The sequence below is a fragment of the Numenius arquata genome, chromosome 26 (assembly GCF_964106895.1).
Source record: "Numenius arquata chromosome 26, bNumArq3.hap1.1, whole genome shotgun sequence".
NCBI classification, from domain to species: Eukaryota; Metazoa; Chordata; class Aves; order Charadriiformes; family Scolopacidae; genus Numenius; species Numenius arquata.
Window position 1 is genome coordinate 534973 of NC_133601.1, and position 137472 is coordinate 672444.

The 137472-nt window shown below is 57.5% G+C and overlaps 7 protein-coding genes across 7 annotated transcripts; 1 reads left to right on the forward strand and 6 right to left on the reverse strand.

The window, feature by feature from the left end:
• Positions 1-8542: 8542 nt before the first annotated feature.
• IDO2 (indoleamine 2,3-dioxygenase 2) lies at positions 8543-15050 on the reverse strand. The gene is made up of 10 exons (XM_074164064.1): positions 14922-15050; positions 13792-13887; positions 13184-13303; positions 12889-13007; positions 12586-12600; positions 12047-12146; positions 11630-11747; positions 11351-11402; positions 9599-9747; positions 8543-8913 (listed from the first exon to the last, which is right to left on the reverse strand). Exons 1-10 carry the CDS (start codon positions 15048-15050, stop codon positions 8543-8545), a joined length of 1269 nt encoding a protein of 422 aa, XP_074020165.1.
• Positions 15051-15912: 862 nt separating this feature from the next.
• LOC141475621 (disintegrin and metalloproteinase domain-containing protein 2-like) lies at positions 15913-25831 on the reverse strand. Its single transcript, XM_074164065.1, has 21 exons — positions 25798-25831; positions 25148-25234; positions 24783-24847; positions 24507-24568; positions 24318-24396; positions 23764-23840; positions 23457-23646; positions 22935-22991; positions 22674-22745; positions 21734-21900; positions 21429-21510; positions 21155-21291; positions 19948-20128; positions 19687-19776; positions 18992-19190; positions 18383-18491; positions 17787-17970; positions 17458-17538; positions 16781-16889; positions 16506-16649; positions 15913-16025 (listed from the first exon to the last, which is right to left on the reverse strand). The coding sequence occupies exons 1-21, from the start codon at positions 25829-25831 to the stop codon at positions 15913-15915; spliced, it is 2319 nt and encodes a 772-aa protein (XP_074020166.1).
• Positions 25832-25929: 98 nt separating this feature from the next.
• Positions 25930-34460, reverse strand: LOC141475622 (disintegrin and metalloproteinase domain-containing protein 18-like). Its single transcript, XM_074164066.1, is given in 21 exon segments — positions 25930-26065; positions 26351-26524; positions 26526-26569; positions 26571-26696; positions 27365-27445; positions 27996-28179; positions 28491-28599; positions 29383-29581; positions 29940-30029; positions 30332-30518; positions 30923-31059; positions 31250-31331; positions 31745-31911; positions 32295-32366; positions 32633-32698; positions 33027-33219; positions 33337-33413; positions 33548-33626; positions 33922-33983; positions 34232-34299; positions 34409-34460. Coding segments are annotated over 21 exon segments (2385 nt in total).
• Positions 34461-34530: 70 nt separating this feature from the next.
• LOC141475703 (disintegrin and metalloproteinase domain-containing protein 9-like) lies at positions 34531-62591 on the reverse strand. Its single transcript, XM_074164180.1, has 22 exons — positions 62495-62591; positions 53970-54067; positions 52808-52872; positions 51662-51740; positions 49815-49891; positions 48900-49089; positions 48068-48133; positions 47569-47640; positions 46697-46866; positions 45477-45558; positions 44597-44730; positions 44208-44379; positions 44011-44103; positions 43607-43802; positions 42991-43096; positions 42601-42784; positions 41924-42004; positions 40923-41028; positions 39774-39912; positions 39227-39320; positions 37409-37530; positions 34531-36697 (listed from the first exon to the last, which is right to left on the reverse strand). The coding sequence occupies exons 1-22, from the start codon at positions 62589-62591 to the stop codon at positions 36586-36588; spliced, it is 2535 nt and encodes an 844-aa protein (XP_074020281.1). The 3' UTR covers positions 34531-36585.
• Positions 62592-67942: 5351 nt separating this feature from the next.
• On the forward strand, positions 67943-69229 carry TM2D2 (TM2 domain containing 2). The gene is made up of 4 exons (XM_074164254.1): positions 67943-68184; positions 68266-68353; positions 68447-68562; positions 68712-69229. The coding sequence occupies exons 1-4, from the start codon at positions 67979-67981 to the stop codon at positions 68923-68925; spliced, it is 624 nt and encodes a 207-aa protein (XP_074020355.1). The 5' UTR covers positions 67943-67978; the 3' UTR covers positions 68926-69229.
• Positions 69230-74220: 4991 nt separating this feature from the next.
• PLEKHA2 (pleckstrin homology domain containing A2) lies at positions 74221-87124 on the reverse strand. Its single transcript, XM_074164191.1, has 11 exons — positions 86984-87124; positions 85933-85989; positions 84720-84768; positions 83458-83555; positions 79696-79842; positions 76760-76906; positions 76535-76603; positions 76345-76415; positions 75580-75643; positions 74975-75052; positions 74221-74562 (listed from the first exon to the last, which is right to left on the reverse strand). Exons 1-11 carry the CDS (start codon positions 87122-87124, stop codon positions 74221-74223), a joined length of 1263 nt encoding a protein of 420 aa, XP_074020292.1.
• A 15723-nt stretch (positions 87125-102847) lies between these two features.
• On the reverse strand, positions 102848-122868 carry TACC1 (transforming acidic coiled-coil containing protein 1). The gene is made up of 11 exons (XM_074164147.1): positions 122711-122868; positions 110871-110931; positions 110123-110321; positions 108393-108448; positions 105979-106092; positions 105700-105776; positions 105314-105357; positions 105051-105211; positions 104078-104184; positions 103480-103600; positions 102848-102916 (listed from the first exon to the last, which is right to left on the reverse strand). Exons 1-11 carry the CDS (start codon positions 122866-122868, stop codon positions 102848-102850), a joined length of 1167 nt encoding a protein of 388 aa, XP_074020248.1.
• Positions 122869-137472: the final 14604 nt, after the last annotated feature.

Here is a 137472-nt window from a genome sequence, read left to right on the forward strand (position 1 = left end):
AACTCCTGCCAGCAGTTGTTTTCCCCAGCAAACAGCAGCACACGTCAGCGCCTGCTCCGACGGCAGGGCAGAGGTGAGGCTGGCAGCGCCGGGCACCGGGACGGCGTCACCCGCCCCAGCCGAGGCTGGTTTTGGGCACAACCGAGGTGGGGAGACTCCAGGCATCCCTGAACCATCGAGCGCAGCAGGCATGGACCCCCTGAGCTCTCCCCACAGCTTCCCACCGACAGCCCCTGCTCTCAGCTCTCGCAGGGTTGCCTTCTAGATGTTTCCCAACAATCCTGTTGCCTAATTGTTACCGTCTAAGTGACCGATGCCTTGTTTACAAGGAAGCCTTGTCTTTGTTCTGGAGATCTGCCCTTGAATCCTCGTCAAGTGTCAGCGCTGGTTTATGGGCACTCGCTCTGTCTGCATGGGGTTATTTATGCAGGCAGTTCAAATAGAACAGTTTTAGAGCTGCAAATTTATTTCAGCTCTGCGTGGGAGGAGAGGAGAGGGGAGAGGGAGGATGCTGTGTGGATGTGGATGTGGATAGGTACGGCAAAAAGCGCTTTGCAGCCCCTCTGACAGAAACCCGGCTGATCAGCAACTGCTAATTGAGAGTACGAGCTGAGCCCGCTCCCGCTCCAGCTCTGATCTGTCAGGGGTTCGGTGTCAAACTAGAAACCAGCCCACCGAGGGGGGCAAGAGCCGTCCCCTCCGCCACACTGGGATCATTTCCCCCTCTGCTGCCGTCACGAGAGAGGTCTGCGGAGGGGCAGGGGTTTGGGGTCACATATCTACTGGATTTTGTTTACTTTCTCCCTAAAGTTTCCCTAAACAGCGCTAGGAAACGCTCCTTCCATGAACCTCATGGTGGCCGGAACTGACTCAGCTTTCTGCAGGGAGTGGGTTCTGGAGAGGAGCTCACCGGCTCATTAACTTGACGTCAGGCTCGGCACTGTTTATTGACAGACACCGTATTTAATTTCATTTCATTTCATTTGCGCCCCACGTCAGCGCAGCAGGAACATCCCCCCAGCCCCCCGGCTCCCCCGGACCCTCCTGCCAAAGCCCAGCTGCTCGGAAGGGATGGGGCAGGCGGGATCTGCCCCAGGAAGGATGCTCGGGAGCGGACCTGCATCCCTGTCCCGTGTGTGCCACCGTCCCTCACCCCCACCGCCATCCACCCCCGGGGCTCCCGGGTCTCGTCCCTTCGAGCCAACGTGTCCAGCCCCAGCATCACCCCCTGCTCTCAGCAACGGCCTCGGGGTACCCCCGGGCGCTGTGTTGGGCCAACACCAAGCCTCCTGCTCAGCAAATTAATTGGGAAGCAAAGTGATGAGCAGCCTCGCTAACCGCCCCCAGCCTTTGGGGATCGTGTCCTGACTCGCCCTGGCTGCTCCGGGGGTGTCCGGCTCCCGGCGAGCTCTGCCCCACGTCTCCTCCGTGGAATAGCTTCCTCGGGCCCTTCTTCTCCCCGCCAGGGCCACCGGGCTCCTCTCTGTTGAGGAAACATCTTTGATCGGTAGAAATTAAACCAGGAAAATATTTTCCATTTGTGTCAGTATAAAAATGGCTCAAGCCTGGCGTGATTGATTGCCGAAATAAAGCAGAGCAACCCCAGCACTGTTTCGGAAGGCTTCCTACTGTTCTTGCGTACAGTAAACACAGAATATATTTAGCAGCGGAGCCCGGCGTGAGACAGCCTCTGACTGCAATAATAGCAGCCGCTTGTCTTTTTTTTTCTTTTTTTCCAAAGAAATCGGTTTGACAGAGCCGTTGGGAAGCCGGGTAGGGATTGCCTCATGGGCTCGCCGTCCTGCCTGGAGTGCCAGCGCCTTTGTTTGCCCCTGTTTACCCGGGCTGGCAACCGCGGCTGCGGTGACTAATGCCGCAAACAGGCTCTGGGGCAGCCGCGGCGCTTCCCCCGTGTGGCACCCGTGACATGCCACTGGTGACGAGCCACCGCGCGGGCGATCATCCCTCCCCGGGACTGCCTGGCAAACATGGCACAGCTTCCCAGGCGGGGAAAGGTTTGCAGAAACGGGGTCTGCCCCAACAGCATCACCCCTGGGAAGCCTACAATGAGACCCCGGCGGAGCTGCAGTAAGAGCCGAGCTGAAGGAAGGGGATGTTGTTTTACTGCAAATCTCTGTGTCAGACGCTCCAGCGAGCACCAGCTGCCCCAAACACAACCTCTTGGTATTATACATGCAAATAATGGCCGTGATTTATTTATTGGAAAAGCCCATATTTCATAATAATGCACTTTCTTCGTGGTATTTATTATTCAAATTGCTCTAGCACATCGTCATAAACCAGGAACCTGCTGTGCTCGTCTCTGAGTAAATACAGAAAGAGACAGACCCGGCCCTGGAGTCCTTGGACTCAAAGCCTGTGGATTTTGTCACCTCGGCTGTGACCAGCCCGGGGGCTGCTCTGGCAGCCGGTCTGTGGCTGTGAGGAAGGTGGTTTCTGCTGCGTCCCAGACGCCCGTAAGCCCTGGCTGCAGCCGAGATGCTCGGGGAGGGCTGGGTGCGGGGCTGCGGGCGCCGGGGCTGCAGCGGCAGCGCACAGTGACTGCTGCGGTCAGAGTCCTACCAGGAGGTCCAAGACCTGTGTCAAGCCCTGTCTCTGGCTTGTTTCCAAACTGTGTCTGCCCCGCGCAAAGCTATTTTTATTGTAATGCTAATGTTTCGCTCTCTGGTTCCTTTTATGTCCGGACAGCACCAGCAGTGCAGTGGTTTATAAGCGCTGGCCGAATATCGGGGACTTCAGGGTGTGAATTAGAGCCCTTTCCCAAAAGTCCCTCTGGGTGTCCGTCCATCTGGTGACTCTGGTCCCAGCACTGACCATCCATGGGAAAACATGCTCAGCATTTGTCTGTCCTTCTGGCTTCCCCGTGGGCAGAACCATCAGTGCCGGGAGCCGCGGCCGGTGACCGTGTGGCTGCGTGTGCCAGTCCCAGGCTCACGTCCCTCGTCCCCTCGTCCCTGCAGGGGCCACTGCAGCACCGACACTGCGGCTGCATAGACCACTCGCTGCAGCAACACGGCAGCAAAAGGCAGGGAAGCGCCGGGATCCAGCAGACAGAGGAGCTGCAGAGGGGATGGAGAGCCTGAGCACAGCCCGCGGGGATGGAGAGGGGCAGGAGGGGGGATCCTCGTGCCGGTGGCAGACGGGGCAGGGACACATGCCTGCCTGGGATAAGGCAGGTCTAAAGCTGAGAGACAGGAGAAATCCAGAGATTTACTGGAGGTCGCTCAGGGAGCAGGGACAATGCCCTTCCGTCCCTGACAGAGCCCCTCCAGGACTGTCGGGCCCAGGGTGTCAGGTCCCAGGGACACTTGGGCAAAGAGCCTGCAAGAGGAGTGATGCAGGAGGTGGAACAGGGTGATGCCAACAGCAGAACAAGAACAATGTTGGCAGGAGCCTGTGGCTGCCTCAGGGCCCTGTGTCCAGCCTGTCCCCAGCACAGCGGTGCCGGTGGCCCCGGGCTGGGACAGCCCCGTCTTCATCATCTTCCCATCTTCATCATCTCCGCAGCGATGGCTTTTCAATCTGCTCCTTATTCCCCTTCCATATGAGGCATAATTTAGCAGCTCCTCTCTCCTCCTCCTCCTGTGCCGTAATTAGCACTTTTTGGCTTGAGTCATGTCCTTTAATCATATCTGGACGGCAGTCACTCCTGCCAAGGTGAGTAATTCCCCAGGCAGAGATAAACCCCTCTGTGTTCCTTGTGCCTTCGCCAGGCGGAGCGCTCGGAGGGATGCGGTGCTCGGGGCACGCACCCGCTGCAGCCTCAGCCCACCACCAGAGAAAAGGTGATGGCAATTATTTTCTGTGCCCTCCTGTCCCTTAACAAGGCGGAAACGCAAAGCAAATTGGTTGTTACTAATAAATTGCTGTGAGACCTGTGGCCAAGCCGTGCAGGAGAGGAGAGCCCAGCCAGCAGACAAGAGCTGGTCTGTAGAGGTGTTGTCACCAGGGGTAGGTGTCCATCACAGCCATGCTGCCAGGACTGCGGGGCAAAATTCCAGCGGAGGGAGAAAGTTGAGGATAAAAATGAGCAATCCTGGCAGACACACTTGGGGCTGGAGCAGGCAGTGGCTGAGGTGGACCTTCAGGGTGATAAGAGCAGCCAGAGATCCCGAGGTGGGGCTGGAGACCTCCCGGGCACTTAAGGAAAGTTGACCATGAAAGGTTTTATAGCTCATAAGGCAGCCAGGACCTGGATAATGGGGGATTTTAATTACTTGGATATTGATGGACATAATAAGTGTGCAGCAAACCACAAAGGGAAACCTGTGGCTGGAGGGGAGAGCGAGATTGATCTATGCACAGCATGTTAAATAACCTAAATTGTTCGGAGCCTCTTCTGGCCCCAGTTCCAGGAGCAGAGCCAAGTATGATAAATAAGGTCGGGGTTGGGAAGTGTCTAGAATACAAATGTTTGTGTTCTTGTTCGATTTCAAATATTCTTGGGGACAAAAGCGGTGGCAGGAGTCGCAGCAAGGCGCTGGGCTGTGTCTGCCCGGGGGCTGTGAGACGCCGGGAAAGCGGCTGCCGGGGCCCAGAGGCATCTCAGGAACTTTTGCACAGATTTTTCGCCGTGGAAGGTGACCTGGGCGAGACGCGGGCAAGGAGAGGAGGGACCCAGAAGCCAAAGCAATCGAGGAGAAGGACGGAAAGTCTGAGCAAGCAGCGTGGGTGGGATGGCGGCCGCCGGGCTGGGCCGGGCAGGGAGCGGAGGGGAGCCCGGCGGGCAGGGCTGGCCACCGCACCGCCGGCAGGTCCTGGGGCCAGCCCAGCCTCTTGCCAGGCTCGGTGGCATCGAAGGTGTGCCCAGGAGAGGTCTCCTCCTGCCACCTCGGGTGCTTTCTCCATCACACAGGTCCGACCCCGGACATCCTGGGGGGAAATCTATGCTTAATAAATGGGGGTGACGAGTTATCGAGAAGAAGGTGGACACCCCAGGACGGGGCTGGGAGTGCCGTGCCGGGGCTGCCGGGCGGCTCCCGCGCTGCAACTTCGCAATGGAAATGTGTGCCTCAGCGCGGCAGGGGCTGCGCCTCTGTTTGCCGTGATAAGGCAGTTTTCTGTGTGGGTGTCACTAATTTGGGTCTGTGGCTGCTCTTCTGGTTGTGGCCGAGGGCTGCGACATCCTCCTGGTTTGGCATCAGCTCCCGGGCTGGGTCTGTCCCGGTGGATGCTGCCGGATCTGGGGAGATGGTGCAAAATCCTCTTCTCGTTCGTGGGGAGCCTGGGCAGATTGTGCCATCCCAACGATGCTGCCGTGGTCCCCAGCTGCCGAGAAACACCTCCGGGGCCTGAGGTCTGGGGGGAGCAGCTCTGAAAGAGGTCGGGGGGTCTGCTCTTTTGCTGTTTTCCTCTTGCTGAAAAAACATTCACTTTATTTAAGCGCTGCAGATTGGGTTTAACCCTGCCTGTCCCGTTGCAGAGTGTCTCAGGGGTCCCGCAGGCTCAGGTTGTCCCGGGGGGGGTCTGGGCTGTGTCACAGCTCTTTTTCCCAAATTTCCTTTGCTCTTGCTATTGCTGTGGGTGGCAGAAGGGCAGTGCCCCCCCACGAGGGCTGGGGAAAGGCTGTGGGCTGGAAATGGCACAGTGGACCAGAGCAGCAGAGGCTGAGCACTGCTGCTGCACTGATGGCTCCGCAAGGGTGATGGAGAGCTGTGGCTGATCCCACTCATCCTGGGCTCCCCAGTGTCCTTCAGAGCAGAGCAGGGCCTCGGGTCACAGACCCATCGCGCTGTGCCCATCACCCCATCACAGGGCACTTCCTTTGCGGCGTGAAAAACAAACTCCGAGCACCCCGTTATTCTTGAGAGTATTGTATCATTTTTAGGCACAGGCGTAAATAATTTAAATGCAACATGCTCGCAGTCGTAATGCACCTGAGACCTCAGAAGTCTGCATCTTGTGATCAATATTAGACAGCGGTGGTTTGGAAACAGAGAGAAATCAAAGCTCCCGTGCAGCAGCCGTCCCAGCCTGCCAGGAGCGGCGACGGGAAGGGTCTGTGCGTCCCTGTCTGGGTGCTGCGAGCGCAGCAGGATCCTCCCTCAACCCACTTGAAAGGGGCTGAGCCTGATCAATGCGTGTGCTGTCGCTGGATGCGATGCTCACACAGCCTTTGCTAAACTGAACCCAGATCTGGTGAGCCCTGGCTATGTAGTTTGCTGACCCGGGAATGCCGTGGTCTGACTCTGTTTCTGTGCAGTTTTTAGGCACCTTCCTCACCCCCCAAAGTAATGTGCTGAATTGAGGGTGCAGGGCCATCCCTTGGCTCCCCAGAGCCCTCCAGCACCTCTCCTCTGGTTTCCCAGCTCCCCTTTTCTCCTCCAAGGCAGCACGAATCCCCCCCCGGGTTGGAGCATGGCTGCGATTCTGCTCCAGTGCAAGGCAGGACCCGGGGGCTTCGCTCGGATTTGCAACAGGAACAAAATCCTCCACCCCCGGGGACCCTTTGTCCCTTCCCAGCATCGGCATCGCTGCCGACCGGCGAGGGGTCGGGCACGTCGCAGCGTGGAGCCCATGTGTGTGTGTCCCCCCAGTGCCAGCCCACACCAGCTCCCTGCTGGTCCCAGCTGGGTTCTGCGTTTGACCAGACTGAGATATTTTTTGCTTCCACCTCTAAATTTGCTGTTTTCCTGAAATGGTCTGAAATGTAATAGAGCAAGACAATCATCAGAATGAAATATTCCCTACATAAAATATGCAGCAGCTCTTCAGAAACGAAGATGGAGTAGAATGAGGGCTGCCAGGCAAGATTTAAAGGCACTGACACGTTTCCATAGGTTGTTTACTGACGATATCTCTCCTAAGCCCCAGTTTTAAGACTGCCTTTCAAAAGAGGGCACAAAATAAAATTCAGCAAGGAGCTTTAATAATTCAAGCCGCCGTGCGCTGAGCTTTTTGTTGCCCTTATGGGAACGAAGCCTCATTTCAAAGGACCTTGACTCTCTTCTGATAGTGCAGAAGTGCCACTGCCAGAGCTATTTTTGCAGCGAGACACTGATTGGGTGCGAAGCCTGTCTCGGGTGGCCGTGCCAGCAGAACCCGGGCAGGCAAAACACAGAGCCATATGGCCTGATTTCCCTGAAGATGCCAAGTCCAAGGAATTTGGGGGTGTGCTCTCACTGTAAAAGGCATTTTGTCTGAGTCATTTTTCCCTTGCTGGTCAAGGAGACTGTGTGTCCCCGCAGGTATTGCTCACTGGGACTTAAGAAAGTGAATCCCCTGTGTGCCCAAATGTTGCAGTTTTGCCCCTGTGACATCCTGAGCCCTTAATAAATCACCTGAAATGAAGCTGGCAATGGAGAGTAAAATCTTATGCCCTAATGCAGCATCTCTGAGCCAACAGCATCCTCCTCGACATGCCCTGCTCGCTTCCCCCGGCCACTTCCCCTTCTCGCCTGGGTCTGGGTGACTTCGGCATCGTCCCCATGACAGAGGAGTTGCTGTTTGTCAGCAGGCTTCCCCCGTGAGTAATTGTGGTCCCTCTGCAGACACAGCTATGTACAATCTCTGCCTGTTACTCAAACTGGGAGCAGGCGTTTCAGCAGAAAAACTGTCTTCTACAGAAACAAGTAACAGTGAAACGTTGGGCAACCAGGAATCCTGCCCCCAGACCCGGCTGCTTCCCGTTACCAGCACTGGGATCAGCATCAGGCTGAAAGGTTTGCTGAGAATCCCTGATTTGAGACTGTCTTGGTGGTTTGGGACCCACAGGGACACAAGAAACGTGTCGTGTCCGGGTGATAAAATGACAAGGCTGGGGAGGGGGGAGCCGTGCCTGGGTGCCAAAGGCTGCGGGTCGCAGGGGAGCCCCCGCATCCCCCCCCGCACTCACCGCAGCCCTCCCGGATCCCCACCGGTGTTTTGTGTTATCTGTCCCTCCGTCCCCCCCGTTCCTCCGCTGCGGGGGAGACCGGCGGCGCCGCAGCCAAAAGCGGGTTTCTGCCGCCACCTCGCGATGGAAAAGCGCCGGGATGTCGCGATGGGGCCGGCCCGGGACGCGGCTTCGCGAGGGACACAGGGCCCGGCAGCACGGCTGGGTTTGGGGATCGCGGCTTTATTAGTCCCTGTGACCCTGCCGTGATTTGGGCTCAAACCAGGACAAACCCCAGCCGCGTCCAGCCGTGCCGGGAGCCCCGATCCCGGGGAGCGGGAGACAGCAAGGAGGGCTTGGATGGACATGGCTCTTCCCAGTGCCATGGGAGGATGCTGTGCCCATCCCGGTATCATGGAAGGATGCTGTGCCCACCCTGGTGCCGTGGGAGGATGTTGTGCCCGTCCTGGTATCATGGAAGGATGCTGTGGTCCCTATGTGTCTTTTGGGGTCTAGCAGCAGCAGCAGCTCTCTCCTCCCTCAACAACACAGACCCCTTTCCCTATGTCCCAGGTGTGCGCGAGCGGGAAGGGGGCTGCTGAGAGGAGGTTTTGGGTGAAGGTCGCTGTGGTCAGCTTTTGGCTCGTGTGCCCTAAGTCCACACCGGAGCAGCTTGGCCTCCTGCTTTGAGCAGTGTCTCAGGGCAAGTCAGGCACTTATCATCCCTTCCCTGGTGGTGTCCCTGACGCTCTTCAGGAAGCTGAAGATGTGGGACCCGCCGGTCCCTTTGGTCTCCAGCGCAGTCGGGGGCTTCCCCGTGGAGGGACCAGCCCCGTCACCCGTCTCTGCCCGCCCGGCCTTGGCTTTGGCTGCTGCGATGGTGATGTACTTGGTGACAATGGTGATGTGGTAGGACCTGAGTTCTGCCAGCGCAGAGACGCACTGGTTGAAGGCCACGCGGAGCCGCGCGTCGCCCAAGGAGAGAAGGTGTTGCTTCAGGGAGGGGGCACGGCCAATCTCCTCCACAAAGGCTCTGTGGGGTGGGGGCATGTAGTCCCTCATCCTGTGCAGGAAGGCGGCTGCGAGACACCAGCAAAGGAAGAAATAAGTTGTGGGTGAGTGGGTTAAAGCGGCCTAAAGCTCTCAGAGAGCGAGCACTGGTCTGCAGGGACCACGGCGCTGGGTGGTACCAACAGCCTGAGCAGCCTCCTGCTTCCCCTGTGCCGTCTCGTGCCTCTGATTAATTGGCAGAGAAAATCCATAATAGGGCAACGCTCCGAAAGGGTTGGTCTTAACCCTAAAAGGCAGGTTTTAGCCCTTGCTCTCAGCCTTTTGGTTTCAGTTGTTTCTGGGGTTTTTTTTGCTATTAGGGTGATTTTGATAATTTCTGATAAATGCACGCTGTTGTGGGCCAGCCGAAGGTGAAGCTGTGGGAGGGGGTGAGCCAAGTTACTGTCAGGATGCTGGCGCGCTCTGCTCCCATATATAACCTCAGTAAAAAGTTGACATGCAAAAAGCAAAGTCTGTTCTTCTGGGAATTTATAGCGCTGAGGAAGTGCCTGCCAGAGCCTCGTTTATAGACTTCCTCCCTAACGAACTGGGCAGAGCCTCCTCCCAGCCGGGCTCCAGGAGGGCTCTGTGAGGGGCAGATGGGCGTGTGTCCCGTGGACGGGCAGATCCAGGGGCAGATCCTGGGGATCGCTCTGGCTCCATTCTTCCCTCGCCCCTCATTTGCTTGGGAAAAAGGAAAAGCGTGTGACTTACTGCTCTCCTCGCTGTGCCGAATCCCCAGGAGCTCATCGAACGCATGGAGGACGGTGCTCTGCGCCGCGCTCCCTCCCGAGAACGCCATGGGCTCCTCAGAGACACCCTCGTACACCAGCCCCTGTGGCATGGCAGGGTTGTCCTTCCAGCTGGGGGGGAGACACAGCAGTCAGGGGGCGTCTGGTAACGGGGGGGCTGCAAGAAGGGACCCTCTGGGCTGGCAAGACTGAGTGAGACTTTCGTGACCCAGCCCATGGATCTCCTCCTCCTCCTCCTCACTCAGCCCTGTCAGCTGCCCTCAAACAGGAGATAAAACTTGGAAATCAAACACTGTGCCGAGGCGCAGGACAAGGTCGTGGGTGTAGGGAGAAATCCTGAATTCTCCTTTGCCGATGAGCTGGGGAGGTTCTGTGGGATCGGGGGAGCTCCCCATGGCACCTCCATCCCCAGCTGGATCCTGGCTCATGGTGGTTTGCACCCACGGAGAGGCTTTGGGTGTGAGAGAGGGGACGGGTCCCTTGCCTGGGAAAAGCAATATAGCAGCATCTAATGTACTAATTCCTTGAAATCCCGGCGGCCATTAGGAGAAATCAGGTTGCCTCTGTGGCAGACAGTCACCCAAATGCTTTTCTGACCCCTTGAATTTTGCACTTTGGATTTTTGTCTGTTCTTGTTACTCTTGACATGACGTCTGCAAAGACAGCGCAGGACAGCCTGCCTTTACTTATCTCAGCAGAGAACAAGCCCATAATGTGATTTCCTCCCTCTCATAAAGCTGCTCGTCCTCAGAGCCCAGGAACGCAGCGGTGCCTCCCCCCACTCCATGCACCATTAACTCACAGCCCCTCTCATCCGGCCTCACCCCCCTGTTGGGCAAAAATGGATAAATGCTCCCTCACAAATGGAAAGAGGACTTGTAATTTCAGAGAGATAGTGTGCCTGGCACAAAAATATCTCTTGACCTTCTGAAGAATGCCCCATTTCATGAAGGTTTCGGTGCTGGCTGCTGGGGCTGTTTGACTGCTGGAGCCACTTTTGCACAAAATGCAGAGAAAATAGATTCATTATCAAATACCGTAATATTTTTAGCTCTCCCAGGGATGTATTTATAGTAACCTTTACTAGTGGGAAGTTGTTATAAGCAGAAGGGAATTTAAAAGGCATGTTTTTCCAGGCTGATGACCATCAAGACGAGGTCAGCTTGGATAAAAAATAAGCGAAACCTAATCAGGATGCGCGGAGCCTTTTGAGTGAGGAATGCTGAGATCTGCTGGAGAGAAACAAAAATAGAACCCCCCCGAGAATCCCAGGAGCGGGGCGGCTGGGGATGCTCCAGCCCCACAGGGAAGCTGAGGGATGGCAAACCCGCAGCGCTGGGCTCCCGGGGCCGCGTTTCTGCCTCGCCCAACTCACTTCTTTCAGTATTTGGGGGCTTGGTTTTTTTTAATTAATGGAATTGTAATGGCGTAACAGCAGGAGGCTTGTTACAGGTGCAGAGTGAAGAGACCCCACTCGGCTTTGTAGCTTTGTGTGTACCGTGTCCGAAATATAGAGAAATTAGTCTTTTATTGTTAAAAATGCTCCAGGCAAGAGCAGGAAGGATTTGGAGGAATGGCCTCAGGATCACCACTGCCGGACACAGCGCCGGTTCCTTCCCCACCCCGGGGACCCCGTGCCCCATCTGGGCTGCCCCTTCCCTGGCTCCCCCCGGCCCCGGGAGCTGCCCACAGGGTGGCTTTGGAGGGCACTTACCCAGAGAGAAAGATCCGGATCACGGTGTAAAATACTGCTGGATCCACATAATCTGGGAGGAAATCGGATAATGGATGTTACTGCAGGATTACATGGGTGGGGTTGGATGCTCAAACCCCACGCATCATCCTGAGAGCACCGAGTTTCCCCCAAATTGCTCCCACTGTTTCATCCCTCCGGAGGGGCTCTATGGGCCGAGTGTGAGCACGTTTGCACTAACGCATCCGATGAGGGAAAGCGTGTGCAGGGAGTGAGGATGGGAGCTGCCCCCGCTGTTACCGTGCATCCGTCTCAAAGCCTTGCTCATGTCCCCGATGGCCTCCGCCAGCTCCCGCAGGGCTTGGAGCAGGGTCTCCTCGTCCCGCTGCAGGATGGCACCGATGGCCTGAACGACGGCCTGCGAGGGGAGAGGAGGGGGAGACGAAGGGTTGAGGGGGCTGGGATGTCTGTGTACAGCAGCTCTGGATGCCCACTGCCACCCGGGCCAGCTCTGCCCCTTCCCCTGGCCTTGGAGACAGGGGCACCTCATGGGTGCCCGTGCAGGGGATGGTGGCACTTTGTGGGTACCCATGCAGGGGATGAGGACACCTCGTGGGTGTTGTGCCTGCGGGCACTTTGCGGGTGAGCAAAGAGCGTTGGGGCACAGTGGGATGGAGGACACACACCCCTCGACGGGCTCCCACAGCGGTGCCCTACCTTAATGCCAGGCACGGCCGCCTTCTCCACCAGGAGGGTGACGAGGATGAAGCCGCGCAGGCTCTCTCCCCCGGGAAGCGAGATGATGGTGTCCAGATTCCTGCAGGGGCGACCCACGGAGCACGAGGGGGTTAGGAGGGTGCTTGGTTGAGGTTTCCCCACACACCCCCAGACACGCTGAGCCCTCGGAGCAAAACCCTCCCGGCTGCAAATCCTCTTGTCTGCACCCCGGGCACAGAGCAAAAGGGGATGGGGGCTGCTCTGGTTTTGAGGGATCTGTGACCCTCCCACTGGGCTACAAGTCTGGCCCGTGGTGGCCGGGCTCTGCATGGGCTCGGGCAGCCCCCGCTCCAGCCGCAGTCACGGCGCTTTGCTGCTGTTGCAGTGGCATTTTTGTGCCAAAGACCGAGCTGTTTTTGTTGTGCTCGTTTATCAGGAGACAGGTTCAAGCCGAGCAGAGCCCCGCAGTGTCGGAGCGCTAAGCCAATTCAAACAAAACTAATACTGTTAGAAAGTAAATAAGTATCTTAAATACTTACTCGATTTCCAGAGGCCTGAAGGCATTTTGGTTATTGCCAACAAATGCACAAGGAAAGGAGAGAGAAAGAGAGACGTTATAAATCGTTACAGCAACGGACTGTGCTCGGTGGGAGACAAATGAGTCGCTGCCCCGTGGGAAGCACCGTCCCCGGGGGGGGACAGTCCCAGAGGCACCCGTTTCCCCACTGGGCACCCACAGCTGCAGCGCCCACAGCCCCAGAGACCACCGCTCCCCCTGCAAGACCCTGCCCTGGACATTCTCCACGAGACCACGCGCGATCTGCCAGCATTTGCCCATTTACCCATTGGGATTCTTCCTCCTCCAGTTGGCCAACACAAAGTCTGCGTGGCTGAGGATGGGGGGGAGCCCGAGGGCCTGCGAGACCTCCCAGAAGGGGATGGCGAGGTTTCGGGGCAGGACCTGCAGGACACAAAGCACGGGAGAAGACAGGGACACTGTCAGGCTGGTGAGAGGTGCCCAGGCTGGGCAGGAGGGGGTCACGCTCCTGATGCAGCCCCAGGAAAGGATGAGTCCCAGGGGAGCAGCATCACCCCGGATCCCAAGGAGCAGGTGAACCTGCTCTGTGTTGCTTTTACCTTCACAGTGCCCTCCTCGCCCTCCTGCCAGATGTAGCCCATGGTGATGAAGCTGAGCACCAGATGTGCCAAGTGCAGCTCCTCGCGCCCGCGGAGGTGCCCAGTGCTCAGCTGCGGCATCTGCCAGAGACACCCTTGGGGGCACCGCAGGCCAAGGGCCCCCCACCGGCCAGGAAGAGACCCTTGCCCTCTCCCCAAAAACCTCCCTTCCCTCCCACCCCTGCAGGGCTTGTTACTGATTTGCTGGTTTTTGAGCATTGACAGTAACTGCAGGATTTTACTCAAAAAGGTGTCCCTCCCCCCGGGGGGGGGCTCCTGGAGTGACTGAGCTCCTCGGTGTGGAGCGTGGCCGGACGAGCTGTGGCTCTTGTGACATCTAGAGGGTTTCTCCTGCCACCGCAGGCCACGCTCCAGCCCTCGCCGCTCGGCTGCCCGTGCACTGGGACCGGCCGTAGCAGCTATTTCTGTGCCGACGTTAAGGCTTTGCTTTTACAGGGAATTCGTCCCTGCTGAGGACACAGCTCTGCTGTTGGCTCCACGCGTTCAGCAGAATCCGCTGTGTCCCACGGAGGTGGGAGCACCCAGAGCCAGGAGAGAGAATACGGTACCTGGTGAACTCGCGAGCGGAGCCGACGGCCGGCGATGAGCTGGGGCAGGTCGTGGGCAATCTCCATCCAGGGCCCGTAGGGCACCGGCAGCTCTGTCTTGGTGGAGAGAGGCCGGAGGGAGGGCTGTAACGCACGGGGCAGCACACACGGTCCCCAGGCTGGGTCTTTTCTCTCCCCGGGTTCCGGAGCAGCTCGGGGTGCAATGGGACACCCAAAGTGGTCCTGCACTGATGGGGCTCTGGGACCAGCACGGCCCTCAGGGAGTCGCTGCGGAGGCGGACGGAGCCCACCCATCCCGGGGTGGGGAGGGTCACCCCGTGCTGGGGTACAGGGGGTGCTGGGACGGGAGCAGGGGGGGATAAGCCCAGCCCCAGGTAAGCTCTTGGGAGCCCCGGCCAGCTGAGACAACGTCCAAACGGTCCTGCTCCGGTCCTCGCTCTGGCTGTAACGCAGAGGAGCCGCAGGGTCCGGGGAGAAAGGGGATTGGGGGATGATGGCAGCTGGGGGACACAGGGGAGGGCTGGAGCGGGGCTGTGACTCCCCCCTGGGGCCAGGCAGCCCTGGGGCGGGGGGGGCCGTGCTGGACGTTGCCTGCACAGGGGGGGGCCTCACTGTCCTGCTCCATCGCATTTGCAAAGGTTTTCCTGGAGCTCTGGTGGGGCTGAGCTCAGGCCTGCCGGGAGAGGGGGGGCTCCCCCTCTTCAAGGTCCCCCCTCTTGTAATACCAGCCTGGGTGATCGCAAATTAGTGGGTGATAAACAAGGATCTGCCTGTCCCTGAGCTGCCACCGTGCCGTGAGCCCGGTGACAAATGGCACTGCTTTGGGCAGGGGAGACCTGTGGTCCCACCGCTCTCCTCCTGCTCCCCAAATCCTGCATCGCCGAGGAGTGAACTGCAGAGCTCCGTCTCCTCTCCCCTGTGCCTCTGGCTGCAGCCAGTTTATCCGTTATCAAAGCCAGGGGTTTGTCCTACAAAACTAAGCCAAAATAGCACGTGCCTTCCTCATCGCTTTTTATGAGCTGTTATAGTGTTAAAAGGAAACCCAACCAGAAAGCCGCTCACCAACCCCTCTATTTTTCTGTTCTCGGTCTCTTGTGGCACGCAGACGCGGTGGCACAGCCGTCTCCTACCAGAGGGTCGGGAAGAAGGAAGCCGTACTCCTCGGAGAGCTGGAACCTGCTCAGCGCCAGAGGCAGCGGGGTCTCCTCCGTGCCCTCGCCGGGCTCCATCACCGGGCGCTGCCTGCGGGGTCGGGACATGGCTCTGGCTCGGCGGAGACGCGCCGCGGCCCCGCTCCCGGTATGTGCTGAGCCAGCACCGCATGCCCCGGCCCCGGACCTTGTCCCAGGGGGGGCAGGGTCCAGCCGCCCAATGGCCGGAGGGTCTGAGCAAACACGGCTAAAGGTTGCCGATAAGGCATTGTCGTGGAGCAAACATTGATCTCCCTCCCTGTGGGCATCCACTGGGGGAAGGCTGAGGGAAGGTCCCTCACTGTGGGCAGGGGCTGTGAGCTGTCACCCACCCCGACCTCCCCTGGGAGCTGCAGGGATGCTCTGGGCTCCCTGGGGAGGCTGCATGGAAGTTGCCCAGGGATGCTGGGTTTCCCAGGATCCTGGCAATGCCAAACTGATGTCCTGCGTGTGGTCGGCAGGACAGGAGGGTACTTAGACCCCCTCGCAGTGGGGGTCTGTGGCATCTGACCTAATTGTGCTGCTCAGGAGCAAAACTCCCGTCCGTCGGGTGGTTTATGCTGGGGAGGGTCACGCCGCCGTCTGGCTGAAAGGGACCCGGTGGAGGAGGTGGCTGTTTCGGTGGGGTGGTGCCTTTTCCCCCCCGGCAGGTCAGTCCCATCCCTGCGGTGGGTGTCACTGCCGTCGCAGCACGAGAGGCTCAGGGCTGCAGCGACGCGGTGCCGGTGCTGCCGGTTCTCTGCACCCGCTCCCCTGAGCTGCTGCCTGGGGGTCAGCGGGGACTGAGAGCCCTGAGGTGGGAGCACAACCGGGCAGGTCTCTCTCCTGGAAAGGCTGGAGGGGTTGTGTTTCCCGGAGTGAGCCGGAGCTGGGCAGGGCACCCCCAGCCCATCCAAGCATGGACCACACGCGGCTCCATCCAACGCCTTTATTAGTGCTCGTCGCACTGCCCCGTCCCTGGCTCCACGTCCAGCTCCGTGTCCTGCTCCGTGTCCGAGTCCAAGTCTGAGTCCTGGCCATCGCTGCCCTCCTTGGCCGTGGGGCTGCACAGAGACCCAGAGCGGTGCCTCAGCCCGCGTCCCCTATGCCCGACAGCCCCGCTCCCCCAGCCCCGGCTCCCACCCGCCCTCCTCCTCCGCGTTCCCGCTCTCCCTGTCTACTGGGACCTGCAGCTTCTCCCGAATCCCACTTTTCCCCTTAGAGTTCACTTTTCCCAGGAATTAGCAAAGAAAAAGCCCATTTCCTCCGGCTCTTGCTCACAGACAGCATGCTCGGTGCCAGGAAATCCACTTAGTTTTGTTTCTCCTACATTTGTAAATTTTAGCCATCTGTTTGCTATTTCTTCCCTCGATGACCAACAAACGCTTCCCAGTTTACCAACAAACAGTCCCTCTTTCCCAAGCACCACTTTCCCTGCTCTGCCCGGGCTGCAAATCCCACTTGCCAACTTTTACAGCAATTCCGTGCTCCCTGCCCGTCTCCCACGCCCAGAACGGAGGATTAAGTCGTTAATATCAACTTCCCCATCCGTCTCCAGTCTCCTCCTTGCGCAGAACCTTTTCAGCCGTCTCCGCTTCATAACCACGATGGTGCCACAGACGAGGACGGGGACGATGCTGCCCAAGCTCAGCAGCAGCCATTTCTTCATGGATCTGCCTGTGGAATCGTCTGGGGGGAGAAGCAAAGGTGCGGCTCCGGGTAAAGGCCGGGTGATGCCACGGGCCGTCTGCGGGGCCCTGGGAGCTGCCCTTGTGCCCGGTAAAACCCCGGGGCCCCTGGAGCCCGGCTGCGGTGCTCACCGGGGCCCAGGGCGCTGTCGATGCTCCCCCCTACGGAGGATCCTCGAGTCTTGCAGTGGGGGGGGCTCCAGCCCGGGTCGCAGTGGCAGTTCTTCTGGTTATTGCAGACCTGCCAACACCAGGGCGGGCAGAAAACACCCCTCCATTGTAAAAACCCCTCCTGAGGACCAGAGCTCCACCTGCACCGGGGTGGCTGATCCCCCCTGTCCCCGCTCTCCTCCATACTCTGCACCCCCTGCAGTCACGGCCAGCACCCCCCAAACCCACTCTGCTTCCCCTGTGCCCCCACCAGGCCGCCTCTTCCCCCCGCACGGCTACACTGACCTTTCCAACACTAGTTCAATCATCTGCAGTTAAATCCTCTCCAGAGACTCTTTTTCAGCTTTCTGCTAATCTAGACAAACAAACACTCCAAGCCCCTTTATCTCACTTATTTTTCGCTTGGGACAGAAAGCGAGGCAGGTCATCTCTCTTAATTTCTCCCACAATAACTCATTACCATGTGATGACTTCAGAGACCAAGCATTAGCCCAAAGCACAGGTGGGGGCAGTTCACAGACAAGCCCCGGTGGGTGTTTCACCAGAACTGCTCTCCCCTCTTCACCAATATTCATCAAAATATTCACCAACACCCATCACACCATTAACACTAACTTAGTCCCAGGGCTGGTACTTACTCCGTGCCCATGGCATTTTTCCTGCACGTTGCAGTCGTACTGCAGGACTGTGTGAGGCTGGCACGTGCCATTGATACAAACCTGAAACACCAAAAGGAAAAAAAAAAGTCCTGCTTGGCATTTTTTCACCACCCTTTACCACTTGCCATAACTCTAAAAAGGATTGCTAGCCCTGAAGAATGATCGGAGGTCAATAGCACAGTAGTAATTATTAAAAACCTAAGTATAGACCACCTTTAACTCGTACTGCAAGCCGGCAACTATTTTTAATACTGTTGTGGTCCTGATAATTGTATACTGTTTCCAGAGGCTGGTGCAATATTCCTCACCTTTCCAGGACCACATTTGGTGCCTTCTTTCACCAGGAGAGGATCCAGCTCTGTGGGGCCACGCATAAAATCGAAAGACACGCACAGATGCTCTTGCACTTGAGCATAAATGATGGCTCCCTTGGCTTTTGTGAAGGGAATATGATTCGGGAACGCACATACTAACTTCCCACATTCCAGATTCCTAAAAAAAAATTCATTAGCACAATAAATTAGAACACTACACACAGCATCTGATGGATCAGTGCTGGAGACATGGAGGTGCACAACTTGGGGAGGGGGATCTGGACAAAACAAAAAGATAAGAAGAGCTGGAGCCTCAATGGCAGGGAGAAGCTGCTCCACGAACCAGCACAACGTTAAACGCTCGCACAAGGAGGTGTGAGCTGAAGGCACTTTGTGAGTCCCCAGTTTCTCCCCAACACTGCTTCTCCAGAGAATGCCGAGAACAAACCCGGCAAGTCATCTCTGCCCAGCAGAAGAAAAACATACCAAAGGCGACCTCTCACAGATTGGTGCTTTGCATTGACAGCAGAGAGAAGCACAAATTAAATATATATTCCCAATTCAACTCTTTGCATTATCTTGAAACCTACGGCCAGGAACAGGGCTGGTAGCCATCCTTTGGGTGCTTGCCACAGTTTCCAAACCTATCCTGATGACTGTTCACTTCTTCATAACAGGCCAAAGGAGCATTTCTTGCACCTGGAAGTTCAGAAATAACCCTGGTTACCACCAAGGGTCAGACGGACTGAGATACCTCTGTTACCTCTAACGCTCATCAGTTCTCGCCTCCAACAGAGGAATACTGGGCTACCACTCCATCCCCGTCGTTAGCCACCTCTGTTCGGGTCATGGGACAGATCTCACAGAGGGTGGAATGGCCTGACCAGAACCAAACACCTTCCACAACAGCATCGGGGGATGTTTCTGGCTCGTTCTCCTCTCTGAGGGGGCAGGGAGGTGTGCGTGGCTGCCTGGGCCCACCTGAAACCCCCAGGGAAAGTCACCCTCCTCTGGTGGCCCACTGCCCTCTCTGCAAGCGTGGGACATCCATCTGCGGTCTCCTCTGCCCTTCCCCACACCCCACACTCCCCAACCACCCCTGATTCACGACGGGCATCCATGGTGCGTGGATGTTCCTTCTGCCCCAGACCAGCCCTGGAGCTGGCGTTGGTGCTGGTGGGGTCGGAGCCGCCCGTTACCTCTGCCGTAGAGCGCCTGGCACTGCAGGTCGGGGGACTGGCAGTGTCCCCGGTAGCAGTAGCCGGTGCCGCGCTCGCAGCCGTGCCCGTCCTGCACGTAGAGGTCGGGGGGGCAGGAGGCGGAGGACCCGTTGCAGAACTCGGCCAGGTCACACTGCGCGTCGGCGGGAGGGCGGCACTGCGAGTTCTTCCGCTTGAACTGCCGGAGGAGGCACAACGGGTTCTTCTCGCCCTCCCTCCGCACCCCCCGGCGCCCTCCCCTCCCGCACCCCTCCCGAGACACATCCCCGGGGGCCCTGGGGACCAGCGCCGAGACACTCGGCTCATCACACGCCTGTGGCGCTGCCCGGGACAGGCCTCCCCCGGGAACCTTCCTCCCGGGGGTTCCGGGCGCTGAGCTGAGAGCCCTTCCCCGGGAACCTCTCCACAGCAGAACCTTGGTCTCCATCCTTCAGCGTGGGGACATACTACTTCTCCAAAACTAAACAACCATCTTGTGATAATTATAAAAGCGTACCTTCCTTGACATTACAACATAATCCACGGATAAAATGCAGCACAAATATCGTTAAGTTTTTTGGAGATGCCCGTCGGAGTGAAACCAGGAAGCTGGTTGGCAGAGCTACTGTGGAAATCACTGCTGCTCCGAGGTTGAAAACAGCCTTAAAATTCTGGGAATTCTGAACACACCGTACCTGGCAGTTTTCACAGCACAATCCCAGGGAGCACTGCATTCCCGGTTTGAACTTACACCGGGGAGTACAGCACGTGTCCAACGCACAGGCCTGCAAACGCACCAGAAATCATTAATTGCTGCAAATCCCCATCTGCAGGAGGACTCTCCCCTCCTACCAAAGCACCTCGGAGGAGCCGAGGGAGAGCAGCCTCCCTGCGTGTCTGCCCGGTGCCACGGGGATGCGTTAGACACCCCCCGGGACGGCTCCGGGAGCACCCACCTCGGCCGCCCCGCAGTCGCACTGCTCGCCCGGCTCCACCACGCCGTTGCCGCAGATGGTGATGCGGTAGGACGGGTGACGCAGCGTGTGCCTGATGAAAGGGCAGTTCTTGTTCCGCTTCAGGAAGGTTTTAAATTCCCTGATGCTGCATTTGCTGAAGGCTTTTGCCCCGCTGACACGTCTGAAATAGAACCGTTACCCGTGGGGGGGCGAACATTGACCCCCGCACGTGCTCTCAAGAGCTCTGGGCCGCTCAGGGACTTGCTCAGGTGCTGGCCCGAGGTGCCAGGGTCCCCTGGGCGTCCTTCAGGTCACTTGCCAAACCAGATTCTACAATGCGTTATTAACAGAGATTGAGAAGCACTCACGAATGTCTTGCTTTTGGAGCGAAAACTGTCCATTTCTCAAGTCAAATCACTAGTTTATACTTTTTCTTTTCTCTAGTAACAACTCCAATTTTTCTCACAATGTTTCATGTTCCTTTTAGGATATTGCTCTGGACACGCTATTTTAAAGTATATTCAACATGTGATCATTTTGCAAAACTTGATTCAAATCACGTATGACTAATAACACAGGCAGAAGTGCTGGAAGAACACACTTTCCAGTTTAAAGCAAATACAGCTATTCTCAAAAATATTCACTAACACAAACATTGCATTTTTTGTGGCTGAGATAATAAAATGGAAGGCCAAAATATCTCAGGATTTCTAGTAATTGCAACACATTTTTATTTTAACTCCTATTTTCTCGTGCTATTCTTTTCCCAATACTAATAGAATCAAAGCTGAACTGAAATTCAGGTTGACTGGTCTCTCAGTGTTGGTATCCACACACAGACACCTATTCCCTCATGGACACACACGTATTAAATCCAGCTCCTGAGGCTTCGGAGGGAAGGTTCCCCCCGTGAGCAGACTCCAACCACATACCCCTAACGCTCCAAAGACCAAAAGCATTTGAGCTCCCCGGGTACCGTGCGGTGAGTTCGCAGGCAGCGCTCACCCAGCCAACCTCTACCTCAGCTACAGTACCTAGACAGTAATTCACGTCTCCAGATGCTCAATTTCTAAACGTTAACACTCAAAAAAGGAACGGATCTTGCCCAGACTATGCAAAATGCACCCAAGACACCTCTGATGAGAGGACACCCCTTTCCCCCACCGCAGCCCCCCTCCCCGGGATGGGACGGGACTGGCCAACTCACAGCGCCTCCAGGGTCATGATGCAGATGCTCCCGGGGCAGCGGCATTTTTTGGGGTTGTCGTAGCTTATGCCCAGGCTGCGCGCCAGGAGCTGGGCCAGGAGGACGGAGAAGGACTCCAGTGTCACGGATCTCTGGTACTGGAGGGAGGAGAGAGCAGGGCTGCCGGGGCTGTGGAGACCCTCCGCAGAGACCCCAGCTCCGGCCATGGATGCTTCCCCCATCCCTGCTGTCCATGGGGGACGCGAGGGCTTGTGGGGGAGAGGGGACACCGTACCACGGCCACTGCGCCAGTAGCATCTCTCTGACACACCTTCCCCAGCGCCGTCACACCCACGAACGCTGCTTGGTCCCTGTACCTGGAACAGACACACGCTCACCGGCCGCCCAGCCCGGGACCCACCAGAGCCTGCGGGTCCTGCCCAGCTCGGGCAGATCCCACCTTGTGTCTGCAACACCTCACTGCGTTCTCCATTTTTACAAGAGGCATCACAGTCAGCGCAAATTCCTTTGTTCAAAAGTACCTGCATTCAGCAGGTTGTTATGCTCTGCTCTTACACACGGACAATACTTGACTCTTACAGGAGCAGGTATGGCACCTCGTGGGGCTGCAGAACGGGGCTGCTCTGCTTCCACTGCAGCAGCTGCACCAGCACGTCCCCGCCGTCCCCCGTCTTCTGAAACGTACTGTCATCCATCCAGATCTCCATGGCGGACAGCATAACAGTCAGATTGAAAGACCTGAACATCTGAAAGGTTAACCAGAGGAAGTGGCTGCTCCCAGACGTTTCATTTCCAGTGCTGTTGAAACGTTGGCTGGTATCAGCAGCCGCGCTGCCTCAGGGGAACAGGAGCAGTTGGCCACTGATGACTGCTCTGCGCGTGTGTCGTGAAAAAGGTGCAGGAAATATAAAAATGTAAAGACACAGAAGCGTGTCCAAAAGAGAAAAAAAAAAATTGGTTCAGCAATCAGGATTTAATAAACCCAAAGATAACCTAAGCTTGAACTGAGATATTAAATAATTAAACATACAGAACACACAGACTCATCCTTGTCTGCAAAATTTGGGTTTCCAGGAGGAGACACTATACCCCCTGACATTCCAAGTCAAACGCTCGCCCAGCTGTGGATGCTGCATCCCACACAGGCAGGGAAAAATCCAGTCACCCTCCTCAGACAGGAAAGAGCAGCAGCAGCTGCTGGCACCAGCCTCAGTGCCCCACGGCCCCTCGGTGGAGCTCGAGCTGTGGGACCGTGGGGACGGGCACATGGGATGTGTGGGACAGCCCCACCACAACTCCCACCCTCCTCCAGACAACTCCTGCACAGGCTTAGAACTCTGCCAGACTGCACCCAGAAGTCATAAGCTAAAAAGCTGAGATTCAGTATTTCCACAAAGTACATTTAATTATTATTTTCTCCAAATATTTAGACAAATTGTACCGATACCTGTCCATTAGGTGGCTGAAACAAACCACCAGAATTCCCATCCCCGAACATATAAATCGTATAAAAACTTACAGTGTTGAGCAAGCTGGAGACCTGAACTATCTTCTGTGTCACAACATACTCGTCTGCACCCAGGTAGTTGAACTGAAAAATGACACGGGATTCTACATCAAAGGTTATTTCACCCTGACACACACAGGGTTATCACCATCCTTCTCAGAGTGGCTTCTGGCCACTGACCCGTGGCCACAAGGCACAGAGCCCGGCGGGACCACGGCAGCTCAAGCGAGGGGGAAGCACACCCAGCAGAGGGACTGACTGACGCAGACTCACCAAAGCCCTTTCCAAAACTATGTAGAGTGCCATCTCCCTCCGGTGTTTGGTCTCTGACTGGGAAAAAAATATTCTTCACTGTTAGTAATTCATGTCACTAATTCAGTCATGAGGCATAAGAAATGACACTAAACCTTCCACGAGGCTTTGCCATCTGCTGGTTCTGTTTTCAGAGCAGACGTGTATGAACCCCTGGGACAACGTTAATGCCCTGGCTCTCGGCTGAGATGAACATGGGGGCCTGGGGACACTCACGGGGACCCTGTGGCCAAAGCGGCCAGCACATCGCTGCCACCCACCTGCACACCGGGGGGAGAAACACCCCCACTTTTACAAATCCAGCCATAAATCCTGTAGCCCTTGATGACACCTCATTAGGCACTGGATGAGTAACGACCCACGCGACACCCCATCACTGGCATCCTAAACATCCCCCCCATCTCCAACCAGCCACAGCTCCCTGTGGGATCGGACCCTCCCCGTGTGACCGGGACACCGGCACCACCGCAAGAGCAGACTCACTTGGTCACCTCCCTGGGCTTTGTTAGCCATCTCCTCCGCTGTCAGCCCGCCTGGCTCGCTCCCGGGGGGGCTGGTGGCCAGGAGGGAACCTGCCGGCTTCTTGTCACTCACCCGATACACAAAGTACTCGAAGGCGGAATGACCCAGGGGCTCAATCCCGTAGCTGACGTTCTCAAACTGCAGGAACCCCCTGACACAGTGATGGTGTGTCGTTTGTCACCGGTCGTTTGTCACCAGCCGCCGCGGAGCGCGGCAGCCGGAGCATCCCTGGCCATAACAGGCATCGCCAGGGGGTGTCGGTTCCTACCGTAGCCCCGAGCAGGTGCTGAGGGTCACTGCCGACCTGGGGAAGCCCTCGACGTACCCCCGGTAGTGGCAGCCGCCCTGTGTCACGACAGAGGACAAGGAGCCCCTTCCATGGCCGTGAAGGTAACCCCGGCAGGCGATGGCACAACAAGGATTTTTGTGGACAGTCTTTCTCTGGCGCCAGTAATTAAAACCAAATCCTAATGTGAGGATGTGGCATCCTCACGATAAGGAACTGCCCTCCCCGGTGCTGAGCCGCGCTGCCGGCTGCGGGGCTGGTCTCTCCCTGAGGAACAGCAGCCACAGACAGGATTATAAACTTTGAACTGAGCAAACCCAGAAACTCCAAAAACCTTCACAAACACAAATCTGACCACATATTTGCATGGGAAACTTTTTGTTTTACCCCAGCACCTCCTGCCCTGATTAGGAAGCAAATGTGGAGAAAGAGGGGAAGCACCGGTCCCCTGCAGTGACCACTGACAGCCCCCCCAGACACAGCGGGGTGACCCTGGAAGATGGCAGCAGCAGGAACGCCAGGCAGGTCATCATTACCTTGATACGGAGCGAGTCAGAGCGCAAAGATCCATTCTTATTGTACGTGTAAATCTTGAAATCATCAGATATGAAGAATCTAGAACAGAAAAACAATAAAATCCTCTGAAAATGCTCTGAAATGGTCAGAGCTCCCAGCCCAGCAGCTGGCGGGGGACGCCCCCGCAGCCCCCGGAAGGGCCAACTCACTGCTGCTGCAGGCGGACGGTGTACGGCCTCCCCTCGATCCCCAGGACGTAGGACACCCCGTCCTTGCGCGTGCGGGAAAGCAGAGAAAGGGGGAGTTGAGAAAGGCACATTCCGAGGGAAGCGCAGGAGCTCGGCAGAGCGCGGCCCCCCGTCGCCCACACGGACAGAACGGGGTTTGCCCAAACTGTCCCTCTGCCTGTCACACACCGCATCCCTGCGCTTGTACATCCACTCACACACACACACACACAACACATCACCTGATTACTGAAGTACCACCTTTTCAGTTGTTTTGGAGAGCAGGCTCTCGGGAGCTGTGAAGTGGAGCAGGATTTGTGAACCTAGGGAAAGAATTTGTTTCTTAATTATCATCACAGGTTGGTGTCACCCTGGCTGTGCCCGTCAGACACAGTCAGAATTGCACACGCCTGTCACAGGCACCTTGATACCCACGTGGAGAGACGCGGTCCCTACTTGGAGAGGTTTTTCGCCAACTCTACTTTCTACCCTGCCGTCCTTCACCCACACTTTATTTAAAAGCATCCAGACACTTGCATAGAAAAAACAAAACTACGTGCGCTCACTCCTGCTGGATGAGAGCCCAGGGACGACGGGAGCAAGCTCCAGCTGAACAAACCCACCTTGCACGGGGAACACAAACGGGGCTGAGGGAGGCCGGGCACCCCCCCCCAGCCATTTCAGGGGGAGCCCCAGCTCCTGCTCCGTCCCTGTCCCCACCGCGCAGCTCCCAACCAGCCGGATGGACAGAACCCAACCACCTCCGCGTGTCCGCAGGGAAAAGGGGTGCTCGCAAGGGCTGCAGCCCCTCAGCCCCCGAGAGCCGGAGTTAATGCTTGTCACAAAGCACAAACTAAGCCAGCCCAAAACCCTTCCACGGGATTCCTCAAAAATCATCCCCAGCATCCCCCGCAAGCAGCCGGGAGGAATGACACCCCCCCGTCCCCCCCCGTCCCAACGCCAGCCTGGGGACAGACGGGCTCCCACGCCGGGACACCTCGCCCTGGTGGCCCTTTCCTGGGCTCGTCACCGGCCACGACACCCCGGGGCTGCGGGGGCTCGGGGGGAGCATGGCCCTGGGGAGCGCTGCTGCTGGCCCGAGGGCTGCCGCCGGGTGTGATGTCACTCTGCAGCCCGTGATGTCAGTTTCCCGGGCGTGACGTCACTGCGGGCTGTGAGGTCAGTTCCCCACACGTCGGTTTCGGGGCCGGGAGGGGCTCGGGGGCCGGTCTCTCCGGGGGAGAACCGGGGGTGCCCGGGGGCTCTCACTCACACAGCGCGGCCAGCAGCGCCCGGCGCGGCCCCATCCTCCCCGCCGGCCGGTAACAGCCCCCGGCCCGCCCGGTAACGGCCCCGCCACCCCCCGCACGGCGACGCGGACACGCGGCTCCTCCCAACGCCTTTATTAGCGCCCGCGGCGCGGCCCCGGCGCCATCTCGATCTCCGGCTCCCGGTGCGGGTCCGGCTGCGGCTCCGGGTCCAGCTCGGGCTCCGGCTCCGGCTCCGGCTCCGAGGGGTCGCTGCTCTCCTCGTCGTCGGAGCTGCGCGGGGACAGAGCGGTGCCTCAGCCCCGGGCTGGCTCCGGAGCGCCTCGGTCCCCCGGGGATCGCCTCGGTCCCCCCCCCGCGGATCATCTCATGCCACCCCCAGGCATCGCCTCAGCCCCGGGGATCACCTCGGTCCCCACCCAGGGGTCATCTCATACCACCCCCGGGGGTAACCTCAGCCCTGGGGATCGCCTCGACCCTCCTGGGGGAACACTGTGGCCCCATCCCACACCCCCCCGTTCTCCCCAGAAATCCTGTTGTGGGGAGGGCCCCACTCACCTGTCTGTGCTGTGGGTCTGCTGCCTGCAGAGCCAGCCCCGCCGCCACAGGATGAGGCAGACGGTCCCACCGAGGAGGAACAGGGGGAGGCAGGAGCCCAGCACCGTCCAGACCAGCGTCGCCTTCTTCCTCGCTCGCGGCAGGGACGTGCCTGGCAGGAGACATGGCATTGCCGGCCCCAGGGACCCCAGCCCGGTGCCTGTCCCCACCGCCGCTGCGGGCACTCACCATAGTCCTTCACCTGGATGCTGCTGTCGATGCTTCCCCCCAGGTGGGAGCCCTTCCGCAGGCAGTTGGGGGGCTGCCAGCCGGGCTGGCAGTGGCAGTGGCCCCTGTTGTTGCACACCTGAAAAACCCGGGGGCGGGTGGGAAAAGTTTGCAGTGAATTCACGCAATGGACGCTCCTGCTGAGACCGGCACCAGTCTCGCTGCCACTGGTGGGGCTGGGACAAGGCCACGTGCGCTCCTTGGCATTCTGGCAACTTAGGAATCCTATCCGACAAGGACCACACCGTGAAGTGTGGGCTCCAGTAGCCTGGAGACATCAAACAAGCATAAAACATCCCCCTCCTGCAACACCCGCCTGTATTTCTGTGTGACAAGCAGCAAACAGGAGCTCCTTGCCCTGGCCATCAGCAGAGCCTGGCGGGGTCCGGGGAGCCCAGCAGCCCCCCCGCAGGGCAGTGCAGCTCCCCTGCTCCCTCCGGCCACACGTTGTACCTACACAAGCTCTGCTGCCCTCAATTCTATGTCCCTGCAATTTTCCTTTCATCTTTTTCCCCCTCCATAAACCAAACCAACCATCAAAGTTCTCCATTTCGGTGAATAAAGCCTCATTATATTTTGATACTGGTTTTAGGACCAGTAGTTGAAATGGTTTCACTCTGTGTATTGGCTGGTAAGGTCAGGATTTTGTAGAGAATGAGCCTAAAACGGGTCTCCAGCCAGTTCCCACAGCCAATCCGTGGGACAAAGGCACCAGCCCCGGCCGCCCCGCGCCGTGGGGTCACTTACGCCGTGGCCGTGGCACTGCACGTCGCTGTCACAGCTGTATCCCAGGACCGAGCGTGGGTGACAAGTGCCGTTTATACACACCTGAGAAAAACCACGGCAGCTCCAGCTCAGCGCTGCTTCGCCATCGCAGCACTCAGCCCAGCCGTCTGATGTCCCAAAAGAGAGCGAAATATGTACTTCTGAAAAACCAACAGTGCTTTAAAGAGCTACAGTTGGGTTATGTCTAACCTCACACCGGGCCAAACCTGGAATGTAACGTTAGCACGGCTTAACCGTTTGTGAACATCAACTACGCTCATGCCGCAAAGGAGCAAATATTTCTTTTTATCATTTACAATTGATATCTAATATTTTTGTGGAATTTCATGGAATTGTCAGAGTTGGAAGGGACCTCCAGAGATTATCTAGTCCAATTCCCCTGCTAAAGCAGGGTTGCCCGGAGCACATCACTCAGGACTGCATCCAGGCGGGTCTTGAAGCTCTCCAGAGAAGGGGACTCCACACCCTCCCTGGGCAGCCTGTTCCAGGGCTCTGGCACCCTCACCGGAAAGAAGTTCTTCCTCATATTTGAATGGAACTTCCCGTGTTCCAGCTTGTGCCTGTTTTAGATGATTGTAAAATGTTTTCTTACCTTTCCAGAACCGCACTTTGTACCTGGCGGAACCAGAAGAGGATCCAGCCTTTCCAGAGCGTTGAAATAATCCATAGAGACACACAAATGCTTGCGCACTTGGACGTAAAGGATGGCGGCGGCGGTGGATGCCAACGGAGTGCTGTCCGGGTACGTGCAGATCAGCTTCCCACACCTGAGATCCCTGTAAAACCAACGTCCATAGGATGGGTATCACACACACACACACACACACAGAGCCTGATGAACCACTAGAAACATTTAACAGCGCGACACAAATCTGAGTGCTGCAAGATAAGGGAAAAGAGGCAGGATTGGGAAATGCAAGAGACCATCGGTAACGTAAGGGGAGAGCCCCCACACAGGAGAGCACACACAGAACTCTCCTGCTTCACACATCCCACTCTCAGCTGGAGTCTTGATACTTCCCTTGTCCGTAAAGTCCCGGTTAAATACGGGTTTTTAGGGGAGGAAGGGCCCTTCCCCGGCACGTACCTCCTGGCACAGGTTTTGTAACGTCCGATGTTTCTGACCCCGCAGTGTCCAAACCTGTCCTGCTGGCTATTGACTTCCTCGTAACAAGCCATAGGAGCATTTTTTGAACCTACAAGTTTAGCAATAATATTTATTGTAATTTAAAGGAACACAAAGGGACATATTATGGTACCTAATAACCTCTTAATTTTTTACCCTGTTCACAGCAGAACAGAGATGCTCTTCACCAATTAGAGAAAGCATAATTCCTGTCCCTGAAATGCCAAACCCTGGGCAGTCCTGAGCTCCGGAACACGGGATTAGCAATCAGGTCAGCTCTCTAATTAACTTCACTTGCAGATAATAATTTGATTTTTTGTTGCTGTTTCCATTGTTATCATGAAGTCATTGGGAGAACGATGTGCTACTGAAGTGAGTATTAACCAGATTCCAAACTGAGCTTGAAATGCTTCCTAAAGCCGTGTCCTCCCCTCCTGGGGTGCTCCCCTCCTCCCCCCCACCCTTCCCAGCCCCCCCGTCCTCTCCCTCCTGTCCCCTGAGCGCAGGCAGGGGCAGAGGCCGGGACACACGGCTCAAGCCTTGCACAGAGCACGAACTCCTCACTCGGATCCCACACATCCCAGCGCCCTCCCGAAAACCCTCTGGCTTCAACAGGGACCTGAAACTGGGCTGAGGCCCCAGGGGAGGCGTCAGGAATAGTTATCGACCAAACACAACCCTCATTTCCACCGAAACCAGGTGAAAAAGACAAAACGAGACCGACCTGAGATCGGTGCGTTAAAGAGCAAAGACACAAACTGAGCATCGTTACTGCTGCGGGCACCTCCTGCTCCCAGGCAGGACCAGTAGTACCAGTACCTGTGGTCCCAGTACAACCAGAGCCGCCCGTTACCTCTGCCGTAGAGCGCCTGGCACTGCAGGTCGGGGGACTGGCAGTGTCCCCGGTAGCAGTAGCCGGTGCCGCGCTCGCAGCCGTGCCCGTCCTGCACGTAGAGGTCGGGGGGGCAGGAGGCGGAGGACCCGTTGCAGAACTCGGCCAGGTCACACTGCGCGTCGGCGGGAGGGCGGCACTGCGAGTTCTTCCGCTTGAACTGCCGGAGGAGGCACAACGGGTTCTTCTCGCCCTCCCTCCGCACCCCCCGGCGCCCTCCCCTCCCGCACCCCTCCCGAGACACATCCCCGGGGGCCCTGGGGACCAGCGCCGAGACACTCGGCTCATCACACGCCTGTGGCGCTGCCCGGGACAGGCCTCCCCCGGGAACCTTCCTCCCGGGGGTTCCGGGCGCTGAGCTGAGAGCCCTTCCCCGGGAACCTCTCCACAGCAGAATGTTGGTCTCCATCCTTCAGCGTGGGGACAGGCAGAACATTTGGGCTGTTCTGAACACGGGAACATTTATGTTCTCCAAAACCACGTAACTGTCTTGTAGTTACTATAAAAATGTGCCTTACCTGACATTTCTTACAACATAATCCAGAGGAACATTTCGCTCCTGGCTTAAGCTGACATCTTTTAGAGCAGCAGTTATCCTTCAAGCATTCCTGGAGGGATATTAAAAAAACACATTATTCTGCTTTTTTGTTCCCCTTGAGCTTTTTACTGCCAGGGGTTGTCCCTTTCCTTCTTCTCCCCAAAACGCCACACTTGGGCAGTGTCTCGCAGAAGGAAACAGGCAGAGCTGCCATCAGAGGGATGCCAACGCAGAAAAAAAAATCTAAAACCCGACCTAGTCCTTGTGCTGGCATCTACTCCAGCTCTGCCCTTGGGCTCGAGGCTCTGTTATTCCAAGGGCAGGAACTCTATACAAATGTCCATCTCTAGCTGCGATTCCCGCGGCGCCCACCTCGTCCACGCCGCAGTCGCACTGCTCGCCCGGCTCCACCACGCCGTTGCCGCAGACGGGCGCTCGCCGGTAGAAGTGTCCGGTCAAGCGGGGCTGGTGGAACAGGCAGGCGCCTCCGCCGCCACGCAGGAAGGTCTCGAAGTCCCCGATGCTGCAGCTGCTGAAGGCTTTTGCCCCACTGAAACCTCTACAATAAAGCCATTATCCATTGTTTGTGTTAACACATCCACTCTCTCTCGAAATCTCTGTGCCATTCAAGGACTCCTTCAGACGCTGGCACAGGGCACAATGGTCCCCTGGGTGTCTCTCAATTCATTTGTCAAACCTGATTTTACAACTTCTTATTAATAGGGACTGAGAAGCATTCAGAAATATCTTGCTTTTGGAGAGAAAAGGTCTTTTTTTCAAATTAAGCACTGAATCACTAATTTAATTGTTCCTATTTTCCTTCTTAAAGGAATAAAAGCAGATGTTTCTGAATTGTTGTAATTTTTCCAGTAGAATGACATTCGTTGAGGACACCTCTGATGAGAGGACACCCCGTCCCCCCACCGCAGCCCCCCTGAGATGGGACAGGACCGGCCAACTCACAGCGCCTCCGGGCTCATGATGCAGACGTTCCTGGGGCAGCGGCATTTTTGGGGGTCATCGTAGCTTATGCCCAGGCTGCGCGCCAGGAGCTGGGCCAGGAGGACGGAGAAGGACTCCAGCGTCACGGCGTCCTGGTACTGGAGGGAGGAGAGAGTGGGGCTGCTGCAGCCACGGAGACCCTGGCGGAGACCCCAGCTCCAGCCGCGGATGCTCCCCCGTCCCCATCCCTGCCGCCCGTGGGGAACTCCAGCTTCACGGAGATGCTGCGTCCCCATGGGTGACCTGCACTGGCCCCCCTGGGCTGTGGGGGCCCGGGTGACACCGTACCATGGCCACAGCGGCGGCAGCGTCCCTCTGACATGCCTTCCCCAGCACCGCAGCGCCCACAAACTCTGCTCGGTCCCTGTACCTGGAACAGACACACGCTCACCGGACACCCCGTCACTGGGGTGACTGGGGGATCCGGGGTCCCAAGAGCCCGAGTCCCTCTCGCTCCCCTGGACTGCTCCCTGTGTCCCCCTGCGTGGCCGGGTGTGGGCAGGGACCGGGGCTGCCGCCGTCCCCTCCCCAGGGCAGCAGCTCCTCGGCCGTGGGGGCACGGGACGGGCGGCACCATCGTAGACACGGCATCGCCGCCGAAAGAGATGTCTTGAAAGAAATACTTTCAAAATACTAAGAAATGAGGAGATATGTAAGAAATATGTAAGAAATACGTTTCTTTTAAAAAAACATTTTTCATAGGAATCCTTATAGTTCAACCTACGCTGGTTTAACTGATTTCTACCACGTAACCTCTAGCGAGCCGGGAAGCCTTTATCTTACACTAATAGATAAGCTACGTCATACGACCGCTGAGCCAGATGGGGCTGTTTCCACTGTAAAAATCGCTGTAGAAGGACGTCTGCCTCCTCTGCCGTCGATATTTTGTTCTCCTCTTTCCACAGCTCCAGGGAGGAGAGCACAATGGTGACATTCAGAGGATTAAACATCTGAAAGTGTAAGAGAGGAAACGCCTGCTCACATTCCTTTCCTTCTGAGCAGAACGACAGCTCTGCACACAATAAATCACGTAGGAAAAGGCAATTGCTGTTGTCAGTCACTGAGTAACATCTGCACGACAAACAGAATGAATAGACTTAACAAACAAAAAAGATATACTGAGAGGCATGAGCTGAAAGCTGAATAACTTCACAGGAAGGTTTTTGGGGGAAGGTTTTCTGCCCATGCCCAGCCCTCACAGCCAGAACATCGAGACCGGGAATTTTTTACATAAACTCCCCCTAAAAGCACAAGCAGCTGGGAAACAGGGGCCATTACTAACATCAAACCTCCCATCATCATGCTACAATATAAACCAGGCTTCAAAACTTACGTTGTTGACTAAATTGAAGACCTGGATTATCTTCTGCATTGCAGCACCCGTGTCTGAGCCCATGTACTTGTACTGAAAAACAAGCCGGGAGGACGTGAGAGCAGGGAAGGCGTTTACCACCACGAAGCAGAGCGACAGTGAAATGCTGAAGCGATTGCCAACGTCCAACCGTGTAAACGTGAGCTATGGATTTTCATTCTTTCTTTGCTACAAAATCCACAGGACACGTTACTTTTTAAAAGGGGAAACACACACATCTAAAAGCTCGGAAATGGCACCATTTCTATGCTCATAGAAGTCGGGCAAACACAAGGGGAAAATGGCTGGCAGGGACTTACCAAAGCCTTGTCCATAACTACGTAGACTTTGAAATACTTGGGAGATCGCACTTCAGCTGAGAGGGGCTGAAAAAGAAAAAGGTCTCCAATACTATTTATTTCTACGTTCTGTAGGTTTGTTACGCGACTCCAGCGTCCATTCAAAAGCTTTGATGCTGCCTTCAAACCAGCGTAAGGCAAGGAGCCTTCCAACGCAGCCATTCCTGACCTTGCCAGCAGCCATTCTGCCGTGGTGACACCTCATTAGGCACTGGATGAGTAACGACCCACACGACACCCTGTCACTGGCATCCTAAACACCCCCCATCTCCAACCAGCCACAGCTCCCTGCGGGATCGGACCCTCCCCGTGTGACCGGGACACCGGCACCACCGCGAGAACAGAGGCCACTCACTTGGTCACCTCCCTGGGCTTTGTTAGCCATCTCCTCCGCTGTCAGCCCGCCTGGCTCGCTCCCGGGGGGGCTGGTGGCCAGGAGGGAACCTGCCGGCTTCTTGTCACTCATTCGATACACAAAGTGCTCAAACGCAGGGGAATAACCCAGGGGCTCAATCCCGTAGCTGACGTTCTCAAACTGCAGGAACCCCCTGACACAGCGATGGTGTGTCATTTGTCACCGGTCGTTTGTCACCAGCCGCCGTGGAGCGCGGCAGCCGGAGCATCCCTGGCCGTAACGGGCATCGCCGGGGGGTGTCGGTTCCTACCGTAGCCCCGAGCAGGTGCTGAGGGTCACTGCCGACCTGGGGAAGCCCTCGACGTACCCCCGGTAGTGGCAGCCGCCCTGTGTCACGACAGAGGACAGGGAGGGGAAGCAATCCCCCAGCCCTCGGCCAAAGGGCCGAGCCGCACACACCGAGAGCAGCTCCACGCCACGGCATTCCCGGCACAAAAACCCCTGGAGCAACCCAGGGTTACCTTGAAAAGGCTGGAATCGGAGCGCAAAGGTCCCTTCTTGTTAGACACATAAATCCTGAAATCATCTGATAGAAAGGCACTACAAAAGAAAGGTGTCAAGCGAAGCTCTTAAAACAGTCTCTTACCCTGTGTCCTGAGCTTGTTCCAGGTGCCGCAGCCCCCACCGCAGCACTGGGGGATCCAGAGCCCGCCGGCGTCAGGGCTCAGGGGTACAAACACCCCTCACACCCACCCTCCGTGTGGCCCCACACACCTCCCCCGGGGGCTTTGGGACGTGCCCGCAGGGTGTGTGCGAGGGACGGGAGCGGGGGCAGCGTGGAGGCCGCAGGGGGGGACGGCCCCACAGCCCTGAGACGGGCCAAGGGCCAACTCACTGCTGCTGCAGGCGGATGGTGTACGGCCTCCCCTCGATCCCCAGGACGTAGGACACCCCGTCCTTGCGCGTGCGGAGAAGCAGAGAAAGGGGGAATTAGGAAGGAGGGCTGTGGAAAGGCACGTTTCGGGGAAAGCCCGGGAGATCGGCCCCTTCTCGAGGCGCGGGCCCAGCCGGGGCTGTGCTGGCAGCACCAGTGCAGGGCCTCCATGACAGCTGCCAGCACATCTGTGGGTCCCCGACCCCCCCAACCGGAGACCCCGATCCCCCCCATCCTCCCGAGACCCCCTGCCACCCCCTGGCCAAGGTACCCCCTCCTCTCCAGTGGCGTTCTTGGGCAGCCGCAGCGGGATGGTGACCTGGCCCAGCACCGACGAGCCTGAGGGGGGAGACACCGTCTGGGTGCCCAGCCCGGCCCCGGGGGTGTGGGGCAGCCCCGAGGGGACTGGGGGGCCGGGAGGGACCAGGGGGACCCAGCGCGGACTCACTCAGCAGCAGCAGCGCCCAGTGCGGCCCCATCGCTCGGCCCGTAACGGCCATAACGGCCCCTAACAGCCCCCCAGGCCCTGCCCGCCCCCCAGCGCGGAGACAGAGAGAGAGAGAGGGAGCGCCTTGTACAAAACCGGCATCTTTATTGCTGTTGGATTCTTACAAAGGGTCGGGGACAGCCCTTTGGTCAGGCCCCGAGGGTTGGGGAGCGGGGCAGAGCGGGGCCAGGGAGGGCAGAGCTCCCGGGGACACGGCCGCGGCCTCCGCTGCCTCCGGACCCCCCTGGGACAGGGACACGCGTACACTTTAGAAAAGAAAGTCAGTAGTCATCTCCATATTCAACACATGTACAGTTTGAGCTATTTCCTCTCCATAGGATCACTTCTAAAAACGGCGTGTTCGCTGCCCCTGCACCATTGCTAACGGCCACGCTGGGATAGAAAAACTCTTATCTACTAAAAGGCACCATTTTCAGCATAGTTTTAGTTCACACAAACAGCTTCAAATACAACGAAGGACGTCTCCCTCCCGGTGACTTCGTTCCCTGCATTCCCTCCTCCCACCCTCCGACCTGCCTGGGCTGCAGACAGACAGACAGACGTCCCGACAGACAGCCCGAAGGGAGCAGAATACAACAGAAATTAGGAAGTGACTATCTGGGAACAAAGAGGAGACCCCCACAAACACGTCTGGTGATATTCTAGCTGACACTTTACATATTTTAATAGTGTTATAAATCTTAGTCTAAGTTCATGGGAAACCACAGGAGTTCAAGTATTTTATTACTGCAAATGCAAACACTATATATATATATTTATATAAGTATATACAGAGGAAAAGATACTTTTTTTTGGCAATATTATGGGGGATTTTACAGATTTGAGTTTGTACTGGGCGGTGAGCGCAAAGTGAAAAAGCCAAGCACTCTTTTCAGCACTTATTTCACTTTCGGGAAGTTTGTGCAACGGATTTCTGTCTGTGACCACCAGCTGCCCGTCCCTGCCCGCGGCACAGCGGTGTCACGGGTAACGGGTGTCCCCTTGGCCAGCTCAGAGTTCTGAGCTCCAGTTTAGCAGCGGGGCAGACTGGGGCGGGAGTCCCCTCCAGCACCAGGCAGCCACGAGCATCCTGACTGACACGGAAAAGTTGAGCATTAGGGGAAAAGTTTGCATTAGGCAACAGGTTCCTGTTTAAAGTGCTCAGAGGAGCCCAGGTGGCCCAGGCAGAGACACATTTTTTGCCTCTTAATGTTCTGCAGGGACTGTTAATCACCTAAACTTGAGAGCACCCCGTTATTTTAAACCAAGATATGGCCATGCCTTTTCGTACCTTTATTTCACTCCATTCACAGACTCACAGGCTGGCCAGGGCTGGAAGGGACCGCTGGGGATCGCCTAGTCCTGTCCCCTCACCATCCTCGTAGCCTCCGCTGGGCTCTCCCCAGCAGTTCCTTGTCTTGCAGTTGATGATATTAGTGGAAGTTAGTACAGCGTTCTCATCTAGCAACTCACAATTACTAATTTAAAACCATTAAACTTAGTGCCCGTATAGCACAGCTTAGTGTCAGTCAGCATGGAAGTAAGAATTTAAGTGCATTATTACACACCAATAGACATATATACATGCATAAACATGTTTACAATATATTTATCTTCCTCTGAAGAAGTACACCGATACCTCATCTCGCTTGTGCCATTAATGTGTAAATGGAAAACATTTCCCAGTCCATGCAAAATAATTTTAAATTAATTGGCCGGATTTCCTTGTTTTGAAGAGGGCGTGGGTTATTCCAAACCTTCACTGTGTGTTCAGAAAGACACGAACAAATCAGACCATGTCATCATTAGGGCTCATGGCGGGAACGGGGAAACCAGAAGCAACTCCCAAGTGCTGTACTCTAAGGACTACTCAAGCGCAGGCTGCTCTGGCCGCGGGTCACAGAGCCACTGCCAGACGGGTCTCAGAGCAGGTCGGATGGTTTCAGGTCCTGTAGCTTTGGTAGAGGTATTTAGTTTAAAGTTTTACATTCCTCGTTTCACTATCGTGTTTGCCTGCCCCGGGCTGCCGGAGGAAGGCTCCGCAGGATCGGCTGCTCGGAGCAAGAAGGGAAACTGCGATTTCAGCTCTGGCTCCGGGAACAGCTCAGCTCACGTCAGGGCCCCGAAGCAGCCAGGCGCTATTTGGGGGGCAAAGGTGCCGGTCGGGAGGGCAAATACTGTCCCTGAAGTAAACATTTCTGCTGCGACGGAGGTCCCTGAGGTGCACACTTCTGCTGCGGAGGTGGTGGCCTGCCAGGGGACAGAGACGTTGCCATCAGCCCAGGTGAGGACACCCACACACACGTCCCTGTCCCCCTCACCTGGCACTGGCCCCACAGCCCCTGCAGAGACGCCCCCGGCCCCACTGCTTCTCCCCCACGGAACACACCATGGTCGGACCCTGCTCTCCGTCACCCTAAACCCCAGGTTGGTAACACACCATATCCCCAAAATAACATAAAGACCCCCCGACACAAGCTGTTTCAAAGCGCTCCCTTCTTGATCCCTGCGCTTTCTGGATCCACCTGTTTTACAGCACAGGCATTACCTCTTAGAAATACAATTAAAAAGTGAAATGAAAAATAAAGGAAAACTTTCTGTTCAAAGTTAACGAGAAATGATCCTGCACTTGGCATTAACGTTCCCGAATCAGCAAAATGACAGAGTTTTGAGTAATTTCTTTTTAAACTGCCTGTTTTGGGCAGCATTTTATTCACCTGTTTGCAGGGCAAATCCAGCCCTGGAAGTGTTCTGAAACCTGTTAATCAACACGTAGCCGTGACAGAGTGTGAACAAATGCTGCAGGTAATGGCACTTCATCCCACGGTGTGAAATGAAGGAGAAAGGGCTCTGATCAACGGGCAGTCCTGTGTGTGCCCAATCCATGCAGGAACACCCTGACGCTCGCAGGGACAATCCATACACACCAGCCCAATAATTATCTGCAATAACTCGACCAACCTTGTCGGCATCTTCTGCGGCGCCTGGTACTGCGGGGACGGGTAGTAAGAGTGGTGGTACGGCTGCTGGGGGTGCTGGTTCAGGGGGTAAGATGGAACAGGGTAAGCATTTGGTTCCACATCCTACAAAAAACCCATAATGAGAACGGTCACAAATTTACACTTTGGGAAATCACAGAATCACATGGGGTTGGAAGGGACCTCTGGAGATCATCTAGTCCAACCCCCCTGCCAGAGCAGGTCCACCTACAGCAGGTTGCACAGGAACTTGTCCAGGCAAGTTTTCAATGTCTCCAGAGAAGGAGACCCCACCACCTCTCTGGGCAGCCTCTTCCAGGGCTCTGCCACCCTCAAAGGAAAGAAGTTCCTCCTCATGTTTAGGTGGAACTTCTTATGTTCCAGTTTGTGCCCGTTTCCTCTTGGCCTGTCCCTGGGCACCACTGAAAAAAGACTGGCCCCATCCTCCTGACACCCACCCTTTAAGTATTTATAAGCATTGATCAGATCCCCCCCTCAGCCTTCTCTTCTCCAGACTAAAAAGACCCAAGTCCCTCAGACTCTCCTCGTAAGGGAGATGCTCCAGGCCCCTCATCATCTTTGTAGCCCTCCGCTGTACCCTCTCCAGCACTTCCCCGTCCTTCTTGAACTGGAGAGCCCAGAACTGGACCCAGTACTCCAGATGGGGCCTCACCAGGGCAGAGTAGAGGGGGAGGATGACCTCTCTCAACCTGCTGGTCACACTTCTTGATGTACCCCAGGATGCCATTGACCTTCTTGGCCACAAGGGCACACTGCTGGCTCATGGTCATCCTATTATCCACCAGGACTCCCAGGTCTTTCTCCTCAGAGGTGCTCTCCAGCAAGTCAGTCCCCAACCTGTACTGGTGCAGGGGGTTATTTCTCCCCAGGTGCAGCACCCGACACTTGCCTTTATTGAAGTTCATCAGGTTCCTCTCTGCCCAACTCTCCAGCCTGTCCAGGTCTCGCTGTATGGCAGCACAGCCCTCCATCGTGTCAACAACCCCTCCCAGTTTTGTATCATCAGCAAACTTGTTGAGGGTACCCTCCATCCCCTCATCCAGGTCATCGATGAATATATTGAAGAGGACTAGACCCAGTACTGACCCCTGGGGGACTCCACTTGTTACGCATCTCCAACTAGATTCTGTGCCCCTAATAACAACCCTTGGAGCTCTGTCTTTCAGCCAGTTTTCAATCCACCTCACTGTCCATTCCTCTAATCCACATTTCCTAAGCTTACCTATGAGGATGCTGTGGGAGACTGTGTCAAAAGCTGAATCAAATGATTTATTTCATTAGTTAAGTGCCATTTAAGACCACTTGCAAACCAACCTCTTTCCTGCTGAGAAACTCAGTAGAAAGGAGGAACAGGAGACGGAAAAGTACTGTGTTTTGGGAAAACCAGAAAGGCTGATCCCGGCAAGCGTTCGATTTGCTCTGCAAGGGCACTTCAGCCAGTTACTGCACTCAGAGAGGTGACTGGTGGGGCTGGGGGGCTGGTAAGGATGGCTCCCCCCTCAGATGGGGCGGGGGGTCCAGTGTAAGGGGAAGGGGCAGCAGAGCAGGGAAACTGCTCACCAAGCCAAGTACAGCCTGTAAAACCGCTTAAACAATGGGAAACTGAGGAGTTCCCAAAACACACACCTTAGGAAAGAATTCTTCTCTCTGCCTCTTTGCACAGAGAAAACACAAAGTAACTCTGACGCTTTTATTAGGGCAAAATTATATAAACTGCCCTCATCAATAACTTTAGAGTAACAGACAGCAAATAAAGCAGTGAAAAGCGGGTGGTTCCTACCATGGGAGGGCCCCTGGGAGCGTAAGGCATGCCATGCGAAAAGCCCCGGGGCGGGCAGGCTCTCGGTTCGGCATCTGTTCGAGGAGGTTGTGACCTGAAACGCAGTCGGAAAGGGCTGTGTGAGCAGATCCCCTTCACACAATGACCATCGGGCTATGAACCCAAGCTCTTCAAACCCCTCAGATGCATTCATACTACCGTAGCACACATCAAATGTCAGGAGGACAGCATTTGCGACCCAGCTAATAAACAACAGAACCCTCTTTCTGAAAGGTTAGGACTGTGACAGCTTCATTTTGCCACTTTATATCAAAGATGGCACCCAAAAATAAAAAACCCATCACCGACGCAGGACAACAAACATGATGGTAGAAAGAAAGTTCTCTGCTCCCTCAATTTAAGATGAATTTCCCTTTTCTGCCATTACCTGGGGCAATGTGTGGTTTGGGGCTGGACCAGCCCCCATGCTTTGGCACTGGCTTGTGCAAACAAACCTCCCGGGACCACTTCGAAAGGGCCAAGGGGAAGGTGAAAAGGATGCACTTACGAATGGCAGCGTGACATCAACCTTCGGTAGCATCGCTTCAGCCGCTCTCTTCTTGCGAACGCCAGAGCAGCAGCTACAAGGAGTGGGAGGATGAGGAAAAAAAACACCAGCAGCCCATTTCTCAGCGAGGTGTCTTTGTCTGACAGGGACAAAACAGTGAAGAAGAAAGAAGCATTAGATGGCCTCAGCCCCACCTGACGCACTCCAGCAGAGCCCGTTTGGTAGGATTGGTTCTACAGCTATTTTCCATTTTTCATAGAAGAAAAAACTAAAGAATCCAGTAAGACTGCAAGATATATGTCCAAATACATTATTTCCTGATTATCTTTTCACAGGGATCGTCTGGTCGAAGATGAAAGAACTATGTGTGCCACGACACCCAGGGCTGTAGCAGCACATAGAAGTACTAGATCAATACCTAATTTTTCTTCCACTACATTTACTGGGAAGATCTTGTGAGCTCAACTGAGAGAGAGGAAAACAGAGCTTCTGCCTTTGGTCTGCTCCTAAATCTTCCCCTTCTCCTACCACTGTTTCCTGTAGGCAAAGAACTCGTGTTCTTAACAATCTCTGTGTTTGTACAGGCAGCGTTTTCCTCCACTGCAGGCTGTACAAAACAAGCCTTTCCCGTTTTTGTCTGGTGATTTGAGGTCTCTGTCCCTGCTCCACCGTGATTCTCCAAGGCTGTTATTGCACCAACCGAGTGCCCAGCCTCCCCCAAATCCACTCCATCGCAAGGAAAACCACCTTCCAGATCATTCCTGCAGCTCCCAGAGGGTTCTACATCCCGTCTTTATATATCCCACACAGGCACTACACAGGTTTTCTCCAATTATAGCTTGGACGTGGCTTCCTATTTCACCTTCGCACTGCCGGTGAGCAGAGCCCCTTCCAACTCACTTTCTCACGTGCACGAACGGTGCTCCCTGTCCCAGGCACTGTATTTCCACTCCTCACATTCATAGATCTGTGTATTTTCCGAGTACACAGTACCTCACCTCACCTTGTCAAACACTGACCTAATGCATTCCCCAGTGTCGAGCCGCCGCCAGCTCCCCAGCACCACAGTCACCCGCTTCAGAGCGAGCTGGGGCTCAGCCCAGCACCCCCCGAACTCTGACCCCCCAGGGCTGCCCCACAACTACTTGCCGTTATACGGGGGGCCACTGTCCACGCTTCCTCCGTAGCCCTTGGTGTCACAGTGAGGTGGGGCCCAGCCTGCTTCACAGTGACAGTTCTTGTTGTTATTGCACACCTGGATCCAACGGCACACACAGGTCTATTTAGTAACTTAAATTTCCATACATTTAAAAGCAGCAGGCACAGCCATGACTGTTCGTCCTGTCCCTCCCGCATCCCTCAGCCCCAAGAACTTTAACTCCCATGTCAATTCCACACAGCCCTTGGCATCTGGGGACCTCCCATGACTGGCAGCACAGCACTGCTCAGGACAAGCTTCCAAACATTCACTGTCCCGTATCCCAGCAGCCTAAAGAGCAGGGCTTTTGCCTTTTTTTTTTTTTTTTTTTTGGCGGGGGGGAGATGCAGAGTTTCAAATTACATTAGTAATTCTGGAATTAGGAATTCTTTTTGTCTGGCAAAAAAGTCTTAAGAGCTTTTGTCAAAGACTTTTTTGATACTGCTACAGACTCTCTTGCCCAGAGACATTTTATAGAGAGTTTTACAGTTAAACAAAACTGAAAAATTAAGTTACTACCCACCATTTTAAAACTCTCCCAACTTAAAAAACTTTAGTCCAATTTTTGCTGACTGTTAAAGGCACTTTTCTCATTAGCAGCACCAAAAAGCAGCTGCTTATAGCAAAATCCATCCCCAACAACCCCACAGAATTTTTTTACTCACTGCATCTAGCGTTATTCTGCGTTATTTACAGCCTTAAACAGAGAAGGGCAAAAGACTTCCTAGGTGCAAAAAAGACTAGTACATAGACTCTGCTGATCAAGCACAATTGCAGTGTGCCTGGCTCAAACTGGGACTTCCGATTAAAGAAAGTCCACTCATATATTTGCAGTTATTGGCTTTAAACACCTCCTGTTCCCGTAAGGAAGATGGCAGTGGAGCCCCCATAAAACACTGCCGGTGAGATGAACCCCCCCCAGTGCTGCTATCGGGGCCATGGCCACACTCACCCCGTGCCCGTGGCACTGCCGCTCCACGTCGCAGTCGTAGTTGAGCACGGAGGCGCTCACACACTGGAAGTGCCGGCAGATCTGGGGATGGAGATGAACACAAATGGAGCGGGATGGAATTTCTCTCACCCACCCATTCATCCCCTCCCACAGCGCCGGGCTCCACAGCCCCTCCCTGCTCCAACACAAACTCCGACAGGACAAACCCGGCTCGAGAGGAACACGCTCTGCTACAGAAGGGCTCCGTGTGGGGCCTGAGCCGTCCCTGGAAGCCTTTTGTCGGAGGCTGGACGTACAGAACAGCAATGAAACTGCACAGCACGGGTACGTGGAACGCACCTCCCTCTGCTGGGGCTGAGCTTCCAGGCTTTTTAGTTTAGTTGGATTTCAATTGAAAGTTGTCTTAAAGGCATTTGTGTGAGCTCTTCCTGCTCACTGACAGAGCTACAATTCTGGCTCCTGACTGACTTAATTGCTTTTGCTTCACCTATAAATGAAAGGCTCGTTACACTTTTCTGCACACACTGCAGTACATGGAGCGTGGGGAACCAAGGGGCTCAGTCTGCATTAACTACAGGCATCAAAAAAAATTAACGGCCATAAATATTCATGAAACAACACAGCATGAACTCCCCCAAATTATTACTTTAAGAAATCACTTTTTAATTGTCGATTACCTTTCCATTATCACACTTGGTGCCTTCATTCACCATCCCTGGGTCCGGAACGTCAGAGCCCAGCTGGAAATCTACACCCCAGCACGTGGTGTTTCTGATGGGAGTCTGGATAATAGCGGGCTTAATTCCAAACACAGGCATTGTTTTCACATTTTCACACTGCAGCTTCCCACACATGGCATTCCTGTAACATGAACATATGGATACTGGAGTGACACCTCAACTCATTCTGAGAAAAAGACTATCGCGCATGTCAATAAGGTTAGACTATGGGATAACGTGGCTCTCCCAGTGGGCCTCCTAAAACACCCCAAAACAATACTACAGCACCCGAACAAGGATTCTCAATGACATATTTAGGAACTTTTCAATGCACGGGGCTCAACTCACCAGCTGGAACATTTCTTGTAGTCATGGCCATGGAAACCACAGTTGCCAAATCTGTCACCCTTGGAATTCACTTCAGCAAAACAAATGTTGGGCGCTGCTTTGGCCTCTGCGAACAACAGCCCAGCCCCAGAGAGAGGAACCATGTTAAACAGGGCCAGAAACATCTCACATTATCTCATCTCCTTTACCCAGCCCTGTCATCCTGCAAACCTGGGGTTCTCCACGCACCACAGGGAGCTTAAGAACTAGATCAAGACCATAAAGAGGTGGAAATGTCACAACTACAAGGTTCCAAGTTTAAAAAGAGAGAAAAATAGTCACTTAACATTGAGTCAATTACACCATTAGATATTTCTTCATGGCGTCTTTACAGCCCGATACACCAGAAGCCCAACTGTAGTAGGAACGATCAGTGCAAGAAAATTACTGCTTGAATCACTAGTAGTAACAAAGGAAAACATGTGAAGGCTTAGCCATAAATACTGCTGTTTCGAATCCTTTGCCAAAGCCAGCTGGTCTTTGTTACAGGAAAACAAGTAAATATATTTTAAATACAGTTAGTATGTTCTTTTAGCTACATCTCTTAGAAAAACTGCAGCACTGTGCTCTTCCTTACTCGAGCCAAAGATGTCCTGACACTGCGCGTCATAGTACTGGCAGACACCGTTGTAGCAATAGGCTTCCTCGTTGTGGCAGGGGTGGCCGTTCTGGACAGTGAAGTCGGGCTGGCAGAACTGGGAGGTGCCGTTGCAGTACTCGGGAAGGTCACACTCGTTGTTACTTGCCCGACACTCAGTTCCTCCAGGAAGGAGCTGAAGAGAAAGAGAAGGGGAAAACTGTGTCAGCAAATAGAGACCTTACAGCAGAGACAAACACTGCCCTGACCCACAGTATGTGCCAAAGAAAAGGGCATTGATCTGAAGCCCTGGTGCATGTGCACGACAATTCCCCCTCACGGATGCTACTGGCTATGCCAATGCTCTCCTTTTCTCAGTCACTTCCAAGTAACACATCCCTTACCCGGCAATTTTTGCAGCAGTCGCCATAAGCACATTCGGCACCAGATCGGAGTCTGCAAGTACCCGGCTCACAGCAAGGATCGCTCTCGCACTCCTGAAAACAGATATGCTGTGAACATCCAGAAATCCCACCCTCCGCCACGCACCGACCCCACCACACACAGTGCCCTCCCCAGCAGCACTGGAAACCACACTGACCTTTGGTGAGCCACAGTCACACTCCTCCCCAGCATCCACCAGCCTGTTCCCGCAGTACGGGACGCTGTAGGTTTCATCGGGCTTGGGAACGTTGAGCAAGCAGCTCCCGCCTTTGTTAAGGGTGAGCTTCTCGAAGTCCTCTGCGCTGCAGCTGCTGAAATTCCTTGATCCCCTGCAATAGAGAACAGAAGCGCATCTTTACACTAAGCCAACCCAGAAACTTCCCCTCCGTTTGCAGAACAAGGGTAATGTTTGCTTTCCCCACGAGCTGCAAGCGTGACACAACTCTTTGCAAGAGCGCTTTGAAGAAGAAAGCAACCTGTGAAAACTAAGTGCTTGGGTGGGGAGTTTGACCCTGGAAAATGCTCTCCCTTTTCTCCGTTACTTACGATGCTCCAGAGCTCATAATGCAGCTGCTGGCTCCGCAGTGACAGACACGCTCGTCATCGTGGTTCATCCCCAGGTTGTGTCCCAGTTCATGAGCCATAATCGATGCAAACATCTGTATGCTGATTCTTCCAAACTGCACAAGAACAAAACACAAGAAAATTAACAGACAGCTTACGCTGAGAAAGTCAGTGTTTAGTTATGTGCCAGAAAAACACTTCTGTCGCTCTGTCTCCACATTGACAGGACTCTCAAACCAACTGTGCCCATCTCCCAACCAAGGGCATGTCATTTGCTTGGTGATAAGAGCCCTTAGGTGTTTGGGACACGACCTACCAACCTCTGCTCCCCAGTGCAGCTGTAACATCAACAAAAAACTAGAGCTCTCCACACCAGCCCGAATCTCCTTAAATACGCAAGCTCCAATTCCAGCACTTCTGTCACTGGTCCCAGAAAACCAGTGCTGGGATTGCCAGTTATCCCAGATCAGTGACTCGGTTCGTTAACGCTCTGATTTCACACAGAGGGCAGTCAGCGGCACTGCTCCGGGAGGGCATGGCTGTGGGTCAGGCAGACACCAGAGAGAGATCTGAGCAGACCCACAGCCCCACACACTGCTAGGGCTGGGGGTGCTTAAAATGTAAGCAGAGAAATCCCGTCCCTTTGCCAATGGTGCTGCACATCAAGGAGAGGGGAGCAGAGACTGCAGGAAAGTTGCGATCCAGATATCACAGAAGTGCCAGAAATGGTTGGGGACCACATAAAAGCCCCCGCTAAGCCACTTCAGCCTTGGAATTAAAGACTGTGCACCTTCCAGGGAGAATCCTAGAGTGCAGGACTCCCACCTTGATCCCGTTCATGGTATCACTGAAGGTGTCTCACCACATTGATGCCTCCCGCGTGGGTCTTGGAGCACACTGTTCCGACATAGGCCATTCCGGCTGTGCCACCAAAGCTCTTCTTCCTGCAGTCCCAGGAGAGAAAGGAGAGGGGATCACCCCGATGTATGGACCCATTGCCAATAGCCCCCCCCCCATCGCTTCTGCCTGGGGGGCACAAAATACCGCTTTTCCAGCTTGCCAGTGCTGGCAAAGGAGCACCAAGGGAATGGACCAGTTCAGCTTTATCTTTCTGTTCATGGCTCTTTCATTCTTTTAAATTCAAGTGTTTGCAGAGAAAGTCGGCCTCTTCTGCATCTTCCCTCTAAATATAAAAAGCTAAATGGTCCACCCTTAAAATAAACTGTTTTAACTGGCTGCTACCTGCCTTTCTCCTATTGCCAGACTCCCTACCTTTCTTTCCTTGTCCATTTCCTTCTCACTACTCTCTGACTGTGTTTCTACACAGTTCTTAAAGCTTGAGTGCAACAGCACAAGGCACCACATTTTACTTCATACAAAAGAATTTTGAAAATTAGTATTTTTTCAGCCATTTCACCCTCATCACCCGAAGGGATGATGACGAGCTCCTGGCTCCTGCATTGCTCTCCCTCTGCCCTTTCCCTTCCCGTGCCCTGGGCAGCGATCCCTTGGGCCCGCGCTATCTGCGGAGCAGGAAGTGACCGGGGACAGGCGTCCTGGCAGCAGGGCCAGGACGGCAGCTCAGGAAGCGCTAGGTTAAGGCTGTGAGGACAGAGAGATTAATGTCACGTGCCACAGCTGAGACCACGGAGCCAGCTTCTGGATACCAACTGCAGAAGCAAACTTCTCCATTACAATGCAACACTCTGCACCAGGTTTCTGCTCATTTTCAAGGGGAAAAAGCCCCAGATGACAAGTCTAACCAGTGTACAGCCTGGCCAACAATTATCTGAACGGAAGCTTTATACAATACAGCATATAACACTGCAGGATATGCGGGACAAGAAAAAAACCCTGTTATTCAGCAATACAGCTGTCAGAGAGGACAATGAATTCAAGCACCACAGAAACCTTAAAAATGCTTAAGTCGACTTGGTGTGTTTTCCCAAGCACCTAAACCACAGCAAACTGCAGGGCATTCTCCGCTGAAACACAGTGGCTGCTTTGGATCCCCCAGCATGGCAGAGCAGCCGGGAATAGAATAAGCTTCTTAAGAGTCAAAGGGAAGGAGCTACAACTCACAGAACAAACTGGGCGCTGTCGTGTCTCCGGCGCAGAACAAGATTCTTCTCTCGCCACTGCACAAAATTTGCCAGCACGTCACCAGCACCTCCGTCTGTGCTAATTATGTTTTCATACTTCCAGATCTCTAGACCAACCAGCACAATGCGGATGTTCAACATGATGTACATCTGGGGAAGGAAAAAAAAAAAAAAGGAGAAATATTTCTGAAGAGGCTCAGATAAGAACAAGCGGTCTGGTGTTATGTATCCTATTGCAAGAATCTACTTTTTCTGCTTGGGTTTGTTCTTTTTTTAAGTTAGTACACAATTCCAATCACCAGAATACGTTTTCCCTGTGATTTAGATTCTCATTAGCTAAAGGGTCAATGCTTAACTGCCACACTGGCCATACTATAAGAAAATTCAAAAAAAGAAACAAAAAGGAGCCTCAGTCCTGACAAACAGCGTCATCTGAAACAGTCAAGCTGAAAGACATGCTTTTTCTCTCACCTTTACACATATGCAAGAATCACAATAATTGCAACAATCCGTCCTGTCACTGGATGTAACGCAGGTGGGAAGAGTTCCCTAAATTAATTCTCAAGTATGATGACTGCAGATTAATTAGAGGTGGAAAAGCTTTCATGGTGATGTGTTCACCAAAGCCCCCGTCAATGAACACGGCCATCGCGGTTCAGCTCCTCGGGCGCTCCCTCAGCACAGCGTCACCAACACGATGGCCGAGGGAACAGGTTTAGCTCCTGCCCTGATAAAAACCCTGAGTTCATTCCCATCGGAGTGGTAACAGACTAGACTCCGAAGTGGAAGCTCCCCCAAGCAAACCAAGGTGATGCTCTGCACACACCGTTCCCCCCGGCAGCTCGGACTTACGCTGTCCAGGACGTTGGCCAACTGCACCATGTGCTCTCGCACTTCTGTTTCGCTCTTCCCAAAATCCTCAAACTGCGAGACAAAGACACTCCGTCACAACGAGACAAAGACAGGAGGTAGAAAAAGGAGCAAAACATTTTAAGACATTTTTGCCTGGCTCCAAATCTCCTGACAAGAAGGCGTTAATCAGAGAGCAGCATCTTCCTTGCTATTGCCCAGCCCCTCGACGTGCAAGAGCAAAGAGCACAGGCAGTTTGTGCCACGTGTTCTCCTTCCATTATTAGATCCCTTGCTGACAGAAACCCTCCGTGTCTGACAGTTTAGTGTTTTCCTGAGAGCGTTGCACAGAACATGTTTATTCACTTTTAGGTTAGAATATTTGCGTAGCCTTGGCTACAGCGTCAGTGTCTTTAACAATCTTTGTGGGAGTAACCAAGACTAAGGGCTTTCCAAGCCGTCTCCCGGGGAGAAGGAAGGGAAAGCGACGCACAACCCCTACCTTCTCCTTATCCACAACTATGAACAGCTCCACGTATCTTGTTTGGTGCAGGACCGCTCTCTTTCTCTGCGGAAAAAAGTTTTAGACAACTTCAAATTTATTAATTCAAGTGTAAACAAAAAAAAACTCCTGACATTGTCCTATTTCAGTTGATACAACTCGTGGTTTGAGACACACCCAAAGCACACTGTGAAAACCAGCCAAATCCAAGGAGTGTGATCCAACACAACGACAATTTCTCTGTTAGCGTTTCACACTAAAATTTAAAGTAAGATTTTCTGTGTTTCGAAAGCAAGGGACCTTTTCACTTTTCACAGGGGTTTCTTTGCAAAGGCAGTGCACGCTTTTACAAAGGAGCAGAAAGATCCTAAGGAGCAAACACCAACAACCTTGAAGCAAAACACAATGTTGTTCATTCTCCTGCTTTTACTGCAATCTTGTTCCTGTACAGCCAGTCCTTAAACGATATCGGGGACCTTCACCCCAAACTGCTACTCTGATGGTGGGAGAACGGAATAAACACCGCTCCTGGCTGCTGATGCAATACTTTGTTAATGAGTGTCTCCAAGGAGGGCAGCGCTCCTGCCCCTAAAAGCCCCAAACCAGCTCTGCCACGAATAATCTCAGCACCCCTCAGCTCACCGCTGGGTGCGGAGGCAGCAGAAAATTCCAACTGCTTTGCTGGAGCAGCTGAGTTTTTCTGCAGAGCGGAAAGCCCTCTGAATCAGAAGCCTTTAGGTATGTGTTAAACCCCAGGAAATCTGATAAGCTGCTTCCATGCCCTCAGCTGAAAACTCACAAACCATGTTCCAGGGGCCCATGGAGTGCTTACCCGCAGCAGCTGGGTCATACTGGGGTGGTGATCTCCCTCCGTGTGTCCCCCGTCATGCTCGTTGGTGGTCACCCCACACGTTGTGGGCTCCCTCTTCACGTTATCCAAGCGATATAAAAGGTGTTTAGAGCCAGGAGAGGGATCCATGGGCTCAATTCCATAGGTGATGTTCCCTATCGTCACCAAACCCCTAGAGCATGGCAGTGTGTGAGAAATTCTTGCATTAAGCACAGAGGAGAGTTACCCAGACTTTTACAGCAAAACAAAGGAACAATTATTCTTTGATAACTACAGGCATGTCTATCTCCCTGTCCCTGCAAACCAGCGTGATTCATTTCAAGCCTGAAAGCAGCCTCTCCCTGGGCAGGGTCTTCACAAATAGAGAAAATTAAACGTTTCTGTGAGAGTCTGCAATGCCCAAGGAATTCAGTCACAGGCCTTATGCAGAAACACTTCAGTTCAATTACTATCGCCCCTCTGGTGCCTGACATGGCACTGAAAAAAATCAAAGACTCAAAAGATACAGAAATCAGCCCAAAGCACAAAAAATTTCCAATCAAATTTGAAGTGCCAAGCTTCAGGGCCAAGTTGTAAAATTTGCAGACTAGTTTTCGACTGTCCACTTTTGCACTATGTGCTTTTCACTGACCATCTACCCAAATTAGAAAATAAGACAAAATTTGTATCAAAGAACAACTTACTGTACTCTGATAATAAACTGCAACTTATTTAATGGTGTTTCAAATATTTATTAACCACAGAAAGACTGCACAAAGGCCCACACTACTGCAGCTGGGCCCAAGGCAGTGAAACCCCGCCTGGCTGAGCAGTGGTTAAAGCAGGGCAAGGATTTTATTTCAGGCTGAGCTGTGAGATGCGGGTGACAGAAGGAAAACACAGGAGGAGCTGTGCTACCTGAGCCCTGAGCAAGTGCTGAGAGCAACCACGGAGTCCAAGGTCCCCTCCACGTGTCCCTGGTAGTGGCAGTGATCCTGTGCGGGAAAAGAAGGGCGCATTACACAGATATTCCACACGTGTGATGTCCCATCACGTCAGGGCTGTGCCAGCCGCGGACCAGCAGCAGTTACATGCCGAGAACATCATACGCTCTAAGTTAAAATTTGCCATGTCTTTTATCTGCAGTCTATAGCTTCAAATACACACCCAGCCGTTAGCGTAACAGCGTTTCCCTTACATCTAACAACTCCCCCCCCCCGCCTTCATATCACGAGGATTCATACACATGGAGCTGATGGAGATGCCAGGGGCACAGCCCCCCAGCTGGATCCCCACCTCCCGATCCCGATCCACCCATTGCCGGTGCAGAGCTGGTGCTGCCAACACACCACAAACACCCACGAGCAGGGCTCCGGTGTTATCGAGCAACTGGATTTATTCACTTGTCCAAGAGCCATCCCGCTCTTAACTCCTGCCCTCCACCCTGCCTCAAGTATTTAGAGGCCAGCCCCTCCCTGCCGATTTGGGCCAAAACACCATCCAGGCTTCTAGAAAAGAGTCCTGCAGGAGGTTTGACTGCTGCAGAACCTCTCTGCAGCACAGGGAAGGCATTCCCTGCTGTCCCCACCACCGGGCTGCCCAGCTCTCTGCTTGCACAGCACATCCCCATCAGCCCGACCAGACAGAACACTGCCATTTTGTCCTCGATATCCACGTTTTGGAAACCAGACAAGGTGGCGGTATGGGGAAAAAAAATCACTCCATTTTCTCTGGCAAGTGCATTTTTGAATGGTACGATAGGGGTCAGGTAGATGGTGTTGGCTGGTGTCTCAGCAAGGATGGCAGAAAGCACTGAAGGCATGTGCTAATCCTGCAGGGCCACCGTGGCTTTCGCCACCTGGTGCAGAAAAAGCATTTTTCCTCTTAGTCAATCACTTTTAACTGGGAAGTAAATGCACACTTGACTCAGGTGCTCTCCTTTCAAAAACAAGATCCTATGAATCATGTATGACTAACACTTCCCTTTCAAGGGAACAACGCTGATACATCAGAAGAGCGAGCCATTAGAAATACGCTCATGCTTTTTGTACCACACGAGCGGCTTTTTACTCTTACTCTACAGAAGCAATTAAATTTTCAAAGGCAAACTACCAGGCAGGCTTGCTTGTACAGAAAAAGAGGGCTGCAACTGCTTTTTCAGTGGAATAACTCCGATGCTACACACATAACATCTTTCTCAAAGCTCCTCCAGACTTGATCTCATCCACCCCTTCTAGGAGTTCCCAGATTTCTGGACTAAGGGATACCCTGTCAACCCTCCAAAATTCTCAGAGTCACTGACAGCCAGCCTCGCACAACTGAAAAGATGGGTCAGCAGCTGACGGTTCATTTTCACTTGTGGAACAATCTGGAAGACCATTGTGGGTAAAAGTAACAGCTCTATATTCCATCACCCCAGTTCTGCTCCGTGTCCTGGTCCCCGAGAGAAGCCAGACCCGTGTCCAGCGGCAACACCGCAGCGATGCCATGGCACCCCTCTCAGATAACGAGATACCGGGCAGCGGAGAAGAGCATTTCCTTTTGATAGAGAGTAGCTTTTAATTAGAGATCAATCACCTCCACGTAACCAAATACGGGTCTGTTACAAGCTCAATCAAGGCTTCTCTGCAGGAAGCACAGTGTGAGCCCGGCATTAGAAAGTGGCCCAGGGAAAAATACCACTATCATTTTGTAACACACAACTCCCTCGGCCTGCAGATGCTCAGGGTTCCACCAGAAAGGGTATAAAAAGAAAGAAATCCTACCTGGATATCTGGCACTTCAGATTGCAACTTCCCCTCCTTATCATAGGTATAAACTGTGAAGTCTTTGGGCAGCAGTTCTCTGTAGGGAAAGGGAATACAAGAGGAATTCCATGAAGTGACCATGACACTACAGCAGGGCAGTCAGGTGATCCTGATCAAAACTGGCACAAATACACAAATTGCAATTAAGCAAGGAAAACATTCAAAAGGAAACCTCCCCCCAAACTAACAACAAAATTGTGCATTTCCACAGCCAAACCCAAGATATCAAAATAGCGGAACTGTTAATGAAATCAAATCAATCACCAGACCCTGTATAAGTAGAACAAGCACCAAAACCAATTAAATTGTGCTAAAAGCTTGCTTTTGTGCAGAAAAAAAAAATAATAAAATTACAGCGCTCTGTCTGCTGCACATGCCTTCTGCTCCCCAGCTCTGCAGGAAGAGCACTGGGAAGTCTCCCAGAACTGCTGGCCCCTACGGGCACATCCCTGGATGCAGCGTGGCTGAATTCCATGTCTGTGAGCGCCAGGGGCTCAGCAAGCGGCAGCCAGAGATCCCCAGGGCTCGTGCGTTCAAATAGTTCTGTCTCTTTTGTCTGCTATGAGGGCACTTTTAAGAAGCAAAAGCCCAATAAATGGTCACTTGCTGCTATTGCAAGTAGCACTTTAAAAATTAAACTCCGTATTTGAAACAAAACATCTGTATTGTCTGTAAGTTATGAACATGAAGGCCTTGGATATAAAGTCAGCTTCCTCATTTATCAGTATTCTCCTGCTACTGAGACAGGAAAAAAAAAACCTGAAATAATAAACAAAACCCAGAAGAAAGTGAAAATATTTACTTGAAATATAGTTCAGTTTGTTTATTTTCAGATGTGAAGGGAGAGAGTCATGTCAAGGGTTGCCCAGGTCCCCGCTGAGCCAAGCGCTGCCTCCCTCTCCGAGGGGGCGGCCAGGGGGTACGGAGTTCAGAGAGTCCTGGCTCTGACTCAACCCGCTCTCCCCGTCTCGCTCTGCGGGTTCTGAGCACCGGCACGTACTGCGCTTCTCGTAAAGAACCTCGGGAATGGGAACTCGCATGCAACCTGCCAGCTCGTTAGTCAGACACAACAGATGGAATTTAATAAAGAAATTCATCACTCACTTGTTCTTTTCTAGATGAATCGTGTATTCTTTTCCCTCTATCTCAATAGCATACGACACCTTGTCCTGAATGGAAAAAAGTTGCATTTTACTCATGCTCATGAATAAAACATTCTTTGACATCAAGAGAAGTTCAGCAGAAAGCAGTCTCTGAGAGCTCCATCACCATCCGACTGCAGCATTCAAACCACTCCTGTCACCTCCATACTGGGGACAAGTCTGTGCCCTTTCCCTGCTCGGAGCTGAGCCCCTGCCGAGCCTTCGATCCTGCCGGCTGCCCCGGAGCGGGAATAACTACGTGTGGGTGAGCCCGAGACCTATTTTATAGCTGTCCCTACCTCCGGAACCTGGCATCCCTTCCCATGTAACTGGGGAAAAGTCACATGAAGGAAGCTGTTTCAAAATAACTTTGTGGTTTTCTTAGTATTTATTTGTAAGACTTCCATAGAAAAACTCTTAGTTACAGCTGGAAAAGGACACTACAGTTTTATTACTGAGGATCCACGGCGAGCCAGTGCCTCCGCAGCCTTGTGTTAGTCCAGTGCTGCACACAGCAACCGGTCCTTAAATATTTAGGGGATAAACTCAGTCCCCTGACTCCTACATTAAATATCACAGCAGGAGAACTAGCCAACGACTGCAATAAACTGCAAGGCGTTGTTGTTAACATTAAATTCTGCCAATGATTATAAGATTTGTGACTACACACAGTTGGTCTAATCCAAATACCATGAAGTGTGGAGTCCTTAGTTACGGGGCTGCAGCAGAATAGCACAGGCTGGAAACACCGCTGGAGGTCGGCTGATCCAGCCCTGCCCAAAGCAGGGCCAGCCCAGGCTGCTCCAGGCAGATTTCGAGGATCTCCCTGGAGAATGATTCCACCCCCTCCCCGAAACTCACTCCAGCGCTTCACAACTCTCATTACACAACTTTTACACCCAGATCAAACATCCATCACCGCAACTTGTAACCTCTGGAGCAGGGAGGCAGCTACTGCACCTCGGGTAAAGGCAGTGTGGGGGTAACGCCGTGTGTGAGGGGGGACACTGGGTTGCTGCTTGAGGAGTCCGACAGTGCTTTGTGAGAACCTCAGGTCACTTTTGGGTGACTCCTCATTAGGAAGTAGACACTAAGCTGAAGGGGTTTTTAGGACTGCCCAGTACCTGCACTGAGGAGACATTGGAAGCCTCTCGCCGTTCTCTTCCCAACCTCTGCGGGGTTACAACCTCATAGGATGACAACTGGGAAACCTGCTGGAACCCTGGAAAGCGGAACAGAAACACTGGCTAAAGAAACAAAGCAATCAGAAGGAAGAAAACGCTGTTTCATAAAATGCCCCTTCAGTGGGGAGGGGCAGCCCATGATTCCAGTTCAGGTCTCCAGTTTGACACAGCCCTGGAACTGGGCTGCTGAGTGCGGGTCTGCGGCGCTGCACGAGGCAGATCCCTCTGCCACTGGGCTGGCGTCATTTCTTACCACAGATTTACAAGCTCTGCTTTTAAGGAACAACACACTGCCAAGGCACCACACACGTTCAGAGAGCTGAAAGAGCTCTCTAGAAAGAGCCAGAGCCTGATGCAGACAGGAGAGCACAGAGCAAACCTCGGAGCAAACCTCGCCCCGATTGTCTGTACAAGGCCAGAGAAAGCAACAGACAAACTGCAGAGAAGACACCAAATTTACCAGAAGGTTTCAAATGGAAAGCTTCACGTTCCAATTACTGTCTCACAAGTATCTGCCTCATACAGCACCACCTTCCATCAGCAGCAATCACAGCACCTAACAAAGCAGGTCAGCACAGAGAGACCTTCTTCAAGGACGCACAGAGAGAAGGTGTCAAAATCAGGTGTCTCCTGCTGCCAAACTGCAGAACTGCCCAGCTCCACCACGCAGCCTCTCCAGACCAGCTCTGGTGGCCCCACGCAGCCTCTCCAGACCAGCTCCGGCTCTGGTGGCCCGGCCGCACAAAGCCAGCCCAGCCCAGCCCAGCACATCACGGCCGGAGGCCTGACACGAGGCCAGCACCACTCACTGCGTTCTTAGAGAGCTCTTACGGATCTTATGAAAACAAGTGAGGTGAAACAAAGGCACGTAACAAAGTGGTTCTTTGCAGATCACTTTATAAACAATTTGCATATGCAACATCCGCCAGATCCTCTGATTGAACAACAACCAAACAGAAGTCCACGGTCCAAATTTCCTTTATAAGGCATTGGTTTTTGCAAGCAACTGCTCTATATTGACTGTAAACAATAACAAATTGCAGATGTGGATGACTTTTCCCATCACGGGTCTGTGGCTGGCTCGGGAGCGTTCCCCGGCAGCGGGAGGTGACGTTCACAGGCTGCAGAACGTACAGTGTCAATACCTCCTTGGCCCGAGAGCAGGAGGAAAGGGCTGTTTCCTTCCCTGCGATGAGCCACCAAAAGCACATACTGCGGCAAAAAACTTCTTGATCGCTGTCATTTCCAGCCACGCATCTCGCTCGTCTCCGGTCCCGAGCTCCCGCACGTCGCTGCTCTGCACTTGTCACTGCCTCCAGAAGGGCCTGGCCAGTGGGGACGTGACACTGTGACGTTTGGACGGAGCTCTGGAGACTCTCGTAGGACACAGGCCACAGAAACATCAGGGCACAGCTGGTCTCGGCGGCGCTCAGAAAGCAGCGTGCCTCCCCAAAAGCAATTGGAAGCAGAAGACAAAGGAGTGAATCATCATCCAAAGCCAGTGAAAATGGGAGGGATTTCTGAGAAAAGTGCAAACTCTGAGCAGCGGCTTCTTAGAGAAACGGCACCAAAAGAGCACAATTTTCAACTCTCCGAGAACTCTGACAGTTTTCCCCCCACCTTCTCCTCTCCTTCCTTCCCTCCCTCCCTCCACTACCCCCGGTTTGGGAGCTGATTTCAGGTACAATGCCTTATTCTTCCCTTCATTGTGGGAAAAATTCATCAGAGGAGGAGGGCTGTTTGTCTTGATTAACAAAGTGCTTCCTATCACAAAAAGCTCAACCATCAGGGTCGGAAGGCACCGCTCGCTGTTGAGTGCAATGGAAAAGTGAAAAGCAGCTTTCACGTTAGAAGTTGGAACTTAATGCAAATAGCCTTCCTTTAACTTTCAGTTCTCTTTTCTCTTCTGGCAAAAACACCCTTTCTCTCCCCATGTTTCAGTACAGATCCAATCGATGATGTACAGAAGAAACTCTGTTTTGTGGGATCCCCCCCAGACAAACAGCCCGGGGGTGGCTGGAAGTGCAGCACACTCCTCACGGCCATCCCTCCGCAGGTCTCTCCCTGGCACTGACCCTGGCTCACAAAGAGCCTGTTCCCGTGCTGGCTGCCCCACGCCGCATTTCACGCCTCACCAGAAACCCTCAAAGGGGGCAGTGGACTCGTTAATCCCAAATCCAATGAAAGGGACGAGTGCAATGAAGCAGGAATGAGAACATGCAAGAGACAACCCTGCCCCAAATCTTCCCCCTACAAAGGCTGCTACTGGGGATGGGCCTTTTTCCTTCTGAGAAACACCAATCTTGAAGGATACGTCCTTAATCCGGTAACATACCAGCCACCTCCAGTCCCACCCAGCACCCAGCACCCCTTCTCAGGATGGACATGTTCAGACCTTATCTCACCCAGGGAAGAAAACCGTACCCAGCCTGACCTAATTAGCAGAAGGCGAAATTCCAGCAAGGACGAGGCAGTTTGCAGGTATCGCAGCAGTCCAGATAAACGCTGGGTCCCAACATGCTGTGGAGGCACTATCAGATACCTTCCTGCACCCACATGGGTACCAAGATGCCATCCACCCTCAGGTCAAGACGGAAACAACCTGTGAGAACTCACACGTACATTTCAGTACAAAGTGAAGGAGGTTTAATTGATAGCAATTAAAGAAAGGCAAAAGTGACACCAAAACCCAAACCCAGATACTCAGCCACTTCCCACATAAGATGTTTGAAGATATTTATATGCAGTTTTCCTAGGATATGCTATTTTTTGTAGCTTTTTCTCCACTCCCTTTGGAGAAACTTCATAGCAATATAACAAGCACGGTTCTCCAGCACAGTAGTTCGCAATAAATTTTTCAGTAACTTACAGGATTTCTTGTTCTCAGGTACTTCCTGCCCCCGGCCGAGGCTGCTGTCTGGGTGTGCTACACGTCACCGCTGAAAATACGCTTCTTATCAGTCATTCCAGGGCGTAACACCGGGCGAGATTGCATTTCCAAGGAGAAAAAAACAACTGCATCCACTATATTTATCTTGTCTCATTAAAGGCTGCCTTTAATTACCAAGCATCAGAGGCAACTAGGAAGATGTGAATCATCATCCCCTCTCCGCCGCAAATCCACAGTAGGAATTTCGTGCACGTTCCACGGCGTGCAGGAGCTTGAAAACCCCCGAATGGTGTCACAACCGCTACGGCTTCCCAGAGCCGGGATGAGCTGTCAGGGCATCCCCTCTCCGCTCATCCAGCGAGAGCGGCTTCTCCTGCCCTCACAGACCTCGCCGTGTCCACGGACCCTGGGCTCAGCCACAAAAATACAGCTCCAGCCACCCACACCTCAAACCTCACCCCAATCACCACCCGTCTTTGCCCGTATCGCCTTCCTAAGCCCACTCAAGTGAGGTCAAAGATAGAGTCCTCAATGGAAACCAAAAAGAGAGAAGAGACAGGAATGTTTAGGCTGTAGCCTATTACACCACAAAACAAACTAATTTCATGAAAACAAGCTCATCAGCATGTGACCAGCTCAGGCTGCAGACAGACACTAACAAGGAACGTGCAGAGACCCTTCCCACACCGAGGAGGGTTGGATTCGCGGGGACGGGGCTCAGAACCATCCCAGCTGCAGCGCCACAGGGACCCGCTGCGCCCCGGGACGGCCAGCGCCGGCTGCGGGGCTCCGTTTCAGCTCTGACCACCTCTTTGGGATCCCCCACAGCATCACAAGTGATACCAAAGAGCATCATTCTGTACAATATGGAAAACACTAAAATTCCTCTGATACCACCCAAATTTGCTCACAGCTTTCTACCAGTGAAACCCAGGGAGAGGACACCCAGTACAACCATTTACTTGTATTCACCTACTTCAACTCAATCCCCAAGCAAGAGTGGAAATAGAGCCAGAAAAAACCCAGCACCAGACAGAAGCAAGGCACTGCTAACACTCTCTGGATTTGTCCTGTGCCTGCAGCCACCCCAGCAACTTTTAGCCATTTTACTATAAGCGTAAAGGTTTGACCAAACCCATACTAAACCTAAAGCATCAGCCAGCAGCAATGAGTTTCAATCTTCTATTGCCTGCGTGCACGTCTGAGTCAAAAGATGCACATTGCTAAAGCATTAAATACACAAACCCATTAAATTAACCATTGCTATAATCAATTACAATTAATAGATGAGGTCAGCTGCACCGGTCACTCTCCCCTCAGGCGGCAGCTGGCTCGTCAGAAGTGCTAACAGCCTCCCACACCATCTCCTCCATCCCCAGGTCCCAGGGTGGGATGGGATCCACACACCTACAACAAGCATCCCTGGTGTCCCACAGATCTCCCTCGCTGGGTTTTGAGCCCTATCTCTAATCCCCAAAGGAACTGGACAGTTTACTCCCCCTCCATCCAGCTGCAAATTTTTAGATTTTCAGAGTGTGCTGTCACACTCCCCTCCCTTCTCCTTCAACTAAGTAATAGCCAATATTCACCACTTCCTCATGGACCCTATTTCTTACACTTCTGACCGTTCACACCAGTCTCTACTGGCCCTACTCTCTGGTGAGGGCACCCACCCTGGAAAAGGGTCCAAACCGGCATGCAGCGAGGCCTCACGAGTACGAGGGTTCACACGCTCTGTGTGTTTCTCTACCTCCAAAGGTCAATCTTCCTTCCACAACAGCAGCGTGGCTGATTCACTTGTCGTTCCACCTACTCCAACACTCATTTCCTCTCCTGCCAACACGCTCCCGCACCCCGTTCTTCACCCTCTCGTCGTCGTGCAGACAGTTATTTCCATCTCAGAGGAACACTTTGCACGCATCCTTCCAAAGCCACATCTTTCCAAGGGATATTTCTCTCCTGTGCCCACACTGGGGATTGCTAGTCCTTTCCTTGAGGAGCCCGAATCCCACGTGACTGGAAGGGTATCAGCCACGCACTCCACATGCATCCTCTGTACCCCATTTTCAAAATCATAAAGCACTTTCCTGTACCTGTTTGAGGAGAAACTTCTGTGAACCAGCGTATAGATGTCCTTCCAGAACGACACGTAACCACCAATCACTTCTTCAGTGTAATTCTTCAATCAATTACGTACCAGGAAAGGCATTTTTAGGTGCAGTTGACCGTTCCGCTAAGATGCCAGCTGTGGTAAGATTTACTCTTTGCATTACTGGAAGCAAAAATCTCTTTCACTTTACTATGTAAATATTATCCAAGTCTACTTAAAAATATTTAGAGATTTATAAAAAGCACCAAGCTAACAAATCTCCTGCTAAAAGTTGGGATGTTTCCTATGAAACCACACTTTGGGTTCCTCCCCTACCTCAAAGGCTAGAGAGGGTTGGTGGTGCTCCATCTCCACAGCACCGGGAACACCTGCCCAGCTGTTCCGTATGGGGGGGATTCCCGGTGACCTTCCTTTCCATCTCCTCCCTCCCTTGCTCTAAACCTTCAGCCCAAGTGGGTCTCCTTGTGTGATGGTGCCTTTTTAGAGGGTAGGAAAAGATGACCAAGTATCATGGCAAGAGATGCAAATTCATCTACTTGATTTATTGCTCACCTGGAATATTTGTTTAACATTAAAGTTGGCAGGAACAGCTAATGTAATTTCTCTTAGTATTTTCCCGGGGGGGTTGGCCGTTAATGAGGATATTGAGCTCTTCTACAGCAATATTTCCTCGACAAGTCTTACCTCGCTCTTGCTGAAATCCTGACCCATGCTGTCAGTGTTTCCTGTCTAGACTCTTACCATTCCTTCTGCCCTTTCTAAAGCCATGCTGATTTGTCTGCAAGACAACAGACACTCCTGTTCCACAACAAGGACTATGGCCCTTCTCTGTCACAACATCCTATGCACCTTGGCCCCTCCTTACAAGGAGAAACAGGGCAAAGCCACACTGTCCTCTGGTGTGAGACGATTTGTCTCACCAGGATGCGCTGTGCAGACTCGCTTCACACAGCTGAGCTCATGGGAACGCTCCTCTTCAGAGACATCGCTATCTTTAAATTTGGCCACCAAAGGAAACCACGCAGCACACATTCAATCACAGAACTCGGCAGAGTTAAGCAAATAAACTTACTTTTTTTTTTTTTTTTTAATTTTAGCTTGAGAAATGAGAATGATCGAGACATGCAAAACCTATAAAGTCATGTTTCAAACTTCCTTTTCCTGAAGAGAAAGCACTACAAGAGGCAATATTAGCTACACTTTCCTCTTTTTATTCTTCATATGGAGGAAATAACCGCAAACCCCCTCTTTACTCTGCTAAAATGATTGTCCCAGATTTGTTGAAATATGGGTGAGGCAGTGCTGTGCTTTTCATGAGCTGAACAAAGGAATTATCTTAACCAAACATTGCATCTCCCCAGAAAATTCAAACCAAAGTGTTCAGACACTTGAAGAATTCCTTTAAAAACTGGTAAAGTGTGGCTAGAGCATCCAGCACGGGTGTGACACCAAGGACTGGGGAACAGACCAAGCAGCAAAACCCACAGTCCCTGTCTCTGGCAGTGCCAGACGGTTTCTTTATGAATTTATACTGAGGCCTCCCAGGGCCACAAGCAGGAGGGGAAAATCTCCACCATACAAATCCCTCCATGGTACACATCACTATACGATAATGTTCATTCAGGAATTTTCAGTTAGTTGTTTCCAGTAACATCCCATTTCTGCCTCATATCCCTGTTCATTGGGGAGTGTCCAAAGCACACACATTCCAACCCAAAAGATGGAAGTGCCTGGATGAGCTGAAAGAGGTGACTCCTTTCTCCCCTCTCCTTCACGCTCAGACTGAGACAAAGGAGGTCCATTATCTTCCATCGCAGATTTGGCATTATTAGCCAGGACAGAGAGCCCAGAAGGCGGACAGAAACACTGCCATCCACCACCGGGAACCCAGGGACCTGCACTTCCTCCCACCCACAGGCAGGAACTACAATATCACTCCTCAAAACTCAGACCAGTCCATTGGAAGCAGAAGCATCCAATAGCCTGGAGATGTGTCATTTCAGACTTCTCCCCGTGGCGCTCTGGCACGGCAGTTCCCAACACGCCACGCTACCTCCACCGCGAGCCAGCAGCCACCGTTCAGAGCACCCAGCTCACAGCCCGGCACAACACACCGAGGGAGAGGCAGGAGATTCGCAGCACAAAACCCCTCAGGGAGAGACACCCACCACAAGAGCACTGCTCCTCAGCATGGAGCATCAACATTAGCTTTAGAGAAGATTCCTCAATTAGGAAGCCCTGACTATAAAACTATGCATTAATGCAAAGATGCAGAAGTTTAACACAGCGCATCTATCCCTTCAGGAGGAGGAAAAGAACGACAGAGGAGACATTTCTGCCTCTCACGTACATATAACATCAGAATCAGCATCATAAAAGCCCATGAACCAAACAGTTTCAATTCATAAACAGCCTATAAAGAGAGCACAGCAACAACTCATTAAAAGCCCGTAACGAGAGCACGGTGCCTGTTCCCTGCCGTGAGAGATAGCACTGTGCTGTGCCCTCAGGACACAGCCCCCAGCCTCTCTGGGGGAGAGCAGCCGCCCAGGGTCCTGCCCCAGCTCCTCGATGGACAAGGCCACCCCAAGAGAGCAGGGACAGACACACACGTCCCCTGAAATGCAGTGGGAATGACGTGGGTGTCCTGTCACCTCTGTGGAGAGATGCAACATCCTCTGGGCAAGGGAAATTATGTGGTTGTAGCCAGGACTCACTCACACAGATTTCTGGGAGACCTGTGACCAGGCTACCCACCCCACTGCAGGTTTTACAGGCTTTTCTGTACACAGGTTCCCACCTGCCTGGTAAAAGCAGCTGAACAGACTGCTCGACCCGGCAGAGGAGAGTCGGGGAACAAGGCGATGGTGGTCCCTGGACACCTGTGAACTGCCGTGGGTGCCCGGGGACGAGCCAGCTCACCGCCGAGCGGGCACCTCGGGCTCAGACAAAGGCCCTGCTGTCCCCGGCCCCTCCGGCCATGCAGGAGTGTTTTGGCAGAGACAGTCCTGGCCCGGGCCCAGCCTCTCCAGCCCCAGCACCCTCCTCCTCCCCCCGGTCCTGCAGACACCTGTGACCCGCTGCCGTGACCATGACCGTGACCTGCCAATGCTGCCCACCCAGGGGACACCCCCTGCCCCGAGGGACATCCCCCTGCCCTCGGCCCCGCGCACCGGGGGGCAGACGGGGGCAGCCCAGCTCCGGCAATGCGGAGGGGGTTCTCCCACCCCACCTGCCAGCCCCGAGAGGGGAAGGGGGCTGCCAGCCCCCCTCAGCCGCCCCAGACCCAGCCTGGCCCCGGGGGCGATGGGGAGGTGGCCCGACGCCCGCGGAGGGGACGGGGAAGGGGCCCAGCCGCGCTGCCCGGGGAGGGAAGGGAGGGAAGGGGGGCCGCAGGCCGCCTGCCAGCCCGGGCCGGGCCCGCAGGGAGGGCGGCAGGCCGCGGCCCCGGCCCGGCGCACTCACCCGCCCGGCCCGGCTGCCCGGGCACGGCCAGCAGCAGCAGGAGGCAGAGGCAGCTCCGCGCCGCCCGGGCCCAGGCCATGGCCATCCGCGTCCGCATCGCCCCTCCCGGCTGGGGCGCTGGGTCCGGCCGGCGGCCCGCGGCCTTATGGAGCCGGGCCGGGGCCTGCGCCGCGCCGCCCCGGGGCGGGGTCGCTCCGCCCGCCCTCCCGCCGCTCCGGAGGGGCCCGGGTGGAGGACGGCGGCCGGCACCCCCCCACAGCCCGACCCGAGACCCCTCGTCACACCCCGGCCCCACGGAGCGCCCCGGAGAGAGCCCCGCTGAGGCGGGAGAGGGACCCCAGCGGCACCGCCCGTGTGGCGGCGGCTGGGGAAACCTGGCGTTAACATTTCCAGTGCTTTCTCAGAGAAAAAACAACTACGGGCCGAGCGAGCGGGTCCCGAAGGAGAAGCTGGGGGAAGGGGGCTGGTGTCAGCACACACCACAGACACCGCGACTCTTCTGGCCTTTCCTTCCAAAAAAATACATCACAAATTAGAAGCGCATGGAAACACAACCTCACTGTAGCACCCCACCGCGGCAGACAGGTAGGAGAGAAGCTCTCCAGCAGGAGACACGGTCACCGGCGGTACAGCCCCCGCTCCACACGTGTCCGTGATGCTCGGCCCTGTCTCCGGCCACACAGAACCCCTGGGCACCTCCCGGGGTGCCCCATGGAGCACCCCATCTTACCCCAGGAGAGGAGGAACAAACAACTTGTGACGCATCAGTCACATTACAGAACTGGTGATAGAGAAGCACCCTCATGCCATAGTGATAAGCAGCGTACAAGAGCCTAGACAAATAAAATCCAGTTTTACCGACAACAACTCTGATACTGATAACTTGTGCTGGTTTTCCAAGTGTGATACCTCACAGGTCTTTTTGAGCCTCCATGTTCTTTTCCCTCCTAGGTCACTGAACAAAACAGATGGAGCGAAACACCTCCCCGAGGATGCAGAGCCAGACCTGTGCCAAAGGCCACCCACGTCTCAGCAGCACAAACAACAGACAGCGAGAGGTGAGCGCCCTTTGAGGGCCACCAGCCAGAAACATCCCTGCACAGCCAGGTCCTCACTCACAGGGGGCTGACCGACGTCCACTGTGTTGTAGAAATTGCTTTTGAATGCGTGTAATGCAAAAGGTGCCATCAATAAACACGTAAAAGACTGAGCAATGGGCACAAGTCTTCCCCCTTAACGATGAGTTCTTGGCAGACTTTGTAAGAGGTTTATGCTGCTGTCACTACGGTGAACAATTACAGAGGAAAAAGTCATTTGGCCCTTTGCACCCCCAAACCCAGCATCTATTTTTGCAGGAGCTGTAGGAGGACAACCTGGGACTCAGGTTTCACCCCTCACAGCCTCCAGCAATGAGGAAACCTCCCGTTCCTGTGGGAAGGAGGCAACAGCTTGACTCTACGAAGCCAGTTTTATGTACCCGAACAGACAGAGCACAAAGCTGTGCAGGAAGCTGGCAAGTGAAATTGTGTAGTAGTGCAAGGTGAGACGAGGATTTTATTCCTGCCTGATGTTGGAAATACCACAGAGGTTGTGTATCTCCAGCCCTTATGCACAGAGCACTGCAGTCACCGATACCCTCTGCTGCCCATAAGCTGGGTGTTACCCGGGATACAGGAGGCTTCCCATGGATGAGGGTAACATCACAGATCAAACACGGACCCGACCATGCACTGCACAAATAACACACAAACATGAATCATCCTGCAGTTTCTGCCTGAGGGGCATGAGATTCCCAGGTTTTAGCAAGAGCCATACCCATCTCCCTTGACGTCTCCTGTCACCACCACCGCTGCTGCAGCCCTGCAATACAAGGAATTGAAGACGACACACCTCAAAGCTCCAGAAAGGAAGCAGAAACGAGGCCGGAAAGCTAGGACAGCTTCTGAACACACACCTGGGGTCAAATGCAAACCTGCTGACTTTGGAAACAAAAAATCTGGAGAAGTGCTCATCTGATCAACCAGTGGAAACACACCTGGAACAGCCACATCAGCAGAGCTATCACTCAACCGTGGAAGATGCTTTTGGAGAAGAACTGGGTGAAACAAACCAATAAATCCCGGAGCTCTGCAATGTCCTAAGTCACAAATGAAACCTTAAAGGCAAGCACGGAGTTGCCTGCCTTCTGCCTCAAAGGCAGGCCATGAGTTGTCTTCAGCACAGATTTTATGACTAGAATAAGGAAAAGTGAGAAAACCCATTGCAGACGAGAGCCTTAGAGATTAATTGATATTAAAATCAGGATGTTTCATTCTCTCAAAGGCTTAAATCAGAGCAATACGCTCCTAAATAGGCATAAAAGGCAGAAACAGGAAATATCCCAAAGAAGTGAACTTACTAAGAAAAAATGTACACAAATGGAAACCAAATATGTGTGCTGGATGTCTCACTCCCACAGGACACTGGTAATACAAGGCTAAGCCACGAACACGGCAGCCAGGCCAGCTGAAATCACTCGCTGATGTGGCTGCGGAGCCAAAAAGATGCAAACCCAACTATTTACACCCAAGGCAAAGCAGTATCCAGTGTGATAACAAAGTTTATGTGGTAGATGTTGAAAAGGATCTCGCTCAGTGGCTGGGGAAGGGGGGGGGGGGGGGGAATTCGGTGTTTTTCAAGGAAAAGCATTCCGTCATCCTATGACAGGGCTGACAGTGGGACCACAAGGCAGCAGCCCTATCTCCCAAGGGACAGCGCGAGGCCAGAGATGTAACGACCAGCAAATAACTGGGGCCTCGGCATCTCCTCTGCAGGGGTAAGGAAAGCCCAGGGAAAGAGGCACCTCCTCCCTTGTGTTTTGTCACTGCCAACCCCCTTCAGAAGATTTCATCTGATTCCGAAGGGGAGCGAGGCTGCTGGACGCGAGCGCAGTACGGCCCCGTGTGTCAGGGCGTAACTCCTGTGCCTGCGGGTACTGGTGGAGGTCCCTGGTGCTGGGTGAACTGGGTGACAAAGACCACGGGCTGTGCTTTAGTGAGCCACATGGTGCTGGAGCCAACTGCGAGGGCAGGGGAGAGGATACGGAACCAATTTCCCAAACGACATCTGCTGTTGGCCAGTTATTTTCACAGTTCTGTGTTACAAAGCTGTAGAATCAGCAAGAAAGAAAATTTCTCAGAAATCCTCGTGCTGGAGCTGGCCGTTACACTCCCCATTCCAGCAACTGCTCAACATGTACCTTTGCCAGGCTGCAGGGTGTAAGGGTTCCCACTGAACTGGCTAAACATGCAGCAGTAGTTTTAAATAGCAAAGTCAGACGTGTCACGTTCTCCCTCCAACCTCAACCCTACTGGCTCCCACATCCTCTCCACACACCACGTGCGTGGTGTTTGCTTGTAAGCACTGTAAATAAGACAGATTAAGGATTTTGGATGCGATCAGGACTTCGCTGACATCACCAGCAGCAGTCCAGCTGGCTTAGGAAGCACACTCATTAACACCAGACAGTGATTGCTGGCTGACGGGCACCTATGAATCCTGGTAATGGCTCTTTCCCAAATACATTCTTATCAAATTACATGTTTTGCCTGGCTTCCAGCTGGAGTTAATGAATGCCACGTACCTGCCTCAAACTGCACTTGGCATTTCCAATCTAATGACCTCAGGACACTTGTGGGGGGGGGGGGGGGGGGGGGAGGGGATTAAATGAGGTAGAAGAAAACGAGGCAGAAGAAAACTGATGGAAACAGGCGGCAGCTTGTCCAGATGTAGAGGGTGAATAGCAGGATCCCTGTCTCCAGCTCTACCTTTCTATAGCTGAGTGTGCTGTTCTCTTCAATTAATCACTGAGCCTTATCCAGAAAGCACTCAGGGATGGAGCTCTACAGCTCTCCTAACAGAGGGGAGCCAAAAGCAGGCACAGGGGGGCTCCGAATGCCAACCACTCTGTACAAGGAGCAGGGCAGTTAGGATAAAAAAGTTCTGCTCCTTGACTATCCAAGCTGGACTACTCCCTCCTCTGGGCAGGGGGATGGTATAGACAACTCTTGAAATCCCTTCCCTGTTTTCCTATTAATGGGAAATTTGCTCAATGAGTTCAGTCCTGCTTATTTTCAAAAGACTTTGAGTCACACTTCGGGGGGGATCAAGTGAACACAGACACGTTTTCACCCCTCCTGGCTCTGAGCCTCCTTCAGGCAGCACTTGGCTGTTCAGCTCCCTCGGGACCATGACCTGCTGCTGCCCTGGCTGGGATTTCCTTGCAGTCACCTCGCCTCCAACAGCGTTCCCAGCCCCTTTGGGCACGATCTTTCCCCCAGCAATTAACGTGGTAAAGCCTGAAACATCAAGCCCTAAAGCATGAGCTTCATTTGCACCCACTTCAAAGATGCTCTATGCTGAGAGAATGGCGTAAAACCCGAGTAAAACACACTCGACTTGATCTTTCCCCTGGCTGCCTTGGTGCCGCACACAAACCCCTGACCCCCAGCCCACACACGATGCACCTTTAAGCTATTTCTAAAGCCACTTGGAAGCCTCTTAAGCACTAAAGAAGGGCTTAGTGGGACAGCTGGCCATGACATCCAACAGACCAATTCCGGTCACAGGGCAGAGGAAAGCCAGCTCTGGCAGTACCACTACCCAGCTCGCCAGCCACCATCGGCCATTAGCCACAGTGACACGCCAAGGCCAAAGCTCTTGGGGAGGGTGGTCTGACCCCCACCAGGCACAGAGGGGACTTGGGTCCAATGTCACAGGGAGCTAAACCCTCGCTCCCACCGACTGCCCGGGGAGCAGCAGCTCTCCTGCCGGGACTACCCCGGGTGCCGGGCTGCTCCCTCCGCACCGAGCCGGGGCTCCAGGGAGCGGGGAGCCCCAAGAGACACCGGCGAGCCCGGGGGGCCTCTCCCCACCGCTGCCCCAGCAAAGGCACATGAGCTCCCCGCTCTCCTCGGAGCCCGGGGCGGGGCCTCCCCCGGTGCAAGCGGCAGTGACCCTCGGGGAGGGGGCACCACGGGACCCGACGGGCCGCAGCGGGCCGCTCCCTCCCGCTTGGCGGCCTCACGGCGCCGGGCGGCTCCCACCACGCCCCAGCAACTCACGCCGAGCGGGGCAACACGTCCGGAGCCCCCCTCGCTGCCGGGGCCCTGCGCGGGGAGCGACGGAGAGCCGCCATCGCCGGCCGCCCCTCACCGCGGGGCGAGCCCCGGGCCGGAGGGGCCGCGCGCAGCACCACTGCCCCGCCTCCTGCCTGCGCCCATAGGCTGGCCGTCCTCCCTGGCAGCCAATCGCCTCCTCGCCTGCCGCCCACTTCCGCCTCGCGTCTGCGCGTTCCCCCCGCAGTTTCTTCCGCGTTCGCTCTGACTGGCTGCGGGCGTCTATTCCCCGCCCCCCGCGGCGAGACGGCGGGCGCCCATTGGTTGACGGCGGCGCGGCGGCGGCGCGGCCCGGAAGCGGCGGCGTTTCCTAGCAGCGGGCGCCGCCATGGCGCTGCGGCGCGGCGGGCCGGTAGGGTACGCGCTGCTGTGCGGGCAGGCCGCGCTGCTGCTGGGCAACCTGCTGCTGCTGCAGGGCGCCTCCCGCGGCCTCCCCAACAACGGCACCGAGCCCGAGGAGCCCGGCCCGGGGCCGCCCGCCGCCTCCTGGGCCTACACCGACCCGCAGGCGCCGCTCGTCCTCTGCACCTACCTGTGAGCACCGGGCCGGGGCGGGGGGGGAGCAGCCGCCTCGCCCCCCCCGCCTCCCCCTCACCGCTCTCTCCCTCCCCGCAGCCCCGATGAGTTCGTGGAGTGCGAGGAGCCGGTGGACCACGGCGGGAACGCCACGGCGCAGCAGGAGCTGGGCCACGGCTGCGTGAAGGTGAGGGGCGGGCGGGGAGCGGCGGCGGGGCCGGGCCGGCGGCGGGTCCCGGGCCCTGCCCGCCGCTGAGGGCCCCGCCCGCGCTGCCCGCAGTTCGGCGGACAGGCCTACGGCGAGGTGGAGCACACCCGGGTGCAGTGCCGGGCGCTGGACGGCATCGAGTGCGCCGAGCCGCGGAGCTTCCTGCGGGGCAGCCGGCCCTGCGTCAAGTAGGACGCGTTCCCCCGCTCCCCGCCCGGGCCTGCACCTCTCCCGGCCCCCGCGGGAGGGAGCCCCGCCGGCAGCGATGGGGCCGGGCCGGCGGGATGCTCAGGGGGGGTCGGGGGGACCCCCCTCACCCCGCCCGCTTCCATTGCAGGTACACTGGACACTATTTTATAACCACTCTGCTCTACTCCTTCTTCCTGGGTTGCTTCGGGGTGGATCGGTTCTGCCTGGGCCACACCGGGACGGCCGTGGGGAAGCTGCTGACTCTGGGAGGACTGGGCATCTGGTGGTTTGTCGACCTGATTCTCCTCATCACCGGCGGGCTGATGCCCAGCGACGGCAGCAACTGGTGCACGGTGTACTGAGGGGAGCGGGGCCCCCCAAAGAGGCCAGCGGGGTCTGCAGGACCGGGGCCGGACTCCTCCACTTGTCCCGCGGCATCGGAACGGGCTCCTGACTTGCACAGACACGGATTTACAGAGCTGTAACTTCATGCGCAGAACAATTATCCTTGTTAATTCCTCTGTACAAACCTTGGACACAAGATTGTTCAGTATATATTTTGCTTGTTTAAAATAATCTGGATTACCTCCCCCCCTGCAAGTGGCAAATCAGGCCCTGCAAACTCAGGGGGGTCAAAGCAAGCTCAATAAAGCCTGGAAGGAGCTGACTCCGGTTACTGTCAGTATGATACACCCAGCCATACAGAGGCACAGACCAGTAGCCTGTGGGTTTGTGTTACTGGACTTTGCAAACCCTTAGGGTCCAGTAACCTGGCAACGAAGTTATAGGAACCGTGGCAAAGTGATGAGCTCTGATTCTACGTTATTTGTTTAAAACTGTGTTCACTGGCTGCAGGGGGAGCTGGGTTAAATTCAGTAGAACCTCCACCCTTTGGACAATGTTACTTTCCAGTCTCTTGCGGGCAGGGAGAGCCACAGTGCAGCAGTTAAAGGTACTATTCAGGCCTCTCGGTGTGACTCCCTGCCACGCTTGTGTTCTAGAACCATCCCCTGTAGGACGCTGCAGCCACTCCAAAGTGCACGTCTGTTATTTTAAAATTACCCGTTTCTCCTCCTTTCCCATCCTTTCTAGTAAATAACGTGCTTTTCAAACCATGCCCCATCGTGCTGCTGGGGCAGCGGGTTGCGTTCCTGCTTACTGCTGCCAGATAGTCCTGTTCTTTCCAACCATTCAGTGGTGACCATTTGTGTTTTACAAAACCATTAAATACTGGCTTTGCCTCATTAGTGATGGAGGGCTCATTCCCATCCGGGCTCGTTCCCACCCGGAGCTGGGAAGGGCCAGGAGCCGTGGGAGCGTGGGGAAGGGGCCAGAGCTTGGGGAGGGAGCTGCCATCCCCACTCCGGTGACCCCCAGCCTGAGGTGTGTGCGGCACCGAGATGAGCGTCAGCAGCCTCGCACCAAAAGAGGAAGCCCCACCAGATGCAGGCTGAAAACTCACCGAGCTGAATAAAAACGGGAAAAGGAAGCTGCAGTGTCACAGCCAGGGCCAGACACACAATCCGTACATGCAAAAGTCTGGTCACATTTGACGTAAAACACAGCAAACACACACTCTCCTCACACGGTTCCGCAGCCCCAGCGCCCTCCAGCCCTTTCTTTGGCCATTTTCTGCCGGTGTCGCTTCTGTTTCCAGCGGAAAATCAATCTGCCCGGGAATTCTGCCTATTCCAGTTTGGGTTTGTGGTTTATTGCAACAGCTCCTCCTCTCCGGGGAATGGGGTTTATGTCCCATTTAGGTCACAAGTAATGGGAATTTGGCAGCTCTGCCCGGGCCTGGGGACAGTGGGGCGGGGAGAGGCTTCCTCATGAAACTCCCACATTCCTCGGACCAGGGGAACAGCGGGGCTGGAAAGCCCATGGCGGGGGGGGAAATTATGCAGTGAGCCCACAAGAAAAAAAATGAATAATGCCACGTGCAAAAGCCCATTATCATGAATGCCTCCCCGTGTCCCCAGCCCAGCGGCCGCCAGCAGGACCCCAGAGTCCTCCCGTGGATGAGGCTGTCGGGGGCTGCGCTGAGGGGAACCCGGGGATCGGTCCCACAGCCTCCTCCTGCCAGCGAGTTCAGAGGCACAGCCAGGGGTGACTTTCCGGCCACCATCATGTGCTCGTCCCGTCTCACCCCCAGACCCACCTCCCGTGTCCCCAAGAAGGGACTCGGCCAGTTCTCACGGGGAAAAAAAAAAAGAAAAGTTAAAGTGCTTAAACCAAGAGTTTTATTGGGACACACTTACCCACGGAGGGACTCGCCATGAGCAGTAGCTGGTGTCCTACCAGCAGCAGCAATAAAATCACCCTTGCCCCCAGAGCCGGGAGGATGGACGTGGCCTGGAGACGGGCGGCTTCACTCCGGCCCCTTCCTACCAAGGACAGGCTCGGGGGGGCAAGGGGTGCTTCCACCCAGTTAGTCCCTGGCCCCTTGCTTTCTAGTGGTGACAAATAAGACCAAAAACTTTTCCAAAGCATAATCCACAATGGCCCTTCACCCTCCCCTCGGTGCTTTCCCTGGTGAAGCTGCCTGGGGCATCCAGGGGGTGCCGGGGGGGTGGGCAGCCCAGCCCCCTGCAGCTCCAAGGGGCTCCAGCCGTGCGTGTGGCACAAGGGACACACCGGGCAGGACTCTGCCAGCTCCATGCAGCATCCCTAAACTTCCCCTTGCACGGGGGGGAGCACCCACCAGTCCCCCCATCCCAGCAGGGAGGGCGTTCAAGCCCCCCCCGGCAATCATCCCCCAAAATACACTGCCTGGAAGAGTGACTGGGATTTCTTTCTTTATTTAAAAACACGGGGGAAAAAAGGGGTTCCAGCATTTACAGGCGAGGGGTGGGAGGGGGGGTAACTGACACCACGGGAGTCACGGAGCATCGCCCGCGCCAGCCCCCCCACCCTGGCCCTAAGAGCACTTGACACCCCCAGCCAGCGCTCGCCGGAACGGCTGAGACCGCCTGGGAGTTCTCACAGGGAAGAGCAGACCCTCCTCTCGCACCCCTCTGTCCACACAAGGCTCCCCGCACCGGCACACCCCCCCTCGGGGAGCGGGGACACCCCCAGCACACACGCGGTGCTCCGGGGGTCACGGTTGTCCGCAGGCAGAGGTGAGGGGACACCCGTGTGCTTTAGAGCAACGCCGCAAAGAGGGCTGGCTGCATCTGCCCGCTCCTTGGGGATGAAAATTCCTCCCCCCCCCCGCATTACGGACGGGTCCGGAGCCCGGCTCGATGCCGAACACACTCCATTCCCACCTCCCATCCCGCCTTTGCGCCGTCCTGGGGACGCGGGAGGGTGGGAATGAGAACCAGGAATGTCGCAAGAGCGCTGGAGCCGCTGGTAGTTTCTCCTCCTGGATAATTAACCCTAATTGTGCAACAAGCTTCTGCTTTACCATCCCAGGCCCCAGGAAACTTTGCAATTATCAGGCGAGAAGAATACTCGGTGGTTTGGAAGCCTCACACCAAGCAACCATCGTCCCTCCGCGTTTGGTGTTCTCCAGAAACGAGGTCAGAGCACCATCACCAAGGGCTGTGACTCCCCGACTGAGAGACTTACCAATCTGCTAAAACGCTTCTGAAACACCATTTTATGAGCCAAACAGCAAGGAAAAAAAAAAAAAAAAAGATTTCAAACACTAGTGCAAATAAAGCAAGAAGGAGAAGAAAAAGGAAGAGCGTGATTTAGGTTTCTACAATTAAATAACAAATATTAACACTCGCCCCTGTACCGTTTGCATTGATTCCTGCTCCTTTTCTCAGTTTCAGTGTTCTCCAGCATCTCCACCCCCCGCTGAGCCACCCGCACCCCGAATCTGGGAGGCCCCATCACCCCCCAGCTCCTCCAGCTGCCGGCCCCAGCAGGGGGTGGCTGGGGGAGCAGCCCCCGCCACGGGAGGGGACCCACGCGGGAAGCCGCAGTTCTAACCCTGCTGAGATCCGCTGGGCTGATGGACGCCTCGGAGCAAAACCCAGGGGAGCCCCGCTGGATCCCCGGCTGGAGCACAGCTGCCCGACAGCTGGGGACCTGCAAAGGGCAGGGACAAACCCGATTTTTTTGCTTCTGGGGAGCACGCTGAGCTGATCCTGCAGAGCAGAGAACGCGTAATGCCAAAAAAAAAAAAAAAAAAAAGAAGAAAACAACAACAACAAAAGAGTCCATAATAGAGGGAAGCCTCGTTAACTCAACTGCTCCAGGCGCTGCTAAGCTTGCAATGGAATTCCCGCACCGGTCGCCCAGATTTATCAGCTGGAGCAGAGCCGAGATGGGAAACGGCATGCCCGTGTCTGACCCGGGACACAGCCTGCAGCCGGGCCAAGGCAAGTGCATTTAAAGCCCCAGGTGCCCCCGGCAGCCCCGGCCCCGCGGCAGCCGTGCCCAGCCAGGGCACCGCTCCTGCCGCAGGGCACGCTCGGGCACCGCGGCTGGGGACGGGCACCACGGCTCTGGGGGTCACACCGACGTGTCCTGCTGAGGGCAGGACGGGGAGGTGCGTCCTCGCTCGGCACCCAAGGATTCCACACGCATTTCGGGGTGAAGATATCGGACGATCTCACTGCACAGGGAACACCTGGATTTCCTACGCGCTGTTTATCACACCTCCTCCAGGGGCTGATTTGGGTATGGAAACGACGACTCCCCACTGAACTTCTGCTCATCTTCATCTCAAGGCGAGTTGGCTGGACAAGTCTTCCTGGTTTCATTTTTGGTTTTTGTTTTTGTTTCCTTTTTGCTGCTTTTTGCTAAAAGCACTTCACCACGCGGGCACGGCGTCCTGGTGCCCAGATGTACCCAGTCCAGGGCCCACACCGTACCTGAGGATGCTCCCGTCCCCGGGAGCTGCCGTGACACCAGCCACAGCTCCCGCGCGGGACGTACCGGTGAGCCTTTCGGAAGGGCTGAGCAGGGAACCTGCCAGCCCCAGGGTTTAAGAGTGCCCACAGGTATAAAAAGACATAATTAAAAGCCAATAGATCTGTTGGTATGCCATCAGTCAGGCAGTGTAAAGAACTGGTCTCCTGGGGAAAAAAAAAATCATCCAAACGGGAAGTTGCGGTGCGTCCCCGTGCAGGCAGCCGCAGGCTGGCGTCTCCCCGACTCTGCCCGGGGAAGGCTGAGCAGCACGGAAGGGGAGAAAAATGTTTTTCCTGACACAAGAAAGGCCACATTCCCCTTCTTGCCTCCGAGACCTCCTGCTGCTTCCTCCAGGCTTGGTCTTGGGGGGGAAATGATGCGGTTGCAGCAGAGGATGCCCCTCACCCAGGCCGTGCTGGGGACCAGCGCGACGGCAGCACGAGGTGCCCGCAGGTCGCCCTGCCCGGAGGCGGCTTCCGAGACACAGCGCAGGCAGGAGCAGGCAGGGACCGCGCTCCCCGGCAGAGCGGGGCACCGGGACGCGGGTCCCACCGGAGCCTGTATCGCAGGGAAGAGCAGCGATGGAGGGAAGGGGCCGCTTCACCCCCACCGAGACGACGGGGTGAGCCCGGTCCGAGGCGCTGAGCGGAGACAGGGAGACCGGTCCCAGTCCCAGCGCATCTGCGCCCCTCAAAATGTCCTGTGGGTACCCCAAACTGCCCCGTGGGGACTCTGGTGGCCGGGGAGGTGGCATGCAGAGCCTGGGGGGGGGAGGGTTGCTCGGCGCCCGGTCAGACGTCGGAGGTCCGGATGCTTTCATCGTCCAGGTCGAAGGCGAACGGCTTCTCCTTGAGATGCTGCGGCTCCGACTTGTGCCGCAGGCGCTTGCCCGGGGCGGCTCCGGCATCGTGCTCCGGGAAAGCCGGCATGAAGAGCGAGTCTCTCAGCGGCGCGGGCATCTCCTCCGGCACCGGCTGCTTGCCCCCCGCCGGCGGCACCGGCGTCCAGGGCTGCCAGGAGGAGCTGGAGGGGGCTTTGCAGAGCGCTCGCCTCTCCTCCCCGTGCCTCTGCTGGGAGGGGGCCGCTGAGCCCCCCGGCCTCACCAGGGAGGAGGATCTCATGAAGGAGATTTCCTGCAAGGAAAGAGGCAGCGTGAGCACTGGATGGGGTCGGGGTTTGTGGTGCAACTGCTGTCAGCAATCTGCAAACCCTGGGGACCAGGACCAGGCGCTTTACACGCTCTGCAGAAAGGAAAAAAAACCCTAAGACAAGCGAAAGTCTGAATTAAATGGCCCCTTTGCCCCCCCTCAGGCTCTCGCTCGTGCCTCGGAGCGGGACAGGGTTCACGCAGCTCCAGTTCAACGGCTGAATCTCAATTTTCAATCTTTTTCAAGGAAACTTTTCCAGGGACTGGCAAACAAACCCAGAGAGGGCAGGGATCTCACCCTGGAACCCAGCGCTTACACAAGCCACCGAATAAATGTCTCGCGCATCGGCACGATCCTCATTTGTCACTAAACGTGAAGCAGAAAGGAGGTGACCTACCCTCGGGCGGGTTTTCAGGGCCTGGACCGCCCCTGTGATGGCTCGGATCCAGCTGTGCATGTCCTCAGGGCTGTCTGCCTGCAAAACACATCGCCCCGACTCAGACTTCGCCTTCCCCAAGCCCCCCCAGCGCGGCCAGGCTTCATCCCCCCCCCGGGAAGCAGGGACACGCAGACGGACAGGCTGCCGCCGTTCCTAGTGTATCTGCTACTAATTCATCCTTGCTTCAAAATCCCTGCAGCCTCCCATCTCCCCCCGCAGAAGGGGAGCCACTCTCCACATTGCGGCGTTTTTATACCAGGAATAAAGCATTTAAGGGAAAAAAAGACGGTGGGGGTGTTACCAACCCTGCCCCCGCACAGCCCCCCGCACTCAGGATGCTCATGGGATCACCCTGTGCTTCTCTCTCTCTGCTTTTTCCTGCTCCCACAAACAGCCGCTGTTATAAATAAGCTCCGGGGGAGAAGTGAAACCGGCTGGAGTTTTCCCCCGCCGGGCAAAGCCGTTCCAGGCTCATCCGCTGGCCTTGGCCGGGAACAGCCCGTTGGCAGGAGCCGAACTCGCGGCACAGAACAGAAAATCCAACCCCCCTCCGGCCACCTCACCTGGATGTAGAAGGTTCTGGAGCTCGTTATGATCTCAAAGAGGTTGTCCCGCATCAGGAGGTCACTAAAACAGCAAGAAAGGGACGGTCACTACCCAGAAGTCATCACGGATGGAAAAAAAAAATATATTCTTATTTACCCTCATCTCTAGAGTGTGCTGGGGAAAACAATACTCAAGGCAATCCTCACATGGATTTTGAGAAGACTCCGGCTCCCCAGAGATGCCTTCAGCTACACACACTCCGGCTTCTGCCGCCTGCAGGCAAACCCCCGCCCCCCCCAGACCCGTGACCCATCTCATTTACCATTTTAAATGTGAACTTTCTACAAGTTCTTAAGAATAAACAATTCAAAGATATAATAATAAATTCTATTTTTACTTTAGCTAAAGAGGTTTGTTTTCTTCGTTCACTTTTCATTGCAAATCGAGTTGCTTTGATTTTATCAGCGTTTGCTGCAATGAATTGTTCCCAGGGCACGGTGTAGCCAGCCGTGCAGCGTAAGGAAAACGCCCGTCTACAGCTCTCGGCTGTTCTCTGTCACACGATGCTGTTTGCTGTGCGGGACCTTGTACTCCTTAATCTACGAGACAAGAGCTGCAGGAGCCTGTCCCACACCCCCCGAGAGAGGGAGCCGCGTTCCCTGCCTGCCCTGCTCCGCTTCGGCTCCTCAGGGACCCGCTCCCACCAGCAGCCGGGGGTCCCGGGGGCTGCTCCCGCCCCGGCACAACCTGGGGCTGTGGGGAAACGCGGCCAGGAGCATTACCCAGACTTGACCAGGCACTCGTGGGTCTTGCAGACGTCCCTCAGGAGAATCGAACGCAAGGGCTCCTTGTCCTGCGGAGGCGAGAGGAGACGGTGATGGGCTTGGCTGGACCCTGGGGCTGGGACATGCCCCCCACGGAGCTGCCGGCACCGGAGTGCGGCATCCCCGGACCCAGGCAGGGGCTGCTCACCTGCTCACTCTTGTAGTAACTGATGGAAAATTCATCCAGAACAAAGTATCGGCGCTTCCAGCTCTTCCTCTGGAAAAGAGGGGAGGGAACCACTCAGTGCTGGGCTCCAGGGCTCTCCCCACGCTGTGGTCCAGCATCCAGAGCATCCCGGAGCATCCCCAACCCGCGGGGCAGCAGCCAGCCCAACGCCACCAGCCCGATGCCACGGGGGACCCCGGGACTCACCACGTTCCCCTGCTTCACACAGTAGCCACTCTTGAGGACTGGTGGCCCGGCGGGGGGCTTGGCGGCTGAGGTGGGGATGTAGCTCTGCGAGCGCCGCAGCAGCGGGTGGGCGGCCACGTCGCTGCCCTCCCCTCCGTCCCCCCCGTTCTGCAACGGGAGCAGAGAGTTACCGGGGAGCCGGGAGAATGCAGGGAGGGGAATTCCCTGCTGGAAGGCAGGGCACAGGAGCTGGAGGGAAAGTAGCCCCAAGCAAGCCCCCAGCGCAGCGCTGGATGCCAAGGGCTAATTGCGATGCCTGGACACGAACCAGAGCCGAGAGCTGATTTTATCTCCTTGCACACAGCTCTGCAGACTGCTGCCTGAGCGCTACTCGCCCTCTTGGCGCCCACACGTTAAAAACAATCTTAAGAAATGGGAAAGGCTACAGAAAAGCCACAGAAGCAGTTCGAGGGCTGAGGAAAATCCCTTGCAGCAGGGGAGGTGAAGGACCTGTCTCCGTCCGCCTCGTCAAACACCCAGAGGTGGTGAAACTGCACCACGGACCTTCTCGGGGGGAAACGCGAGGCACGAGGAGCTCTGTCATCGGGCAGAGGGGGGCAGAACAAAAACCACCTGCCGGAAGCTGGAGCCAGACAGACCCAAGCTAGGAAGGAGGGATGCTCTCCAACTGGACAGGGACACGTATCGTGGGAATAAACTGCTCAGGAAAGCCGAAACTCTCTGCCAAATTCTCCCAAAAAGGAACTGTGATCTTTGGAGCTCAGGTAGAAAAATCGTGCTGGCCCCAATCTCTCTCTCCCCAGGCGCGACGCTCACCGCTCTGAGCACTGATGGGCACCCAGCCCCCGGCTCACCCCAAGCCTTTCCCAGCGCATCCCAAGGGCTGGACCCTGCCAGCATCACCCCTCTGCCCCCCCAGAACCGCCCCGTCCCCCGGCAGTGCCCTCCCTTCCCCCTCGGCAGCGCAGAGGGTGGCTGAGACGAAACATCTGTGCTCATCTCCTCCTTCCCCCATCCCTCCAACCCCTTCCTCCCGCTCCGCGCTGAGGTTTGAGAATTGCCATGGCAGCCAGGGTGGCTCTCGCCGCCGCCAGCCTTATATGGCCCCCGCGCCGGTGCGACTGCCGGTGCGGTTAACCAGCGACCTGCGCCTTCCAGCACCTTCGAGAGGCAGCCTTGGCTTCTCCAAGGACAGAGACAAGTGGCCATTCGGCTGTCCCCAAACTGCCACCCGGCACCTCCGGAGCCGCCTGCTCCCCTCGCCCCGGCTCTGCTGGGTGTTACGGATGGACGTGTCCAAACCCAGGGATGGGGATGCTGCTGCAATAGGGAGCGTTACAGCCGGAGCTGGGGTGATGCTGGCTGGGCTGGCGCTACAGGGGGAGCACAGGGCTCCCGTCTGTGGTCCCGGAGCCACCGCGGGGCAGCACCGGCCGGGGCAGAGCCAGGAAACCACAGACGCGCCCAGGAAGCTGCAGCAGAGAAATAGCCATTTCACACGGGGCACGCAGCAAGAGAACGGAAAATATTCCGGCAGCTGATGCACCACCTTTAAAAAAAAAAAAACCCTCTGTGAAAGAGAGAAGTTGGGCGAGGGCTGAGGATGGGGCTGGCGGCTCCGGGGAGGGGGTGGCAGGGGAGCAGAGGGAGCCCCGCTCAAGGGCCGGGAGGGAAGAGCAGCTTTAACGCACTGAAACAAAAAGGGAAAGTCCCAGGGCCGGCTGCTGCCACTTGTTTGCGTGGGGCCGAGGGTCCAGCAGTGTCCCACGGAGCAGTGGCACCGGGAAGGGACAGCCACCAGCCTGACCCCGCGTGGCTCCACATCCCGCACACCTCCGCACCCCGACAAACCTCCCCATGGCCAGGGAAGCGTTAAAAGCGCCTGCCAGCAAAAAAACGCTGCAATGATCTAATTCTCCACTCTATTTTTAGTGCTGTCGCTGATAAGAGCTGAAGTGAGACCCAGACCCAGCCGAGTGCCCGAAGGTGGCAGACACCGATGGCCACGTGCCGAGGGCAGGGGCTGCAGAGCCACGGCCAGCGCTGCCGGCCACCGCCTCCAGGATGGGACAGGCCCTTTGGCTACTTCAATGGGGGTCCCTCTGCCCCGGGGACCTCGAGGGGGGATTTGGACCCAGGACGGGCGGGTGGATGGTGTGGGATGGCCGCGAAGGCGAGCAGAGTCATACCCTCCTCCTCCTCACACCCCCGGTCTCATCAGCTCAGAGCGAGACACAGAGGTGCCGCAGGGCGCTCGGTGCAGCTATTTATACACCCCGGAGCGGGAAAGGTTTGCAGGCACCGAGCTGGTTTCCAGAAATGAAAGTGCAAACCAGCCTCCCCGACAGCCAGCAACTGCCTCCAGCCCCACGGCGGGGCCCTCCCCCGGCCCCCCAGACCCCACACCCAAGCCAGTGCTGGGCCAGGGAAACCAAGTGCCCAAGCTCTGCTGCTCCAACACGTGGGTTAGAGAAGGACAGAGCCCATTGCTGCTGTGTATTAACAGTATTTCTCCCTGCATTTTGCTGCCCAGGGCACAGCAGGATGCCAAAGCAATAACGCCCCAACACTCGCCTTCCCTGTGCTCTCCCTCCCTAAAGAAGGAACCTGAGCATCCTTTGCAGACCCAGCCACTCTCGCCCTGCTCCCTTTGGCGGGCAGCACAGCAGGAGCCAGACACCAAACCCAGGGGGCAGGGACCCCCCAGAGCCCGGCCCGAGCTGCAAACGGCCCCCAGCAGCAGTGCAGGGGCATCAAAGCTCTGTGGTGGGAATGCCCTCGCCCGGCTACGCGTGGAGAGAGCTGCCACCTTTTCTGCTTATCCCTGTCAGGAGCTGCTCTTAAAACACAGGAACAGAGAGAGCAAAGCGGGGGGTTGACACAGCGGGGGGCTGACCCCCAGGATGTGGGACGGTGCACAGACCCTGCCAGCTCACCTGGTTGATGGAGATGGGCGTGTGGACCACCACCCCCCCGATGATCTCGGTTTTATAAGCCACCTGGGGCTTCCTCTCCTGGGTCTGGGGCACCACCGGGGACTTCACGATCTCGGTGGCCGGTGGGACGCTGCCACCCTTTGGCACCTACAGGAGAAAGAAAGGGGTGAAGGGCACAAGTGTGACCATGCTGGGCAACCCCACACCTCCACCGGGCACCATCACCTCTGTCCTTCCAGCCTGAATGCAGCAATGGCCCTTTAAAAACTAATAAATGAACGAGCCACCCCAATTAAGGCGGGTGCTGGCCCCACCCAGGCGGGTTGCAGGAGGCGCTGGGAAGGAGATGAGAGGTGGTGAATAATTAAGCATCAACTTGCCTCTGCAGCCCAGTGCGTTTGTGGGACACTCGCTCCTTTAATTGTCCCCGCTCTACTTACAGCTGGGCTTAATGATGAGCTTTGCCCTGCCTAACGAGGCTGAGCAGCAGCACGTCCGCAGGGGCATGGCTGACAGATGGACGCTGTTTTACACCCCAAACCCTGGCTGTCCCCCACGAGTGCGGGGCTGGGCAGGCTGTGTCCCCTCTGCAAGCAGCCCCCCATCCCGGGGCAGAGGCTGCGCCGCGGGGACCTGGCTCCCAGCGCCCGCATCCTCCCTCGCTCCTTCCCTCCAGCACCCAGCTCTGGACAGAAAGGCAGGTTTCCATGTTTTCCCTCTCAAGTCTGCACTTCCACTTCTCTAATGCCATTAATTGGGGTCCCTGGCTCCAACCCCCCCCTACTGCCTTCCCCCCCAAAGCGCACAAGGAGTGACACAGGGTCCTCTCCGTGCAAACCCCACCACGCATTTGCTGCCGGTTGGGCAAGCAGAGATCTCGGCTGGGCTCGTGTCTGAGCTGAGACCTGGCTGAAGTCTTGGGGGGCAGAGACCTGCGCTAAGACCTCACAGACCCACGCACAGGAGAGGAGGAAGGGCCAAGGATGAGACCCCAGTCACCCCACGGCCACCCTGCCCGTGTGTTCTCCAACAGCCAGGCTCGGCTGACGGGGTTGGCAAGGGGCCGGCAGGAGCAGCACGTCCAGGTGCCATCCCTTCCTGCTTGGAAGAGATGGCACGAGAGCGAGGGGCCAGACCACAGCAGGGTCCCCCTGTGCCTGTGCCGCTTGGCCCCGTGTGGAGCATCAGCGTCTGCGGGCATCGGTGGGCACCGGTCGCCTGCCTCAGCAACATGGGCAAGCACGAGGCGAGGCTGGGGAGCCAGCACGGGCCACCCGGGCAGAGGAAACGGTTTCACAAGGCAGATGCAGAGACATCGCGGGCAGAGGGCAGGAGCTGCATCTCTCTGCGGGCGGCAGCGCAAGGGGAAGGTGCTGCTCAGCACCCGGCGCGGGTCAGTGCGGCTCCGCTGAGCAGGGTCCCTTGTCACGGTGACACCGGCTCGCCGCACACCTCCTGCCCCGAGCCACCGAGGCCCCGGCTACCGAGACAGCGAGCGGGGTGAGGAAACACAGGAACTGATTTGCCAAGAGCGGAGGAGAAGTCGCCGTGAGAAGCGGAAGCTGAACCTGGATCCCTGCACCGGGAGCAGCACCCAAACCGCTGCCCCCACCGCCCCGTCCCACTGCGGCCAGTGGCCCAGGAGCCCGGCAGAGCCCAGGGCAAGGGGGAGACCACTCAAAGGCCAGAGGCTGGTAAGGGTCCAAACCCCACCGAAAGCCAGAGCATCTCCCCACGGCCCTTCTGTGCCTCTCCACCCACAGCAGAGCAACGAAGCCGCTACCACCCAGAGCATCCCAAGGAAACCCAGGCACAGACGGAGCCCCGTGGGAAGCTGCAGGGCAGGCAGAGGGATTTCCCACGCGGGGCAGGGCGGCCACAACACCCACAGCCCGGTAGCCCCGTGTTTCCCAGCCAGCCCATGGGAACTCCTCCCTGCAGGGCTGGATGAGCCGGTCGGTGGATGGGACACCGCTGGAGCTGGGAAGGGCTGGCCAACAGCAGGGCATGAAAATCACCGCCGTTTATTGCAGAAACAGAAGATGCATCTCTTCCTCCCACCACCCCGGCCAGCCTGGCAGACCAGCAGCACCATCACCCCAGTGGTACAGCTGTACTGGTGTCACTGGTGGGCTCTGGTTACAACTCCTACCTGGTTTTGGAGGTGGTTTTTTTGTGGCCAACATCACCTGAACCCATAAAAGAGAGGGTACAAGCCAGAGCCTGTGCAGTCACTTTGGTGGCTTCAGGCACAGAGCTTGGCACATTTAATGTATTTGCAGATATAAAAAGAAAATGGAAGGCAGGTCCGGCCTTGTAGATGAGTTTCCCACAGAGACAACACAGCTCTCCATAATTTTAAACAAAAAATTCAAGGAAAAAGGTTATTTGATAGGACCCAACCCTAAACTGTCCCTCATGATTTTTCCATGTATTTAGTTCACAAACCATGAACAACACGCATCAGCGCATGAGCCGGTCAAGCCCTGCCAGCGCCAGGCATCGCCAGCGCTGCTCACTGCGGGCACACAGCAGCCTGCCGAGCCCCCGGCCCTTTCGCAGGGGTCCCCCCAAATCCCGAGGCCGGGAAGCAGCCGCCCCGTGAACACCGATCCCTGGCACATGGGCGCTGCCGACCGAGCACCAAAGGGTGCCCGCAGCCGCTGCGCCGGAGAGGGAGCATCGTCCCTCGTCGCCCCTCATCGTCCCCCAGCGCCGGGAGCAGCCGAGGCGCACAGACTCGGCGAGTTGCTGGGTCAGTGACCATCAGTTCACGGCTGTACGAGCACCACAGGAGAGGAGAGGCGATGGCAGACAAAACCCTTTGAATCCAGGCACGACCCACCCCCCGATGCCCTACAGTGCGGTGCTGTGCCTCGTCACAGGACCCAGTGTTCCAGAGAGAATAAAAAATGAGTAAATAAATTATTGAAGCACAAGAAAGACGCCCTTGGACAGCCACAGCGAGGAGTTGGTTACGGGCATCCCAGTCGACAGGAGGGAAACGGCCCCAGAGCGGGTGGGGATGGGGACAGATCCTGCAGGACCTTCCCTGGGGTGCAGCCACCGTCGTCCCCCACCCCGAGCTGGGCGGGGGGGACAAAGATGCAGGAGCAAACAGCAGCAAAGTAAATCCCAACTGGGAGCATCCCTGGGGATGGTGAAGGGAACATCCCCCACCTGAAGCCGGAGCCTCAAGAGGGGTCATGGCACAGCTCCGGCCTTGCAAAGGGACACGGCAAAGCCATCCAGCCCCACACGCCAAAAGGTGGCATCGCCAGCACGTGTGTGTCCCCCCACTCAGAGCATCTCTCCCTCTGCTCAGTGGCAGAACCGCACACAGCCCCGGGGTGGCTGGGCAAGAGCCCTGCTCTCGGGGGCCATCCGGGGGATGCTCCCCTGGGATTGAGGGGCTTTCGGGAGCTACAGCCCCATATCACAGCTGCTTCACTCAACAGCAACCCAAGGGATGCGCCAGAGGCAGAGCCGGGGCCAGAAGGACAAGAGGACACCGCAGCCACCAGCCGAGAGCTGTGTGTCCATCCCTCCCCGCTGCAGCCTCGGCACTAGCCCAGAAGAAAGCCTGGGAAGTTCAGTACGCCAGGGACAGCCCGGCCACCACCTCGGCTGCTCCCCAGGAGGGACCGGGGAGGTGACGGAGAGGGAGAGCCCCGCAGGAAGGGAAAGCACAGCTCTTCCAGGCACCCGGAGCAGCCACCAAGGCAGGACACAGCAACACCCGAGGAGCGTGTGGCAGCCTACCGTGATCTTACTGGCCCGGTTCAGCGCCTCCACCCAGTCCTGCAGGTCCTTCTGATCGCTGGCTTGTAGGAAATAGCGCTGGGACAGAGCATTGATGACTGCCGGAGAAGGGAACGAAAAGAAGAGTTAGGGAACCTCGTTTGGTGCTTAGCATTACTTAAACAATTTAAACGATAAATCAACAGAGACAGCATTTCCCAGCGCCCGGTCCCAGAGCCATTTGCAGATATCGGTCTCGTAACCTCTCGCATGGAAAGGCGTCCAGGGGATGTGGAGGGGATGTGGCAGCCGGATCCGTCAGCCGCGCAGGGAGGGCAGGGCTGAGGCCAGGCTTAAACCAAGGCTGCGGCACGGCCCAAAGGAGGACTTGATCCGAAGTCACCCCCTCGCACAGGGTGTTTGAGGGCCCCTGGGGAATCCCTTCCCTCGGCACTCGGGTTTTAACTCCCCGCCGAAACGCCGGTGTGAGCCCCAGGGGGGGGTCTGGGGTTCCAGAGCTCCTCGGGGACACGCTCCCCACAGACCCCCCGGTGGCCAGAGGAAGCTCTCGGAGCATTCCTGCACCAAAAAGCTGGAGATATTTTTAACTGCACAAGACCTTGCTGCAACCCCCCCCCCGAGCCTCGCGCCCCAGGCTCTGCCACACCGGGGTCCCCAGAGCAGCCCCGTCCCCACGTGAGGACACGCCGTGTGCCCCGCTCTTGGGCTACATCCCTTGTGGTAAGGTACTGCAAAGGCAGCACCGGTCCCCGGGGACGAGTACGTGCTCCTGCCAGCGTTTCTGCTGCTTTAAGCCTGAGTTCACGGCTCAAGGCACAGCGTGGGTTGGGCTGAGGCCATTTGGGGGAGTGGGGGGGGGGGACACAGACACGGAACTGGGTACAAAAGACCCCTTTCCTTGCACCCGCAGGAACAGAAGCTTGTGCTGGCATTAAAAAAAGAAAAAAAAAAAACCAACTGTATTGCACAACGGGACACACGGAAAGGATTCAAGAGCACAACGAGGGGGACCCATCGGGTCCTGCCTCCATCACCAGGCTCTGCCCGTGCATCTCGCAAGGGGGGGGTCACAGTGACAGGGCCACTGCGCGGCGCCGTGGCTCGCGCTAGCCCTATGCTGGCCCTCTAGCACAGTGTGCGCTGGCAGCACCCCCTTCCCTCCCCGGCCGAAGGTCCCGCGGGTCCATCCGGCAGCAGCCGAGAGGGCTCACACCAGCCGCAGCCGCCTGCGGTGGGGTGTCCTCAGAGCTCCCCCCACTCACCAAAGCAGAATGGAGTCTTCGGCTTCTGTTTCGGGGTGGCGATGCTAACCTGCAACAGGGCAAATTAAGGAAAAAAAAAAATAAAGATAATAGCACACGGTAATGGCAGCCACGGGAGCTGGAAGTTTCTGTTGGGCCAGGGCCCAATTAGCACATCCCATCGGAGCCCTGCTGGGTGCCACCGTGGGAACCCACAGGACATCACTGCCACCCCAGGCTCTGTGTCCCCCCCAGAAGAGCCGGGCAGGACCCCCAGCAGCCCGAGGATGAGAAGCACGAGCCCAGGAGCCGCGGCGCAGCTGGGCCAGCTCTTGGGAACTGGCCCGTGTCGGGTGGAACGAGCCCACACGTGGCAGCGAACGCGGTCCCAGGGGAAGGTCAGTGCAGAGACAGGGCCTTCATCTCCCCCCGCTCCCCCCCGGCGCGGGCTGCGCTGCAAAGCAAAGAACTCAGAGCTTTCAAAGGCCTCGAAAATGCGAGTTTCTGCTGGACTAACACAGTCGCTCTTGTCAGCAATTAAGAAAATTGAGGGAAAATAGCACTGGTTTCTCCCTAAAGAGAAGGAATCATTTATATAAGAATAATACTCCCCGGGGCTCCAAGCACAGCATTCGTGGAGTATTTATTCTGACAGGCTTCCTCCTTTGGAGCCAGTCTATAATGCTTTAAATATGTTTTCTCAAGCAAACCTCCTTTTTTCTGGCATATTTACAGTTGGTAGTTAAAGCCACTGGCATAACCCAATCCTGCAGTTTGTGACCAAACGCTGTCCTACGGCAATTTGCATTTAGACTAAAACGTATATAATTTATAAGAGAGGCTCTGTCCGAAATGGGGAAGGCTCAACCTCCCGGCGTTGCTTCATCTGCGCTTAATTTATAAATCATGATTCAGCAGGAACAGAGAGATCCGTCCGATTTTTTATCCGGCTCCAGCATGGGGCTGAGCCCAGCGCGGTGGCCACGAGCCCCTGCTCCCCAGGCAGTGGCCAAGGGGCAGCTCATGGGACAGGACGGTGGCAGCTCTGCTGTCCACGGCTGCGCTTGGACCTCTTCCTCCCCTTCCCACAGCCCCGCTCAGGGGGTGCAGGGAGGACGGTGGGGGCTCGGGCAGGACCTGGCCTCCAGTGCGAGCCATCGCCTCTCCCGGGAAAGCCGCAGGGAGAAGGGGACAGCAGGGACACTCATTTTCCTTCCCCCTGCCCTGGCATTACCTTGGAGATATAGGTCAGCTGCAGGGACCCGACAGCGCCCGCCCCGATGGCCAGGTTCTGCAAAACATTTAACGAGCGATGGGAGTTAAATGACGTGGGGAAGGCAAAGGATGCGAGTCAGGCTGTCACTTAGTGTCACCGGGGTCAGGCAGCAGAACCACCGGCCACGCTGCTGGCCCTGGCCACTTCCCCTCTCGGGGCACCTGGTGCATCTCCCGCCCCACGAGCAGCAGGGACCGGCCATGCTGTGCTGCACCGAGCGCCGTGCCCGTCCCGGTCCCCTCCGCACCCCTTGTCCCACTCACTGACCCCCACAGCAGCCACTCGGGTGCCCGATGGGCTCTGACCTCCCCAGGGTCCACAGAGGAGGAGTCTGGGCCAGCACTGGCCAGTGGGCGCTTCCCCTTCCCCTGCGAACAAGGCCATGAAGAACCTGCTGACGATGCTCTTCAGGAAGGCAGGTGCCTCCCCAGCCTACAGCCAGCGCTCGGGCACCATGGGCTTTCCAGGAGGGTTTCCCTAGAGCTCCAGGGCTTCCAAGAGCTTCGGCTCTTGCTCTTTTGAGCCTGACCTTAAGCGTTGGGGCAGTTCCCAGAGACATCGGGCTCCACATGCCCAGACTCCATCTCTCCCCATTGCCCGCTCCTGGTCTACGGGCTTTTGCTGCATGACACCACTCCCAAGAGTACACGTATTTCTAGGAAAACCCCTTCTCTTTCTTGTTATCCCTGTCCCTACACTAAGCCACAAGGGAGATGTGACACCTCACGTTGGCACAGCATTTCTGTAGCTACCCCTCCAGGGTACCAATGGCTCCTGGTGCTGCTGGGGCAGGCCTGGAAACCACAGAAGGAGCTGCTCTGCTGGAGCTTGGTCATGGCTGCACCCAGCCACGGGAGACCCCAACAGAGATCCAATGCTACAGCCAGCATCCTCCTTTGGGGACCCAGAGGAGCTGCCTCCACCAGGGAGCCTGAGATGCAGCTAAGAACTCACTAACAGCTTCCACAGAGGTGCCCAGCACGAAGCTGGGAGCAGCAGAGGAGCCCACCTGAGGGTTGTCCATGTACCACAGGAGGCAGTTGGCCTGGGTGTCCAGGATGAAATATCTCCGCAGAAACTTGCCGCAGGTCTCATTTTCTTCAATGTCCAGGAACCCGCAGATACGATTCTGTCGGTCCAGGTACGGCATGCCGGGCTCCTTCTCGCATCACCCTGCAGCGGGACAGGCAGGAAGAGGTGGGTGCTCTGCTCCTGCCGCCCCCGCTCCCCAGGGAGCTCCCGCATCCACAGCCACCTCAGCCCGTGGCTGCCAGACATGTCGGGGTGCCAGCGCAGCCCCGCAGCCCCCACCCGAGCTCTCAGCACAAGGATGCAGAGAGGGAAGGGACAACCTGCCAGGGCTGGTCCAGACGAGCACATCAGCTGCCTCCCCTTGCTGAAAAACGAGGCGCTTCCATAAACGCGTTCCTCCCTGCGGAGGTGCAGATGGCTCTCCTGCCCCGAGAGCTGCCAACCCCCCCACAGCCAGGCTCCAAAGGCCCGAGAGCCGGCACGGGGCTGGGCAGAGGGGCCGGGCTTTGCTGCTCAGCCAGCTCCCCCCTCCGCATCACATCCCACAGCCGAGCATCCTGCCCGTCCTGCTTCCCACCCTGCCCACACCTCCTGCTCCTCTCCCAGACCCCCACGTTTTAACCCACAAAAAGCAAAGTCAAACTGAGTCCCCGAGTGTTTGCACTGCAGGGAAGCTGCCAAACACAACCGTCACCCAGCACGCCTTGGTGACAAGCAGGGTGCCGGCCCCAGGTGCAGGCAGGAGCAGGGCAGAGCAGACCGAAATAGCTCAGCGAGGAGCTGCAGGGCTTCAGGAACAGCGAGGAGCTGCAAACGGACTCCGTGAACAAACACTCACCAGCCCAGCTCCAAGACCACTTGTGGCACCAGGACCACCGGGACATCCCGGGGCAGTGACAGAGCAATGCCGAGTGACAGCCTCAAACTGCCCCTGTCACAGCGGTGGCCGCATCTGAGCTGCCCTTGGGAGAGCTCAGCAGCGTGGGACAGCCCTTGCCACAGCTCAGGCCACCGAGAGAGGACAAAGTAGCCACAAAGGATTTGACGTGAGACACCAGGTCACTGGGAACCATAAGAGACAATCATCCCAAAGCAGCCTGCACGCCAGAGAGAGCCCGAGCACACTCCCAGGAAATGGAAAACAATCTGCAACTCCAGCAGAAAATCTGTGCAGCCAGGATGCCGAGTCAGCAGGGAAAACAATGACCCATCGCCGCAGGGCCAAGCCGTGTCACCAGGTCTGCCGCGGGCATGGACCCCCCGGCCGGGGCGAGCCACCCCCGAGCTCGGGCTCTGAGCAGAGCTGGGCTGGCACCGACCTCCCGGGCAGCCCCCGCAGGGACCCCTCTGCGGGATCAGGGGAAACACCGGTGCCGACCCACCATGATGGCCCTGAGCTGCCGGGCTGAGAGCACGGCGGCCGCGGTGCCCGTGGATGGGCTTTGCCTGTGTCCCCCGTGGGTGCGGGTTGTGGGGGAGCCCCAGCATCGCCCTGTCACCCCGCGGCAGTGGGTGCACGTTGCCACCGCTTCCATTCGGCTGCGGCGCCCACCCACCCTGCACAGCGGAGCCGCGGCGGGGGGAACCCACAGCACCCCTGGGTCTCTGCACCATTGATTTCAGCCCCGTGGGGGGAGCAAAAGCAGCACCGAGAGCTGCGGGGGGGCGGGCAGGGCCCCCTCCCCACGGCGCAGGGGGGACGGAGGCAGCGGTTACCCAAAGGACACGAGCTGAGCCCGATGCGGTTTGTCCGGTAGAAGAGGGGCGACTCGCGCAGGTGCCAGAAGTGGAGGCTGCACAAATAAAAGATCTCATGCAGAAAAGGAGGAAATACTATTTTTGAGCCGAATAGCGGCAGTGGAGTGGGGCCCTGAGAGGCAAGTGTTGTGCAAGAGTTGTGGTGCAGCTGCAAAGGTAGAGGTGGCAGAAAACAAGCCAACCTGTTGTCAGGATCTCAGGGTTTATCACTAGGGTTTCAGAGATGGGTATCAGGGCTTTGCTAAGAGGGAAATCGCACTGCTTCAGTCGAAGAGAGTGGTTTAAAACCACACATTTGCCCTGATGCAAAGGTTATGCGGGCACTTCACATTTTACTGCTTTTCGTGGGCGGGGGGAAGCACACGGAGAGCAGATTCCCAGGTGCCTTCAACCATACCCACACGGTCAGACCAGGCTTCATAAATCGCTCCGTTCTCCAGCTGCTAATAGAAGTCCAGAGATTTCTGCTTACGAGAGGGATGAGGAAGAGCAGGGCTGTGTCGCAGGCAGCGCAGGGACGAGCCCCCAGCCCCATGGGGCTGCACTGCTGGACCCACGGGACTTCGTACATTCCCCCCCTGCCATCCTTAATTCCCAGCTTTTTCAGAGTCATAATATCTCACCAAAAAGGACAACCCTTTTCTGGCGCAGTTAATGAGATGACAAGCAATTAGGCTACAGAAGAAGGTTTACAGCAAAAATACCCTCTCACCTGTCTGCTGAGACACGGGTAAGCGCTCCCCAGGGAGAGGCAGAAGGTGCGGGGCACCCTCCGAACGGCACCCTCGCCCCTCTCTGCGGTCACTGCTGGCTCAAGGGCCTCGTGTGCTGCCACACAGCCAGATTTTCCAGGAAGCAGCCCCGGGATGCCAGCACTTCACCGCAGCATTGCGGCTGCCCGTGCCCTGCTCTGTCCTGCTCCCGACACAGCTACAGCCACAGGAGCGCGACCCCGGGGCACCCGGCAGCAGAAAAAGCCACGGGAACGGGAGAGCTGACACTCAGAGCATCACAACAGCACGGGCCAGAGGCATCTCCTCAGCACCTCACTCCACAGCACAGCCCGCTGCACCTGCAGGCAGCCACAGCATCATCCTCATCCTCCTCTCCCACGCCTGTCTGCCTGAGCTGCCCTGGTGCCGGTTGGGGTGCAGGACGACCACCCCCGTTCCATGAGGGCTCCGAGCTGCGGTGCCCGCTGCCCCCACGCAGGGGGAGGGTGATGGCTGCAGCCGCAGCGGGTGCAGCACCACTTCCTTCTACCTGCCCTTGCAGAGGAGTTTCCAGAGTCGTCCCCGCCGACGTCTGTCCGGCGGCTCACGCACCAGACAGACGGTGTAGGCAGAGCCCGGCCACCAACTCCTGCTAACTCCAGACGTTTGCCTTGATGAAATAATTAACCTGTTGAAAGGCAGGCTAGGAGCAGTGAGGATACGCTTCTTCACCTCACCCCCGAACAGGGGAACGCGCTCTGAACGGCTGCGGACCCCAAATCCCCCCCCACACATTCACCACCAGCCAAGCAGAGACCCGTGCCTGCAGCGCTCCCAGATCTCCCGCAAGGACCCCCCTCCCAGAACCGCGGGACACCCCGGCAGGAGCATCCCCCGCTGCCCCCAGATCCCCCCGAACGTGCCGAAGCCACCAGCCCCGCTGCCGCCCCCGCCGCCCCCGGGAGGCCTCTTCCCACCGGCCGAGGCACGGATGCTCCCAGCCGCTGCCACCGGAGCTCCTGCCACAACCCCGGACCGACGGACCGGCCCCACGGCGGCCGCTCCACCTCGGGGCCGGACCCCCCCCAAGCCGCCCCCCCGCCCGCTCCCGGGGAAGCCCCTTCCCGGGGGGGAGCCCCGGCGGGCGGGGAGGGATGGAGGGAGGATGGGGACGGGGCGGCGAGGGTCCCCAGCCCGCCCCCGCCGGGGAGCGCTGCCCACGGGCGGGGGGCCGGCGGCTCCGCGGACACGCGTGTCCCCCGCGGTGTCCCCCGCACTCACCCCGCGGTGTCCCTGGGCTGCGCGCCCCGCGCAGGGCCGGCGGAGCGGGCGGGGGTGCGGGCGGCGGGGGCGGGCGGCGGCGGAGGGGGTGTGCCTCTGGCTCCGCGTCGCTTTTTTTCCGGGTTAATTACGTCTCCCATTAGCAAACCCGGCCCCGGATGTGAGTGCGGGGCGCCCGGGCGGCTCCGTGGGGCGGGGGGCGCCCCCCGTGGGGCGGTGTGTGTGGGGGTCGGGTCGTGTCCCCCCCTCCCCGCGCACCGGGGCCGGCTCGGTCCGCGCCCCCGGGCAGCCGCCGTCGAGGGGTCCCGCTGCGGAGCGGGGCTGGGGCCAGCCCGGTCCCGGTCGCCGCCCTGAGCTTTGCAGCCTCGCCGCGGGGGGAGAGCTCCTCCGGGGGCCCCCGCCCTGCCCTGGGCTCCGACCCTTTCTGCCAAACCCCCCCAAACCCGGCAAACCCCCCCGGGATCGGCTCTGCAGGGTCCCCCTCTAGAGACTGTCACCAGCTTTGCTCATTTCCAGGCAACGCAAGTGACCCCAGCCTCCAGCCCCTCGCTGCTGGCATATCGGGGGGGTGGGGGGGGTGCCTCGCCTTCATTTTAAGGCAAGACTCTGGGTGTGAGGATGCGGTGCTGTGCATCTGAAGATAGTTTTTCCCCCGAGCAGTCACGCTCTGCTCCACGCTGCTGTACAAAGTGGTGCTCAGTGAACACACTGCCTCAGCCCCGGCACTTCCTATGGCCTGGGTCATTTTTAGAACAAAGTTGTTCTTTTATTTTTTTTTTTTTATTTTCCCCCTTCCACGTTGCAGAAGATTGCCCAAACGCTGTTACAGCAGCCATGTGTGTTCAGCTCTGTGTGACTCCGCTCCAGGACCGTGTCACCGCCCCAGGAACAGCCGAAACCACAGTCGGCGGCAGCGGAGAGCAGGTACAACACGGCGGGCGAGGCCCCCCGCTCCGGTGGGGCATCAAATGGGGACAAGCCCCCAGTTCAGGTCCCAGCTCCTGCAGGACCACGGCTTGGGAACGCTGCTGGTTCAGGGTGGATTTGGGGAGCTCTCCCCTGCTGTGCTGCCCAGGACAGCACGGGGTCCCCACGGCAGCTCCCTTTAGAGAGTCCCCACTTTCTCTCTGGAGCAGCATCTGGCCCCAAAGCACTTTCTCCCGGCGCGGGTGAAAGTGACCCCGGTGCTGCCGGCACCGCCGAGGTGCGCAGGGAGCCCTGCTCTCACAGACACCGTGCAAGCGCTGCGTTCCCAGCATTCTGCTAAACTAAAGGTTTTGGTTTTTTTCCCAGAAATTTCCTGTTGGCCCCTGGCAGGGCTGTTTGCCCCATCTGTCCTCACAGCCTTCAGGACCATTAATTAAACTCACCATCCGGCTCGGCAGACACAGCCGCTCTCCTCACAGCTCCAGCCGACCGCAGCCTCCCTCCCCGCTCTCATCCCTCCCCAGTGTCCCCGTCGGGGGACAGTCCAGCTCCACGCCCTGCCCGAAGCTGCAGCCCAAACCGCATCATTTATTAATTACATCAGGAGAAAAGAAGTGATGACCTCCCTCCGCTCCTGCATCCTGGCATCCGCTCCTGTCGACGCTCCCGGAGAGCCCCGACGGGACCCTGTATCATCACAACCCGGTGCACCCGGGGTGGCTCTCGCCTGGGTGCCCGTTTTGCCGTGTGTGACAGAGCAGGGTTTTGACATTGCCCCTCGTGTACCCTTGAAGGGAAGGATGGTCCCTGGGGGCAGCTGCTGCATTATTCCTTGCACTGCCCGTCTCCCCACGGACCCTCACGCCCATCCTCGCCCAGCCACAAACCCTGATGGAGCCAGAGCCCCGGGGTGCCAAGCACTCGCTGTAGAGCTTCTGGAGGTGCTGTAAGGGAACAAAAACCCGAGGCATGAAAAAAACGCCAGTTACGGAAATGAAGGCCACGGCAACTGGGTTATACTTAGAATAAATAAAAAAACAAACAGCAAATAAACAAAGAGAAAACAAGGAGGTCGGAAAAGCAGCTTTCCTGCCTCAACGCAGGGCCGGCTGCTCCATTGGGTAAGGACAGACCCGCATCCCGGCAAGAGCTCTGGAGGTCCCGGGGGTGGGCATCCACTGGCTCCTGCAAGCGCTTCCCCCGTTTGTGCCCGGGCTCAGTGTCCCACGTGCTGGGGGCACAACCCCATCCCACCGCACTGCCCACCGCCAGCACCTCTCCCTCCAGCCTTCCCCTGCCAACCCCTGCCTTTCCCCCCCATCCCCGCCTGCTTTGGAAAGACTAAACTGTTCCATGGAGTATTTTTATACCGGGGCATCTCTCGCAGACCTTGTGACTGGCCCCGCGCCTGGCTCTGAGCAGCAGCTCTGCTCTCCCCGGGCATGGTCACACACTGGTCACACACACTGCAGCTCTGCCCTCGCTCCGAGCGCCTCGCGGTTCTCCTCCTGGGTTTTTTTTTCAATGTATTTTGCTGCTGTAGCCTGTCAGGGGGTACGAGCAGCCCATTGGACCCGCAGAGACACCCCATTAGCAGACACAGGGCAGGGCACATCTCTGCCCCAGGGCCTTTGGGGGTCCCACCAGCATCCACGGTCCCCCAGAGGAAAACATCCTTCCTGTACCCAGGAAAGGATCAGGGCCCATAGCAGACATGGAATAATCTGCTTTTGGGATGCCTCCCCTCTAGTGGCAGCAGCTGAGCATCCCTCTTGGTTGGTGTTCACCCTCCCAAGGCTTGGTGTCCATGTTCTCCACGACTTTTGACCTTCTCATCCTCCGGCACTCCCTGCGGTCTCTGCTTCAGGAGCATCCTGGGGCAGGGAGTTCCACGGCTGGGTCCCAGCATGCTGAAATTATTTCTTTTCATCTGTTCGAACTTGCTCTTTTCAGTTTCGGTACCTGTTCCCTTTTTTCTTGTGTTATGACTAAGGGAAACTCCCGGCAGGTTGCCTCGCTGGAGGAGCAGCGGCTGGGCTTCCAGTCAGCAGTTTGCGGCTTGCCCTGCATTACATTTCTTGCAGGCAAATTCCCACCCTCCTCTGCACGCTCCCAGCCATCCTGCTCTCTCCTCCCTTCGTCCTTCCCTTTTCTTTCCTCCCCATCGTCATTCTCTCACTTTTACCATTCTTCTTACAAAACAAGGCAGCACTGAGCACTCCTGGGGGGGTTCTTCCCAGCAGAGCTTTGCGCTGCACAAACACCAGCCATCCTGGACCACAGAGCGAGCCCCACATCACCGCTCCCCCCTGCAAACCGTGGGGCCAGCAGGATTCACCGGGACCTGGCTGCCCCGAGGAGTCCCCGTGCCCAGGACATCCCCGAACCGCTGCTGGCTGGCGAGTGCGGAGCAGCGTGGGGGGGACAGGACCCTCCCCACGCCCCACCGATGGCCCCTTGGGTCCCCGCAGCAAGCGGAGGGCTGTGTTCGCTGGGCTCAGTGCCGGTGCTCCCACATTCCCCAGCATCAGGTACTGAAAACAACCAGGAAGACGGTCTGCTCGCCCGCTGCCCGGCCCTGGGTCCCACAGTGCCACCAGGGTGCCATCCGTGAGCCTCGGGAGCTTTGTCCTTGTCCCAACAAGCAGCAGCCGAGTTTCCTGTGCAGCGGCTCTGCCAGAGTTCCCCGCGTCTCACACCCTCCCCAGCCCCCCCCAACCTTTCATCTCCTCCTTACCTCAACCAGGCACTGCTTTTTTTTCTTCTTAGACAGCAAAATCTCCTGGGCCAGCCCCCCCCACCTGCATTAGACCAGCCCTAAGGGTCTCTGGGCTGCAGGAGGACTCCTACATATACCCACCCTTTCAAGGTGGTGACGAGGGGCACCTGCGGGACCCACCCCCTCATTGGGGGTTCAAAGGGAAACCTGGTGGAAAGAGGAAAAACGAGCTGTCCCGGAGGGGGTGGCAACAGCCAGGGAGGAATGAGTCACCTGGAAGTTTGATCTCTGTGACCGCAGACACGCGGTGGGTGTCTGGGGACAAACCCACCCCCGTGCAGCGTGTCAGGGGCTCGCTGCAGCAGCGTGGGGGTCCCCGTGGATGGTTTCCTCCTGCCAACCACGCAAAGAGCTGCTCCGAACAGGCAGGGCCGATACCTCACACCAAATACATTTACAGTCTGCCCAGACCCACGTCTTTGCAGCCACAGGAGGCGAGAAACCGCCCCCCCACAGCCGTGAATCTCGAGTGAGCACAAAGCACCCCAAAATCATCTCTGTCGGGGCAACGTGCTGGGGTGGGGGGGCAAAGCCTCCCCGGGTGGCTGCACTTGGATGCGCTCCCATTCCCACAGGGAGCATCGGGGAAGCCAAACCAGTTTGGTTCGGGCCGTTGTCTGGCGCGGTTGTGGTTTTCCCGTCAATGAGAGGCCGTGGCTGGGAAGGCGATTTTTCGACTGCAGCGTTTATTTGCCTGGTGGCGGCTCGGCCTCTTCCGCACTCGGAGCAGGGGGAACCCTGCCGTCCTGCGCGCGTCCCTAGGCTATTGTGGCAAGCAGCTATGGGGGGGTGGCCACCACTGGCCCGGGACCCTCGCTCACAGCCAGCCCAGCAGCAGCGGCCCCGCCAGCGTGGCAACCAGCAGGCTGGGGAGGGCCAGTGGCCGGACCCCCCCACCGTTCCGGGAGCCCTGGGGGGGCCCATTGCAGTTGTCACTGAAGCAGCATTGCAGGGTGGCCCCGCCGGAGCCGCCGCGGCGAGCTTGGTCACAGAAGGACTTGTAGGAGCAAGATTTAATGACGCTGTCTGCAAGGAAAAGGACACGGAACACGGGGGGGGTCAGGCACTGCCGGGCATCGGGGGCTTTGCTCCTCCCCAGCTCCGCTGGAAGGGGGGAAAGCAGAGCTGTGTCCCAGCATGTTGTGTTGAGGATGTCAATGGAAGGGTCTCCCCCCTGCCCATGGAGCTGCCGGGAGATCAGAGCATCGCTCCGGTGGCCGAGGGATGTCCCCGGGGCCACATCCCTCCAGGTAACCGCGGAGCACATCGCGCAGCCCCGCTGTGAAATAGTGACCACACATTTACAGCCCTGTGTGGAAATACGAATAGCCCCGGCTCTGGAGCAAACCCGAGGAGGGCAGGGGCTTGGTTTTGGGACCCATCCCTGTCTGTGTTGCCGGCCAGGCTGCAGCCACAGGGTCAGACTGAGCGGGGGGTGAAGCGTTTCTGGAGGACGGGAGCAGAATGCCTCAAAAAAGGACTTGCCCGATGCCAGGAAAGGGCTGTTGAGTTGCCTCAGACAAAAAGCATCTTTCTGAGGACTAAAAACTTAGGGAAAAAAGCAGGTGGCTCATCCCGGCTTCATGGGGACGAGAGGAAGACAGCTCCTGGGCTGTCCCGGCAGGTCCTCTGCTCCTCCTCACCCACGGGTCCCCAGCACCTCTGGTACCCCCTGTCCCTCTGGTCCCCACCCAGCCCCTCTGATTCTCCCCCAGCCCCTCTGGTCCCCCCCCGCACCCCTGGTCCCCCCCCAGGAAGGACTTACTGGGCGCCGTGATGGTGGAGCAGGCGTCGGCGTACTGGGGGCAGCTGTGGGAACCCTGCTTGTTGCAGTCGTTCTCGTTGGATGCAACGCATTTGTGGCATTTCAGTGCTTTACCTGCGCGGAGATGGGGAGGAGGAGGAGGAGGAGGAGGAGGAGAGCGGCGGCGGTGTGCCCTCCCGGCACCCCCAGGGCCATTTGTGGGTCTCCAGGGCCACTGGTGACCCCCAGTACAGGGGCAGGGAGCCACGAGCGAGGGGTATCACTGCTCAGAGCCCAGCAGGAACTGGGGAGGCCGCGGCTCGCAGCAGCTTTGGGGTGGGAGGGGGGGGGTCTCTCCAGTTCACAAAATTCATGCAAAACCCTTCCCAGTGTGACTCAGAGCAATGGGAGCTGAACTGGGCAGATTTGCTCTTCCAATCCCTGCTCTGCAAAGCCCTCCTGAAACTGAGAGTCCTCTAATTCCCTCTACAGAAAAAAATAGGGAGACATAATATTTTTAAAAAAATAAAACTCTATCTTTGTCTTCTTGTGCCAAATTCCGTGTTAATGAGCATTTTTGGGGGGAGAAGGGAGGATTCATCGAACCTGTGGAAGCAGGTTCGGGGCATTTGTGTGTCTTTAAACAACAGCCGCTCCCCATACACCGCTCTGCTCAGAAAGCGGCCCCCAAAGGCACTGCCTGGGGACAAGGGCAGGGACAGGCAGCGAAGTGCCAGGCGGGTGTGTGTGTGTTGGGAAGGACGAATCATCTCCAAATTGTCCTCAAAGGAGGCCAGGGGCACATCAGATGATCCCCATCCCCTCGCCCCCGCCTCACCCTGTGCGTCAGAGCCGGCCGGAGGTGTGAGAGCTGCTCAACCCTTGAGGAGAGTTTAGGAACCAACTGAGCAAATGTGAAAGTGCTATTATCATTTTATGACAGTCAGAGGCTTTAAATAACAGCGCTGTTTTAAATATCTGCAGACGAAGTACCTCCTCCAGAAAAAAAAAAAAAAAACAAAAAAACCCAACCTGAAGATCCTGCTCCCCCCTGAAATGATGAATGCTTGATTTTGATGGTGATGGTTAAATTAACACTGATGTTTGAGGTTTGTATCTGCTTCGCCGGCTGAGCAGAGCCCTCTCCTGGCAAGCCCAGCTCCTGGCCAGCAGGGTGGACCTCGCAGGAGGCCAGAGCTCCCACCTCCAGCTCGTGGGAAAGGAGAAAACCGGTGTCTCAGGGAAACTGGGATTTCATGGGGCCAAACACCAGTAAACGCCTGCCATCAGCCCCCACTGGCCCCCACTTCCACAGCGGGATTCCTTCTCTCCTGCTTCTCCTTTGCAGTTCTTTGCAGCTCGGTACCACCTTTCATCCATCATTTGGGGTTCATCTTCCCTGGGTGCGAAGATCCTGAAACCACCCAGCCCCGGCCCCGCTGGATGGCATCGCTGAGCAGCACAACCAGCTTCCCGCCTTGTAAGATGGCTTGATGTGATTCTGCCTCCGAGGAACCGAGTTTTAGTTAGGAAACACCGCTCTGGCCACGAGGAGCTGCTCTTCCTGGGCTCAGGTGCCCCCTCGGCTCGCTCAGGGATGGAGACCGGGGGGCTCCACGGTCCCTGCTGGGCACCCACGCTTTGGGCAAGGGGCAGAGAGAGGGCAAGGGACAGGGTGCTCTTCCGGGTGCTCCCAGGAGGAGAAAGCCACCATTCTCCCCAAAAAACCGTTACTCTGCAGGCATGGGAGCAGGATGTGGCAGGGCCACCACGGACGCAAGGCTGAGGGCAGGGATGGGGCACCAGCAGAGGAGCAGCTACAGCGATTGACCCCACACAGCACTGCCCCGAGCTACCCACACTTACTGTCTGCGGCCAGGGACGTGACGATGGCCAGGGCCAGGAGGGTCCTCAGGGCGGACATGTCCAGCAGTGTGCGGCTCGGGGCGCGTAGCCCCTGTTTTGTCTTAAGGTCTTACAGCTAATCTGCTTGGGTGATTGGATCACCGGGCTGGGGATAACACACTTACTGCAGCCCCCGGCTAATGCCATCTTAGGGGAGGACGGGACGCGGCTCCCCAAGGGCACGGGCTGCTCCGGGGCATGGGAGCGGGGCAGAGAACTGGCCCGGTGCTGCTGGAGGTGGCCGGACCTGCCCACTCTTGCCAGGCTGGGCTCTGCTCCGCATCCTGATTTGGGAACCCTCTCCGTCTCCAGACACGTTACCTTGGTTGGCTTTCCAAGGTCTTGTCTGAGCCCATCAGCTCCATCCAGAGAATAACCCCTTGCTTGCTGTTTGCAGCAGACAATTTTGGGAGAAAACCCCCCCAAAGTTCCCAACAGACCAGAAGAGAAGTGCAAGAGAATGACCGAGAACCTGTCCAGGAGCCCATGGGAGCACCCCCCCTGTGCTCGCCCACTGCCAGCCCCCGGCCGGGCAGGGCGGTCTCCATCCGCGCAGGGGATTTACCCGGGGTCAGCGTGGGGATTACACCCGGTCCTGCTGCCGAACACCTCGTCCCTGCCCCAGCTCTTCCTCCCGGCCGAGCCGCACCACGGTGCAGCATCACACGAAGGGGGCATCAAAGTCATCCGAGGTCTGAATCTCAGTTTATAAATGCAGATTTCGGGAACAGACGATAACTGCGCTTACTGCAAACCACCTGCGTCACAAAGCACATTAATAAAGACCAGGCAGAACACGGCCCATCCTGGAAGATGAAGCCAACTTCTCCAAAAGCCCTTCACCGACCGTACAAACACCATGGGAAGGTTTCAAGAGAGTGATAAACACGATTTTTATTCAGGCAATGAAACGATGGAAAAAAAATATATATTAGTAATCATTATAATAATCTCATTTGTGTGAGTATAACTCTTACAAATATTTACCTGACATATAAAAGGGAAATTATCGTACATATAAAATTGATGGCGATGGCGGTTACATCCGTGGTACAACGTGATGGGGGGGGGGTAGTAGTCAACGCAGAGAAAATTCCTGCCTCTGGTGGGGTGCGGGGGGGGGGGGGGGGCAATTTGCAGGGGGGGTGGTCACTGGTTCGCACTTCATTGTGGACAGAGATTTCTGGCAAACGCACACTTGCACACTGCAACACCAGAATTAATAATAAGAAAAAAAACCCCAAAAACTCTAGAGTTTAAATATCCCTTTCTGAGAGCGGCGGGGGGGCAGGCCTGCCCCCCCGCCGCTCTCAGAAAGGGATATTTAAACTCTACCGCAAGAAAAAGAAGACAAACACAACCGGGCTGCCATCCCGAGGCAGGGGTACCTGCGGAGCTCCCGGCGCTGGTGACACCTCTCGGGGTGGTGTTTGTCACCAGACGTGTGGGGACATCGCTGCGGTGTCCCCCCCCCCCACTTCTTCCACCGGCCCCCCCCTCGGCCCCACCAAACGCCAGCATCGCACCTCTGCGAGATGCGACAGCCCTGCCCCTTTACAGTCACAAACACACGCCTTCTATTATATATAACTATAACCATTATATATATTTTTTTCTATATATATATGTGTAACTATAACCATATTATAGTTAATAAATCATTCCTTAGGAATCTTCTTTGCCCGGACGAGAGGTGCACGCTGACAGGCACGGGAAGGCAACCGTGCCGGGGTGAGAGGGGCAGCGGAGAGGGACCAGGGGACAGCGGGGACATGGCGGGGGGGACAAGGCGGGGGACACTGCCAGCGTGGGGTTATAGCCACGGAGCCGCTCTCCGCAGCCTGGCCTTTGTGGGGCTGGGGGGGGGGGCGGGGGGGGGCTGCAGCCATGGCTGTGCTGAACGCAGGCTGGGAGGGCTGAAATCCAAACTTCTGCAATTACCTGCCACCTCTGGGGTCAGAACAACACCCCCGGGACCCACCGGCCTCAGACACGCTCAGGGGGGGCTCCCAGCCAGCCCCCTGCCCTGAGCCGGCCGCTGGGCTCCTTGGAGCTGGCCCTGGAATAGCAAACCTGCCCCCGGCTGGGCTTGTCACCCCCACTGGCCACAGGAACCCCATTTCATCCCTTTGGGCAAAGGGGGAAGTAAAAAAAAAAAAAAAAAAAAAAAATCAATTTTTCTGAGCTCCAAGAGGCTGTGCCGCCCTGCCCTGGCGACCGGCTCCCTCCCATCCCTGAACAGGCGGCAAAGAGAAAAACCCAGCTCCCTCAGAAATCCCTGGCTCTGAAGGGGTGGATTTAACTGCACGGACCCTCAGAAGGTCCAAAGGGGCAGCACCTTCCGGGGGTCGCTCCCTGCCGTCACCAGCCACGGGAAGGGTCCCTCAGCCAGGCAGGGAAGCTGCTCTGGAGCGGGATGTGCACGAGAGGAGGAAGAGGAGGAAGAGGAGGAAGAGGAGGAAGAGGAGGAAGAGGAGGAAGAGGAGGAAGAGGAGGAAGAGGAGGAAGAGGAGGAAGAGGAGGAAGAGGAGGAAGAGGAGGAAGAGGAGGAAGAGGAGGAAGAGGAGAGCAGCACAAAACCCAAAGGCTGGTGAAATGTGGGGAAGGGGATCCACACTCCAGTGGGCTGGGGCTGGCACTTGGCCTCCCCAAAGAGAAACAGTCCCTGTAGTCCCTTTTCTACCATCTACCAGCCCACTAGAGGGACATGAGGGGACAACAAAGAAAGAAAACGTTAAAAAAAAAAAAAGAGGAAAAAAAAGTTTTTTCCCTTTTGTCAGCTGTGCAAAGGGGTGAATCTCCAGCACAGAGCCACGGGCACGCGGCTCCGACCGGTACCAGCCATCAGCTTCCCCCCCACACAGCGACCAGCCCGGCCACTGGGATAACTGGGAGCGCGGGGAACAGGCCAGGACTCCGGCTAGGGCAGACTGCTGGCATCTTTGTCTGCTCAAGGGTATAATAAATCCTCTCTATACATAATATAACTAATAAAATAGATATCAAGTGTATGGCTCTGGTTTAAACAGATGTCTGCACTGCATGCTCAACACAGGGAATTAGAAAATAGAAGGAAAACAGCTCAATTCTTTTACAAAAAGGTAGCAGCAAAAAGGTTTTTGAAAGTCTTAGCGAGGCTGGGTAGGAAACAGCCCAAACAGCGAGTATTTCCCTTCCCTGGCGCTTTACAACTCTCTGTTCAAGGTGGTAGCAGAGAATCCTCCAGCCCTGCAGCTGCTGCCAGGAAAACGCGGCATCGCTCATGGCAAAACCCCCCCGGGCAAGGCTGGCTCACGCTGTGGCATTACCAGGGGGGCACACAAGGGATCTACAAGGGATTTAAACACATCACACCCCGCCAGAGCCCCCCCCCCGGTTCCCAGCACAGCACAAAGGCAACCTCAGCAATTCTGCCTGGCGTGTCCAGAAAAGCAAATACCTCTGGAGCCGAGCAGGCAGCCTGCGCCGAACGTCAGACCTTGGGCTGCATCCAGACAGATCTCAAAGTGTGTTTTACTGCTGCCTGGATCTGCCTTTGCCTGTAAAGGCTGGCTTTTGTTTGGTTCTCTTCATGGTGCTGCCAGGGCATTCTTGAGAGCAGCCAAGCCCCAGGGCAGCGCTGCCCCGTGCCTCCCTGTGCTGCCCGGGGAAAAGGGCTGTAAGCCAGCAGCATCCTGAAGCAGCTCCGGGTTTGCTTCCTTCCTCCCGCAGCGGGGAGCTAACCCCACCGGGGCGCGGGGCAACAGCAGCAAAAGGCCTGGCTTTGTGCACTTTAAAGCGAGCTGGAAACCCCACGTGAACAAGCCTCGGGAGGTGCCGGGGCTGTGGGCACGGGGAAGACAAAGGGACAAACCCCAGGTCTCCAGGACCAACATCTCCCCCGGTTCTCAAACACCTCTCGGTGCAGCAGCCCTGCCCTGCCCTCGGCCGGGCTCTCCTTTGAGGGGACTGACGTGACTACTGGTGAAGTGGCCGGATCCGTGCTCCTGGGGGACCGAGACGCGTGCCCGACGGGAAGAAGTGAGCAGAGAGCCCGAGTGCTCATAAATGCTAATAAAGTGCTCGAATGCAGAGACGTGGGCTTCCCTCCTCCGAGGCTGGCACGGCCAGGGACGAGAACGCGCCGTGCTGTGTTTCACCCGTGTACCAGAGCCTGGGACCAGCCCCAAAACCCACCGACCTACTGGGAGGCTGCTTGAGGCAGGGGACCCAGGCTGGTGGCCCCAAACCACCTGTGGTGGGTGCCTGGGGTCCCCCAGCCCCTTTGCCAGGCACCCACATGCCAGGTCCCCTTCCCCAGTGCCAGAGCCATCGGCTCCAACCCTGGCATCACCCTCGTCCCGGGACAGGACCTGTGCAAAGGAGCAGGTGAGGACAGCAAGTGACAGAGCGTGTAGGGACGCAACTAGACCCAAACCAGCCCGGCCAAGGGGGACAGAGCCCGGGGTGTCATGTCCCAGCTGAGAGGTGGCATCTGTGCAGGCAGAGAGAGTGGTGGCCACCAGGAGGGACACGCATGCCCAGCCTGGCCCCAGAGCCCTTGGGAGACAGAGGCAGGGACATTGTGGGGACCGGCTCTGCTTGGGGACAGCGTGGGGATCAGCAGCCGAGCAGAGCAGGCGTCTGGACGCATGTCCTTCTCTGCTGGGGGGCTCCTGGGGGGCAAGACAAGGTGCTCGACGTTGGGAGAAAAGCGGCCGAGTGCGGAGAGCGCTGGAGGAGGGGTGGGGAGGCTCAGTCCGTCTTCCCCAGCTTCGCTATCAGCTCGTCGCAGATCTTGGTCAGCTCCTCAATCTCCTGGTTCTGGAGGAAAAGCAGCCCCTGAGGACCCCCGCGGCGGCACAGATGGGGGATAACGCCTGGGCCCATCTGCCACCCAGCCAGCGTGGGAAGGGGCAGCCGGCTCCCACGCCTGTCCCTGCGAGAGCCCCTCTGGTCATCATCCATGGGGACCCCCGGGCTCACCCCTCCTCATCCCCAGCAGACCCTGGTGCTGTGCAGAGCTCGGCTACGAGCGGGCACATGTGGGCAAGCTCTGGCCATGAGCCACAACAGCCAAACGCATGCCAGCCCTGAACTGGCCACATCACTGCACGCAGCCATGGCCACCCCTGGGCAGAGCCTGCACCTCCTTCCTTGGGAGGGGACAGGGTCGTGCATTTAAACAAAAAAAAACAAACCCACCCAAACCACCACAAAACACACAAAAAACAAGCAAACCAAAAATACCACAAAAAACCCAAAACCACAAAACGCTTTAAGGACCAAAGAATCTGAAGGAGCCCTCCAGCACCAGCAGGATGCTGTGGGCAGGAGAACGGGGATCCCGAGGGAGGGCCCGCAGAGGAGGCCGGGGGGGGTGTTACCTTCTGCTGGAGGGCTCTCTCCAGGGACTCCACCTTCATCTGCTCCTTGCGCAGCCCGGCGTGCAGCGCCGCGCTCTCCGCTTTGGCCTTGGTGCGCACCTGGGCGATCTCCTCATTGGCTCTGGGGTTTGGGGACAAGGGGATGGGGGTCACCTCTCTGGGTGCAGGGGGGAGCACCACGGCAGGACCCCCGGACCGGGTGGCATCGGAAGCGCCCGGCTCCTGCTTCCCTGGGTGCCTCTGAGGTGGTTTTCCCGCATGGAAAACCTGCATGAAACTGCACGACCCCTTCGCACACCACAACCATGAGCCCTCTGAAACGCGGGAACTCGTTAAGCGACTGTGAATAGACCCTGAACCTCACTTTCTCCATTAAAAAAAAAACCTAAGCAGAGATCCGAGACTCCAGTCAGGGATTTGTGCTGTTTCTTACAGCCGTTTGAAGTCACTTGAGCCCGTGGCTGTAAAAGGCAGATTTTCACTTCAATAAGCTCCTGCCTCCCAGCCTCGGGAAAGCCAAATGGAAACACTGCCCTGCAAGGTCCTTAACCCCCCCCAAGCCCCTCCGCACCCCCAGCGACCTCACGCGTGGCCTTACTTGTCTAATTTTTCTTCTGCGTGGACTTTCAGCGCCTGATACCGCTGCTCTTCCTGCTTGACCCGGGTTAAATAATCTTGAGCGCACTTCTTCAGAGCTTCTTCATTCTGGGGAAAAAAAAGCACATCCATCTGCACTGGGACTGAGCACAGAGAAGTTGCTCTGATGGGGGGACAGATCCTGTTCCAAGTGTAAAAGAAAAAAGGCTTTAAATTTCACTGAATTTCACTGAATTTTTTTAGAGTTGGAAGGGACCATAGAGATCATCTAGTCCAACTCCCCTGCCGAAGCAGGATTGCCCAGAGCATGTTAGAACATGTTACTCAGGACTGCATCCAGGTGGGTCTTGAAGATCTCCAGAGAAGGGGACTCCACACCCTCCCTGGGCAGCCTGTTCCAGGGCTCTGCCACCCTCACCGTAAAGAAGTTTCTTCTCATATTTGAGTGGAACCTCCTATGTTCCAGCTTGTGCCCGTTGCCCCTCATCCTCTCACTGGCAACCACTGAAAAGAGTCTGGCTCCATCCTCCTTCAACCCACCCTTCAGATACTTATAAGCATAAGCATTATAAATAGAACCAGCTTCTCCCTTGCACTGGAGCCCCTTGTGGAGCGGGGCAGCAGGGAGAGATGGGGTGCAGATGGAGGCAGGGGTTTCTCGGGGTGCTTTGCCCTGATACCTGCTCCTCTGCCCGGGGCACAATGCTCCGCTGCCGGAGAGAGTGCGGAGAAGAGCCCGGCTCCTCGCACTGGCTTCCCCGGGCATCTGAAAGGCTCTTTGCTCGTCTATCAGAAAGTGGGCAGAGGAAAGAGCCAAGAGTCCTCTGAGCAAGGGCTGGGGGTGGGAAGCAGCTGGTGGGTGGGACGGGAGAGCCGGGGGCTGCAGCACGGGACAAAGCCGGGGCAATGGTCCCCGGGAACTCCGTGATAAGCCACCAGGGTTGCAGGAAAAAAGAGGAAACCAAGGTAAGGACCTTCTTAAAGCCTTCTAGGACGCCCTTCAGGTTTTCATATCTCCTGAAGAGATCCGACAAGGACCTCTCCACCGAGTTTAGGTCTGCCAGAGCCTGGTCCTTTTCCATTGTGAGCTGCTGCAGGTTCTTCTGAGACGTCATGTTTGTCCTCTGCTCGTCCTCTGTGATGGAGAACAAGCAGTGGGGACATGGTGACTGAGCGGGGAGGGCTGTGACAGCCCCCATCCCTGCCCCACACACCCGGACAGGCGACGGCACCCTACCTATCATCTGGGCGATGGTCTTCTCATACTCAGCCACGATTTTCCTGGAAGAAAAAGAGGAAAAGCAGCAGGTAAGGGGCAGCAGTTTTTCGCAGAAACGCACCCACAGCTCTGCTTCCCCAGGACACAAAGGCAGCCGGGGCAGCAGCGTGCTGCAAAGCGATGCCCACGGCCACTGCTCTGCCCCAACATCCCCCTCCAGCCAGCGCAGCTAATGGGATTTTATCGCTGCAACAAAGGAATAAAAGCACAACAACACAGCACAAGCACAAAGAGCACGTTTCCTAACATCTCCCACCCTGACGATGCCGAGGTGTATCATCCCATTACGGCACACAGCACAGCACCACTCCGGGCAGGAGAATGTGCCAGGAGAAGGCTTTTACCTCATCTCCAGGACTTCCTGGCGGCTCTCTTCATATTTCTTCTTCCACGCATTGGCTTCAATCTCCTTTGTGATTATCTAAGGTTGTAGCAAACACAAGACCCTTGGGACGCGCTCTGGAGGGCTTCCCTTGCTGCCCCAAGGGGATGCGCAGGGGATCAGACCCCCCCGGGCAGAGCAGAGCTGCCCCCACTCCCCCCGCAGCAACAGCAGCCGGGATGGGGTCTGGGGTGCAGGGAGGGACAGCCCCAGGGGGGACAATGGGGTCCCCGGCCGTTACCTCCTCCCTGATGAGCGTGAGCACGGCCGTCTTCTCGGATTCACTGAGGCAGATGCCGTCCAGGGGGCTCTCGCTCCTGCTCACGCCGGCGAGGGGCTTGTCCATGGGGTTGCCCTGGGGGGAATCACCCAGCTGGGATGCTGCCTGGGTTTTCTTTTCACCCTGCTCATCCCGTTTGGAGTATTCTCCCTGACTTTATCAGCCTCCTCAGGCACAAAACCTCCCAACTCACACACCCCGACAGCTCAGAGCCCAGTATCAGGCACCTGGCAGAGCCGAAACGGGGTTTTTAGTGCACTTTCTGCCCAGTCCCTGGCCAGGAGCCGCAGGACACCCATGGGCTGCCCCGAGGAAGCAGCATCCCAAAGGAGAGACGATGCAGGGGCCCATTTCAGAAGAAGGAGACCCAGCTCGGAGCAGAGACACGCTCACCCCTGACACCCCTGCACTTTCCCCAGGGCTGGTTTTAAACTGACTCCAGTCTGTGGAGGAGCTTTGCTGAGTGTGAGCCACACACAGGGGGTCTGCGAGGGTCCGTGTGGCCCGTCTCCATCGCCTCCCAGTCAGGTGGAGATGTCACTGCAGCCAAAGCATCCAAATCACTGCTGGCAGCTGCAGGGACATTTGCTGGCCCTCACTGATTGCCCCAAACACACAAGGGAGGAGTGGGGGGAGCAGGTTGCACCCCCCTGCAGAGCAGCTCTGAGACTGCCCCTGCTCCCCTCCCCAAGGGACAGCCCCCTTCATCCCACCATGCCCCAAATCAGAGATGCTCACACAGTGCTCCCAGCACCCTCCTGTTCCCATCATGGGGGCGAGGTGGTGGCACCCCCATTGCTCACTGCCTTCTCCCCCCGGAGCCCAGCTCCTTCCCACCAGTGCTGCAAACTGGGGGGACCAAACCGGGGGTAGAGCTCATCCTGCCTGGATGCCGGCCCCATCCCTTCACTCGTGGTGGGGGGTGGGGGGGGCAGGTCCTGCAGCCTGAAAGGCCTCCAGAAAAGCATTCCTTCAAACTCAGGCTTACGCCACCGCCTGTTCCTCCTTTTATCATCCCAGCCAAAGTGACAGCCCCGAGCAGCCATCTCCTTGGGAACCGGCTGCCAGGCCATAAATAGAGAAGTGCTTCGGAGGAGGCATCTGCTTTTGCTGTGTTTTGGAAACGAGAGCACTAAAGCACTTCTCTTCCCCCCTCCTCCTCCTTCCCTGTGCTTTAACCACTGCCCAGGTTCAAGCACAATCAAGCCCTTCACAGGCTCTGAGTTCTGCTGCCTGTGGCAGTGGGCAAGTGATGGCCGGTGGCATTAGCCACTCCCGGGTGCAGATTTGGGTCCAGGCAGCCTCACACCGGGGCGGTTTAGCCCCATGTGGTTTTGGGAGCAGCCCCCAGAGCATCTCCCACAACCAGGCACACACGTGAACACCCACAAGCACCTCTGCCCACTGCCTGCCCCACGGCAAACCCCCCCACAGTGGGGTTTCGGGATGACCCCGGCTCGTCTCCCCAGCACCAAACAAAAGGTTCACTTTGCCTAACGTCCTTGTGGGGCTTAGCGCAGTTAAATCTGTCTCAGAGAAGCTCATTTTGCTGATGTTGCTAATCTCATTGTCATCTGCTTGCCACCTCGAGCAGCTTTGGCCAGGGGCGGCTAAGCTGGCACGGGGTCCCCCCTGCAGCAGAGGGGTCTTGGGGCCGCTCCAATGGCTCCTTGGGGCACATCGGGGGTGTCCCCATGCAGATGAGCCACTGCTGGGGTGCCAGGGTCGCTGCTGGCTGCAGAGCCAGGGCTGTTTTCATTAATCCCCCCATCCCTGCTGTCAGCTGCCTTCCCGAAAGCAGCACTTGAGGCTCCTTTGCAGAAGGGACAGGCACTGACTGGCCGTCAGAGCCAGCCCCGGACTCCTCCACGTGAGACACAGCCCCTGTCCCACGGCTCGTCCCTTCCCCGTCATCTCCTCTGCCCTTTCACTGTCATTCAGCCACTGCCAAATGCAGTGTTTGCTCTCACTGCCCTCTCACGGCCGCAGCCCTGGCTCCTCACCAGCCTTTCTCCATCCCCAGCATCTCTCCATCCCACCCACGAGTAGCAGCGCCCACCCGGGGGGAGCCGGCCTCTGCCAGGCTCCTGCTGGGCTGCCGGGAAATCCCTGCGAGAAACCCTGCGGGGACTTAGCTCCCAAAGAAACTCATTTTGGAGAGGTTTTGGTGGCACTTCTGGGATTAGCAGCAAGGTTTGCTGCAGCCTCCCCCCCCCCCCCCCCCCCCCGCATGGTAGGGCAGGAGGATCAGCCCCCTCTGCCCCCCGCAGCCCCACCGTGCTGCACCCCACGCTGGCACTGCTGCCCCACATCGCCACCCAGCACCGCCCCGAGCATCCCTGCGGGCGAGGGAAGAGGAAGCAAGAGGCACTCACAGGGAAGGTGCCAGGTCCATCCTTTTCCATCTGCTTGGAGATCTCCTTTTCAAAACCTGAAGAGAAAGAAATACAACCTCTGAGCTACCTGGAAACAAGACCCTGGTGGTACATTCGGATTTGCTGGGATGCAGAGGGGTACCCCCGAGTCTCTACATCTCCTGAGCTTCCCCTCCCAAAAAGGCTTCTTTGCCCTCAGCTCTTGCCCATGCAGAAAGGATGCATCCCGCATCCCTGTCCCCTGGCTTTCACCCTGGCAGGGAGAATGCATCCCGCATCCCTGTCCTGGCTCCTGCCCTTGCAGGGAGGACGCATCCTGCATCCCTGCCAGCCTCCCCTCCTGGAAACCAACACTCCCCTCTGGTGGCAGTTCAGCCTGGCACCCGTGTCCCCGCCGCTGCCACCCACACCAGCCATTGCCGGGGACCACAGGGGGCCCAGGAGGAGGAAGAGGAGGAGGAAGGAAGATGCACGGGACATCCTGCGCTTTGCTGGCCGGCGCAGGCAGGAGGCATCCCTGGGGTGAAGCCCGGCTGCTCGGGCCACTCCGAAGGGCAGAAGCCTCAGCCCACGCCAGCTTGGCCCAGGGCTCTCCAAAGGAGCTGCCACATGGCCCCTGCTGCTCTTAACAGCAGCTGAGAGAAGATAAAAGCCATCTCCTCCTGTCCACAGCGTGCGGGACACCCTGCCATCTCGCACAGCCTGGGAGATAACTCATGAACCTCCCTCAAACACCCGCAGACACGACTGGCTACTCGCGTGTTAACTGGGCAAAGAGAAAAAGCATTGCTAGAGCCCAGCTAAGAAAGGAAGGAGGCCAAGTAATGCGTGCGAGGGCAGATTTCCTGGTGTTTCCCCCCATTTATCCCTGGCCCTGGTCACAGCACCGTCTCCACAGCCAGCACTGAGCCCCTGCTCCCCTGCCTGGCCCTCCGAGACGAGCAGCCATAAATAAAACCTCCCAGCCTCCCTGCTGACTATCACATTTTTCCTCCCTTGAGAGACAAAGGGCTGTTCTCCTCCCCCGAGAGCCGGCAGCTCTGCAGGGCTTTCAGGGGAAGTGATGAATGGTGCCCGTGCAGGGGAGAGCTGCAAACCGTCCTCACGGTAATTCCTCCTGCTCGCACCTATAACTCTGCTATTGATTAAATGTCATGTTGCCTGGCTCTTAATTATTTTTTAATGGGTTGGTCAGAAAGGCTAATTACATCAGAGACTGACAGCAAAAATGCCACCGGGAGCGTTAGCGGGGGTCTCCCGTAGCGACAGGGAGATCTCCATCAGCCGTAGCCCATCTGCTGGGACACGGAGCCCCGACAGCCCTGCTGTGGGTACCGGGAGCATCCCGGCTGCACGGCGGACCATCGCTCGGCTCGGCCCCCGGCACGGCTCACTGGTGAACACTGGTTTGGGGAGGGCACTGGCAGTGTGTGTCAGGGCAGGGAGATGGAGCATCACAGACTTGAGCCACCTCCTCCCGCAGCGCCATGGGAGAGCACTCTGCTCCGAGAGAGCCTAAAGACAGCCCACACCATGATTTCTCCATAATGGAAATAGTGCAGAAGAGCAACTGGAGGTTTCATTAGAACTTGCAGCAGCCTCTAGCCCTGTCAGTGTAAATAAAGCGTGATGAAACCGCGTTGCCTCAGCAGCACCACTTCACTGCCAGAGGCTGCCTGGGTGCACGCATGGCACATCTCCAGAGCCAGCAGCACGGGGATGGTCCTTACCTGCCTCCGTGCCCTGCTTCGCCGCCGGCACAGGGACGTTGGAGCACTCAAAGTATTCCAGCTCATCTTCTGGCTCGCCCTTCTTCTCCAGCCCGGCTGGTTTCTGCGCGGCGGTGGTAGAGGCCAGCTTCTCCTCATCAGTGGCATGTCCATCCCGATTTGCAATATCTGGGATTTCTGAGATCAACGCTCCCTCATCCTGCAGGATCAAGGCATGTGGTTAAGCAGGACTGAGCTAATCCACGGGGATCAGGGAACTGGGCTGCCTGGAGAATCCATGGAAGGCACGGGAGGCTTAGCAGAGCATCCACCGCCAAGCTGCTCCCCACCAGCTCCTCAGCAGGTTTTGGCAGAAGGAAACACATGGTGCTGGGGACAGAAGTGATTAACGAGCAAAATCCATTAACCCAACTGCGGAGCTCGGTGCTTTGCCCTGGTCCATGCTGGGGACAGGGCTGAGATGGTGCACGGACACGGTCCCCAACGAACCACAGGGGAAAGAGAGAGGGTTTACTGGGTAGGAAACCCCCCTTAAGGGACAGGCTCACATTGGCATGGGCACCAAGGTCTCCTCCCTCCCTTCCCACCATGGAAATGCCCATGGAGAAGACAGCTGGGAGCTGCCACTTTCAGGGAACCATCCCCTCTGTCAGGGGCTGCTCGGGTGGTCGCCAGCCTAGAGCTCCCCCCGCTGCCGTCCAAGCATCCTGCGCCCATCCAGCAGCTGCCGGGGTGGGATCCCACCTACCTGAGGAGAATCATCCAGGCCCAGGGGCTGAGTCTCGTAGTGCTTCACCTTGCAGCCGCTCCTGTGGGGAGAGAGAAGCGGGGGGCTGAGGTGAGGGCTGGTGGGCGCTATGTTGGGGGGCAGGGGTGTGGGGGGGGTACGTGCGAGACAGCCCAAGCAGGGGGAGGCAGCCCCAGCATTGCACCCCGCTGCGTGCCAGTGACCCCACTCACCAGTGAAATATCGAGGCAGAGCAAGTTCTGGGAGGAACAGGAGGAACAAGCAAAGAAAACACATGACTACACAGCGACCGGGTTTGTCTTTGAGGTCTTTATTCCTGTTGAAGGTAAAGGATCAGGAAAAGCACCCCAAGGTGCTGACGGCGACAGAAAGAGAGGAGCCAGCAAAGAAGGATTTCCCTCGCTGCACCCTCGCCCCGTGCGTCCGGCGCAACGGCATCCCCAGGTCTGAGCACCCACTGATTCTCTGCAGGAAGGAACCATTTCCCGGCCGTCCCATGCCCTGTCCCCGCAGCTGGAGGTTTGTTGGGGACATCTCCGCAGCATCCACATGTCTCCCACGCGAGTCAGACCCGTCAGAGAGCTCTGCTTTGCTCGCAGGAGAGCACTGGGGCAATCTGCTGCGCTTTGAATGCTCCCTCCGCCGGAGGCAAAGGCTTCCCAAGGAGAAGGGGCTTGTGGATGGGAGGAAGTTTAGCTCAGGTTGGTGGTCCCGTGGATGGACACCCTCCAGCGAGGCAGCTCTCCCTGGGACTATGTGTCCTGTGTCCCAGAGGCATCCCCAACACACCGGGCACCAGCATCGTGAACCGACTCCGGGAGGGGATGGACAGTGGTGGCTCATCCCCAGCAGCGCTGGGTCCGTGTCACTGAAGCTGCAGGGGTCAGTGAGGAGATGGCACTCATCCTGGCACGAGGAGGAGAGCACGAGCGCTCCTCCCGCATCTCCCCACCTCTCACTCCACCTTCAGCAGTCCCCCCAGCTCGGCGCAATGTCCCAGCCCCCAGGTGACAGATATTCACCAAGCTGGAGCGTGACAGCCCGCTACAGGCACCTGGGGAGGGGTCTCCACCTCCGGACTCGGCGCTCCCCGCCGTGGGGACGTGGCAGGGCTCGAGGTTTGCAATGAGCTGTACCAAGGTTTAAGAATCCCCCCCCACCCGCTTTGCTCCAGCCCCCCCGTCCCACGGCACAGCACAACGAGCAGCGTGGTGCGGCACAGGGAAATGTAATCTGCACGCTCGCATGCACACCTGGGTCAGACTGAAAAATGGCTCTTGACTGGTTTTCTCCAACACACCCCGATGGCAGCAGCTGAACTGCAGCTCAGCGTGTCCTTCAGCGTGTCCTTACCCACCCTCTGCTCCGCCACCGCCGGGGTTATCACACCTGGATCCATCTACCCCCCGGGACTGGGGTTATCACACCCTCTGGTACCTGGATCCACCTCCCCCCAAAACACCGAGGTAACAGCTCTGTGGCTCAAGGGGATGGGGGGACGGGGAGAAGGCAGCCAAGGCAGAGGGGCCGGGCTCTGCCCCACTGCCGGGACACACAGAGCTGACAAATCCACCCGCAGCACGGCACGGACAGACCCTCTGGGCGGCCGGTCCCACCGTGGGGACAGACACCCGCTGGTCAACACCGTGCTGGAAAAAGGCCCATCAGTTCCCGGCCGGGACACAGATGCTTGAGCCCGGCTCCCGTTCTGCCCGAGCACGTGGCAGGCGGCACCGAGCAGATAAGGGCATCGGGAGGGATGACACAAGATCAGGAACTAAAGCCCAGCACATGCTCCTTCCTCCGACTCCCCTCGCACCAGAGCGGAGCCCAGGGGGGGTGACATGCTGCAAGAGACACTGAGCATCTCCGGGACACTAAATGGGGGTAACGCTGGTCCCTCCCTGCAGGAAGGAAGCACAGGGCGGCAGCCGCCCCCAGGGGGCACAGCATGGGGCACTCGATATTTCACTGGTGTCCCACCATACTGGGGGACAGCATGGCCCCCCTGCCGTGCTTTCCAACCCCGCAGACCAGCTCCACCGCCCCGGCTTCGGGCACAGGAGGATGCTTCAGGGGACAGCCACGGGCAAATCAGTGCTGGCAGCCACCAAAGGTCTCAAAGAGAGCCCTGTTGGGAGCCGGCTGCAAGGGCAAAGCCCCCCCGAGACCAACACATGCCGGAGCCGGAGGAGACAGCCCCCCGGCTCCCTTGCCCCCCAGCTGATGCTTCCCACCCCTCGACAGCAGCCGCCTCCCTGGTGGTTTGGCATGGGAGGGGGTAAAAGACACCCTCATCTTCAGGGCTAAAATCTACCCGTCTTTGTGGGGACGTGGATTGCACAGAAGCCTGGTCCCCCCCATCAGCTGACACACTGGGTTTAAATGCTCGTGCATCATTGGAAGGCGTTGCAGGGCGGCATGAGCTGCAAGAGCAAGCGCGGGCGCACGCTGCCTCCTCTCCCTCTTCTTCTCCCTCTCCTGTCCTCTCTTTCCTCTCCCTCTCCTTTTCCCTCTCCCTCCTCTCCATTTCCCTCTCCCTCTCCTGGCTGAGCTGCCCCAGGGACACAAACCAGACAGCGGAGAGCACAGTCAGAGGGCAAGAAGGAGCCAGCATGCCATGGAGAGGAGCAGGGCCAGAGAGAGAGAGGACAAAAACCAGCAAAGGAAAAGAAGAAAGAAATACAGAAGAGAGTACTTACAACAGAAAACAGAGAAATCTCACTTGCTCAGTAGTCCTGATGCACCAAAGCACAGACAGGGAGAGAGACAGGCAGATGGAGAGAAGAAGAGCATGTGAAAAGACCTGGATATTAACTCTTCTCTGGAGAAGCACAGCACCTTGCCCATCTCCGTCTTTTTGGAAGGAACACACAGATCAAAGACACCCTGATTCTGCATTTGCTTTTCGCGGTGGCAGAGTGAGACTCAACCACAAACCCCGCTGCCGAGCGCCTGGAGCATCCCGTGCTGCTCCGAGGTGACAGGGAGGGAGCCTGGAAATGCCCCTCGCCGCCAGCTCTGGCTCGCCCGTGGTCACACTTAAAAAAATCCATATCAACCCTCTGCAAAGTATTCCTAGGAGGAAAACATCCAACATAAAGCCTAGCAGGCAAAACCAAGGTTACCTGCTCTCTCTGCGAAACCCACTCTCTGGCTTTCCAGCACGTCAGCAGTGACGGCTTCCTTTGGTTTCGCTGCCAAACCGGCCACAAACTCCCTGCTCCGAAAACCTCCCCTTTCAAGCTGATTTCCTGCTTAACCCTGCGATGGGTTCCGATTACCTGCCTTAAGTGCAATCACAAATTAGAGTGGAAGGACCCCAAATTGGCTGGGCAGTTACCCCCTCGTGCAATATCCCCTCTGCCTCCCTCGACCCTCAGAGACCTCGGGGAGGGAGGGGAGGCAGAGCCAGGCCCCCCCCATCAGGCTGAGACCCCAGCACTGCCCGGACACGGCTCGGAGGGTATTTGTGATACAACAGGTGAAACAGCAAGAAAATAGCAAGGTTTTGCCATTAAATCTCTTCCCAGAGGAGGGTAGGGCTGTGCTCCCAAGAGGCACTATGAAACATCACCATCTACACGGGGCTTTTAAACCGCACGGTTCAGGAACTACATACGCAGTTAAATAGTTCAGCGAGGGACAACGCGCTCCCTGCCGCCGGTGCAGGTGTGACAGAAGCAACAACCCATCTGCCTGTTTAACCTCTAGTCTCTTCCCCTGTTGTAAACAAGGAGATTCCGTGGCAGCTCACAAAAAGTCCCCGCAGCATCTGCTCACCCAGCCCTGCACCCACCAGCGCCAGAAGACCCCCCCAGCCCCTGCCGTGGGCTTGCCAAGCCCTCCAAGTAACAGAGTAATGGAGCAATTAAAGGTTTGCTCCAACTCTTCCACCCCTATGAGCCCCAAGGGGTTTTCCACGGGGTGAATCCCGGACCCGGGGCACCGGCACCGCTCCAGGACACCCATCCATCTCCTCCCATCCTCTCCCGAGCGACTGGGGCACCGGCAGGGAGAGGGGAGCCCCTCCGCCGGGATGAGGGGCGGATAAACTCGGGGCAGCAGCAGAAGGTGAGGTGCAGGTGGGTGCTGCTCGGAAGGCACGGGGACAGGACCACCATGGCCATCGTCACCGCCGCGCACCGGCACTCACGTTATCAGGCGCGACTGGGGCTTCTGCGGGGGGTCTCTGCCTTTGGCGAGATCGTCCTGCACCTCCAGCGTCTGCGACTCCAGGATCTCATTGAGGCTGTTCTCGGCAGTGGGGCAGGAGTCGGGGGTGCTGCTGGCGAGGGTCTTGGTGGGCTTGAAGGGATCCACGGAGTCAAAGTTATCGGGGTTGAACTGGTAAGAGCCCCTGGGGAGCATCGGGGAGCTCTGCAGCGGGTTGAGAGCCGGGCTGTCCCAGCGCGCGGGACCCAGACGGGGGGAGCCCTGGGGAGGGGGCGGCTCCGTGGGACCCCTCTCCACCTCCTCGGCTGGTTTCTTGGGGGACTCTCGGTGCCTCTTCGGTGTCAGCTTGCTGGCCGGGATCCTGCTGCCCTTCCTGGGCACAGCCCTCCTGGACTCCGGGCTCTCCCTCCCCTCCGTACCATCGACCTCGGGTTTTGAGACCTGCCCCATGGGCTCCGGGACCGGGTCCTCCCCAGGCTCCCCGGGCTTGATGCTGGGCTGGGGAAGGCGGCGTGGGGTTGCCGGGGGGGAGCTCTGCAGCCGGCAGCCCCCAGCCACGAAGGGGTTTATGTTCTCGTCGTACTGCTCGGGGTCGAACTGGTAGGATGCTCGGGGCAGCGGGGTCTCGTCTGTGGTTTCTTCTGCCTTCCTCCCCAGCGAAGGGGGTTTCTCCTTCCCGAGCTGGCCCCGGCTGGGTGAGCACTCCTGGGTCACCAGCCCCGTGCCAGCCTCCACCGTGTCCTCTCCCGACATGAGGTGCTCCCGGGCGGCTCTGCCGGCATGTGGCACCAGGGCCGGCTCCGCAGCGGGCACAGTGGCCCAGCCAGCGTCAGCCCCGCTGCCCAGCGCGGCCGGAGGCTGGGGTTCAGCTGGTGGTGGTGTCAGGGACGTGTCTTTGGGGTCGGTTTCCCCTTTAGCATCCGAGTTGGCCTGAGGGGCTCCAGTCTCCGGCTGAGCCTCATCTTTGGGGGGCTTCCCAGGCGAGCCGTCCCTGAGGGCTTCCCCTACCAGCAGGTCTCCATGGCCACTTGGCTCTGAAAAGATAAAAGGAGCCAGTTAAACCCCCTCCTGCCGTGCACCCCCTGACAGAGGGGTTCCTCTGCTCCCCCCATGGTTGCTCCAGGGTCAGTCAGATTTTATGGGGGAGTCACTGCTCACCTAGGCAGAGAGTTAAGAATTACCGAGAGGAATTCAGGGAACCACGACATGAGGAATTCAGGGAACCATGACATGAGGAAACACCACGAAACGAGATGAAGCAGGTTCGGGGTGGACGGGAAGGGGGTGCTGCGCTTAATAAATGAGCACGTAACTGGGTGCCGGGGGGACCTGGAGCCCCGCCGGCCGAGGGGGCCGGTGCCGAGGCTGCGGAGCTGGATGTGCCTCCAGCAGAGGGAAGGTGCCCGAGGAAAACTGCTCCCCGAGATTTGTCCACTGCACTCCAAGTGTGGGAGCAGGTTTGATGGCCCTGCTGCTCCCCCCGACACCCCGGCCCTCGCTCTCCTGCAGACCCTCAGCCCCGACAGGCACCCGACACAGGGATGCCCTGTGGTACGAACAGTTCTTGCCCATGCCAGGAGGGGAGGGGGGCACAGCAGAGCAATGAGACCCCCAGGAAGCAGTGATCCTGCAGGAAAGGCCCTGCCGGAGCAGCCCCTCTGCTCAGCACCGCAGTTTCCATCCTGCCTGCACCCCTGTCTGCAGAAATCCTGGCTGGGCATTTATGCCAGGCTCACCACGCTGCTGTCAGAGTTTCTTAATCACAAATCCTGATCCATGACTTAATCACTATTACTCCAATCCCTTCCCCTAAATCCTTTTACTGTTTAATCTTTTCTTTGCTGTCAGGGGATGGAGAAGCTCCTTATGTACCGAGGCACCCTGAAAGCTACACCCACCAAGCACCCAGAGCCAGGACCTCAGCACAGAGGCACGAGAGGAAAACACCCGGTGTCACCTCCTGCCCCTCTTCCCCCGCATCTCAACCAGGGACGACGGCACAGACCCCGGGGATGAGGCAGGAGGGGATGCTCGGGGTGCTCAGCACCCATCAGGGAGCAGGCAGGACCCGCCGCTCTCACTGGCACCTTTCTGGGGACACACAGGACAAAACCACAGCTCGCCCGAGGACCGAAGTGGTTTGAAAAGCTGGCTGGGAGCAGCGGCAGGGGTGATGCAGAGCTTCTGCCCGGGGAACCTGCCTGTCCCCCTGCCCTGGCACTGGGGTGACAGCAGGGAGGAGGAGGTTTGGCCGGGGGATGCCAACGCCAAGCTCCCGCGGCCCCGAGCACGTCTCCCTGGAAAGGCCGTTCCTATTTGCAACCAGCTCATGTTTGCTGGTGACCGAGCGAGTCACAGGCTGGCAGGAGGAGAAAAGTGAATCAGGCAAATATCTGGTCTCTGGGCTAATCCAGGACGTGGAGCCAGCAACCCTGACTCAGCTGATGGCTCGTGGTTTGTATAATTGATCTCCTGGATGCTAAAAGCCATGGAAATGAATCATGAGGGGCCGTGTGCTCCCTGAGACTGCAAAAAAGCTCCCTCCGACTGCAAAAAAGCTCCCTCCAAATAGACACTGCCTTGCTGCCCCAGAAAACGCATCAGTAAACACAAATGCAGTGGATACGTACTTGGAGTGCAGCCAGCAAACACTCCGAGGCAGCGCCTGCCAGGCCTTTCCATCATTAGGAACCAGGAAAACCTCCTTAACAGACCCCAAAGAAAACTTTATTACACTTGCTGTGCTGCTCAGATGTTTTAAACCTCACTGAGACAGCCCTGAATAGAAAGAACAGACTTCAAAGTCAGGGCAAAAGGCATCTTTTAAATGCATTTTACATTCCCACTGGAAGGTTTTGCAGCCGCCGTTCTCACAGACATAAGCCCATCCTGGTTTCTAACCCAAGCCATGAGTAATTACTTCTTGAATAACAAGCAGTCGGCACGCAAACCACCTCTCCCTGCCGTTTCTGTCTGCAGGGCGGGGGGAGAAGAAGGGATGGTGCCTGGGACCGTCACTCAGAACTACCATTTCTTCACAACAATTGCGACCACCTGCCCAGGTCTCCCAGTTTTGCGATTCACCCATTTTCTGCTCCCCCCTGCCCGCTCCGCCAGCCCGGGAGGCTGAGGAACTGGAATATACTGGGAGACAGAAGGCGTGGGTGCAGGAATGCTCAGGAGCTCGCCAGCGATTTTGGCAATCTTCTGAAGTAGGACTGTCCCTCCTGCAAGCTCTGGGGTTGTTTTTTTCCCCCCTTCTCTGGCGACGAGACAGGCATTAATCACTTGTGCGAGTTCCCAGCCACGCTCAGGACTGCGGCTGAGCCACAGCCCCAGGGAACCGAGGGAGGAATGACAGCTGAGGGGGTGACAAGGAGCCTGCCCACCTCCACGGCAAGAACCCATTCCCTGTCCCACCTGAACACCCACGCGATACCCTACAGTCCTGATTTTCAAGCCCTGCTTGGGCTGAGCTATTCCCCTCCCCAGGGGACCACAGCCTCTGGGGCTGAGGCCACCACCGGACGGGCTCGCCTTGGCACCGAGATGGCTCCATACAGGGGACAAAGGCAGGCAAAGCTACAAGGTCAATTAATTCTCTGGAAAGAGCTGCCAGGATGGAGAGCGCGACGGTTTGTGGGGCCACAGGGACCTGCCAGGAGCAGGGGGGCTCCCAGGGCACCATCCCCCCGCAGGGACGGAGAGCCAGCCCCTGCCCCCCCACCTGCTGACGAGATCAGGACAAACCCTTGCTGTAAAGCAGTCCCAAAGGTGATGGCATCCCCAGCAAACCCACCCCACACGGGTCCCCCTGCCCAGCAAGGGCTGGGGGGGGGGACAGCCTGGCCCCAAGGCCCCCCGGCCCCCACGTTTCCTCCCCCTATGCATTTCCTCTGCCTCCAACGCAGCCTCCCACCAGCTGCTGAGCGACCGGAGCGCATTCCCGCGGGAACAATTACACAGGACACAGGAACCAGTGACCCGAAGAACCTCGGGGCGCGCAGGAAGAGCTGGGGTCTGCACCCTGGGCCCCCCACCAAGCATCACGATACCCCCGGTGCAGCACTGCCTGTTCCCCAGGGAGCCCTTCCCAACCCCGGTGAGCTCCCTCCTCCTCCGCATGCATTTACATCCCGAAGCCAGCCCTGCTCCCCGCCACCCCCGTGCAGTCACGTTGGGGAGCCCCCGGCTCGGCACACACTCCCCCCGCTCACGTCTCCTGCCAGAGAAACAGCCAGCACCTCCCCAGCCCGGCTTTCGCCCTCCTTTGGGGCCAAAACTGTCCCCAGCACCCCACAGGCCCCCAGGAGAAGGCAGTCTGGTAGCCACACTGCCACGCGTGCTGACCCCCCGGACCAACCATCCCCCTCGGAGCCGCTCTTCTCACAGGCATCCCAGCAGCTGCTGTCAGCAGCATCCCGAAAAGGTGACCCCCAGCTCTCCCGTGTCACCTCTGGCGCTGTGCCCTGCAGGTGGGCACATTTCAGCCTCAGCATGAAAACAGACACCGCCAGCAGCAAGTGCTCGGTGACTCCAGGATCCATCCCAAACCCAAATCCAATAAAAAGCACTCCAGATCCCCGAAAAACAGCAGTTGTACCGGCTGTGCGGAGAGCGTGAACCGGCTTCTGGTCCGGCCGGTGTACAGGGAGGGGATACTACAAAGTGAAAATGGAGATATTTATTTTTATTCTCTAAAGAAAAACCTAGAGAAAGGACAGTCTGGCACCACAGTAATAGGCACTTTGTGCATGTGCATTTTAATCGTTAGGCTTGTCTTCCCTGGGCTGAAATTAAACACAAACACCGACTCACTAAGCAGCTCTCCCGCACGCCGGCCCTCGCTCCCTGAAATGAATCAGTAAAACTTGGCAGCGGCGCCGGGATGCAAAGGGCTCCCGCGCCCTTTTCATCCCACATCCAGCAACCCAGCGAAGCAGCACCCACCCTCCGCGGCCCCCAGTGCCGAGCGCCGGCCAGAGCAACCCCCCCGCTCCCCGTGGCTCCTGCTTTGTGCTCGGCCGGAGCCACGCTCTGCCCCCTTCCCCGCTGGCCCGGGCTCGGCACAGGATATCTGCCCGGTGCATCCAGCTCAGCCTCACGTAGCTAACCCCTTCTTTCCTCTTTTGGCTTTTCCGCTTTTGTTCAACAGCCGTTGATCTATTTTTAAATCTATTCTGTTAAGAATTAGCATGCCAGCTAACGATGCTGCCGCTAACGCACCGGAAAACACGTGCCCTGCATCAGGGTAACAGAAGTAGAAGCCGACGAGCTGGCTCCCGTCACTGACGGTTCCATATTTGTTGCTTCTGCTCATTTCCTTGCACAGAAAATCTCCTGCTGGCAGATGACCGAGGACAACTTCAGCACGGATGGGCCAGGATCGCAGCCCCCACCGCCCCAGACAGCAAGAGGGAAACTGAGTGACCCTGAACGGGCACAAAGCCTAAAGCACCCCCCTCCCCGGGGTGAGGGGACCGGCTGAGTTTTTGTCCCTGAGAACAGGGTTTAACGCATCCAGGGCGCTCCTCAGCTGGGATCAGAACCATTTGTCCCCGTCTTTCCTGTAGGCCCCCTTTAAGTACTGAGAGGCAAAGAAAAGTACAATATTGCAAGTCCCACACTGGGGTCCCTGCCACCAGCGAACAGCAGTGGGGCAAGAGATGGCAGAGGATGCTCAGGATGGCCCGGCCAGAACCTCCCGGCCCCCCGTGTGCTGCCCTCCATCCGACAGCCCCGGGGTCTCACAGACGTCCTGACACTGCCCAGTCCCTGCTCCGCCGAGAGCAGATGAAAGGGGCGGTCTCCTCCCTGCCCTGATAACCTCCAGCGGTTGTGGCAGAGGTGCCGGGGCTTCAAAGCCTCCTCCTGGCAGCAGGAAAACAGACATAAACACCAAGCTCAGCCACAGACACCAGCCGCGATTCCCCCTGGGAGAGGGGTACAACAACAGGGGGGAGCCGCTCCCCAAAAGGCCACAGGTTAACGGGGAGCTGCGCTCAGAGGAGCAGCAGCCGGTGTGAGGCACAAGGACAAACCAACAACAGCACGGGACCCGCCGGCAAAGGAAACCCCCTGCGTTTTCAGCAGATCCCTCACAATTTCTCTAGAAATGGGGTTTAGCAGCATCAAGCTTTTTCCTCTTTAACAGCAGCTACACAGCAAAGACACCTGGCTGCGAATTCTGGGGAAAAGAGACCCTGCAATGACACCCTCACCACCGACCACCCTGGGAAGGACACAAACCCAGCTCCTGTGCAAGAGCCAAGGGTGGGCGGCACACGGGGCACCTGCGGGGCAGCTCCCACCAGCCACGAGCCCACTCTCCGCAGCCACAGGAGGCAGCCCCGAGCCCTGCAGGGCGTGCAGGGAAAGCAGCAGGGGGCAATTTAACTGACAAAACGATTGCACGGCACCTGGGTTCCTCTCCATCCATCCATCGCAGCCATCTCCGGCTGCAGCCTCTGCATCCCCGGGCGCAGCCTCAGCCCGGTAGCTCCCAAACCCGCCGCCCCGAGCTCAGCCTCTCGTCCTCTCCCCGGCTGGGCTCGGGGACAGCAGGAGGCTGCAACCGGTGGTTGCAAAACAGCACGACGACGAGGACAGTTTTTCACTTGCGTAGGCACGAGCCAAGGAAGGCAAATTGACTCTTCCCAGCCTGCAGCGCAGCCCCCTCCCTCCAAATCGATTCGAATAAAACCAACGTTTCGCTCAAGTGAGAGAACAGCCCTTAGGGCAGCGCAGAGCCCCGAGTCCTGGCATTTGAACCATCCAGGCCATTCACCACAAAAAACGTGGCAGGCATTACTCAAAACAAGCGACTTCTCCTCCTTGACCCCACCCTGATTTTCTGCATCCGGATCAAAGAGCCGAAAAGCAGAAGGTGCACGCTGGCTCTTTACCTTGGGTCCTGGCCTCAGGCTCTGGCGATCCCGGCGGTGGCTCACAGAACTCCTTTAGTGGCGAGCAGGTCGGCGTTTCTGCTTCAGGGGTCTCAAAATTACCTTCGGAGTCCGAGCTGCCGAGGGGGGGGAAAAGAGTGAGGAATTACCACTTTCAAGGCTAGCTCTGAAATCCTCCACACTGCCCACACATCCAGCCAGACCGGCTCCCGGGCCGGCCGGCCGTGGGCATCCTGCGGCGGCCGCTCTCTCCTGTCCAGCGGGACTCGCTAGCGAACGGAAAAGGGAGAGCAGGTGAAACAACATCAGGAGCACCCCCCCTGCGCGCCCCCAACCCTCCTCTCGGCCGAGCCTCCCGGGTTGCTTCTGTCAGATCTTTCCCAGGCTGGCGGAGCATCCACCACGCACCTCCAAGGACACCCCGGCCCCGCCGGCGGCTCCCCCCGCGGCTCCGGAGGGCAGCGGCGGGGCCAGCGTGGGAACCGAGCCCCGGTGCTCCCGCCAGCATCTTCCCCGGAGGAGCGCCCAGCTCCGCCGGGCTCCGGCCACCGAGGGGCTCGGCCGACCACCCCCCACCCTCTCCCGCGGCTGCGGACCCCCCCGGGCAGCCAAGCTGACGGCAGGCAGCGAGCGGGCAGCGAGAAGGAAGCGAAGGGAGGGGGGACGTGGCCGGCGTGCGTGGCCGCCCCCGCACGGGTGGCCCGCGGCCGGGGGACGGCGGATGGGGCCCGGGGGAGGAAGGGGACGCGGGTCACTTGCCTGAAGCCGAGAGCCGTGCCCTCCGCCGGCGAGTCCTCCTCCTCCGCCGCCGCCGCCCCGCCGTCCCCCCCCTCGGGGCTGCCCCCGCCCCGCACCGCCGACCAGGTCCACCGGGCCCACTGCACCGGCGAGAGGATCTGCCAGGCGCTGAACGCCATCGGCCCGCCGGAGCCCCGCTCCTCCGCTCCCCGCTCCGCTCCCCGCCGGGCTCGCCGCGGCCGCGCCGCCCCCGCCGCCGCCAAGGGCCTCCCCCGGACCGTACGACTGGCGGCAGCCGGAGCGCCCGCCCCCGCCGCCCCCCGGCGCCGCCCGCCCGGCAGGGCCCGGCCCGCCGGAGCCCCCCCCCGGCCCCGCCGCACGCCCGCTCCGCCCGCCGGCGGGGGGGATGCGGGGCGGGAGGGAGGGGGATGCGGGGCGGGATGCGGGGGGGGTTGGGGGGAGATGCGGGGCGGGATGCGGGGGGGGTTGGGGGGAGATGCGGGGCGGGATGCGGGGGGGGTTGGGGGGAGATGCGGGACAACGCCGCCGAGCCCGGCCGGGCGGTGAGAGGCTGCCGCGCCCCGCTCTGCCCACGCAAACTCTCAAATCCACCTATTTCTGCCCAAACGCGGGGCTGGAGCATCCCCTGCGCGGGTTTGTGCACATCGCCCCCAGCGCCCTGCCAGGCGCCAGCCCGAGCCCACTGTCACACACACACACCCCCGGGAGGCCGCGCTGTGCCCCCCACGCTGAAGGACACCCCCCGACGCAGGAAGGCAGGGGCTGTGAAACCAGATATCCGCCCCCCCCGATTTATCCCGCATTTCTCGGGGCTGCACCTGCGCTGCAGCACAGCCGGCGGGACCCAGATTCCTCCCGCTCTGGACGTGCCAGCAAATCCCCCCCCCCAGTCACTGGGCTCAGGGCGAGCAGCCCCCAGGGCTCGGAGCAGGGGGGGCTGCCCAGGGCCAGGCGCAGCGGGAGAGGGGCAGAGGGCAGGGAAACACCTGCCCCTTCCATTTTCCAAGGAAACGCCGACTTCAACAGCCCTGGCCGATGTTATATCCTTCCGCGGCAGCAAGTTTATTTATTTATTTATTAAACTATTGTTGTTTAAAAATAACAGCCAGCAGTCCCCGCAGAAATACACACTGCCAGGCTGGCCTCCCTCCGGAATCCTCCCCCTAACGAGGGCTCCCGCTCCCAAATTCACTACCTCCCCCCACGTTTGCTGGAGAGGGGAGCGTTGCTGATGCCGTGCAGCGTCCGAGGCGCTGGGAGGAATGTCCGGAGCTGTTCCAGGCAGCGGCATCACCGGCTCTGGGCAGTCACTGCCTCAGATCCAGCAGCTCTCCAGAGCCCGGGGCTGGCTCTGCCCGCTCCCGGCGGCAGGTCCCAGGGATGAGCCGGGAAAGGGCAGAGAACCGTCCCGCTGCAAAACCAGCCCAGCCCATTGCGAAGAAGCGCTATTGGCCCTCAGTAGCCACACGAAGCACTCGCGTGGCAGGCCGAGACCACAGCCCGATGCTTTCCTGTGAATCACCGGCCAGCTCCGAGCAGCGAGGGATGAGCAATGCCTCCGCATGGCAGAGAGGCCTCGGGTCCGGCCAGACCCGTCCATCTGGTCTGGCTACCTCTAACACCAGCCTCTATCAGAGGCTTCAAAGGGCTCATTCCTCACTGCGGAGCATCTCAGATAACCTCCCTGCAGGGATCCTTTCTGCCAAGCTTCCATCTGTTGGTGTCCTTATTAAATATGTGTGTCATTGCTGCACGCTCTTGTTGTCTGGCCTCTGTCAAAGAAAATCTCTTATCCCCTTATATGACATTTCCAGACTTCCCCAAAGATATCTCTGCTTCAGCCAGAGCAAAGGAGCTGCCAGTTGCCACCGTGGGGCAGGGGCAGGAGCAGCTCCAACGTGTCCAGACCCTGGGATGACACCCTGGCCACAGCACCGCTGAGCTCCGTGGGACAAGGAGCCCTGCAAACCTCCCTGCTGCCACGTAGAGGACGTGGAGCAAGAGGGGACTAAGCGGCGGTTATCGCAGCTTAGCTAAAAACCAAGAGGCTGAAGCAAAAGCAGAACCTCAACATCCTGTCGCCTACGTCTGCAGCGAGCAGAAACAAGCAGAAGCGAGCAGCCTCCTTCCCCCCGTGAGAAGTGCCGGAGCCGATCGCTGCGGATGAATTTTACATAAGGCGACGTTCAGCCCGTGCCGCGGTGTGAGCGGCTCTGCAGCACCGCTCGCTGCGCCCCCAACTCCTCCTCCCTCTCCCCCTTCCCTGCCCGAGTCCACGCTGACCCAGCGGAGCAGCCAGAGCATCGGCATCGCCGCGTTTCCACACGCCTGGCGGCTGCCTGGGGACCACCCAGAGGAGAGAGAAATGCGGGTGGTGCGGGCGCCGGCGGCAGAGCGGGCTGCGGCTGCGGGGAAGGAGCTGCAGAGACCCACTTCTACAGCCCCCCCCCCCCCCCCCCCCCCACTTGTTGGACAAGGGAACTGGGGCGCATGAGCGGAGGAAATTGCAGCATCCTTCCATTGTGACGGCTGCTCACACACGCAGCGCGCTCAGCGAGGAGCCCCCCCGAGGAAGGAGAGGACGGGATCAGCGGGACTGAAGGGCACCGGCACCAGGGATGGCTGGAAGCTCCTGACCTGCAGGGCCCTGGAGCAGGAAGAGAGCAGAGCAGAGCAGAGAGCAGAGCCTGCTTCCACTTGCTGTTTATGATCAGCAATTAAGAAAATGCCTGGAGTGGCATTTTCCAGCTTGGCACCCGACCCAGCCTGGCAGCCCCGCTGGCTGCAAATCAAACGCTGAGGAGATAACCTGGCTTTGTCAGTCTCACCGGTGGCTCTGGCTGCCAAGCGCTGCTTGGCACAGTCAGCAGGCACATTTCTGCAGAGCAGAGAGGATGCTGACCTCTTCAAAACCAGACCTGCATATCGATGTACAGCCTGTATATCCATGTACAGCCCACACATCGATGTACAGCCCACCGATGCACAGCCCACATATTGATGCGCAGCCTACATATCGATGTACAGCCTGTATGTCCATGTACAGCCTATGTATTGAGGTACAGCTCATCCATGTACAGCCTACATATCGATGTACAGCCCACGTATTGATGCACAGCCTATGTGTTGATGTACAGCCCACTGGTTGCACAGCCCACATATTGAAGCACAGCCCATGTACCGATGTACAGCCTATATATCAATGTACAGCCTATATATCGCAGCACAGCCCATCGATGTACAGCCCACGTAGATAAGTGCAGTCTACATATCGGTGTACAGCCCACGTAGAGATGTACAGCCTATATATCCACGTACAGCCCACTGATGCACAGTACCATACCAATGCACAGCACCATACCGATACACAGCCTATGTATCAACGTACAGACCGCATACCAACAAGGTACAGCTCACATATTGATGTACAGCCTGTCGATGTACAACCCACCAACACACAGCCTAGCAGCACCCTGCCCAAGCGCCCAGTCTCTCCCAGTTGGGGTCCGTAAAGGGCCACTCCGTGGGTGCAGGAGAGGTTGCTGTGGCAGCAAGGTGGTCCCCAGCCCCAGGAGGCTCTGACCACAGGCACCCAGCCTTGCTTAGTAACTATTTTTCCTGGGTTTGGCTGTTTTCAAACCAACCCCGTGGGTTAAGTAACATCCTCCACCAGCTCTGTGAGTGCGTGGGCAGCAGGTACCCCCAGAAGGGACAGCTCAGGCTCTCACAGCCCTTTCCCTGTGGATCACGGCTCCGGGGGGGTCTGGCCAAGGGCTGTCCTAGTTGCTGCGGGAACGAGAGCCGGGAGCAGGCAGCACAGCGTGGCATCCCTGACAGCGGCAGCACGGAATGACCTAGAAACCACCCACAGCTCACAGGCTGCTTTGGATTTCCAGGAAAGGGGGTGAGCAGCAGTGCTCCACGTCAGGGAATCGGATGGAGACGGAGGTTTTGAGGCTGGAAGAGCCCTGGCATCACAGAGGCTGCGAGAAGATGCAAAACCTTCTGATGCCGATCCTCGCAGGAAGCCAGCTGCATCCAGGGATAACAGCTCTGCGTTCAGACAGACTTTCCCTTATTTTATACCGGGATGAACTTCCTCCCGTCTGGCTGGCAGCGGTGCCTCTGCCTGGACTCACCTCTCAGAAACACATCGTGCCCAGTTCTTCTCACTGTTTCCCCACCTCAGTCCCTGGGAAGGGGGTGGGAGACAGAGGCTGTGGAGCAGGAATCACACAGCCACGGTTGGAAGCTGCAGGGCCCCGGCTCAGAGGAAGGCACACACCTGCAGTTTCCATTCCCAGCCCTTTCATTAGGCGGCAGAACATCTATTTCTGGCCTCCGAGCTTTTCTGGGCACGGCACAGCGAGCCAGCACTTCCATTTTGAGCTCAGAAACGGATCTTTTGTGGGTTTTCATTTTTCTTTTCCACTCCTGCAGCTCCTCCCCTCCTCAGCAGGGCTGTTTGCTCCCCGCGGGGACCAGGGTCCACCCCCCCCGCAGCCAGCCCTGGGATGGGGTGCGAGGAGGCACCCCGAGCCGTGCCCCGGTGGAAGGGTCCTTTCAGCAGGGGACCATGGGGACAGCCCGGGGAGATCAGCTCGCCGATAAAACATGAATCCATATTTCACTGCTATATAAGTCTCCGTAAGAGCTTGTAATAAGCACTTTATCCACACAACATTTATCTCCTCCAGAAAAGCAGGTGCAAAGTGTTTCATGAGAACATTTTTCTGTTGCTGTCTTTTACACCACCCTATTCTATTTATCATGTTTTCCTCTGTTTAAAGTGGGCCTAGGAAAGGTAAAGTATTCTCTGCTGTTGCATTTTGAAAAATTGCAAACTTTGGGAATTAAGAGAACTATTCACGTGGAGGTTTATGCGTGCCAGCAACACTGTGCAGCAAACGCTGGGGAGAGAGATGGTTCCATAATAGGCTTCCCGACCTTTGCTGTGACACGGAAAAGATTAATGGTGGTAACTCCCACCTGCAACTCACCTGCCCAGGCTGCAGAGCACACCCGAGGAGAGGCTTAACCTCGCTCTTCCCCGACAGCCCAGCTTAGAAAGGGAACCGGGCCCTAGGAAAGGGCAAGTGATGGGCAAGCAGAAAACCAAGGCCATGAGAAGAGTGGCAGCCCTGGCCAAGGGTCTCGGGGTCCACCCCTGGCAGGGTGGCAGCGAGCCCTGGGCACAGCAGCATCCCAGAGTGTCCCAGAACATCCTCCAGGTGTGGGAGCATCCCAGAGCATCCCCAAGCATCCCACAGGTACAGCAGCATCCCAGAGCATCCCCTGGGGATGGTAGCATCCCAGAGCATCCCCAAGAATCCCACAGGTACAGCAGCATCCCAGAGCATCCTGGAGCATCCCCCAGGTGCAGGAGAATCATGGAGTATCCTGGAGCATCCCAGAGCACCCTCTGGGGGTGGGATCGTCCCGGAGCACCCGCCGGGAGCTCGGTGCGTCAGGCCGGGGGGGGCCGGGGCCGGTGCTCTCGCTAGAGGGCACTCCAGGATGGGATTTCCAAGGGCTGCAGAGCGTCTCCGGCCCTGGGGGAGGCGGGGGGGCTGGGGCTCTGCGGCTGCCCTCGGGCTGGCATTGCCCCGCAGGACCCGGGAGCAGAGGGGGCTCCTCGGGCCGGCCCCTGCCCTGTCCCCGGGTGTGGATAGGGGAGCTGGGTGGGCAGCCTGCGGGAGGGATCCCTGTGCGATGATGAGGCCGAGCAGAGCCCTGGGGCTGAGCCGGTGCCCTCAGAGCAGCCTGGAGGATCCTCCGGCATCATCTCAGACGGCCCAGGCAGGGGCACAGCAGAGACCCCGATCTCCTGCCCGCGCTGCCCTGCCCTCTGCTGCCTCGCAGCTCCTCACCCCAAACCTCCTCCCGCAGCCGAGCACAGCCCCATGCATGGGGTGTCGCAGCAGCCGCAGCCACGTAACGCTCTGCAGGTGCTGTGACTGTGGGGTGGAACGGGGCACCCGGCCCGAGCCAACCCCGCGAGCGTTTTGGGGCACTTTCCCACCATCGCGAGGACGTCCCTGCCAAGGGACGAGGCGGGAGCACTGGAGGGCACATCCACTGCAGCAAAGCTCCCACGTTCCTTGTGCTTCTCCTGACCTTGGCAGAGCTGCAGTCTCAATACAGATCACGGGACCGAGAAGCACAACACCGAGCGCCCTGGGACTCAAGGCGGACACAACGCCATTTCCTGCCACCTCGAGCTCTGCCGCTGCCATCTCCTTGCCAGGGCACAGCAGGAACCCGGGTGCCACCGGCTGTGGCAGTGCCCCACAGCAGCAGAGCGATGCCCAGCGTGGGTCAGCGCTGCCAAGCGGCTCCGCTCCCCCGGCAGCCTCCGCAGCCCTGGGATGTGACAGCTCCCATCGCTGCACATTCCATCAAAATAGCTCTACAAAAATAGAAGTAAAGGACACAACTGTCACACGCGAGCCCCAGACACCACCAAGCAGCCCCCGGGGCTCCAGCTGTCTTTCCCCACCATAGTGCCATCAAATTAACAAATACAAACGTTTGTGACTGCGCTGAAAAGGACAGATGCAAAAATGAATGCACTGCTATTCCTGCATCTTAAAAACGACAACCGCAGCTTCGGCTCCCTGATGCTGCTCCGTGGATGTGAGCTCATGCAGAGCGATTCAATAGGAACAGGCTCAAGATCTGTGAGTTCCAGCCTGATTTTCACACTGATGCTTTATGAACACAAGCATCTGCTTCATCTTGCTGCTGCTCTACTCCCCTATCAACTCCTTCGCTCTGTTTGCTAAAAATATCAGCGCTACGTGGCAGGAATGCTCTTATCAGGTGTTTGTCAGGCCTTGGCTGCCTGATTTGAGTTAGGACTTGGCAATATTGGGAAAAGCAGGCAGCACCTCAGCCCCATACCCTGGGGTGCCGGCAGGGCTGGGGGGCAGCCGAGGAGCGAGGACAGCAGCCGGCACAGGGCAAGGGGGATTATAAAGGGCAGTGGGGGGAATAAAACAAAGTTTGCCCAAGGCGGAGCAGACAGGTGGGAAGGAGAAGCAGCTGAGTCCAATGGGCACAAAGGAGCGGCTCCAACACACACAGTGAACAGCATCCAGGGTTTTCCACCTGGGAACGCCTCTAATTCATATTTAGGCGACCACTGCCTGGACATAAAGGCAGGGCCGAGCACTTACAAGGGGGAGAAAGCGCTTGTTTTTCCTGTCTGAACCCAACGTTTGCAAACAGAGGGATGTTTGTAAACGTTGAGAAGAGCAGCAGCCTGGCTCCAGGTCAGCGGCTCAGTAAAGCCTGGCAAAGGCTCCAAGACAAACACAGCCCTCGGCCGGGCACCAGGTCCCGGTGGCCCGGCCAGTGTTCCCGTAGCCCAGCCCAGCACCAGCCAGTGTGGGTCGGTTTAGAAAAGCAGCAGCAAATCTCCCAAGCACGGCTATCTCTGCATCGCAGGGTGGCTCACTTAAAGAAAATATTTCTGTGTTCCAGAACGTGTTTTGGCTGATTTACAGATAAGGCACGTCCAGTTTTGCTTTTGATCCCAGCTGGGACGCTTTCCCTTCTGTTTACAGTGAGACACAGCTCCCCCAGCCCCGACTCTGGCTCCCACCAAACCTCCAGCCAGCTCCCACCTCCGCACCTGGATTTCTAACGGCATCACTGGGAATGGAGCTGCTGGCTCCTGGCACCCAGATCCAGCTGGAACACCCAGGGGTGACGGAGCCGCTCCAGGTCCCCACCACGGTTAATGACAGCGGGGTTTGAGCTGCAGCGTGGGAAATCCAGTCTGCGGGGAACGGGGATGGGGTGTCTGGGCAGTGGCTGTGAAGCTGAGGGTGGCAGGAGAAGGAGAAGGAGAAGGAGAAGGAGAAGGAGAAGGAGAAGGAGAAGGAGAGGGAGAGGAAAAGGAAGAGGGGGCACAGGGAGGAGAGGGAAAAAGAGAGAGGAAGAAGGAGAGGGAGAGAGGAAGGAGGGGAGGAAGAATGAGGGAGAGGGAGAGGGAGAGGGAGAGGGAGAGGGAGAGGGAGAGGAACTTTTCCCCCCAGTGTAAGCAATTAACGCTCTGATTTTTCCCTCCTCCGCCGCCGTGAGCCCCGGACCAGCCGCGCGTCGGGCAGGACCCGGTGCTGGGGGCTGCGGGGCAGACCCCGACGCCGACTCCCCCCGGAACTCCCCCCGCCCGCACTCACCGGCGCTGCGGGGACCCGGCCTCCCGCGGCTTCTGGCTCTGGGCCGCCCCCATGGCGGGGACGGGACGGGACCGGACGGGACGGGCCGCGCCGCCGCCGCGCTCCGCCGGCGTCCCCGCCTCCGCGGGAGGGAGGGTGGGCGGCTCGGCACGGCCCGGCCCGGCCCCGGACAGCTGCTCCCCCCGCGGGGCCGGGCCGGGGATGCTGAGACCACGGTGCGACCGGGCACCGCCCCGCCGGGAGGGGGGGACACCCCCGCTGCAGGGCTGGGACCGGGACCCCAGTGCGGGACAGGGACCCCTCACAGCAGGGCAGGGACCCCGGTGCAGGGCAGGGACCCCTCACTGCAGGGCAGGGACCCCGGTGTAGGGCAGGGACCCCTCACAGCAGGGCAGGGACCCCCGTGCAGGGCAGGGACCCCTCACTGCAGGGCAAGGATCCCAGTGTGAGACAGGGACCCTAGTGCAGGGCAGGGATCCCAGTGTGAGACAGGGATCCCCTCGCAGCACAGGAGGGACCCCAGTGTGAGACAGGGACCCCTCACAACAGGGCGGGGGGGTCCCATTTGCTGCAGGAACACCTGGCTTGCTCCTCTCGGTGTGCGCTGCTGGGCAGTGATCCACCAACCCTCAGCACTACCCTCCTCCCTTTGCATTAGCCGTGATAAATGACAATTTGGATGAGCCTTCGGGGTTAAATCGCAGCCACACAGGCACTTAGCGATAGCTGTCCCCCCGTTCATTGACCGTATCTCTACCGTGCAAAGCTGAATGCGACAGACACACTGTTTTAAGGGTTTTGTGGTCACAACCTGCACACCACAGTTACGATCTGTCCTTGGCTCTCAGTGGCTCCTGCCACCCCGGGCCACACTCCGGGCTGACAAAAATCAGCCGTGACCTCAGGGCTGCAGTCTCCAGTATCAGCACGGCTCCTCTGGGTCACACCAGCTGCCCATCACCGAGGCGTCTGACCAGACAAACAGCCAGCCCCAGCGTCAGATGCAGCCAGACCCCTTTGGGGGGGGGGAAGGTTCAACACAGCAGTTTAAAAGCACAGAGGTGACCCTGCTAAGGAAACGTCCTGGTTGGATTCATTTTAATTAAAGTGCCTGAGAGAACATATCCGTTTCTGACACCATTTGGGGCTTTTTACTTCTCAGAAGCTGAAAACTCAAATATTAATCTTTTTTTGTCGGTCAGGCTGTTCTGGCTTGGGTTGCATTATTTTTTGGCAAGAAAAGTGTTGATACCCTTGAAAGCTTTCACCTTCCTTAAAAAAAGAAAAAAAAAAGAGAGAGACTCAAAAAAGCCAACCAACAGACAAACCTCAAAAAAACCAATCAAAAGTCTTCCTTGGATGAAAATTAAATGCCCTGATGGGCTCGGATGCCCCCCTGCCTGCACAAGTGCCCGGCGTGCCCACACGGGCACACTGACACAGGCCCTGAGGGGGAACCTCCACACACATTCAGTGGGGGTCCCGTAGCCCCCGCCATCGTCCAATGGCCCCAACTGCCCCGATATCCCAGGAGACCATGAAATGCACCTGGGAGAAGGGATGTTTCCCCTGCCACTGGTGTGCTGGGAGTGGGGCTGGAGGCTGCCGTCGGTAGCCACGGCCGGGTCAGTTGGTAGCCACGTGGGACGTGCCACGGGGCCCCTGCCTGCTGCATGTGGCCACCTAATTCCTGGCAGCGGTGCAGGCAGAAGGCAGGCAACACCTGAGCCCTCCAGAGGTGCTGGCAGCCGCCTGCACCCCTGGTGATGCCTGCCCTGCGATGCTCACAGCCCCCTGCCACGGGAGAAGGAAAATCCAGCAGCAAACATCTCGGAGCAGGGGCTGGGAAGAGGGTCTGCTCCACAAGTTCCCCCACAGCCAGGCAGCTCCACGGGAGAGCAAGGGGTCTCGCTCCAGCCCCTCTCCTTCCCCTGCCCACACTGTTGGGGGATGCTGGCCATCCTGGGAGGGGGCTCTTGAGCTGGAGCACAAGCCCAGAGCCCTGACGTGGCTTGTGGCCCTGGGGCTGCACAGCCCTGCCCGTCGAATGGGGCAGGAGCCACCTCTGTGCCAGACTGTGTGCCACCGCGGTCCCCTGCGCAGCACCCGTGTGCTGGGGTGGCATGCCCAAAGGCCGGGCTGTGCCATGGGCAGCCTTCCCGAGGGCCCGGCCCTTTCCTTTCAGTGCCTTTGGCCTCAAAAGAATTTCCTGCAGCTGTTTCAAGTGGTGCATTTTGAACCGCTGCCCTTCCCAGCCCAGGCAAACACCCCAGTGTCCCTGTGGATGGTTTATGGGTGCGCTTCAACTCAGACTCCCCCCAAAAAAAGCCTAAGGGGGCTGCCTGGCACCTGCACACGCTGCAAAGCCAGGATGCTGCATCCAACCCTCAGCGATTTATCTCAGAAATGTGCCTTCGTGAGCCCTCACTGAGCCATGTGGCAGGAATTCAGTATTTTCCTAAGAATTCCGTGCTATTGGAGCCGGGACCTGAACTGAAGGGGTGAACCTGACCATCACACCGTCCCTCCTCACCAGGCGGCCCTGGCACCGGGCGAGGGAGCCGAGGCTGCAGCAACACGCTCGGGGCAGCGAGCGGGCACCAGGGACACCGGGAGGCTGCGCCGGGTGCCGATGGGCTCGGCTCTCGCTGGAGCTCGGCCGCATCTGCAGCCCCGGCGCTCCTTGGCAAGGACATCGCTTCTCTGCGAGCCATAAACACATACAGACCTCTGGGAAACTGCGGGCTTTCCGGTCAGAGCCACAAGGGAATACTGGGAGGGGGAAAGCACCAAAATCAAAGGAGGATTACGGAGCACCCTAGGAGGGAAAACCGGTTTCCAAACACCAAGGAGCGCAAGTGCCATCCCACACCACCCTCCCTAGAGCTCCCTCAGCCTGACAAACATTAAGCTTTCCCAGCCCCTCGGGACAGCAGCCACGGCCAGTGTCACCAGCTGCAAGCCACAACCTCAGCCTCGGGGCAGTGACAGGTCTTGTCCAAGACCCCCAGGAGCCCCATCCAGCCCCCCGCCGCGGCACGGCCCCGCTCCAGAGGCAAGTGTGGCTGCGTGAGAGGCTTCGCTTCCCAGCTGTGCGCCGTGTCACGAGAACTCTCATAGTCACATGCAGCCAACAGCACGAAACGCTGCCCGGAAAGCCGTTCCCCTGAGGGCCGGGGCTGGCAATGCCCAGGGAGGCTGTGGGACAGGCAGATGCTGCAGAGCAGCCAGATGTGCCCCAGCTGTGGGGTCCTACTCACTGGAAGGGCAGCAGCCAGGGCTCCGGGGCCGTCCCGCTGCTTCGCTGGCAGAGCTGGGCTCAGGTGGAGTTCCTGCACCCCCAGCCTGTCCGGCACCCCAGAGCCAGCTGGCGTGGAGACTGCTGGCTGCAAGGAGGCAGATGGTAATAATTACCCACACGCTAATTCCATGGAAATTTCCATGTGCCTGGGAAGGAGGCACACCAAGCCCTCGCCACTGCCCGGGGCAGAGGTTCCCTGTTGTTTCCGGGGACTGTGACTAAGAGCTGGGTCTGTCACATGGATGGTGTTTAAATGCCTCCTTGGAGCCTCCCATCTAAATGCCACCAGCTCCAAACCCGCCCAGAGCTGGCACCCCCGGGCTGTGGGGGGATGCCCGGAGCACCTCGGCTCTGCAGGGGGCTCCCTGGCACCCCAACCTGCCCCACCGGCACTGGCAGAGCAGTGGGGAACCACCACGGAGGGAGGACATCGTGGCCAACCCCTTCTCCACCTGCGCTCCGGGCACTGCTGGCATCTCCCCTTTCAGTTCCCCAAGCGGGTGTGGAGGGAGGGTAGCCCCTGGCCGGGCTGGGCAGGAGGAGGGGAGCTGTGGGCCAGCACCCCATGTCGGATCCGCTCTGGCAGCTCCTCCTTAGCAACACAAACAGAGCCACAACAGGGAGCTCGGAGGCAGAGAGCGTGGCAGCCGGCTCTGGCGGGGAGCCCGGTGTGCCCACGCCGCCCGGGCCGGCAGGTGCCGGTGCCCTGGGAAAGCACCACCAGACCGAGCTCTCTGGCAGGGCACAGCGGGGAGCAGGTTGTGCTGCTCAAAGGTGTCTTCCAGGGTCTGCCATGGCAGGGGGGCTGGTGGGAGCCAGAGGCGAGCTCTGCACCCCAGGGTGGCCGAGGAGCCCTCGCTCCCTGCTCTTCTCCTCCCTCCAGCCTGATGTAAAAGCAGCACCAAGTGCTCGGGAGCCTCCGGGCCATCGGCTCCCTTTTCCTTCCTACCTTTCCAGCTGCAGACTTGTCCCGGGCTCCGTCACTCTCTGCTACCTGTCCCGGGATCCTCCGAAAACCGCCTGCCTGAGCGGCTGCCTGGAAAAGGAGAGGGGAGGAAGGAAGGGGATGGACGGCGTGGGGAGGGCCAGGAGGCGGCGGGGTGTCTTGGAGCACCCTGACGCCTGGGGGGGGGGAGGAAGGAGGATGTTTTGTAATATTTGGCGAGCACTTCCCCGGACAGAGGGAGGAAACCGGCGGTTCTGGGCAAGCCGTCCACGCACGCCGCAGCCGCGCCGGTACCGGAGCCGCCGGGGCGAACGCCTGGATCTGGTGCCGTCTCCTGCCGGGGCCCCATTGGTGTCATGCCGTAAAAATGTGCTCTTGGCTGGAATTTGGCAGCCTGGCCTCTGGCGGGGAGGAACCTCTCCGCTTACAGAGGGAGTGGGAGCTGTGGCCCTGGGGCTGCGGGGAGAGGGGAAGGGGGGCTGATGCTGAGCTCCCGCAAGGCTGGGGAAGGAGCAGTGGATGTGGCTGTGGATTGATCCAGGGAAGGCTGCTTTTCCCAGCTGCCCCACGTGAGGGCAAGACATGAGGACAGGGACAGACGGAGCCACCAAGCTCCCCAGAGCAGCTGAACAGGAGGTGGCATCACCCAGGGTACCAGGTTTGGGGCAGTGGCACAGCCAGGAGCTTTAGCTGAATAGTAGGAGACACGTTTTGGAGCAGAAGAGAGGTTTTCCTTTGAGGTTCTAAAGGAAACCTGGCGTAGCACTCCAGCAAAGGGTTGTCACAGCCGGGGCACAGAGGCAGCTGCTCTTGTGAGCATCCCTGCATCTGGCAGCCTCTCCTCTCCTCCAGCTCCTGCTCTCCCCTCTGGGGCAGCCCCCACCTCCACTTCCCAGAGCCCCAAGGGAATCACAGCCCCCAGTTTTCCCAAGCCCAAACTGCAGCCTGGTTCCCGAACATCACGCTGAGCAGGTCTCAGCCCACCACACGCATGGAAATTAGCTCAAGCCTTTCAATTCAACAAACCCCTGGCCTCACCCCGAGGGGCTGGTGCGAGAGGTGCCAGCCTGACGATGCTGCAGGCCCGTGGGCTGGATGTGACCCCAGCCCGGCGTTTGCTCCTGCAGAGGGAGCGCAAGGAGCGGGAATGAGCCATGGGCTGCACCGCAGCCATTTCATCCTGGGAAAGCATCAGGCAGGAGTGCTGCTTCCCAAAGGGAGGAGAAAACCGCTCAGAGAGAGAACTTCCCTCTACAAACAAATCCTGAAGTCTGCTTCCGAAGCCCCGGGCTGGACTCTGGTCGCTGCCCTGTGCCCTGGCCAGAAACACCTTCCCAAACACCTCGGGACCTGCAGCAGCCGCACAGAGGGAATAAACCCAGCTCTGCACTCCCACCTCTGCAAAAAACAGGAGGACAGTGATTGGGAAGGACACAGAGAGGGACACGCCTGGGCAGGCAGGGTGAGGGTGACAGCCCAGGAGCTCCCATCACTTCTGCCTTCTCTGGGGACCTCGCTGTCTGTCCCCACTCGGATGCCTGAGCACCCATCCCGGCCACCCATCACTCCCTCCAGCCAGAAGGGCAGAGTGAGGGTACCTTGGTCAAGGAGCAGAGGCTCCACTCCATCTTGCTTGGATGGCCATGCTGTATTTGTACTTGGTCAGGCTTGGCTCTGTGAGCTGCCAGCGCCCCAGCTGTGTCAGCCCCCTGCCCATACCAGTCCCCCCAGCCATGCCAGTCCTGCAGACCCCACCATCTCCCCATTTTTTGGTGCAGGAGAGCACGCCCGGCTGCAGGAGCTCCCCGGAGCTCCCTTCGGCAGAGGGCAGTGGCGTTCACCCCGTTGCCTCATCACTGGCCCGAGTCCAGCCTCAAACTCCCATCTCCCAACTTGCTCTTTCTTTTCAGCTCAAACTTCCTGTTAGTTATCATTTTAATTCTTTACCTCTTCAGCAGTGCAGAAAATTGGCACTTAATTCGCCCTGCGAGGCTGCGCGGTGGCGGCTTAATTGACCCTGGTTGCATCACCCTGGCCACATCTCGGTCAGCGAGCTCAGCCCTCTGCCACATTCATTTCCTGACCACTTTGTTTGTCTGCCCTTTCCAGGGACACGGCCTGTGTTCCGCTCCAGGCGAGAGTCCTGGGGGAAAACCTGCTGCCCTGGGGCAGGGGTCCATCCCGGCTCCACGTTCAGAGGAATCTGGTTTTCTGCAGCTCGTCAGTCTGGTTTTCTCTCAGCTATTCCGCAGGCTTCTCCAAACCCAGGGCATTTCAGGGTCCCGCCTTGGAGACGGTGGGCTGAAGAATGATGTTGCAACTCTGGGAG

Bases quoted from the DNA above. Each gene is read 5' to 3' on its own strand.
- IDO2 (XM_074164064.1), bottom strand. From the start codon at position 15,050: ATGTCCCGACCCCGCAGGCAGCGCCCGGTGATGGAGCCCGGCGAGGGC. The intron at 13,304-13,791 runs GTACCGTATTCT...TGTCTCTGGCAG, and splicing joins TCCGCTCGCGAGTTCACCAG to ATGCCGCAGCTGAGCACTGG. The intron at 11,748-12,046 runs GTAGGGCACCGC...CTCCCCTCGCAG, and splicing joins CGGCCGTGCCTGGCATTAAG to GCCGTCGTTCAGGCCATCGG.
- LOC141475621 (XM_074164065.1), bottom strand. From the start codon at position 25,831: ATGGGGCCGCGCCGGGCGCTGCTGGCCGCGCTGT. The intron at 21,292-21,428 runs GTACGGTGTCCC...TCCTCCCTCCAG, and splicing joins CTACTGGCGCAGTGGCCGTG to TACCAGAGATCCGTGACACT. The intron at 19,777-19,947 runs GTGGGTGCTCCC...GTGCGTTTGCAG, and splicing joins GCGACTGCGGGGCGGCCGAG to GCCTGTGCGTTGGACACGTG.
- LOC141475703 (XM_074164180.1), bottom strand. From the start codon at position 62,591: ATGCGGACGCGGATGGCCATGGCCTGGGCCCGGGCGGCGCGGAGCTGC. The intron at 51,741-52,807 runs GTGAGTGATGAA...CTTTCCCTACAG, and splicing joins ATTCATCTAGAAAAGAACAA to AGAACTGCTGCCCAAAGACT. The intron at 42,785-42,990 runs GTGAGTTGAGCC...TTCATGTTACAG, and splicing joins TACAAGAAATGTTCCAGCTG to GAATGCCATGTGTGGGAAGC.
- TM2D2 (XM_074164254.1), top strand. From the start codon at position 67,979: ATGGCGCTGCGGCGCGGCGGGCCGGTAGGGTACGCGCTGCTGTGCGGG. The intron at 68,354-68,446 runs GTGAGGGGCGGG...CGCTGCCCGCAG, and splicing joins TGGGCCACGGCTGCGTGAAG to TTCGGCGGACAGGCCTACGG. The intron at 68,563-68,711 runs GTAGGACGCGTT...CTTCCATTGCAG, and splicing joins GGCAGCCGGCCCTGCGTCAA to GTACACTGGACACTATTTTA.
- PLEKHA2 (XM_074164191.1), bottom strand. From the start codon at position 87,124: ATGCCGTACCTGGACCGACAGAATCGTATCTGCGGGTTCCTGGACATT. The intron at 84,769-85,932 runs GTAATGCCAGGG...GCCCTGTTGCAG, and splicing joins AGCTGACCTATATCTCCAAG to GTTAGCATCGCCACCCCGAA. The intron at 76,907-79,695 runs GTGAGCTGGCAG...CTCCCGTTGCAG, and splicing joins CGCCCATCTCCATCAACCAG to AACGGGGGGGACGGAGGGGA.
- TACC1 (XM_074164147.1), bottom strand. From the start codon at position 122,868: ATGGCGTTCAGCGCCTGGCAGATCCTCTCGCCGGTGCAGTGGGCCCGG. The intron at 105,777-105,978 runs GTAACGGCCGGG...CTACAACCTTAG, and splicing joins TCACGCTCATCAGGGAGGAG to ATAATCACAAAGGAGATTGA. The intron at 104,185-105,050 runs GTCCTTACCTTG...TTTTTTCCCCAG, and splicing joins TCCTAGAAGGCTTTAAGAAG to AATGAAGAAGCTCTGAAGAA.